The 141,674-nt window shown below is 47.0% G+C and overlaps 7 protein-coding genes, 1 long non-coding RNA gene and 1 pseudogene across 15 annotated transcripts in view; 1 reads left to right on the top strand and 8 right to left on the bottom strand.

Moving 5' to 3' along the window:
- Positions 1–38,286: 38,286 nt before the first annotated feature.
- LOC122678227 lies at positions 38,287–40,780 on the bottom strand. The gene is made up of 3 exons (XR_006336041.1): positions 40,724–40,780; positions 38,975–39,074; positions 38,287–38,345 (listed from the first exon to the last, which is right to left on the bottom strand). It is a non-coding gene; the product is annotated as an uncharacterized LOC122678227 (long non-coding RNA).
- A 12,491-nt stretch (positions 40,781–53,271) lies between these two features.
- Positions 53,272–63,500, bottom strand: SDR9C7 (short chain dehydrogenase/reductase family 9C member 7). Its single transcript, XM_043878831.1, has 4 exons — positions 63,045–63,500; positions 59,378–59,636; positions 58,596–58,759; positions 53,272–54,454 (listed from the first exon to the last, which is right to left on the bottom strand). The coding sequence occupies exons 1-4, from the start codon at positions 63,343–63,345 to the stop codon at positions 54,237–54,239; spliced, it is 942 nt and encodes a 313-aa protein (XP_043734766.1). The 5' UTR covers positions 63,346–63,500; the 3' UTR covers positions 53,272–54,236.
- Positions 63,501–67,167: 3,667 nt separating this feature from the next.
- On the bottom strand, positions 67,168–70,157 carry LOC122679000 (annotated as a pseudogene).
- A 1,063-nt stretch (positions 70,158–71,220) lies between these two features.
- LOC122685048 (retinol dehydrogenase 16-like) lies at positions 71,221–103,350 on the bottom strand. Its single transcript, XM_043889714.1, is given in 6 exon segments — positions 71,221–72,119; positions 72,672–72,835; positions 73,709–73,967; positions 75,969–76,112; positions 76,115–76,304; positions 103,243–103,350. Coding segments are annotated over 5 exon segments (951 nt in total). The 5' UTR covers positions 76,281–76,304; positions 103,243–103,350; the 3' UTR covers positions 71,221–71,901.
- LOC122685032 (retinol dehydrogenase 16-like) lies at positions 97,081–110,205 on the bottom strand. 4 transcript variants are annotated; one of them, XM_043889685.1, is made up of 6 exons: positions 110,136–110,205; positions 102,289–102,645; positions 99,592–99,850; positions 98,562–98,725; positions 97,781–98,010; positions 97,081–97,406 (listed from the first exon to the last, which is right to left on the bottom strand). In XM_043889685.1, exons 2-5 carry the CDS (start codon positions 102,599–102,601, stop codon positions 97,793–97,795), a joined length of 954 nt encoding a protein of 317 aa, XP_043745620.1. In that variant the 5' UTR covers positions 102,602–102,645; positions 110,136–110,205; the 3' UTR covers positions 97,081–97,406; positions 97,781–97,792. The 4 variants fall into 4 exon arrangements, with proteins under 4 accessions (XP_043745620.1, XP_043745613.1, XP_043745628.1 ...); XM_043889678.1 differs by having other exon boundaries at positions 102,289–102,625; positions 110,136–110,197; XM_043889693.1 differs by having other exon boundaries at positions 102,289–102,641; positions 110,136–110,172.
- A 1,006-nt stretch (positions 110,206–111,211) lies between these two features.
- On the bottom strand, positions 111,212–118,018 carry LOC122685061 (retinol dehydrogenase 16-like). Its single transcript, XM_043889733.1, has 5 exons — positions 118,012–118,018; positions 116,216–116,556; positions 113,547–113,805; positions 112,507–112,670; positions 111,212–111,967 (listed from the first exon to the last, which is right to left on the bottom strand). Exons 2-5 carry the CDS (start codon positions 116,526–116,528, stop codon positions 111,750–111,752), a joined length of 954 nt encoding a protein of 317 aa, XP_043745668.1. The 5' UTR covers positions 116,529–116,556; positions 118,012–118,018; the 3' UTR covers positions 111,212–111,749.
- Positions 118,019–123,913: 5,895 nt separating this feature from the next.
- LOC122685052 (17-beta-hydroxysteroid dehydrogenase type 6-like) lies at positions 123,914–124,442 on the bottom strand. The gene has a single exon (XM_043889724.1). It carries the CDS (start codon positions 124,348–124,350, stop codon positions 123,943–123,945), a length of 408 nt encoding a protein of 135 aa, XP_043745659.1. The 5' UTR covers positions 124,351–124,442; the 3' UTR covers positions 123,914–123,942.
- A 10,122-nt stretch (positions 124,443–134,564) lies between these two features.
- On the top strand, positions 134,565–137,116 carry GPR182 (G protein-coupled receptor 182). 2 transcript variants are annotated; one of them, XM_043889671.1, is made up of 3 exons: positions 134,565–134,595; positions 134,972–135,134; positions 135,668–137,116. In XM_043889671.1, the coding sequence occupies exon 3, from the start codon at positions 135,684–135,686 to the stop codon at positions 136,851–136,853; it is 1,170 nt and encodes a 389-aa protein (XP_043745606.1). In that variant the 5' UTR covers positions 134,565–134,595; positions 134,972–135,134; positions 135,668–135,683; the 3' UTR covers positions 136,854–137,116. The 2 variants fall into 2 exon arrangements, with proteins under 2 accessions (XP_043745606.1, XP_043745596.1); XM_043889661.1 differs by having other exon boundaries at positions 135,557–137,116.
- A 2,026-nt stretch (positions 137,117–139,142) lies between these two features.
- ZBTB39 (zinc finger and BTB domain containing 39) overlaps positions 139,143–141,674 on the bottom strand; it is an 8,416-nt gene continuing 5,884 nt past the window's right edge. For 3 of the 4 annotated variants that reach the window (XM_043889641.1, XM_043889638.1, XM_043889646.1), the window contains exon 2: positions 139,143–141,674. This exon is cut by the window's right edge and continues 3,751 nt beyond it. The gene's annotated coding sequence lies outside the window, so the exon portion shown is untranslated. The other variant, XR_006338219.1, reaches the window with a different exon arrangement.

Below are 141,674 nucleotides of genomic sequence, written 5' to 3'. Positions count from 1 at the left end.
CTTTGGAAATTTGCTCTGATGTTTCATGAGTGCTCCAGACTCTTGATTCTTGTGGGCCACACCCCAGCAGACATCTGCTTTCAGAACTTGCTACTGGGGGAGGGGGGAACGCTGTGGGAAGGATGGAGGCTGATCCACAGAAGATGAGGTTGTAAGCAGAAAGATTAGGAGATAAAGGACTAAATACTTTCCAAGATTCTTGAACCTCGGGGGGCTGGGGGAGGGGGGCAAGCCCCACCCATTGTCCAGCTGCCTCTGCAGCAGTGCCGCTCTGCAGAGTTTGCTGAGTTTCAGTTTGGGTTAGAGACCATATCTCATTTTGGTTTATGGAGGACACCTAACTGACTCTTTGTGGGGAGAAGGAGCAGAAACTGGAGAAAAAGTTTCAAGGCGAACTTGGGGCAGACATGAACCAGAGCTTTGGGCTTGGTTTGAGGCAGAATTTGTGGCAAGTGTAGAGTCTGGGCCTCGGGGTGTGGCATCTCTGGAACTGGGGAAGCAATGGGAATGCTTCAGCCTAAATTTGAATGTGGAGAGTTATTACCGAGTCCTTTGAATAAGATAAAGGGAAACTTTGGGGAAACAGCTATCAGATAGAAGCCATCAGGGACCAGCTGTACAGAGAAAGGAGACCCTGGAAGGGCTGGCCTCATTTCTGCTGCAAATGTTTCCTCTGACGTTCTTGGAATCAGAGTGCTGCTGAAAATTGTGCTACGGTCTGACTTGCTTTTGCTCCTCCAGAAAGAACGGAGCTCAAGCGTCCTGCCTGTCATTAAGTGACTCCAAAGCAGTGCTTCTCAATGGAAGGGCAGTTTTGTCCCCCAAAGGCCACTTGACAACATCTGGAGACATTTTGGATTCTCATACTTGAGGTAGGTGTCACTGTCATCAAGTGAGTAGAGACCAAGGATGCTGCTAAATACACCACAATGCACAGAGCAGCTCCTCACAGCAAAGAATTATCTGGTCCAAAATGTTAATAGTGACAAGGTTGAGAAATCTTGCCCAGAAGTACCCCCAGAAGAATTCAGATGGTAAGCCAGCGTGAGTTATTTGAAAATGATCCCTTTCTTTCCCTTTTACTTCTTCCAAGAAAGATTTTTATCTCCAGAAGCTCTGCAACATCAGGGCTGAGGAAAAAGGCTATCAGCTTCAACATGCCTGGATTGCTGGATTTCTCAAAAGATAGGTCTCTGGCAACCTCAGAGAAGGAAGGTTTTGGTGGAAATCATCACATGAAAAGGTAGAGAGGAGCAAGTTGTTCCCTGATGCCTGCCAAGTGGAGAAGGCTGAAATGAGAATGCTCACACAGCCAAATGCCTAAAATTATTGGGACAGAAGAATGCAAACTAATACCCGTTATCTGGAGATGAGCTCTCTGGGACAGTGATTAGCTGGATTTGAACCAAGTCTGACTGAGTCAGAATTCAAGTGGAGTGAGACAGCAGTGAGCAGTATAGAGGGTTGATGGTGGGCTAATGAATTACTGGGATCCATGGTACGGGTCAAGTATACTGAGAGGGTGACATTCTGAGCAAGGGTGCTATCAGCTGAGGAGGCACCATCCAGAGAGAAAGAAAGCTCTGGTTGGGATTTAATATCTGAGGGTGACCTGGGGAGGGGGCAAGTGATGGGGTAAAATGGTCCATTAAGAATTTGGGATTCAGGGCTTCCCTGATGGCTCAGTGGTAAGAATCCTCCTGCCAATGCAGGAAACACAGGTTTGATCCCTGATCCAGGAAGACCCCACGTGCCACAGAGTAAGTAAGCCCGTGTGCCACAGATACCGAGTCTGTGCTCGAGGGCCCGTGAGCCGCAACTACTGAAGACCGAGTGCCTCAGAGCGCGTGCTCCACGCGAGAGATAGTCCCCCGCCACCACAACCGAGAAGAGCAGCAACAAAGACCTCCCATAGCCAAAAAAAATAAATAAAACAGTAAAAAATGAATTTTGGGTTCACTGATTTAAAAACAGGCAGAATTGAATAGACATTTTTCCAAAAAGGACATGCAGATGGCTAACAGATACATGAGAATTAGTTCAACATCACTAATTATTAGGGAATAAATTCACATTTAAAAACAAATATTCCAGCAGAGCTGACTGTATTTTCTTTTATTAAAAAATTAAATTGCTTTAAAGTGAACTGTATTTTATATTTATTATAAATTATGTATACAATATTGTATGCTCATTACAAAAATAACAATTACAGACAATACATAATAGTCATGAAGAAAACTAATCCATTATCCTACTAGTAAGAGATAATTAAGATTTAAATTTTGGTATATTTCCTTCTAGATTTATTTATAATGCATATATGTACATTGTTGAGTTCCTACTATACACACAGTTTTATTTCCTGCTCTTTTTTATTTAACATAAGCCATTTTTTGTTTTAATCTCTTTTATTATGCCATGAATTTAATGGCTGTGTAATAGTCTTGTCTGTTAAAAAGGAAAATAACTTTTCAAAACTACTGTGGAACATTTAGGTAATTACCAACTTTTCACTGTATACATAATGGTTTGACTAAGATGTTTGTGCAAAAGTCTTCTCTATTTGCATATTTTAAAAGTATGGATTATAGGAAGTGAAATGCTAATGCCAACAGTAAAACATTAAGAATCTTGATGACTGTTCTCAAAATAATTTTTAAAAGAGTTGTACTAATTTACTCTGCCTATTAGAAAAGCAATAACGAAGAGTGTTCAAACTACCGTACAATTGCGCTCATTTCACATGCTAGCAAGGTAACGCTCAAAATCCTTCAAGCGAGGCTTCAATGGTATGTGAATTGAAAACTTTCAGATGTACAAGCTGGATTTAGAACAGGCAGCCAACATCTGTTGGATCATAGAAAAAGCAAGAGAATTCCAGAAAAAACATCTACTTCTGCTTTATTGACTACGCTAAAGCCTTTGACTGTGTGGATCACAACAAACTCTGGAAAATTCTTAAAGAAATGGGACTATCAGACCACCTTAGCTGTCTCCTGAGAAACCCCTGTATGCAGGTCAAGAAGCAACAGTTAGAACCGGACATGGAGCAACAGACCGGTTCAAAATTGGGAAAGGAGCACGTCAAGGCTGTGAATTGTCACCCTGCTTATTTAACTTACATGCGCAGTGTTGGTGGTGTTCAGTTGCTCAGTCCTGTCTGACTCTCTGTGATCCCAGAGACTGCAGCACGCCAGGGTTCCCTGTCTTTCACCATCTCCCAGAGCTTGCTCAAACTCATGTCCATGGAGTCTATGATGCCATCCATCCATCTCATCCTCTGTCACCTCCTTCTCCTTCTGCCTTCAATCTTTCCCAGCATCAGGGTCTTTTCAAATGAGTCAGTTCTTCGCATCAGGTGGCCAAAGTATTGGAGCTTCAGCTTCAGTATCAGTCCTTCCAATGAATATTCAGGATTAATTTTCTTTAGGATGGACTGGTTGGATCTCCTTGCATTCCAAGGGACTCTCAAGAGTCTTCTCCTACACCACAGTTCAAAAGCATCAATTCTTCAGTGCTCAGCCTTCTTTAGGTCCTACTCTCACACCCATGTAGATCACTGAAAAAACCATAGCTTTGACTAGACAGAACTTTGTTGGCAAAGTGATGTCTTTGCTTTTTAATATGTTGTCTAGGTTTGTCATAGCTTTTCTTCCAAGGAGCAAGCATCTTTTAATTTCATGGTTGCCGTCACCATGTGCAGTGATTTTGGAGCCCCCCAAAATAAAGTCTGTCACTGTTCCATTATTTCCCCATTTATTTGCCATGAAGTGATGGGACCAGATGCCATGATCTTAGTTTTTGAATGTTGTTTTAAGCCAGTTTTTTCACTCTCCTCCTTCACCTTCATCAAGAAGCTCTTTAGTTCCTCTTTGCTTTCTGCCATAAAGGTGGTGTCATCTGAATATCTGAGGTTATTGATATTTTTCCTGGCAATCTTGATTCCAGCTTGCGCTTCATCCAGCCCAGCATTTTGCATGACGTACTCTGCATAAACATCATATGAAATGCTGGGCTGAATGAATTACATTCATTGGACTTTATTTTGGGGGGGCTCCAAAATCACTGCAGATGGTGATGGCAGCCATGAAATTAAAAGACACTTGCTCCTTGGAAGCAAAACTATAACAAACTAGACCACGTATTAAAAAGCAGAGACATCACTTTTCGGACAAATGTCCTTATAGTCAAAGTTATAGTTTTTCCAGTAGTCATGTATGGTTGTGAGAGTTGGACCATAAAGAAGGCTAAGCAGTGAAGAATAGGTGTTTTTGAACTGTGGTGTTGGAGAAGACTCTTGAGAGTTCTTTGGGCAGCAAGGAGTCCAAACCAGTCAATCCTAAAGGAAATCTACCCTAAATATTCATTGGGAGGACTGATGCTGATGCTGAAACTCCAATACTTTGGCCACCTGATGCAAAGAGCTGACTCATTGGACAAGACCCTGATGCCAGGAAAAATTGAGGGCAGGAGGAGAAGAGGGCAATAGAGGATGAGATAGTTGGAGGACATCACTGACTCCATGGACATGAGTTTGAGCAAACTCCGGGAGACAGTGAAGGACAAGGAAGCCTGTTGTGTTGCAGTCCATAGGGTCACAAAGAGTTAGACACAACTTAGTGATGGAACAAAAAGAAGAATTAAGAGATCTTCTTAAAATGAACAACAAGCAGAATAGGAAAATGCCCAACATGGAAAATATATTAAAATATTCTCTTGACTAGTATCTAGATCAAAGGTGAAATTCAAAGTGAAATAATTCTTTAGCTGCTAAGAAAATTAAATACCACAAACATATGCAATTTTAGGAAATTTGAGCCAAATAGAACATATAGTAAGGTTAATCACACCAACTGGTGCAACTGTTTCAGAAATCAGTTGAGCAGTTCCCCAAAAGTTAAACATATGTCCCAGAGTTACCATATGACCCAGCAATTCCCCTCCTAGATACATATCCAAGAGAACTGAAAACATGTTCACACAAAGACTTACATACAAATGTTTGCATCAGCATTATTTATAATAACTAAAATGTGGAAACACCCCAAACATCCATCAATTGATGAATGGATTCTTTTTTTTTTTCTCTTTTTCTTTTTTTTTTTCCCATGGACCCTGGTGTCCTAACCCACTTTCAGTGGGTTGGGAGATCAAAGTCTTCTAGAAAGCTGTGAAGTCGCTCAAGTCGCCTCCGACTCTTTGCGACCCCTTGGACTGTAGCCCACCAGGCTCCTCCATCCATGGGATTTTCCAGGCAAGAGTACTAGAGTGGGTTGCCATTTCCTTCTCCAGATGAATGGATTCTTAAGTGAGGGATAAGGTATGTAATGGAATATTATTCATCCATAAAAAGGAATGAAGTACTGATACATGCAACAACATGGATGAGCCTTAAAAATATGCCAGATGAAAGAGATAGGACACCAAAGATCACCCACTGTGTAATTCCATTCATATGAAATATTCAGAATAAGAAGCCATAGTGATGGAAAGTGAATTAATGATTGACAGGGGCTGAGGGAGAGGAGAATGGCAAGTGACTCTTTGAGGGGCACAGGGCTTCCTTTCCTAGAAAGGGCATGACCTGGAATGACAGGTCCTAGACAGTAGTTAATGGTTACACAACCTAAAAATCCCTGGACTGTACTCTTTGGTTCTCATGAAGGCTTGGTGACAAGTCATACTGGACTGTGTGAATGAGGACCACAGTCAGATATGGTAAAGCAGCAAGGTCTAAGGGCAGGATTCCTGACGTCTTAGACCTGTCACACCAACCTGGTGTGACATAAACCTGGTGACATAAACCTGGACTGTTTATGCTCAAACTACTGCAGAGGGGGGAAAAGCTATTTCTGATTAAGCTACAAAATGATACTTTAGATACCTGTCTTGCAACTTAATCTACCCTTGAACTCTGAAACTACTAAATACTGGTTAGGGTAGGTTATTAACTTCTCTATTTGATCATCAAATTCATTTGTGCAGTATATGGTTGAGAATGCTTCCATTTGCCACTTCCACTTGCAATTTTGAATTCTTTCATATTCTAGGCTTAGATTTCCAATTCTTATTCATTATTTTTCTGTTTTTATTTCTAAAGTAACCATTTGGTCAAATTTTTTGTTTACTTTTTATTGATTTAATTCACGTACTACAAAATTCACCCTTTTCAAAGTGCCCTGGAATGTTCCAGGACAGAGTTGGGAATACATCCTTTCGATTTGCCACCTAGAATTGCACAATGTGGTAGCCTTACTCAGCAAACCAAAAACTTGTTCTGTGGGATACTAGCTGGAATATCTTCTTTTATTTAAAAAAAAAAATATCTTCTTGGTAGATAACATCCTCCTTCCCTATGATTGTACATTGCCAGTAGATGGATATCTTACTGCTATAGCTGTTTTCATCCCCACTGCTCTGGCGGACTTGCATTGACTGCTGACTTAGATACGCATGATGACACCATCCGGGTCCTTGCTATTTGCCCAATGTCCTTATACCTTGAATTTCCCGGTTTTATGAGCCAGTGCATTTTTTTCTACTAGCTACTTTCTTTCCAGCTCCTTTGAGCTGGATTTCTATCACTGGCAGGCAGAAGTTATTATTTTATTGTTTTGACACTCAGTCGTGTCTGACTCTGTGACTCCATGGATAGTAGCCCGCCAGGCTCCTCTCGCCATGGGATTCTCCAGGCTAGAATACTGGTGTTGGTTGCCATTTCCTTCTCCAGGGGATCTTCCCAACCCAGGGATTGAACCAATGTCTCCTTCATTGGAAGGAGAGTTCTTTACTACTGAACCTCCTGACTAATGCTCCCAGTAAGTTTTGTTCAAGGAAGAGGAGACATTTTGCCAGACTTTTTAAGTATTCTGGTCTCAACAGCTTTTCTTAAAGTGGAGGGCAACATTTTAAAGATTAGATTTGTATTATTTAAAGAAAAAATTTGTATATATATATATTTTGGAACATATATATGAATATAAATTTTTCTTAAAAGCTTAGGAAGATATACATCAAACTAGTACCAGTGAATTATTTCTGGAGACAGAATAAGCAGAGCAGAATTGGGGATAATGATCAAAAGAGGCTATAATTTTTTTCTTTTTTAAAAATATATTATTTATTTATTTGGCTGCACCAGATCTTAGTTGCGGCATGTGGGAATCTAGTTCCCTGACCAGGGATCAAACTCAGGCCCCCTGCATTGGGAGCTCAGAGTCTTAGTCACTAGAATACCAGGGGAAGTCCCGAGGTTATGGTTTTATCTGTAATGCTCTACTTTAAAAAAACAAATGTGTAGACATAATTGTGATATTTAAATTAGTCATAAAATAGCAGTTTTAAAGAGCAAGCTTCACTTTTCCTCTTCTTTGCCAGTTCATTCCTGAATAATTCAGTTCTAATGCAAGGCAAGTGTTCATTCCGGGTGAAGGTGGTAGTGTACGGCAGAAGCCAGTGGCCAGAAATGTCAGAACCCAAGCAGGGTAGCCCACAAAGAAAGGCTGCTGGTGTGGAGTGTTTTCACGTGGAGTGTGAAAAAAATACGCACACAAGAGAGGGCAGTGGAGACTTTGTTATATACACAGGGGTTTTGCTAAAATAAGTAAATCCACTAAGGAAAATTGAAACCAGAGTTCTCACTGAGAAAGTAGTAAGAAATAAGGAAAAGGAGAAAGCTAGAGTGAAACCTGAGATATTAGGCTGGAAATGGAGATATCTGTGTGAAGACAGGATATTTTCTATTGATAGATCGATTCAGAAGGGAATATGTTTGTGGGTGTATGTGAACACATATGTAAGTTCTGTAACTCTCTCACTGAGAGGGCTTGGGAACAACAACCTGCTGGTATCAGTGAGAACACCTAGCATATAGATCTTGGCTTTTAAACATCATTCTCCACTAAAAAGAAACAAGATAGTGAAGTCAGGGCTGATGCGGAGAAAGTAGAAGTAGAGCCTGGAACACATATTTGTGCCAGAAAATAAGGAAGATGCTGAAAGAATGATGGGGACATGATAACTGGGTACAGAAGCTGGTTTGAAGGGGTTCCACTTGCTAAATGGGTGAGCATCAAAATAATATTAAATTTAATAGAAAATAACCAATTGAATAAAGTAGTAAATCGTGATATAAGTTAATTAGGTAATGAGTAATATAATATTCAAATAGTTTCACCATCATTTCACAAAACACTAATTAGCAAGAGAAATAAATTTTACAGTAGAGAAATTTGGCAGACGCCACCTGAATCAGTGATGAAAGTGAACTCTGTCAGTAATGGGACAAACTGAAATTGTGTGCCACCTGAGGATGCAATTAGAGAAACATCGCCTCACCTGTGTGATACTCATACATAGCCTAAATCCAGCCTTCAGGAAATGGCTGCTGCTGCTGCTGCTAAGTCACTTCAGTCGTGTCCGACTGTGTGCGACCCCATAGATGGCAGCCCACCAGGCTCCGCCGTCCCTGGGATTCTCCAGGCAAGAACACTGGAGTGGGTTGCTATTTCCTTCTCCAATGAGTTAAAGTGAAAAGTGAAAGAAGTCGCTCAGTCGTGTCTGACTCTTCGTGACCCCATGGACTGCAGCCCACCAGGCTCCTCCGTCCACAGGATTTTCCAGGCAAGAGTACTGGAGTGGGGTGCCATTGCCTTCTCCGTCAGGAAATGGCAGACACACCCAAACTGAGGTACATTCTACAACATAACTGGTCTGTAATCTTCAAAAGTGTTTAGGTCATGAAAGCCAAGAAAAGACTGAGAAACTGCTTCAGACTGAAGGAGATAGAAAGACGTAACAAATGAATACAACCTATAATTCTTAACTGGATCTTTGCCTACAAAGAACAGTACTAGGACAACTGGCAAAAGTTAACCAGGGCCTAAGATTAGACGGTAGCCCCGTAACACTGTGGATTTCTTGTTTTTGATGACTGCCTGGTGGTTATGTAGAATGATCCTGTTGGTGGGAAATACAACCAAGGGTGATTTGGCGTTATGTTAGCAACTTCCTCTCAAATAATTCAGGGGAAAAAATAGTTTTTTACTGTAGGTGAAGCTTTTCAGTATTTTTTAGATTGTTTCAATGTAGAAAAAAACAAAGCATATAACAGAATGTTCCAGAAAGCAATGTTTATGTTGCCTAAGAAACTAGCAATAGCTCTTGTTTCTAGGGAAGAGAACTGGAGAACTAAGAGATAGTTATAAGGGAAAGAGTACTTTTTATTGCATGCCTCTTATACTGAATTTTTACTCTTTCATGTGAATGTGTGAAATATGTGTTTGGGAATACGGTCAGACGCTGAGTAAGGACATGGAGTATTAACTGGACAGCTGAGGCCCCGACTGAGGAGTTTTAATGTCACTGACCCCCACACGTAATTTTATTCTGGCAGAGTTCAGCAATGAGGATGATAGCAGAGAAGAGGACCAGTAGGTTAAACCAGAATTGAGGTTTTACTTGGCAGATGGTGCCAGAGTATGGAAGATATTTGCTGTAGCAGTTTCAGAACAATAGCTTTGGGTCTGGGCTTTGACTGGTCAGGCGAAGGGCTAGGAGGAGTCAAGGGCCCATATGGGTTCATTTCTTTAATCCATAAAATATATTAAAAGCTTATAACTTTAATTAGAATAATATAAAAAATCCATCTCTTAAGAGAACAGAAAAAATCATGAACAAAAAATAAAAATGACAAACTTTTGGAGAATGTTCAAAATAAGTGGATTTAAGCACTGAGGTTATCATTTTTTCACCTGGGATAGTAGTAAAAAAAAGTTTAATGCAAATACTCCATGCTAATGAATCAGAGATAAACTAGTACAATCAAACTCAATAGGCAGAGTGTTGTTGCGGTTCAGTCAGTCAGTCATATCTGACTCTTTGTGACCCCATGGATATGTGAAGTTGTTGATACTTCCCCCAGCCACTGTGACTCCAGCCTGGCATTTCACATGATGTGCTCTGCATATAAGTTAAATAAACAAGGTGACAGTATACAGCCTTGATGCACTCCTTTCCCAATTTGGAACCAGTCCATTGTTCCATGTCTGGTTCTAACTGTTGCTTCTTGGCCTGCATACAGTTTTCTCGGGAGGCAGGTAAGATAGTCTGGTATTCCCATCTCTTTAGAATTTTCCACAATTTGCTGTGATCCATACAGTCGAAGGCTTTAACATAGTCAATGAAGCAGAAGTAGATGTTTCTCTGGAATTCCCTTGCTTTTTCTATGACCCAGTGAATGTTGGCAATTTGATCTCTGATTCCTCTACCTTTACTAAATCAGTTTGTACATCTGGAAGTTCTTATTGCCAGAAAATTACTGAATCTCTTAAAAATATTCCCAGTAACTCTTCTTTTTACATGAGAATTTAATACTCTATTTGAGAGATATTTTTACTACCCTCCATTTTTATGATTGCTTGCTCTTTCCGTTCAGCTATGTAATTTCTGTATTGCACATAACACTCATTTTCCTTGTAACCCGAGAAGAGAACAGTCTTGTCTAAATGAGACAAGATGTTTTTCCGTGTCAACATCAAAGATTTAAAAGTCATCATCATCATATAGGGTTGGCCACAAAGTTCATTCCGTAAGACGTTATGGAAAACCCCAATGAACCTTGAGTCAACCCCATATTTTTTTCTGTAACTGATTTTTATTATCTAAGCAACCTTTGAACTTATTTCCAGAAGTGATAAAGAGCAGAGATATCTTTACCAGCTAGCCTCCCAGCCAACCAGGAGTCTTATCTATCAATTACATTCTGGAAGACAGCATGTCTGGGCTGCTCATGGAGGCTCAGCTCTTGGTGTAACCTCTCTGCCAGGCCTTTTGGCAGTATTTTAGAATCTTTGAGATGCAGGCACTGGAAGCTGTCATTTAGGGGGAGATGAATGTTATGACTTCTTTGCTCAGTCCCAACTAAGGAGCCTGGCTTTACCCAGAAACCTTACTTACCCTGAAACAAGGTGTTAACCTTAAGTACTTAAGAGGTTATCTCTTTTAATTCAGTAAAATTTTACATTTTAAATTTCTTACACTCCAAAATTGTTCATCTGTTTTTTGCATTGCTTAAACATGTTTTGTCTTTTTGTCCACTCAATTTTTATATTTCTTATTGTACTGTATATTTTATGTCTAATCAACTGGAATTTACTTCTTATTAAGAATAATTTCTTCATTTTAACTGTTTTTTCCTCCTATCTAAATTTGTTCTCTGAATTCAATAATCTTATATTTATCTTTTTATTTTATTATAACTGTGATCAGCATGTTAAACTTCAACTTTTATATATATAATCTTTTATATTTTATTTTCCCCTAATTTAAAAAATAATTTTTATAATTTTAATTCTCTTTTAATCTCACTTTATCTTTATTATTCAGAGTATTTTCTATTTTAATTCAAGACTCCTTGATTTACTTTATCAATTTTATGATTTTTTAATCTTTTAGCTGTTGGTATCAAGCAAATTTATTTTTAATTAATTTTATTACTTACTGTTAAGCAGTGGTTTTGGTTTTTAATGACAAATTTTTCCAGCTTAATGAGATGTAACTCATTACATATAACTGTGTAAGTTTAAGGTACATAATGTGATGCTTTTATTATGTATGTAATATGAAATGATTAACAGAATAGGGTTAGTTAACACCTCCATTACCTCACATATAATTAACATCTTTTTGTGTGTGGTGAGACTATTTAAGATCTATTTGTAGCAACTTTTAAGTATACGATATAGTACTTCTAACTATAGTCAGCCTGTTGTACATTGAAAGTGAAAGTTGCTCAGTCATGTCCGACTCTTTGCAACCCCATGGACTATACAGTCCATGGAATTTTCCGGGCCAGAATACTGGAGTGGGTAGCCTTTCCCTTCTCCAGGGGATCTTCCCAACCCAGGGATCAAACCCAGGTATCCCTCATTGCAAGCAGATTATTTGCCAGCTGAGCCACAAGGGAAGCCCAAGAATACTGGAGTGGGTAGCCTATCCCTTCTCCAGGGGATCTTCCCGACCCAGAAATCCAACTGGGATCTCCTGCATTGCAGGTGGATTCTTTACCAACTGAGCTACCAGGGAAGCCCTGGTATATTGTTGTATATTAGATTTCCTCAATTTATTCATCTTATAATTGGAAGTTTGTATCCTTTGACAAATATCTCCATTTTCCTCACCTCCCAGCCTGCAGCAGCAGCCATTGTTTCTATGCATCCAGCTTTTTTTTAATTCCACATTTAAGTGATATCATACAGTAAATGTCTTTCTCTGACTATTTCACTCAGCATAATGCCCTCACTGCCCACCCATGTTGTCATACACGACAGGACTTCCTTCTGTTTTTAAACAGCTTAATAATATTTCATTATATGATATACACATATATATGTGTGTGTGTATATATATCACATTTTCTTTATCCATTCATCCATCAACAGACACTGAAGCTGTTTCACCTCTTGGCCACTGTGAGGAATACTGCAACGAACATGGAGACACAGATGTCTCTTTGATATAGTGATTTCATTTCCTCTGGATACATACTCAGAGTGGGATTGCTGGATCACATGGTAGTTCTGTTTTTAATTTCTTTAGGAACCTCCACACTGCTTTTCCATAGTAGCTGTACCAATTTACATTCCTACTCATAGTGCTTAAGATTCCCTTTTCTCCACATCCTTGCCAATCTCTTGTCTTTTTGATAGTAGCCATTCTAATAGATGGGTGCACTGTAGTTTCTATTTGAATTTCTCTGACGACTAGCGATGTTGGCCATCTATTCATGCACTTGTTGACCATTCAATATCTTCTTTTGAAAAATGTCTATTTGAGTCCTCTGCCCATTTTTATTTTTTATATAAATTTATTGATTTTAATTGGAGGCTAATTACTTCACAATATTGTATTGGATTTGCCATACATTGACATGAATCTGCCACGGGCGTACATGTGTTCCCCATCCTGAACCCCCTCCCACCTCCCTCCGCATCCCATCCTTCTGGGTCATCCCAGTGCACCAGCCCCGAGCACCCTGTCTCATGCATCAAACCTGGACTGGCGATTTGTTTGACATATGATAATATACATGTTCAATGCCATTCTCCCAAATCATCCCACCCTTGCCCTGTCCCACAGAGTCCAAAAGACTGTTCTACACATTTGTGTCTCTTTTGCTGTCTCTCATACAGGGTTATTGTTACCGTCTTTCTAAATTCCATATATATGCGTTAATATACTGTATTGGTGTGTTTCTTTCTGGCTTACTTCACTCTGTATAATAGGCTACAGTTTCATCCACCTCATTAGAACTGATTCACATGTATTCTTTTTAATGGCTGAGTAACATTCCATTGTATATATGTACCACAGCTTTCTTATCCATTCATCTGCTGATGGGCATCTAGGTTACTTCCATGTCCTGGCTATTATAAACAGTGTTGCAATGAACATTGGGGTGCACGTGTCTCTTTCAATTCTGGTTTCCTCAGTGTGTATGCCCAACAGTGGGCTTGCTGGGTCATATGGCAGTTCTATTAAGGAATAGAACTTTTTTCTATTTTTCTTTTTTCTATTAAAATTCTATTAAGGAATTTTAAAAAATTCCAGTTTTTTAAGGAATCTCCACACTGTTCTCCATAGTGGCTGTACTAGTTTGCATTCCCACCAGCAGTGTAAGAGGGTTCCCTTTTCTCCACACCCTCTCCAGCATTTATCGCTTGTAGACATTTGGATAGCAGCCATTTTGACTGGCATGAAATGGTACCTCATTGTGGTTTTGATTTGCATTTCTCTGATAATGAGTGATGTTGAGCATCTTTTCATGTGTTTGTTAGCCATCTGTATGTCTTCTTTGGAGAAATGTCTGTTTAGTTCTTTGGCCCATTTTTTGATTGGGTCGTTTTTATTTCTGGAATTGAGCTGCAGGAGCTGCTTGTATATTTTTGAGATTAATCCTTTGTCCGTTGCTTCGTTTGCTATTATTTTCTCCCATTCTGAAGGCTGTCTTTTCACCTTGCTTATAGTTTCCCTTGTTGTGAAAAAGCTTTTAATTTTAATTAGGTCCCATCTGTTTATTTTTTTTATTTCCAATATTCCAGGAGGTGGGTCATAGAGGATCCTGCTATGATTTATGTCGGAGAGTGTTTTGCCTATGTTTTTCTCTAGGAGTTTTATGGTTTCTGATCTTACATTTAGATCTTTCATCCATTTTGAGTTTATTTTTGTGTATGGTGTTAGAAAGTGTTCTAGTTTCATTCTTTTACAAGTGGTTGACCAGTTTCCCCAGCACCACTTGTTAAAGAGATTGTTTTTTCTCCATTGTATATTCTTGCCTCCTTTGTCAAAGATAAGGTGTCCATAGGTACATGGATTTATCTCTGGGCTTTCTATTCTGTTCCATTGATCTATATTTCTGTCTTTGTGCCAGTACCATACTGTCTTGATGACTGTGGCTTTGTAGTAGAGCCTGAAGTCAGGCAGGTTGATTCCTCCAGTTCCATTCTTCTTTCTCAAGATTGCTTTGAATATTTGAGGTTTTTTGTATTTCCATACAAATTGTGAAATTATTTGTTCTAGTTCTCTGAAAAATACCGTTGGTAGCTTGATAGGGATTGCACTGAATTTATAGATTGCTTTGGGTAGTATATTTATTTTCACTATATTGATTCTTCCAATCCATGAACACAGTATATTTCTCCATCTATTTGTGTCCTCTTTGATTTCTTTCATCAGTGTTTTATAGTTTTCTATATACAGGTCTTTTGTTTCTTTAGGTATATATATTCCTAAGTATTTTATTCTTTTCATTGCAATGGTGAATGGGATTGTTTCCTTAATTTCTCTGTTTTCTCATTGTTAGTGTATAGGAATGCAAGAATTTTCTGTGTGTTGATTTTATATCCTGCAACTTTACTATATTCATTGATTAGCTCTAGTAATTTTCTGGTGGAGCCTTTAGGGTTTTCTGTGTAGAGGATCATGTCATTTGTAAACAGTGAGAGTTTTACTTCTTCTTTTCCGATCTGGATTCCTTTTATTTCTTTTTCTGCCCTGATTGCTGTGGCCAAAACTTCCAAAAGTATGTTGAATAGTAGTGGTGAGAGTGGGCACCCTTGTCTTGTTCCTGACTTTAGGGAAAATGCTTTCAATTTTTCACCATTGAGGATAATGTTTGCTGTGGGTTTATCATATATGGCTTTTATTATGTTGAGGTATCTTCCTTCTATGCCTAATTTCTGGAGGGTTTTTATCATAAATGGATGTTGAATTTTGTCAAAGGCTTTCTCTGCATCTATTGAGATAATCATATGGTTTTTATTATTCAATTTGTTAATGTGGTATATTATGCTGATTGATTTGCGGATATTGAAGAATCCTTGCATCCCTGGGATAAAGCACACTTGGTCATGATGTATGATCTTTTTAATATGTTGTTGGATTCTGTTTGCTAGAATTTTGTTAAGGATTTTTGCATCTATGTTCATCAGTGATATTGGCCTGTAGTTTCCTTTTTTTGTGTGGCATCTTTGTCAGGTTTTGGTATTAGGGTGATGGTGGCCTCATAGAATGAGTTTGTAAGTTTACCTTCCTCTGCAATTTTCTGGAAGAGTTTGAGTAGGATAGGTGTTAGCTCTTCTCTAAATTTTTGGTAGAATTCAGCTGTGAAGCCGTCTGGTCCTGGGCTTTTGTTTGCTGGAAGATTTCTGATTACAGTTTCAATTTCCGTGCTTATGATGGGTCTGTTAAGACTTTCCATTTCTTCCTGGTTCAGTTTTGGAAAGTTGTACTTTTCTAAGAATTTGTCCATTTCTTCCAAGTTGTCCATTTTATTGGCATATAGTTGCTGATAGTAGTCTCTTATGATCTTTTGTATTTCTGTGTTGTCTGTTGTGATCTCTCCATTTTCATTTCTAATTTTGTCAATTTGATTTTTCTCCCTTTGTTTCCTGATGAGTCTTGCTAATGGTTTGTCAATCTTATTTATCTTCTCAAAGAATCAGCTTTTGGCTTTGTTGATTTTGCTATGGTCTCTTTTGTTTCTTTTGCATTTATTTCTGCCCTAATTGTTAAGATTTCTTTCCTTCTACTAACCCTGGGGTTCTTCATTTCTTCCTTTTCACAAACTTTAAATGATACAATAGATTAGTTAGATCTAATTGATATCTACAGGACATTTCACCCCAAAACAATGAATTTCACCTTTTCCTTAAGCACACATGGAACCTTATCCAGGGTAGATCACATCCTGGGCCATAAATCTAGCCTTGGTAAATTAAAAAAAAATTGAAATCATTCCAAGCATCTTTTCTGACCACAATGCACTAAGATTAGATGTTAATTACAGGAGAAAAACTATTAAAAATTCTCTGCCCATTTTTAAATTGTGTTGTTTTGTTTTGGCTTTGTTTTTGAGTTGTATGAGTTTCTTATATTTTTGGATATTAACCTCTTATCAGATATATGGTTTTCAAATATTTTCCCTCATTCTGTAGGATGACTTTTTATTTTGTTCACTGAGTCTTCTGCTGTGTAGAAGTTTTTAGTTTAATGTTTCAGTTTATTTTTGGTTTTGCATCTGTTTCTTTTGATATCATATCCCAAGAAATCATTGCCAAACCAATATCAAGGAGCTTGTTTATTTTTGCTTTTGCATTTGTTTATTTTGGTATCATAGTCTAAAAATTGTTGCCAAAACCAGTGTCAAGTAGCTTTTCTGCTATATTTTCATCCAGACATTTTACAGTTTCAGGTCTTATACTTAAGTTTTTGATCCATTTCAAATTAATTTTTGTGAATGGGGTAAGATAGTCAATTTCAGTCTTTTGCATGTAAATATCTAGTTTTCTTATCATCATCATCTTTACTGAAGAGATTATCCTTTTCCCTTTGAGTATTCTTGGCTTCCTTGTCAAACATTAGTTGAATTTATTTCTGAGCTCTCAATTCTATCCCATTGATCTATGTGTCCGTTTTTATACCAGTGTCATCCTGCTTTGATTACTATACCTTTATAGCAGTGGTTCTGATTTTCTTGCTCTACAATATATTTGAAAGATATAAAACATTCCCACAAGTGGCTCCTAATATCTAAGGGAGCTATTACTTCATTACACTATTAATAATTATGTCAGGACAACAGGCACAAATCAGTATATTTCCAGACAAACTGGGACATAATAGGTGCCCAAATTACAGCAGTGATTTTCAACTGGGGAGATGGCTTCATCTCCTAAAAGGGTAGGGGTGTGTCAGAATAGCTAGGGGTATGAGTTTCCATCAGGGTCTAAGTAGAAAAACATAAAACACACCAGCTCGTTTTAAGAGAGAGAATTTAACGTAAAGCATCATTAACCTGTGATTGAGAGGACTGAAAAGACAAAGAGGGAACACAGAAGTTTTCTGGTGGTAGAACTGCAAGAAGTAACTGCCACTCCTAGGGCTGGAAGAGAAATGATTGGGGGATTATTTGAATCTCTGTGCTCCAAAGAGAGACTCTCAAGGAGCTAAAACTCAGATCCCTGAGGATGAGGCACTGGCTGGAAGGTGCCAGTGCCCTTGGAGCTTGGAGTAAGTCCCTGCAGAGTGGAGACTCAGACCTCTGGTGTGGAGGTGTCAGCAGGCTGGTGTTGGTATCTCTGAAGAGGCATAATGATGCCAGTGTGGGGAGCAGAGGAGAGACCTGCAACCTGCAGCCAAGTTGTTGTTGTTGCTCAGTGGCTCAGTCTTGTCCAGCTTTTTGCGACCCCGTGGATTGCTGTGTGCCAGGTTTCCCTGCCCTTCACCATCTCCCAGAGCTTGATTAAACTCATGTCCGTTGAGTTGGTGGTGCCATCCAACCATCTCACCCTCTGTCGTCCCCTTCTCCTCCTGCCTTCAATCTTTCCCAGAATCAGGGTCTTTTCTAACGAGTTGGTTCTTTGAATCAGGTGGCCAAAGTATAGGTGCTTCAGCATCAGTCGTTCCAATGAATATGGACTGCAGTCAAGTATTGCTACTGAAACCAAGTGCTGATATGAGAGTGAGGACCAGTTGCTAAGAGGACAATGATAGGAACAGAAAGCAAACAGGAGGCTGTAAATTTCTCACCACCCAGCCTTCTAGTCTCCTTGTAGGACCTCTACTAGAAGATCCTAACAGGGAGAGGGGCTAGAGAAGCTTGCAGGGTCCAAGGCACAGCAGGATAAAACAGAGCAAAGCAGGGGAGAAGCTTAGAAAAAACAGCTTCATAACCAGCACGTTCCCTCCCTTTGGCTACTCAGCATCCAACCAACCCTTCTAATCATGTTGAACTTCCATACAAGAACAAAACAAATTTATGCCTTTAATGGCAAGACATAACTTTCTTTTGTATAAATGAACACAGTCTCATTCTCTCCCTGTAACACAAAGACACAAAATCCTAACACTCTTTGATCCATCCCTGGTAACAAGCATAGTATCTTTCTCTGGAAGACAGGTGAGAGTGTGTGTCACTGCTAGTCTCTCAGTCCTGTCTGACTCTTTGTGACCCCATGGACTGCTGCCCGCCAGGTTCTTCTATACATGCAATTTTTCAGGCAACAATACTGAAGTGGGTTGCCATTCCCTTCTCCAAGGGATCTTCCCCACCCAGGGATTGAACCCACGTCTTCCACATTGCAGGCAGATTCTTTACCATCTAAGCCACCAGGGAAGATAGACATATAGCTGGTTGAAATAAAACCCACTCTGATACCCTTATCCTATCCTATACTTCATTAAAATGAGGACTCAACTCATTTTTCATTTCCCAAGAGAGGGAAAGATTCCATTTTGAGACAGCATCTCTGGAACATAGTTTCATTGGCCTTCAGGTGTTAGTTTGCAGTGATTATTAGTCCATTCAGTAACACTATGTTTACGAAACTTCTGTTTATCCAAATTAGAGATCCTATCTAAGAGAACATTCTCTCCTACACCAGAAGTTGTCCAGTTGAAATCTCCAGAGCTAACATCTGACCCCATGGAGGTCTTTGAAGTAGCTACTGCAGGAAATGCAAGAGTCAAAGGAACTCGTTCCTGGTCTTTGTTCTGCACCATTCTCCAAACTGCTTCTCATACCTGATCCAACACTTCTGACATCCTTGAAAACTGCCTTGTGCTCACTTTCACCTCATCTACTCAGCTGCACTTCTGAATCATTTTTTTGACTTGATGCTTGGCACCAACACCAGCCTGAGAATGCTTTTACAAATGACATGGTTCTTTTTCTGTCTGTGTAACCTCTCAAGTAAAAGTTCCTCTTGCTGAGCTCAGCCCAGGATGCATCCGGCTGATGAAGCAGGACCGGGCACTGACAAGGTCCCTGTAATTGTACGATTACACTTCTGCTCACTCACTTTCCTTATTTGTATTTTCAAGGCAGACTCTACACAAATGCTTATTTCTACCTTCCGTTGTGGCTATGGTTTGCAATAATTCACCTGAGTCAGTCGACTCTCTTATGAACTCTGCTCTTATGGCATTAACTTGTTCTGCAAACCTGACCAGTTTGGCTAATCTTATTAGCCTTTGGCCTGCTGGTGTTAGGCTTGTTCATTTCAGGTCAGTGCACTCAATCTGTAACCATTATTTGATAATCCCAAGTGATATAAAGCTAATAGCTGCTGGGAGCCAACACACGAGACCCTACCCCTAAAAAGGCCATAGGGGAGAAAACCTGACAGGCAAGGCGGATCAGGTTTTCAGGGGTTTCGAAAAGCTGCCCCCAGCTCTCACCTTAAAGGTGATATCTGTCTTTCTGATGCCTGCCTCAATGGACTACTCCCTAATTTCTCTGACACAGGCAGGAAGGCCTTCCCCGATCTCTTCCCAAATAAGAATCAATTTAGAACTTTAATCAATAAGTTTCCCAGGTGGTGGTATTTTATGAGATTATTCAGGGTGAAAGGAGTGTTTTAATTCAAACTCCTTTGCTGGTAGTTTTGATAGCCAAATGCATTTATGCGCTTGGTACTAATATGCATGATTGCTTATAATATTCTAATCATAAAATAGCATAAAGAACCTACTTATATAAAAGCCCTGATATAGAGCTCTTTTAAGGGGTAAAGGAGTCCTATTAGAAAACATAAGAAAAATTATTCTATAGGTGTTATTGGGTTGTGATTTGCTTGCTGTGTTTATGCTTGCTGTATTTTTGCCTTTAATGTGCTAAGGTTGTGTTATAAAAACCATTGTTAATATAGTTAAAGATCTAGAGAAATAGGAACTTAGCCCTAGTGTGGTAACAATGAGATGGTTGTTAATTGTCAGCCAGAAGTGCTAGGCAGAAGCTGCCTCACCAAAGTCGCAGAGTCAGTATGGGGTAAACTTCTTAGATAAACGCAACTGACAACTTTTGCAGAAGGATTAATTTTTGTATTAACAAGAATATAATTCTACTCTGTACTATTTCCCTATGAGACTGTTACCTTTCAGTTAAGGTCACCATAAAAACGGAAAATAGGTTTACATTCACCTGACCTGCATAAAATGTTAATAGCCCCAGGCCAGAAGATAATGTACAAGACCCTCATAAACAAAGAAGTATGCAGAAAACACCCTGGTTTCGTGAAGGACAAGCTGATGTAATGTTAAACTATCTTCCCCTTAGAAATGTACTAACTTAGGGTATAAAAGCCATGGTAAAAAATAAAGCATTGCCAGACTCTGCCAGACTCTGCCAGACCCTGCAAGCACCCCCGTCTGGTCATTCTCTCTCTCTCTCTCTCTCTTTCTCTCTTGCAGATTTGGCCCTATCAAGGCTAGTCTCACGTGTCTTCTCTCTCTCGCGCGCGGATGCCATTCATCCTGAGGGTATCCCCTGGATCCTGCTGGGGCTGGACCCCGGCAAATAGCTACATTGTTCCAGTCCTAACGAGATTTCATAGAGCATGCTCCTTCCCACACCTTGAGCCAAATGACCAAATTTTAGTCTGTGAGCTTTTCTTCTGGAGGTTTAATATCCTGGATCTGTAAAGGGCCTGGACTGGAGAGAACAGATGGCTTTATTTTCAAGGCAGCAGGTGCCTCTTTCTAGTTCTTCAAAGTCAAAATTTGGCAAAGGGTTAATTGACTGTTGTAATCTTTGTCAATATCACATATTTATCAGGCATTTATAATAAGAATAAATTCTTTCCTTTGAAAATTTGGTTCCCAATTAGAAGCATAAGAAATACATCACTTTACATGTTTTTCCAGTAAAGTAAACTGTGTCTGTATTTGGCATTCTTTTGAGTCTTTACCCTGAAAAATGCCATAACTACTTTCAGAGCTGAAGTCCCAGGATCTGTTCTGGATCACCACTCAATTTGTATTACTAAACACTGTTTTTTCTTGTAGGTCATAGCCCTAAGAATAGTTGTGTGAATTGATTTGAAAGATCCTGATCAACTGATCTCCAAATCTAATTTCATACTGCTGAATGGAACATTAGGGCTATTGCTATGGATTAGTGCTTCTTGATTTTTTCATTTGGCCATGAATTAGCTGGAGATCTTGTTAAAATGTGGATTCTGATTCAGTAAATTTGGCAGGGGTGGAGGCTGAGTTTTTGCATTTTAAAATAAATTCTGGGCTACCAGAACTATTTTAAATAGCATGGTTCTAGACTGTGTGATAAGTGGCTTCTCTTCACTTTTCAGCATACTCGGGGTAAATGTTGTGACACTTTCAAAAGCAGGTTTCCAGAAAAGCTGGACAGCTACATGTAAAAGAATGAAATTAGAACATTCTCTAACACCACACACAAAAAACCCCCTCAAAATACATTAAAGACTTAAATGTAAAAATGGATACTATAAAACTCCTAGAGGAAAAATAGACAAACCACTCTTTGACATAAAACACAGCGGTATGTTTTTGGATCCATATCCTAGAGAAATGCAAGTAAAAGTGAAAGTAAAGAAATGAAATCTAATTAAACTTAAAATCTTTTACACAGCAAAAGAAACCATAAACAAAACAAAAAGACAACTTACAGAAATGAAAGAAAGTCTTTGCAAACAACTGGCAAGAGATTAATCTCCAAAATAGACCAACAGCTCATACAGCTCAATATTAAAAAAGCAGACAACCCAATCAAAAAATAGGCAGAAGATTTAAATAGACATTTCTCCGAAGAAGACATATAGATGGGAATTCCTTGGTTGTTCCAGGGTTTAGGACTCCACATTTCCACTGCAGGGGTCACAGGTTCAATCCCTTTTTGGGGAGCTAAGGATCCCACAGGCCACATGGCATGTCCCCCACAAAAAGAAAAAGGAAACACACAGATGGCTCAAAGACACATGAAAAGATGTTTAACATCGCTAAATATTGTTGTTGTTCAGTTGCTAAGTCATGTCCAACTCTTTGCGACCCCATGGACTGCAGCATGCCAGGCTTGCCTGTCTTCCACTATCTCCTGGAGTCTGCTCAAACTCATGTCCATTGAGTCAGTGATGCCATCCAACCATCTCATCCTCTGTTGCCCCCTTCTTCTCCTGCTCTCAATCTTTCCCAGCATCAAGGTCTTTTCCAATGAGTTGGTTCTTTGCATCAGATGGTCAAAGTATTGGAGCTTCAGCTTCAGCATGAGTCCTTCCAATGAGTATTCAGGGTTGATTTCCTTTAGGATGGACTGGTTTGATCTCCTTGCTGTCAAGTGACTCTCAAGAGTCTTCTCCAACACCACCGTTCAAAAGCATCAATTCTTTAGCACTCAGTCTTCTTTATGACCCAACTCTCACATCTGTACATGATTACTGGAAAAACACTTCCTGGTGGCTCAGATGGTAAAGAATTTGCCTGCAGTGTGGGAGCCCAGGTTTGATCCCTGGATCGGGAAGATCTCTTGGAGAAGAGAATGACTATCCACTTCAATATTCTTGCCTAGAGAATTCCATGGCCAGAGGCCATACAGTCTGTGAGGTCGCAAATAATTGGACGTGACTGAGTGGCTAACACTTTCACACTTTTGCTAATTGTTAGAGAAATACAACTAAAAACTGCAAACTAGAGTGAAGTGTCACTCACACCAGTTAGGATGGCCATCATCAAAGTCTACAAATAAATGCTAGAGAGTGTGTGGAGAATAAGGAACCCCCCTGCACTGTTGGTGAGAAAAAAACTGCTGCGGCCACTGTGGAGAACAGTATGCCCAATGTGCTCAGTCGTGTCCAGCTCTTTGCGACCTCATGGGCTACAGTCTGCCAGGCTCCTGTGTCTATAGGACTTTCCTGGCAAGAGTACTGGAGTGGGCTGCCATTCCCTTCTCCAGGGGATCTTCCTGGCCCAGGGATGAAACCTACATCTCCTGTGCCTCCTGCATTGGCAGGTGAATTCTTTACCACTGAGCCACCTGGGAAGCCCATGGAGAACGGTATGGTAGTTCCTTAAAAAACTAAAAATAGAGCTACTGTGTGATCCTGCAATCCTACTCTTGGGCATATATCCAGAGAAAACTATAATTTGGAAAGATACATGCACCCCAATGTTCATTGCAGCACTGTTTTCAAATAGCCAAGACATGGAAGAAACCTAAATGTCCAATTACTGATGAATGGATAAAGAAGATGTGCTCTATACATATACAGTGGAATATTACTCAATCATAAAAAGAATAAAATAATGCCATTTGCAGCAACATGAATAAATCTAGGGGTAGGGAAGGGACAGAGAAAAGAGTTGATGGAAAGCCTGTTTAAGAAACAGAACATTGGATCCCCTCCCAAATATGTTGTATAGCAATTATCCCTCTCACACCTGGGAGGAAGTGGTGTAGTCAATATAAAGATACAACAGGGAGTATCTAGATGAGAATGGGGTTGGGCATTTGGCAGAGTTGAGGGCATAGATATTGTCCTGAAAAATGAGATGGAATGAAATGTCAAAAACGAGCACAGAAACCATGGGCCCAGCTTTCTTCCTGTGTTTGGCAACCAAACTGGTGGCAGCCAGAGATACTCTCCAGGTGAGAGACTGGAAAAGCTTCTCTAGGGAATATGACAAATCCGAGAGAGAAGGGGAAAAAACCAGCCTAGGACACTGATATCAGGTATTCACTGAAACAATCAGTCAGAGCAAAATAGCGACACGCCCCACCAATTTGCAGTTCTTTAGTTCCCCACTCAAATGTGAGCAAATAGCTAAGGATCAACAGACTTTAGAAGCAAACATTAAGTATGAAAGGTAAAGACCAAAATGAGCTGAGAGAACAGAGCCACCTGAAGGAAGCAGAAAATGCAAATGGGAAAACATACAAAAAACATCCTCAGTGTCTTCACAGAGGTAAGAGAAACACTACATGCATGAAACAAGAAGAGGATACTATTAACAAAGGGACAATCGGAGAACAAAAAAGAGCGCTTGGAAATTATAATAGCAAAAATGAAAACTCAGGGGTTGGGCTAAGGCAAAGAAATGGAATGCAGGAAAGAAAACCATAAAAATGTAACTTCCAAATACTAGAAATTCTAGAAAGAAGGCACACAAATAGTGATGTATAAAATTTTCAAGGAAAAATGTAGTAAGATTTCTAGAAATAAAGGACATGAATTTCCAGATTGATGGGGAGCACCAAGTACCGTGGGTGAAAGCAGACCCTGGCTCTGGCCCTGGGACATGTTACAGTGAAAGTCAGAAACAGTGAAGATGAGGAGAAGATCCTACAGACTTCCAGAGAGGGAAACATGATTCTTGTAAAGCTTCGGGAGTCAAAGTGGCATCAGGTTCCTTTATGGTAATGATAGAAGCTATAAGAGAAGGGATTTATGCCTTAAAATTTCAGAAAGAAAGGAATCTCCATTCTGGGGTTCTATATCCAGCCAGTATTAATTAAAGATGAACAGGAAGTAAAGGTATTTTCAGACATGGAAACTCTCAAAAGTATTATCTCCCATAGACCCTTTGTTAGAAAGATACTCTAAAATGAGAGAATGAATCAAAAAAGAGGAACGCATAAAGATCCAGGCAAAGGGGGTCCAACATGGAAAAAAGGCAAAGGAAGTCCTAGGATGTCTGTGAAGAGGAATCCCAAGCTGTCCAGCAGGCCTCGAGAAGTGAGCCCAGATTGGAGTAAGCCAAGAGGCTCCAGAAGATGAAATTAGAGAATATCTAAGATATTTGAATGCACTGAGAAGTGGTTTATAAAATGATGGGGTAGGGAGGATGAAGGGAAGAAGGTCAATTTAGTGGTAAAACATCAAAAACTAAGCCAATAAGGGAAATTATTAACTCTAGAGAAAATAAAATGTTGTTCACAGAATCAAAAATCTTTACCAAGTTAGCATAATGACAACACTGAACATCAATCTGGCCAAATTTCTGCAAGGATGGGGGTGATTGGAATGTCCCTGGCAATGGGGTAACAGTGGTGAAACACGTTAGTCTCATCACCCCACAAAGAAATCAATGGGAGATTCAAAAATAAAAAACAAACAACATAAGCATGTTATTTAGTTATGTAGAAGTACATACCACAATAACTGACTAAAACGATCTAAAGAGTGTCTTCATTTGCTCTTGGTAGAACTATTTGACTATCTGTGCCCATAAAATTTTTGTAAAATTACCAATTTTGTAAAAATAAAACCCACATATTAGAAACGAATGAGATAAGGAGAAGGGAACTCTTTCCTATAAGCAGTCATCTGTTGTAGTCTACAGCAGTGGTTTTGGAAAATAGCAAAAGGATAAGGAAGGAAATAAAAAAGCACAAGAATCTCACTACCCAAAGATAATTGCTGTTAGGCCAGTAATAAAATGAAGCACACTACAGGCTAATCAGGAATTAACCAAATTTAATTCCTATATACTCACTGCATGCTCAGTTGTATCTGACTCTCTGTGACCCCATGTACTGTAGCCCATCAGGCTTCTCTGTCCGTGGGATTTCCCAGGCAAGGATGCTGGAGTGGATTCCCATTTCCACCTCCAAGGAATCCTTCCAACCCAGAAATCGAACCTGCATCTCCTGCATTGGTAGGGGGATTCTTACCACTGAGCTACCACGGAAGCCCTCTATACTCACTACCAGCACAAAATGTCAAGTATAGTAAGTGCTTGCAGCCCTTACTTCGGCCGATGTAACAGAGTAAACACTTACCTTCACTGTTTTGTCACTGGTAAAGCCTATTAACAATTCCTGCGGAAGTAAAAAAGAATCTGGGTAGTAAAGTCTAACCTTTTCTTGTTTCTTTTCCTTTGAGTCTGTCTTGTTTCACCTGCTCATATGGTGCCAATTGCAGAGGCCTTGCAGCGGGCACTTCAGACCCAAGTTATTCGTGTGGAATGGCTGTGATAGACACCTCAGCTTTGCGGACCATGTGGAGAAGCGCTGCACATGACCCTGCAAACCAAGATGGCAGCCGTGGGCTGTGTGCAGAGATGCTGCCCCCAGCGCTGTGATCTAGAGCCTCAGCGCAGCTGCGCTGCTCTCCGGAAACTCCACCCACTCCCCGCCGCTGCTGTTTTTGTTGTTCAGTTGCCAAATCATGTCTGACTCTTTGCGACCCCATGGACTGCCACGCGCCAGGCTTCCCTGTCCTTCACCATCTCCTGGAGTTTGCTCAAACTTATGTCCATGGAGTCGGTGATGCCATCCAACCATCACATCGTCTGTTGCTCCCTTCTCCTGCCCTCAATCTTTCCCAGCATCAGGGTCTTTCCCAGTGAGTCTTCGCTTCAGGTGGCCACACTATTGGAGCTTCAGTTTCAGCATCAATCCTTCCAATGAATATTGAGGGTTGATCTCCTTTAGCGCTGACTGATTGGATCTCCTTGCTCCAGGGGACTCTCAGAGTCTTCTCCAGCGCCACAGTTTGAGGTACCCAGCCTTCTTTGTGGTCCAGCTCTCACATCCGCACATGACTACCAGCTGCTGCTGCTAAGTCGCTTCAGTCGTGTCCGACTCTGTGCGACCCCATAGTCGGAAGCCAACCAGGCTCCCCCGTCCCTGGGATTCTCCAGGCAAGAACACTCCGCTGTCCATGGGATTTTCCAGGCGAGAGTACCGGAGTGGGGTGCCATTGCCTTCTCCGACTGACTGCTGAGAACCCTATAAAGCAGTTTTGCTCATGGCCTATAGAGGAGAACTTCACTCTGCAATAAGGATCTACACCTGTCTGTTCTCGGTCAAAGAATTAAACTTTTCTTTGCTCCTGAACTGCACTGCCTCATTATATTGGTTCTAAAGGCACTGAGCAGAAGGACCTTTGTTGTGCCAATTGAGAGTCAGTTAACAGCTTTGTTACAAAGCTGGGCAGGGCAGTGGCCTGGTAACCAGGCCTGGGGTTTATTTCTCCCAGCTTTATACTTTTAATAGGAAAATTAAATTCTGCACCCTTTAAGCCCAATTCATGTCAAAGCCATAACTTCTCCTATCCCAACCTGATGAAGGAAAAGAAATAAACAAGGCAAACCGGTATGAAAATGTTTTGCACCAGAACTGTCTGTTGGTGCTGGGCTCCAGCCACATCCGTCTACTTTCTCTGCAGTAGCAGTCCTGTCTGAAGACAGGGATGGGCAGCATCCCACGTGTCTCTGGAGTCTGGCTGCAGCCCTGTTCTCCTACTTGGCTCCTCATTTATGGAATGGGCCTGTTCACAGGATCCAGCTTTGTTGTTGTTTGGTCCCTAAGCCATGTTCACCTCTGTGACCCCTGGACGGCAGCGTGCCAGGCTCCTCTGCCCTCCCCTGTCTCCCAGACTTGCTCAAATTCATGTTCACAGAGTTGGTGTTGCTATCTAACCATCGCATCCTCTGCCACCCTCTTCCCTGATCTTTCCCAGCATCAGGTTTTTTTTTTTCCCCAGTGAGTCGACTCTTTGCGTCAGGTGGCCAAAATATTGGAGCTTCAACTTTAGCATCAGTCCTTCCAATGAATATTCAGGGTTAATTTCCTTTAGTACTGACTGATTTGATCTCCTTGTAGTCCAAGGGACTCTCAAGAGTCTTCTTCAGCACCACAATTTAAAAGCATCAATTCTTTGTATTTGTAAGGCACATAGACCAGTGTCTGGCACCTAACAGGTACTATGTAAGCATTTCCTGTTTAATGGAAATAAATCCTGTGTGATTGGGGTCAAAAGCCTGTGCCCCGGGGCGGGGGGCGGAAGAATAGGGTGTGATGAATTGAGAGAGTAGCATTGAAACATACATATTACCATATGTAAAATAGATGGTGGGAAGTTTCGTGTAACAGGGAGCTCTACTAGGCCTCTGTGACAACCTAGAAGGGTAGCTGGGAGGGAGGTTCAACAGGGTGGGGACAGATGTATACTTAAAGCTGATTCACATTGCTGGGAGAAACCAATACAGCACTGTAAAGAAATTTTCCTCTAATTAAAAAAAAGGTAGTCTGTGCCCTTTACTAGTCAGAAAAGATTACAGTCTTAAGAGTTTGGCTAACCATTTCTTCTATTCTTTATGCCAGCTTCTTAACAAGCTGTTGGTTGGCTTTCTTCTCCATCTAATTCATGGGAAATAAGCGACTCCACGATTATTAGATTATAAAAATATCTTACTATATGTCAGATGCAATTTTAACCATTTTGGGTACACCATCTCATTTAATCTTTACAACAATTCATTTTAGAGATAAGGAAACCAACGCACAGAGAAATTAAGTTGCTTTCCCAAGGTTACACAGTTGGCAAGTGTTGGAGCCAGGATTCAGTCCTAAACAAGCTGGCTACAGGGACCATGCATTTCACATGACAATAGGCTACACCTCAAAGAGCATGCTCTGTTAGGAATGACATGCAACTTTAAATGCTACTGATCTTTGTCTCTGCTGTGAATAGAAGCCAGTTATTCCCAAAGCCTCAACAAAACTCATCAGTTCCCAGTTTTCATTTGCCACAAAGCACCAACTTCTTCCCTATCTGAAATTTTCTTTCCACTTTCATAAAAATTAGTCTTATTCAACTGAAAGATCAGAACCTACTGATTTTGAATTCTACATTCACCAGATTCATAGTCAAAGTACAGCTAAAGAAAAGTCAGCAGGGAGGTTACTTGGCCATTTGCCTCAGTCTGAACTCTACTAGTGGGCTTTGATGGTAAATGGTCCCTCAGCTAATTCTGTATTTATCTTTGCTGGTCCTTACCTCTAATTCCAACCATTACTCAAGAAGATCAAACTGTGGTGGGAAACTGATCTACAAACCAAGAACCCCATTTACAGGAGAGACTGCTGCTGGGTATAGAAGCTTTCTAGGGTGTTTTCATAGGACTTATTCTGGGTGAGACCAAGAACACCTGGAGTCCCTACTATTGATCAGAGAGCTGTTTATGGAGAGGGCAGATTTAGCGCCAAACCAACAGATCCGTGACCTTCTCTCTCCACACTAGGACTTTGGGGTCCTGAGGATCAGCAGCAGCCTTAGGGCCAGAACAGCCTCTCTCTTGGGTGAGGGCAGCAGACCATCTGGCACGGCTCTCTTCTTTGGCTACCTTCTCCTAGGCTCCATGTTACCTGTCACCCCTCTGTCATAACCCTCCCATACCACGCTTGTGGCAGTGTAAGTGCATGCATGTAATGCACACACATCACAGGTCCGTCTTGCCTTCTTGGGGAACTGTCTTGCCCAAATAAAACAACGGAGTTTCTCATCCCCACACTTCAGGGGGACACTAGCAAACCGTTTCTTGGGTAGGGTTACTTCTAAAGTGACTCACCCCACTTTATTTCTAACTTTATTTCCAAATTCTGAGATCAGCTCCCTACATAGAGCCGATTTCTAGCCAATTAAACATTTAGGGATTCAACATTTATACGTGTTTATATGGATGCGTGCATGTACATATATATCTGTGTGTATATGTATATGATCATGTATTAAAGAGACAAGGAAAAGTTCTGGGAAATTACCCAAAGTTCTATATTTGAGATGGAAAGGTGCCGGAAAACTGAAATAAACAAGACGTTCCCATGCAATTAATTTTAGGCCAGTATTTCTTATTTCTTACTCACAATGCACTTTGCTTCAAACCCAGAAAAAGTTAATTTCATCCTAAGGACTAGAAATAGTTTTAGCAGAGAATATCACTGTATTATAGGTATGCATATTAAAATCATAGATATCTTTGTACTGGTCCAAGAATTTAATTTAAAAACTGTCAAAGTAAGCAAGATTGCTTATTTTTGAATTTATGTACTAATATTTACTAAAATTCACTTGCTGCTTGTTCATTTATTTTTGTCTTGAATGTAGGCACACACTAAGCCTCAAATATCCAAAGCTTTAGAAGGTTCCAAGTTAGACCATTCAGCAGAAGTAGAGTGATTTTGTGGGATTCAGATAATTTTGTAGCAAGTGTTATCCCTCCTTTTTGCAAGGATTGCTCATCAACTTGCTCTTGTGGCTATAATGTGATGAGGGGGGAAAAAAATCAGCATTTTCAAAATAGCATTTGTTAAGGCCTCTGTGAAGTGATTGTATTGTTAAATGAAAATTTATGAAAATTGTCAGTTTATATTTGGGGTGCATGAGTTAAACATTAGGCCACTATGGAAAAGTTTTACTATAAAACTGTCTTGTGCTAGAAGCAATAAAGCCATACACTGGTCATTAAAAAAATTATAAGTGAAGTGATAATATATGATTGTGGTGATTTGCAGGAGATGGGAGGCAGGAAGAAGGAAAGGAGGACTCTGTGGTTGACCTTGTTGCTTAGTCACTCAGTTGTGTCTGACTCTCTGTGACCCTACGTACTGTAGCTTTCTAGGCCCCTTGGTCCCTGACATTTCCCAGGCAAGAATACTGGAGTGGGTTGCATTTCCTTCTCCAGGTGATCTCCCTGACCCAGGGATCGAACTCACATCTTCTGCATTGGCAGGCAGATTCTTTACCGGAGCCACCAGGGCAGCTCATGTGGTTGAACTAAACCTGGTTAATTGCCAGTGATTATTTATTGCAGTAACTTTTAAACTTTGTACTTATCCTGTTTTATTTGCCTTAAAAAAAAAAGTGTTATCTGTTATCACAAGAATGATGTTAGAATTCTGACCTTTGAATCAGGTAGACATAGATTTTACAGAATCCAAACAGCTGTCCTTTAAATACTGTAAGATTTGTAGCGCTACAGATAGGAAGAATATAAAAATCATTCAGCCTAGAATATAACTAGATACGACCCATTGGATCCGAACAATTAGTGAAGCAATGTGGATGAGGATTGTGGGGTTAAATCATATGTGAAAATTAGGGCTCATACACTCTAATGCAAGGTCAGTGGTTTGTGTGAGATCCCCTTATCTGGCATAGGGACATTAAAGAGACTTCTAGTAAGACTAGTGCTCCATCATTGTGAGAAAATTCATCCTAGATGTTGTTGAAATAAACTTCCAGACTCAAGATGGAGCTGCTCCTGTCCGGAGTGTTACATCAGCAAACTTTTGTATTTCTGTAAATGTTTCATGTGACCAGAAACATGGTGTATCCAATCAGACAATTCCATATATTGGGCCAGCTGTGGACTCTGGACTCATTTCCTTGTTCCTTGATCTTTCTAAATAAGGTCAGATATACAATCCTAATCAACCATGTCTTCTTTCCACGTTGGAACTTGTAAAGCTTTGCAAAACTCACTGTTACCCAAAATACCTCAGGAAAGGTGTTCCACGGCTTGTGAGGCACTGTATGCCCCCAATCCATGAATAAAGGGAATTAACTCATCACTAAATTGCTTAATTTTTCATTTGACAATGTCTACTCTTGCCTGGAAAACCCCATGGACAGAGGAGCCTGGTAGGCTACAGTCCATGGGGTCGCAAAGAGTCGGACACGACTGACAGACTTCACTTACTTACTTACAGTGGTAAATATTCTTATCCCACCCAAAGTGTCGAGTCTACATACAACCTCAGCTATCCAACAGGGCAATGGCAAATTACTTGGGAGGAAATAATTTCCTCCTTCATGGGTAAATGTCTGAGGAGATTTAGAGTTAAGTATAGAGATGGTAAAATTAACCAAACTCTGAGTTATTACTATTTTGAGTTAAATTTGGGAATAGTCTATATCTATCTAGTATTTTAAGTACAGGCACAACTCAGAGATACTTCAGGTTTGGTTCCAAACCGCCACAACAAAGTGGGTATTACGGTAAAGCAAACACATGAATTTTTGGGTTTCCTAGTGCATATAAAAGTTACGTTTACACCATGCTATACTCTGTTAACTGTGCAGTAGCATGGAGTTTAAAAAACAATGTACATACTTTAATTTTAAAATAATTTATTGCTAAAAATTTATTGCTAACGATCATGTGAACCTTCAATAAGTGGTAGTAGTAACATCAAAGATCACTGGTCACAGGTCACCATAACAAATACAATAGCAATAAAAATAAGTAATGTGACGCACTATGGATGCGTCACATTAAGTGACACATAAATGTCACATGAAGAGACATTAAGTGAGCAAATGCTGTTGGAAAATGGCGTTGACAGACTTGCTTGACACATGATGCCACAATCTTTTTTTTCCCCCCAGTAAAGAGCTCAGCTTTTTATTAAACGTGTTACTATAGCGGTTTAATCAAAAGGACCGAAGTCCTAGTGGCCAGCTGCTGTGAGGCACAGGGAGCCCAGCTCAGAGCTCTGTGATGACCCAGAGGGCGGGGCGGGCTGGGGGCGGGAAGGAGGCGCAAGAGGAAGCCAGTGTGTATACAGATAGCTGATCCACGTTGGCTTACAGCAGAAAGCGGCAACGTTATAAAGCAATTATCTTCCAATTAAAAGAGGAAAAAAAGACCAAGGCCCATGTCATCATCAGACTCTTCAGATTCTGCTCTCTTGGCTTCTACCTTTTTTTTTTTTTTAATTTTTCAAATTTACTTTTTAATTTTCTTGGTTATCAGATAAAGCACACTTACTAGAGCATGCACACATGCACACAGCATGAATGTGCTGCTGAGCAGTTTATCGTCAGACATCCATGGAACCACCAGCCCGTCTGAGAAAGGGAATATTGCTTGGACCCTAGAAGTCACCCTCATTTTTCCTATGACTACCTTCCCCCCCAAAATAACCATTACCCTGACTCCTGTGATAAGTATTCTTTGTATTTCATTATAGCTCTTCAGCTTATTCATGAATCCTTAAATACTGTAGATAGTTATGAAGACTGTTTTCAGTTATATTTAAGTGGAATTACACAGCATAGACTGTTTCATGCTCTGCATTCTGTCTGCGAGAATCATCCATGTTGCGGTGTATAGCTGTGGTTTATTTATTTTGAAGGAGTTGAATTGCCAGCTCATAGGGGAGGCCAGGCTGTTTCCCACAGTGCTTGTGGTCTATCTGTCCCCAGCAGTATATGAGAATTCCAGCTTCTGCACATCCTCATCTTCTCTGAGTGTTTTCCATCTTTTTCACTTTACCTATTCTGATGGGTGACTAGTGATATCATATCGTGTCCACGTTGTATTCCCCTGATTAAGGAGGCTTAAATTCTCTTACATATTTATAAAAAACTGGGGCAATAGTGGTGGAGGGGGCAGGATCTCTGCTGGCACAGCGCCAGCTGCTGGGGCAGGTCCACCAACCCCACATTGCAGGTGAGGCTCCCAATGCTGACATTGGCCAAGCGCTTTAGTGAGGACAGTGATCTTATCATCATGGAGAGACAGATACCAAAGTGCAGGCGAGTGCTAGGTGGGGGCTGCCAGGTTCAGGGCTAATTCCCTGGAGAGAGTGAGGGCCAATCCCAACATGTCCTTAGCTTCCTTGGAAGAAAGGACCGAGCCTCTTAGCGGCATCTGAGGAAAGCACCACAAATCTTCACTTTGTAAAAAACTTCGTGTCTGCAAGCTTCACTTTAAAGTGAGGCACAATAAAACAAGGTTTTCCTGCACTTAAAACAAGGAAGAGAATTTGGTTTATTAAAGGACAGACAGACTAACAGATTTGCCTTATAATTACATTTTTTCCAAGATTTTTTCTTTTATTTTTTTGATGTGGGCCATTTTTAAAGTCTTTGTTGAATTTGTTACAATATTGTTTCTGTTGTTTGTGTCCTGGTTTCTTGGCAGAGAGGCATGGGGAATCTTAGATCCCCAATCAAGGTTTGAAACCGCACCCCCTGCATTGGAAGGTGAAGTCTTAATCACTGGACCATCAGGAAGGTACCTCAACTTTAAAATCCATAATGAGTATTAGCTTTGTGATTTTAGATAAGAGAAAATTGTGCTAAATTCATAAACCATATTAGAAAGTTTAAGATAACAATTTTGCCATATTTATACATTGTTATTTGATTTATAAAGCTTATTATTTGAGGTTTATTTATCACACAATTGATGTATTTTCAAAGAAAATTAAATACATTAAATTTACAACTGTACTTTAAATTTTTGAAGCGAGTTTAATTAGCAAACCAACTATCAATCCAACACCCCCTTAAAAACTGAAAAATCTTGCTAAAATTTATGGTTGCAATAGATCTATAAAATGAACCAGTTGGTAAAGAAAAAATATGCAACACCATGGACTGTATAGTCCATGGAATTCTCCAGGCCAGAATACTGGAGTGGGTAGCCGTTCCCTTCTCCAGGTAATCTTCCCAACCCAGGGATTGAACCCAGGTCTCCCCCTTTGCAGGCAGATTCTTTGTCTGCTGAGCCACAAGGGTAGCCCAAGGATACTGGAGTGGGCAGCCTGTCCCTTCTCCAGGGGATCTTCCTGACCCAGGAATTGAACCGGGGTCTCCTGCATTGCAGGCGGATTCTTTACCAACTGATCTGTCAAGGAAGCCCATTCTTAGTTACAACTTTACTAAATTAAACATTAATTTTAATAATCAAAGTAGCATCAGGAAATCTTTTCTCTCAGTAATGCCTTTCTCTCACATGCACACACACAAAACCTAGTTTAATACCTATCATTACACAAACGGCTTTGAGTCCCAGGAATCCTGCGTACTGACCTAATTTTCAAAAGAAGCAAGGCATTCAAATTGCTCTAGAAAAATAAGCAATAGATGAGAACCCTCACTTTAAAAAGGAGAAAAGCATCAGTATACATATGAAAAGAAACTTAATCTCCTTAGTGGTTAAAGAAATGCCAAGTAAAACAAGAATGACTTTGCAATAAGCTAATGTTTTGTTTGAGCTTTCCAGGTGGCACTGAGTTAAATTCACCCATTCCAGTCCATTTTAGTTTGCTGATTCCTAAAATGTCGATGTCCACTCTTGCCATCTCCTGTTTGGCCACTTCCAATTTGCCTTAATTCATGAACCTAACATTTCAGATTCCTATGCAATATTGCTCCTTACAGCATTGGACCTTGCTTCTATCACCAGTCACATCCACAACTGGGTGTTGTTTTTACTTTGGCTCCATCTCCTCATTCTTTCTGGAGTTAGTTCTCCACTGATCTCCAGTAGCATATTGGACACCTACTGACCTGGGGAGTTCATCTTTCAGTGTCCTATCTTTTTGCCTTTTCATACTGTTTATGGGGTTCTCAAGGCAGGAATACTGAAGTGGTTTGCCATTCCCTTCTCCAGTGGACCACGTCTTGTCAGACTTCTCCACCATGACCCGACCATCTTGGGTGGCCCTACAGGGCATGGCTCACAGTTTCATTGAGTTAGACAAGGCTGTGGTCCATGTGATCAGATTAGTTTTCTGTGACTGTGGTTTTCAGTCTGTCTGTGCTCTGATGCAGAAGGATAAGAAGCTTATGGAAGCTTCCTGATGGGAGAGACTGACTGAGGGGGAAACTGGGTCTTGTTCTGATTGGCAGGGCCATGCTCAGTAAATCTTTAATCCAATTTTCTGTTAATGGGTGGGGCTGTGTTCCCTCCCTGTTATTTACCTGAGGCCAAACTATGGTGGACGTGATGAAGATAATGGCGACCTCCTTGAAAAGGTCCCCGGCAGGCACTGCTACACTGAGTGCCCCCAACCCTGCAGCATGCCACCGCCAACCCACGCCTCCACTGGAAACTCAAGTCCCTCCTTGTTCAGGGATCAGAAGATCTATCTCCTGTCTGTTTTGGAATACAATCTCTGCCAAGCTGTGTTGGCTCTTTAGAGCTGTCTTGAGAAATCTTATCCCCAGAGACCAGATTTTGGGGTTGTTTATTAGAGGGGCACTCATTTGTAGTTCTGAAGAGGTATCTGAGATCTCCCAGGGGCTCACAGGTGTATTGAGTGTCCTCTTCTGTTTTCTTCCATGGCTTGACTCGTGAGTAGTGAATCTGGAGTCATGTCCTGGCACCTTGACTGCTGGTGGCAGAGGCTTAGCCTCTATGATCTCAAAATTTGAGACTACTGCATATCCGGCTCTTCTTTTTCCATCCAAGACAAAGCTGCTTCCATCAGTGTACCAGATTTCTTCAGGATTGATCAGAGGATCTTCTGACAATCCCTCTCGGGGTTTTGTCCAGTGGTCCAAGGTTTCTAGACAGGAGTGAAAGGGGAGAGAGCCCTCGGGGGTAGGCAGGAGGGTGGCTGGGTTAAGAACCTCACAAGGGGATATAGTGAGGCCTGGATTTCCCATCAGTATTACTTGATATCTGAGGATTCTTTGATCAGACATCCATAAATGGCCTCTCCCATTTAGGAGCTGTTTTACTTGGTGGCTGGTAAAAATAGTTAGTTTGCCCCCAAAGGAGAGTTTTAAAGCATCTTCTATCATGATTGCAATAGCTGCAAGATTTAGAAGATAGGGGGGCCAGCCTTGGGTGGTTGGATCAAGTCTCTTAGATAAGTAAGCTACAGGCTGGGGCTCAGATCCCAACCTTTGAGTTAACACTCCCAAGGCTATTCCCTCTTTTTCATGGACATAAAGTTGGAATGCTTTCTTTGGATCTGGCAACCTCAAGGCAGGTGCCTGCATTAAGGCCTGTTTTAGTGTAGCCTCTGCCTTCTTTTGAGGAGTTCCCCACATTAGTGGGGTTGAATCATCTCGCCCTTTAAGCTTTTATATAAGGGCTGGGCAATTAGACCATAATTGGGTATCCAGATTCTACAGTACCCAGTTAGCCCCAGGAAAGCTCACAATTGTTTTCGAGTCGTGGGGGAGGGCAACTGGAGGATTCCTTGTACCCGATCAGAGGACAGCCTCCTGGACCCGTGTGTAATCTGAACTCCCAGGTAAGTGACCTTTGTCTTGACCATCTGTGCCTTAGCATGGGAGACTTTATATCCCCTTTCTGCCAAAAAGTTTAGAACCTGAATTGCATGTTGTTGGGCACTTTTCTCATCTGGAGAGCAGATTAGTTGGTCATCTATGTATTGTAATATTTTCCCATTAGGTTCCAGGTCCAGATCTAAGAGATCCCGGCTAAGGGGCTGTCCAAACAAGTAGGGGCTGTCTCTGAACCCCTGAGGTAATACTGTCCAAGTCATCTGTTGGTGTTTTTCTCCTGGGGCCTGCCACTCAAAGGCAAAAAGATATTGGGATTCTTTAGCCAGTGGTATGCAAAAATAATGCATCTTTGAGATCCAAGACTGTAAGCCACTTGGCACTGGGTGGGATTTCTCCCAAGATTACATAGGGATTGGGTACTGTAGGATGGAGGGGGAACTACAGTTTCATTTACGATCCGGAGATCTTGAACCATTCGTCAGGTTCCGTCCTTTTTCTTTACTGAGAAGATTGATATGTTACATGGTGAACTGGTGGGGACCAATAGCCCACAAGCAAGGAATTTATTTATTAAAGGCTGTAGTCCCTCCCGAGCCTCTCTTTTGAGAGGATATTGTTTCCTGTTAGGAAACAGAGTGGGATCTCGGAGGACAATGATGACCGGTTCGGCTTGGTGGGCTCGTCCAGGAATCCCCTGGTCCCACACCTGGGGGTTAATTTTGTCCTCCCATAGTCTTTGTTCTCTCTATTGGAGGTGTAATGGGTTCCTCAGTAGTAACCAGAAGCTGTAGGGCCCTAGGGGTTGAAAAGCTTCCCATCACAAGGGTGGTCCCAGTTTAGTGAGTACGTCTCTTCCCATTAAGGGAGCAGGACACTCAGGGACCACCAGGAACTGGTGGGAGAATATCTGCCCATCCCAGCAACAAAGAAGTGCTTGGGTGAATCTTCTAGTAGTTGCTTTTCCTGTAGCACCCAAAATGGTACAGGTTTGGGAGGAGAAGGCTCCGGAGTAGGAGATCAAGACAGAGTAGGGAGCCCCTGTGTCAACCAAGAAATTTTCGGACCTACCTGCCACATCCAGCTGCATCCTTGGCTCCAGCCCCGTGATGGTTATCTGTGACAGGTGGGCTGGCTGGAGCGGGCTGCTTCAGTCCTCTTGAACCATCGTGAGGGAAGGCTTGGCGCTTGACCTTGAGGCTCTTGGGTCCCCAGGGCAGAGTGCCGCCCAATATCCCAGTTGATGGCATTTGTGGCAAGCTGTTCTAGGAGACTTGTCACGGCTAGGACACTCTTTGGCCCAATGCCCCGCCTGTCTACAGATTAGGCATTTGCCTCGTGCCTTGTCATTTAAGGTCTCAGGGTGTGCCATAGGGCTTCCCTGGAGGGCGGCCAGCATCTGGGCAGGCCTTGTCTCTTTCCTTCTCTCCCTCTCCTGGGCCTTGGCCTCCTTCTCCTGTTCTCTGTTATAAAAGGTACTGGTGGCTGTCTGGATCATCTCATCTAGAGAGGCAGCGGAGTCCTGCTGCTGTAGCTGTTGTAACTTAATTCTGATGTCTGATGCACATTGGGACAGGAATTTGTCCTTTAAAATCACCTGTCCTTCATAAGAGTCTAAGTCCAAATTGGTAAACTTTTGGAGGGCCTCTTTTAGCCTTTCTAGAAAGGCAATGGGGTTTTCATTGGACCCCTGAGTTATTGCCGAGACCCGGGCATAGCTGATGACTTTTTGCTGGGCTGCTTTCAGTCCCGCCTTCACACAGATGAGAAAATGATCCCTTCCCCAGATGTGCTCAGGGTGATTATAATTCCAGTTAGGATCGGAGGAGGGGACTGCAGTTTCCCCTACTGGGTATCTACCACTTGACATGTGAAGCCCTGTTGCATACCTCCGGGCTTCCTTTAAGACCCTAGTATGTTCAGGGTCATCTAGTTATCAAGGATGCATCTCAAGGGCGTCTGCCGGGAAGTGGATTGGTTATTTCCCATCTGAAAAACAGTCATGTTAGGGAGGAAAAGGAAAAGAAAAAACGAATAGGCTTTTTGAAGCTTATCCTACCCAATACTGTCGCAACCTGAGAGCCAGGTGTCCCCGGGTCAGGATGCAGATCTCCAGGCAGGCTGAGGCATGACAGCCTCCTAGAGATCGAATCCCCGGGCAGGTCGAGGCGTGACGGCCTCCTGGGACCCTTGGGACTAGCGGATCCCTGAAAGGCTGAGGCGTGACAACCTTTCGAGGACCAGATCCCTAGGCAGGTCAAGGCGTGATGACCTCCTGGGACCCCCGGGCTGGAGTTTGGGCGTCCCCAAGGTCTCCAGCGTGACCAGTGCTGGGTAGAATTAAGGGTTTGTAACTTATTGCTAGTTTGTCCACCGTGGATGGGAATAGATGCCATGATATAAGCTCATCCTACCTAGTACTGTTGCAACCTGAGAGCCAGGCATCCCCGGGTCGGGATGAAGATCCCCAGGCAGGCTGAGACGTGACAGCCTCCTAGAGATCGAATCCCCGGGCAGGTCGAGGCGTGACAGCCTCCCGAGAATTGGGCCCCTGGGCAGGTCAAGGCATGACGACCTCCTGGGACCCTTGGGACTAGCGGATCCCCGAAAGACTGAGGCGTGACAACATTTTGAGGACCAGATCCCTAGGCAGGTCAAGGCATGATGACCTCCTGGGACCCCCGGACTGGAGTTTGGGCTTCCCCAAGATCTCCAGTGTGACCAATGCTAGGTAGGACTAAAGGGTTGGATATTATACAGTTTTTCTCTCCCAATGCCAGCTATTTTTTTGTTATCCCTCTAGAAGATTGTAGAGGCAAAAATGTGGGCCCGGATGGGGCTGAGGAAAGGAGCATGAAACAGGAGGGTAAGGGGTGCAGAGCACAACCTTTGGAAGAATGACATAGCACCAGGGCATAACATAAACAGATTAAAGTCAGTTGGGTCCAACAGGACAAGTCAAATTCGAGCAAACCTTAATCCCCAATCTGTAAACCAAAAGATACACCCAGAGGTGGCAGAACAGCTCTAAGGCACTGTCAACAGAGGGAGGAGTGGGTGGTTCCCCAATGGCTGGGATGATCCTCCCGCTTATTAGCATATGAATTCGCCCCCACTGGCAAAACTTACTTAGGCCACTTTCCATGTAGAATGGGCACTTCTCTCTGGATTTCAGCAAATCCACCTCCCACTTATCGCTTTGTCTCTCACTGAATTTTTGCAATAAGATCTCAGAGCCTGAGCTGGGCATCCTGGGTTTTGGTTGGGCTCGAGCCCCGGGAGAAAGAGCTGAAGGAAAAGAGGGAAAAGCAGTGGGAAAGATGTGCCAAGGAATCCCCTTCATAGCCTACTGGAAAATTTGCTAGATATCTGACCGGTGCTCAGTTTTCATTGGCTTGATTTTTGGCACAAAGAGTAAGGACAGAAGAACCCCCACCGGCTTGGGTAACCGCTACTGGGGCCCAGCAGATAGTGCCTTTGGCACATACCAAAGAGTAGCCTCTCCAGAGTTCCTCAGTTGCACCCACTGCCGCCTGCCTGTTCGTGGGGGGTTCAAGGAAACAAGAAACGAGAGATTGTAAAGGAATTAAGATTTTGTTAGGCATGTCCCTCCAGCCATGGGAGCGAGGACCTCCTACCTTAACCAGAGGTCCTCTGGAATCTGGGGCTGAGCCGCGTGGGCTTTCTGCTGAGTTCTTTTTTCGCTGCTCCGATTTCCAGCACGATGGGCCTTCCTTTGTGCTGGGTTTTCTTCACTTTCCTCTTCTACCGCAGGAGCTTCGCTGAGTTGGGCTCCTGCTGCACTTGGGCTCTTCCGCGTGGAGGTTGTTTCAGCCAGGTTAAACCCGAGTCACGGCACCATAGATGTCACGCGAGTGTATGCTCCTCGGTTCTTTGTCTCGTCACAACAAAAATTTGGAGTGACGGACATTAAAGCCCCTTGGCAGGTCACAGCTCTCGGAGGACAGGCCGTGTTATACCTCTTAAATAAATCAGTGTTACAGCTCTATTTATTTAGATAATAGCAGGAAAATCCATCTTTGAGGCGTGAGGGCACGTCGATCCAAAGACTCAAAGAGAAGAGCGCCCCATCCTGCGGGAGAGAGAGAGAGAGAGAGAAGAGGGCTTTGGTGCCGGGCCTGCCGGCAAAAGGAACAGGTCGAGGATGCAATCACCAGAGCACCTGAGAAATAAAAGACTAGGAAAGATGGGGTTGAGAGGGACGGAGTCAGCTTGTGACTGATTCCGACGACTTTATTGAGGGGTAACATACATATATATGCTAACAGGATTCACCAAATTTTAGATCAAAGACTTGCATACATGCAGAACTGCAGACACTAGTTTTAGCTCAGGAGTTTTATCTCAACTCCAGCAGAGCATGGCACCAGTGTCTTACAATCAGTTAAAGACTACCTAGACATAAACCATTCACAGGAGCCCGATAATCTTATCAGAGTCAGGAAAATGGGCAAATGGTGGCTATAGCGATTTCCTTGAGGGAGGTGAGAAAGGCCAATTTGCACTTTAATAAATCAGGGGTGGCGGGACAGAGAGGGACCTCTTAGATCTCTGTCAGGGCCGAGAAGGGGCCTGAGCAGTCAGGCCGGCTCCCCGCACTTTGGCGCCTCTTTTTATATGTTTCTCTGTCCCTGGGCCTGTCTTATGTAAATTGGGCCAGCCAGGAGTGTTGTTTTACCTGAGGTTCTCACTCAGGTCCTCGGACCTTCCTTTGTTCTATTTTTGCAGGCTTTTCCCTTCCTTGTCTTTTAGCCACCGCCATTTTGGACTCCTTTTCCCTATACTAACTACCTAACAAAATTAAAAGACACTTGCTCCTTGAAAGAAAAGCTATGACAAACCTAGATAGCATATTAAAAAGCAGAGACATCACTTTACTGACAAAGTCAAAGCTATAGTTTTCCCAGTAGTTATGTACAGATATGAGAGTTGCACCATAAAGAAGGCTGAGGGCTGAAGAATCGATGCTTTTGAACTGTGGTGTTGGAGAAGACTCTGGAGAGTCCCTTGGGCTGCAAGGAGATCCAACCAGTCCATCCTAAAGGAGATCAGTCCTGGGTGTTCATTGGAAGGACTGATGCTGAAGCTGAAACTCCAATACTTTGGCCACCTGAAGCAAAGAGCTGACTGACTCATTGGAAAAGACTGATGCTAGAAAGGATTGAGGCCAGGAGAAGAAGGGAGCGACAGAGGATGAGATGATTGGATGGCATCACTGACTCAATGGATATGAGTTTGAGTAAACTCTGGGAGATAGTGAAGGACAGGGAGGCCTGGAGTGCTGCTGTGGGTTGCTGACTCAGGCACAACTGAGTGACTGAACAACAACAACGACCTAGACTTCAACTCCCACGTCTCGTTGCACCAGCATGTGCAGGAAAAATGAGCAATGACTTCTGCTATGGGTCTTCCTTTTGAAATCAAAGATCTTTAAACCGGACATGCAGTAGTGTATATACAGGAATTTTGTAAAATTGTGAAGTGCAATGCAAAAGGAAATGGCAACCCACTCCAGTATTCTTGCCTGGAGAATCCCATGGATGGAGAAGCCTGGTGGGCTACAGTCCACGTGGTCACAAAGAGTTGGACATGACTGAGTGACTTCACTTCCACACAAAGATAACTTGTTATTAGTTTGCACTTATTTGAAGTGTGTTTGGATGCCTTTGGTCACATGCCATGGAGTATGACTAAATAGAATCAGCTGCTGTCTTGGACCCATATGATTGTTCTTTTCTCTCAGAGTAAATAATTGAGTACATTTTATAACTTGATAATATCTCTCTCTTTTTTTTTTTTTTTTTTTTTTAATATCTCTCTCTTATTTAGTGGGCTGGTGTCATCTCATGGGACCAGTGCTTGGAATAAGAGGACATCTAGATTAAAAGAAGTATATCTAAGTCATGGGCTTCCTAAGTGGTGCTAGAGGTAAAGAACCTGCCTCCAAATGCAGGAAACCTAAGAGAAGGAGGTTTGATTCCCTGGGTCGGGAAGATCCCCTAGAGGAGAACATGGCAACCCACTCCAGTATTCTTACCTGGAGAATCCCATGGACACAGGAGCCTGTCAGGCTACAGTCCATAGGGTTGCAAAGAGCCAGACATGATTGAGGCAACTTAGCAGACCACGTACACACATCTAAGTCATACCTCTGTCCTCCACACACTCCATTACTCAGTGGGACAGCAATGCTATCTTGGTGACATCCAGGATCACCATCTCCAGCCTGTCTGATGCTTGGCTCCTCAGCTGCTGGACTCCCTTGCCCATCAGACACCCAATCAGCAACTTCAAGCCTCACAGGTCCACCTTCCTGGCCAGCAGGCTCACAAAACCTACATCACATTGTTAGCTTATGGTGAACAATGTCAGATTCGTGATCTCTGAAGGAGGTTTAGCTTCAGGACCAGGGACCAGGCTTGATCACTCAAGAGCTTTTGTGTAGCAGAGTTTTATTAAAGTGAAAGGGGACAGAGAAAGCTTCTGACACAGACATCAGAGGGGGGATGGAGAGCGCCCCCCTCATTTAGCAAGGAAGCTATATGCTTTTTCATATATGCTTTTTCAATTGGTTATTACAGTAAATCAAAAGAATGTCTCAAGGTTGTAAAAGTCTTCCCAGACCCACTTCCATAATATACATTTTAAGGTAACAGGATTAGTCAGAAGGTTCTCAAGGAGAAACATGTCCTCAAGCAGGATACATTGTTGTTATATACTCCTTATTACAGACTTTATTTATTTAGTTTTTAATGATAGTTCTTTATTAGAAAGAGCTGTGCTACAGAACTTGGACTATTTCGTTCCTTTGAATAAGCTTCTTGAAGAAGTGATGCACATACGAAAAGCAGTAGTGCATAGTCGTGGCCTGCCACAGCAAAGTATAAATCAGAAGTGATCACTAGTTGGGCTCAATTTCTGAGAAGTTAATTTTCTTCAAACTGTTACAAGCTGACAGGCAGAACCATTTGCCTTCAAGCTTTCTGACAGATCCCATTGAGACCAGCCAAACGGCAGCTAGAAAGCTAAATGGACGCCTTTAGCCAGCTCCTTGCCTTTCTTCCGCTATTCAAGATTGCGTTACCAGGGACTTCTATTTGAAGATGGCCTTGACACTCCCATCCTCACACAGGAAGCCTGGGTATCTCTTACAAGGGTGATTTTTACAGGACTACTAAAGCACTCTGTAGCTTGGAGTGTCCAGAGGTAAGTCACAGGGACCAGAGTAGCTTTGGACAATATCTTCATCCCAGCAGGGAATGACCACAGCCGGGCTGCAGAGTGGGTCCATCCACTGTGTGGGAGGGCGGTCAAGATTTCTTAACAGCAAGGTCAGTGTAATACAATGTTTTTGGTAAGAAAGATGGAGTTGGCCTTGAGGAAAAGGAAAACGGTTTTATAAAAACACAATGCCATACATTGATGAAAAACCACCACAATATTATAAAGTAATTAGCCTCCAATTAAAATAAATTAATTAATTTTTTAAAAGGAAAAAAATACTTAGTAAAAAACAAACAAACAAAAACCATAATGCCAAAAGGTACATCCTTTCGTGGAATACCTTCCTATTGTAATAATCACAGTAATTATCCCATAAAATATCCTCACTTACTTTTTTTTCATATTTAGCCCCAATGTTTTTGGTTTTCTACCAGGGTTAGAGGGGAAAGCGAACTTTAAATTTGGAGTAACAGGATGGGCTTGCTGAAAAGGAATACTCTGAAATAGAATGGATAGTGGAGAATGGATGGCAGGCAAGGAACAGTGATGTGAAATCAAAGGAAACGGGCAGAGGTAAAGCTGGTGAACTGGATGGCATCTTGACTGCGATTGGCTTTTGCCTGGTGGGAGGTGCCAAGCTACAAGGCGCCGTGCAGGCTCAGGGCTCTAAGTAGATGGAATCCCTTGATGGGTTTCTAGCCTTGTCTTCACGTTTTAGACAGTACAGTTGAGTTGGTACCACGATCTTACATGGAAAGTGGTTTCAGAAAACTAATTAGGCAAAAAAAGAAGCTGAGGTTCATGTATTTGTATTAAGACCGATTTCTCTTTTCCTCCTCGGTGTGGCAGGAAATGAAAGACTGAGAGGAGAACATGAGCAGAGGTGACCAGAATCACCTCCTCACCACGGTCCAATGGAAACTGGTAGTTTTGATCTGAGGTTTCCATTTCTGAGGGATGAATTCAACCAAACTAACCCTACTGTTTGGGATCACAGGAATGATTTATTAACAGAAACAAAACAAAACAAAACAACCCAAAACATTGGTTTTCATGGAGATCTTAATAAAGTATAATCCCATAACAAATCCCACACAAATTTTGTGTACAAAATTTACCTTAATTGAAGCAAGTATCTTAGATGCTCTCCTTTTAACCAAATATGCCTCAGTTAAATGCAAAACTGTGTGTGTGTGTGTTAGTCACTCAGTCGTGTCATGGACAGTAACCTGCCATTCTTCTCTGTCCTTGGAATTTCCCAGGCAATAATACTGGAGTGGGTTGCCATTTCCTGCTCCATATTACAGACTTTAAACTGAGTTTTTGTGTGTGTGTAATCATCAGCTCTGGGCTTAAAGAAAAGAACATTTTCTGTGATAAAACTAAGGAATGTAGGGAAAAGTGTGTCCTTTTCGCCTCCTTGAGAACTCCAGACCCTTATCTCCTCGAGAGTCCCAGATCCCTTCCTCCTTGAAGGCCTTAGACACCTTATCAACCTACCTAATAATTAGTTCTCTCAACCTGTCACAATTGAGTCATAGTTGTCTTGGAGGTGGCTGACCCATCACTGGCCTCTCAGATACCAGTCAGAAGATGAGAGAACCACCCAGGGGAGTTTTTTCTCCTCCTCCTTTGGCAGAAGGAAATTCAGATCTTTTTTCCTGGCAACCTTGGAAGAACTGGCATTTCCCTCCTTACCTACAAAGCCCTCTGAAATGTTTGCTATGTGGAGTTTCAGTTCTGCCTCTGAAAATTTATAGTTGCAGTTCATATTCATCTCCTGGTTGAAACTTGTCCCTGACTATTTAAACAAACATGTACAAAAAAAAAAAAAATTCCTACTCCTCCTGTTCTTCTGTAAGAAATTCCAAAAGTAACATTTTACAACAGTTTTAAGTTTGGCATTAAAATTCTCATTCTTCAATGGTAGCAAAACTGATCTTCTTTAAAACTATGTAACCTCAGAATGAATCTATTGTGTCTCTTTGGAGCAGTTTCTTCGAGTTATCTGGGGTGCTGTCTCCTGGACTGTAGTCTCATTTTGCCCCAAATAAAATTTAACTTGCAATGCTTATGTTGTGCATTATTTTAAGTCAACAGCGAGGTCACCCAGAGTCTCACAGGCCTAAACACAATGCAGCTGGGACTCGAGTCTTGCCACCTCTCCATCATACTTCCAGAAAGTGAACCCTGGTCCCTCCTGCTCTGGAAGCTTCAAACCTCACTTCTTTCCACATCAGAATTCACCAGAGTGAATTTTCTAGTCTTAGAGAAAAGGCTCTGCTTCTCTGAGGCATGGTATAAACTGTTGTTGACTTTAAATAGTCTCAACCTGAAAGTTGAGAGTTTGGCAGCCTGATGGCTGCTGGATCGCAGGTATTAGTTTCTTTTCTGGTTTCCCTTAGGGCTCAGAAATTCACATTTGGAAGGCCAAAAATCAGTGATGACTGTGACATCCTTGTTTATTGATATGGCAGGACTATTTCATTTCTCACCCACAAGATGCATTTCCTGTTGCTTCTTTCTCTAAGTTCTGTAATTTCTTTAAAGATATTAAGGTTGAGGGAAACTAAATCTGGAGAAAGTACAAGAAATGTAATTGTTTCATTCCATTAAATATCTCACCCTAGGTAAAGATGTACTAAATTGGCTCCTTACTTGAGTGGGGAAAGGGGAAATGAGAAACCAAAGAGCAATGAAAATCTATAAATTAATATCTCAAAGTATTACCTAGCTATAGGTAATATGGCCAGTCCCCCTCATAAATTTTTGAGTCTTCAACAAGAAAATTTATTTTTGACCTAGATTTAACCCTCTCAATAGCATGAAGTCTGAGGTTTGAGTTTTCCAAGGCAATAGGCACTGTGACAAACGTTCCCATTCTGTCTCGTGACTAATCTAAACGATTTGTAGCAAGTTAGGCCCTTGTCAGTGCGGGCCCACAGATGCACAAATCTGTCCCATCTGGGTCTCTTTTGGGTCAATAAGCTCCAAGGAACGCACTGGTGAGGGCTCTGAGAAAGACACTTCCTTGATCTTTAGTGTCATGGAAAGATAGGCTCTTGCTTCTCTTAAAAGTTGTGGATGAGTTCCCACTGGCAGTAATGCCATGACAATAAAGGTAACTGGATTTGGGAGAATGACTACAGGGCTTCCCCAATGGCTCAGCGATAAAGAATCCACTTGCAATGCAGGAGACCTTGGTTCGATTCTTGGGTTGGGAAGATCCACTGGAGAAGGGAATGGCAACCCACTCCAGTATTCTTGCCTGGAGAATCCCATGGATAGAGGTGCCTGGCGGGCTACAGTCCGTGGGGTTGCAAAGAGTCTGATACGACTGAAGCAACTTAGCATGCATAACGACTACACTGTGGACGGCAGAGCAAAGAAGTAGTAAGATGATGTAGTTAATAGCTGTGGGGTCCTGCTCTCTTTCTTTGCTGTTTAAACCAATGTGAGTGGACTTTTCTGTCACTTGATGCTCAGTGCGTCCTACCTGATACAGAATTTGGCGCCAGGAATAGAAGTAATGCAAGTTAACAGACTTAGTGGGTTGTGTGCTGGTTCTCTGAAAAATGTCCACATCCTAATCCCTAGAAGCTGTGAGTGTTACCTTATTTGGGAACAGGGTCTTCTGCAGATGTAATTAAGTTATATTTAGTTATTTTCAAGTTCAGCTGGATATTGAAGAGACACAGACTAAAGATTTTTTAATTAAATAAAAATTCACATTTGACTTTATCACATGATCATTTCTCAAGATCAAGTGTTTTCAACAGAACTTCATATGGCTCAAGAGTTTAAGCCTTTTTAAAAAATAATAATTGAGTTTCATGACTCATATGACATTGTTGCAAATTTCAGAAATTTATTCTTCTACAACTAAACTTCTAGTCTGGGGATCTGAACACCTGAGTTCTGTCAAGGCTACTATGGTGGAGGGGCCCCTTGTAAGTCATTTCCTCCTCTGAACATTAGTTACTCCTGTGGATATCAGCAGTTTCAAGTACCCAGAAGTATCAGAATCATCTAGGTCCTTGTTAAGAATACGGATTCCTAGGCCCCACTTTAAGCCTAATGAATCAGATTTTTTTTAACACCGAGGCCCAGAAATCTGTATTTTAATTAACCAGATGACTATGTTATACAGACAAGTTGGAAAACTACTGAGTTAGATTACTTCTGGGGTTCCTCGACTTGCCCATGAGTGTCCAGGAGTCTCCAGCAGAGGCATGGGTCAGCGGTGGCCTGCTGCAGGGTTGGGGGCAATGTGTAGCAGTGCCTGCAAGGGACCTTTTGAAGGAGGTCGCCATTATCTTCATTCAGTTCAGTTCAGTTGCTCAGTCTTGTCCAACTCTTTGTGACTGCATGGATGGACTGCAGCACACCAGACATCTTCATTACCTCCACCATAGTTTGGCCTCAGGTCAAATAACAGAAGGGAACACAGCCCCACCCATCAACAGAAAATTGGATTAAAGATTTACTGAGCATGGCCCTGCCAACCGGAACAAGACCCAGTTTCCCCCTCAGTCAGTCTCTCCCATCAGGAAGCTTCCATAAGCTTCTTATCCTTCTCCATCAGAGCGCAGACAGACTGAAAACCACAGTCACAGAAAACTAACCAACCTGATCACATGGATCACAGCCTTGTTTAACTCAATGAGCCATGCCCTGTAGGGCCACCCAAGACGGACAGGTCATGGTGGAGAGGTCTGACAAAACGTGGTCAACTGGAGAAGGGAATGGCAAACCACTTCAGTATTCTTGCCTTGAGCACCCCATGAACAGTATGAAAAGGCAAAAGGATAGGACACTGAAAGATGAACTCCCCAGGTCGGTAGGTGCCCAATATGCTACTGGAGATCAGTGGAGAACTAACTCCAGAAAGAATGAGGAGATGGAGCCAAAGCAAAAACAACACCCAGTTGTGGATGTGACTGGTGATGGAAGTAAAGTCAGATGCTGTAAAGAGCAATATTGCATAGGAACCTGAAACGTTAGGTCCATGAATCAAGGCAAATTGGAAGTGGTCAAACAGGAGATGGCAAGAGTGAACATTGACATTTTAGGAATCAGCAAACTAAAATGGACTGGAATGGGTGAATTTAACTCAGACAACCATTGTATCTACTACTGAGAGAGTCAATTCCTAGGCAAGTTGATAAGAAGTCTGGGAGTCACCAAGGAGAGAGGGGTCTGGAATTCTCAAGGAGGAAGAAAGTACAAACGTTTTTTCCCCTCTACATTCCTTAGGATTATATAACAATAATGTATCCTGCTTGAGGACAGTCTCTGGAAAAAACTTTCTGGCTAATCCTGTTATCTTAAAATGTAAATTATGGGAGTGGGTCTAGTGAGGTCTTTACAACCTCCAGACATTCTTTTGATTCACTGTAATAAGTAATTAAAAAGTATATACCTCCATTTCTAACACTAGTGAGGGGCACTCTTTCTGCCCCCTTCTGATGTCTATGTCAGAAGCTTTCTCTATCCCTTTTATACTTTAATAAAACTCTATTACACAAAAGCTCTGAGCGATCAAGCCTCATCTCTGGCCCCGGATTGAATTCTTCTCCTATGGAGGCCAAGAATCACAGCGTCTTTCATGGTTCAGCATTAACCTTTCACTACTGTGGGTAAGAATCCCTTAGAAGAAATGGAGTAGCCATCATAACCAACAAAAGAGTCTAAAATGCAGTACTTGGATACAATCTCAAAAATGACGGAATGATCTCTGTTTGCTTCCAAGGTAAACCATTCAATATCACAGTCATCCAAGTCTATGCTTCAACCAGTAATGCTGAAGTTGAATGGTACTGTGAAGACCTACAAGACCTTCTAGAACTAACACCCCCAAAAGATGTCCTTTTCATCATAGGCAACTGGAATACAAAAGTAGGAAGTCAAGAAATACCTGGAGTAACAGGCAAATGTGGCCTTAGAGTACAGAATGAAGAAGGGCAAAGGCTAATAGAATTTTGCCAAGAGAACGCACTGGTCATAGCAAACACCCTCTTCCAACAACACAAGACAAGACTCTATCTAGACACGGACATCACCAGATGGTCAATACCAAAATCAGATTGATTATATTTTTGCAGCCAAAGATGGAGAAGCTCTATACAGTCAGCAAAAAAAACAAGACTGGGAGCTGACTGTGGCTCAGATCATGAACTCCTTATTGCCAAATTCAGACTTAAATTGAAGAAAGTAGGGAAAACCACTACACCATTCAGGTATGACCTAAATCAAATCCCTTACGATTATACAGTGAAAGTGACAAAGAGATTCAAGGGATGAGATCTGACAGACAGAGTGCCTGATGAACTGTGGACGGAGGTTCGTGACATTGTACAGGAGGCAAGGATCAAGACCACCCACAAGAAAAAGAAATGCAAAAAGGCAAAATGGTTGTCTGAGGAGGCTTTACAAACAGCTGTGAAAAGAAGAGAAGTGAAAGGCAAAGGAGAAAAGGAAAGATATATCTATTTGAATGCAGAGTTCCAAAGAATAGCAAGGAGAGATAAGAAAGGCTTCCTCAGCGATCAATGCAAAGAAATAGAGGAAAACAATAGAATGGGAAAGACTAGAGATCTCTTCAAGAAAATTAGAGATACCAAGGGAACATTTCAAGCAAATGTGGACCCAATAAAGGACAGAAATGGTATGGGCCTAACAGAAGCAGAAGATATTAAGAAGAGGTGGCAACAATACACATAAGAAGTATACAAAAAAGATCTTCATGACCCAGATAATCACAATGGTGTGATCACTCACCTAGAGCCAGACATCCTGGAATGCAAAGTCAAGTGGGCCTTAGGAAGCATCACTACAAACAAAGTTAGTGGAGGTGATAGAATTTCAGTTGAGCTATTTCAAATCCTTAAAGATGATGTTATGAAAATGCTGCACTCAATATGCCAGCAAATTTGGAAAACTCAGCAGTGGTCACCGGACTGGAAAAGGTCAGTTTTCATTTCAATCCCAAAGAAAGGCAATGCCAAAGAATGCTCAAACTACCCCACAATTTCACTTATCTCACACACTAGCAAAGTAATGCTCAAAATTCTCCAAGCCAGGCCTCAACAGTACGTGAACCATGAACTTCCAGATGTTCAAGCTGGATTTAGAAAAGGCAGAGGAACCAGAAATCAAATTGCCAACATCTGCTGGATCATCGAAAAAGCAAGAGAGTTTCAGAAAAACATCTATTTCTGCTTTATTGACTATGCCAAAGCCTTTGACTCTGTGGATCACAACAAACTGGAATATTCTGAAAGAGATGGGAATACCAGACCACCTTACCTGCCTCCTAAGAAATGTGTATGCAGGTCAGGAAGCAACAGTTAGAACTGGACATGGAACAAGACTGTTTCCAAATCGGAAAAGGAGTATGTCAAAGCTGTAAATTGTCACCCTGCTTATTTAACTTATATGCAGAGTACATCATGAGAAATGCTGGGCTGAATGAAGCACAGGCTGGAATCAAGATTGCCGGGAGAAATACCACTAAGCTCAGATATGCAGATGACATCACCCTTATGGCAGAAAAGGAAGAAGAACTAAAGAGCCTCTTGATGAAAGTGTAAGAGGAGAGTGAAAAAGTTGGCTAAAACTCAACATTCAGAAAACTAAGATCATGGCATCTGGTCCCATCACTTCATGGCAAATAGATGGGAAACAGTGGAAACAGTGGCTGACTTTATTTTTCTGGGCTCCAAAATCACTGCAGATGGTGACTGCAGCCATGAAATTAAAAGATGCTTGCTCCTTGGAAGAAAAGTTATGACCAACCTAGACAGTATATTAAAGAGCAGAGACATTACTTTGCCAAGAAAGGTCCATCCAGTCAAAGCTATGGTTTTTCCAGTGATCATATATGGATGTGAGAGTTGGACTATAAAGAAAGCTAAGCACAGAAGAATTGATGCTTTTGAACTGTGGTGTTGGAAGAGACTCTTGAGTATATGTGCTGCCGAAGCGAGCACTGGAGAAGACTCTTGAGAATCCCTTGGACTGCAAGGAGATCCAACCAGTCCATCCTAAAGGAAATCAGTCCTGAATATTCATGGGAAGGAGTGATGCTGAAGCTGAAACTCCAATACTCTGGCCACCTGATGCAAAGAAATGACTCATGTGAAAAGACCCCGGTGCTGGGAAAGATTGAAGGCAGGAGGAGCAGGGGACGACAGCGTATGAGATGGTTGGATGGCATCGCTGACTCAATGGACAGGAGTCTGAGTAAACTCCAGGAGTTGGTGATGGTCAGGGAGGTCTGGCGTGCTGCAGTTCATGGGGTCGCAAAGAGTCAGACATGACTAAGCGACTGAACTGAGGGTCCCTTGGGGCTTCCCTGGTAGATTACTTGGTAAAGAATCTGCTTGCAATGCAGGAGACCTTGGTTCGATTCTTGGGTTGGGAAGATCCACTGGAGAAGGGATCAGCTACCCACTCCAGTATCCTTGGGCTTCCCTTGTGGCTCAGCTGGTAAAGAATCCGCCTGCAATGTGGGAGACCTGGGTTCCCCACCTGCAATGCAGGAGACACTGGTTCAATTCCTGGGTTGGGAAGATCTGCTGGAGAAGGTATCAGCTACCCACTCCAGTATCCTTGGGCTTCCCTTACGGCTCAGCTGGTAAAGAATCCGCCTGCAATGTGTGAGACCTGGGTTCGATCCCTGGGTTGGAATAGTCCAAGTTCCACAGGAGAAGGGAAAGGCAACCTACTCCAGTATTCTGGCCTGGAGAATTCCATGGACTCAATAGTCCATGGGGTCGCAAAGAGTTGGACATGACTGAGTGACTTTCACTTAGGGGTTCCTCACAGCTCCAAACATTTGACTTACTGATTTCTGTTTCTTCTACTGTTGTCCTGTCTCTGCTACTAGATGCTATGCTAAAACAAACAAACAAAAAAACAACAAAACAAAACCGCAAAATAAAGAGTGAAAAACCAATATCATGATTTAATCATATTGTATCCTTCCTTGGTGATGGACAGGGAGGCTGGTGATGGACAGGCAGGCCTGGTGGGCTGTAGTTCATGGGGTTGCAAAGAGTCGGACACGACTGAGCGACTGAACTGAACTGAACTGAACTGAATCCTTTCAGCTCCTACACAGTGTTAGTCTGTAGTAGGCCCTCAGTAAATAGTTGAAGAATTAATCCATGGTAATTAAATAAATAAATGTTATTTTATTTGAGTCCCAATCACCTATGGATACAGAAATCCATAAAAGAGAGAGAAAATACTATGATAAATTTTATGTGATATAATCTTGCACTCCGTGTCTGTCCTCATACATACTTTAAGTAAAGGCTGTGTGAATAAGGCTAATGCCTATTTAGAGACACAAGAGGAAAGCGGTTGGGCTTTCCTGTGGGCTACAGGATCCCACAGTTCCCCAGTGGTGGTGATGGCTGAGGGAGGCTGACGGCTCAGCAGGAGCTAGCGTTCCTTTCCCTGACTCTTCTGGGTCAGGAAAAGGCACATCCTGGCTGGGAAATAGATGTTCTCGGAGCCATGCTATAGGCCTTTAAGTAATTTTTTAAAAAATTTTACTTTTTGGCCACATTGTGTGGCATGTGGGATGCTAGCTCCCTGACCAGGGATCCCACCTGCACCCCCTGCACTGAAAGTGCAGTTTTAACCACCAGAGAGTCCTCGTGCTTTATATTAGCTCTTTGAACCTGCAACGGCCACCTCAAGTTTCTGTGGCCCCAGTGAGTGAGAAGAGGCGTGCATCTTCTGTTAGAAGTGACCCATAAATTTGCCAGCAGCGGGCAGGGTGTCAGCTAAGCAAAGTGCCCCCAGAACATCTGACCCCTCTTCTTGTGACCTGATGGTGGCTTCTCTCACCCCCCTCCCCTACACTCCACTGATCACCCCCTGAGGTTCCCCTGCTCAGACGCTGTCTGCTGGCCTTGGAAGGTACCGGCTCAGGATGAAATCTGTCACAGGGGTGGGAAACTTAGCCAACGGGAGATACAGGAGTTTGGCATCCAGGCCAGGGTTGTAACGGATGCGAGGGCTCCGGGAAACAATGGCGTGCTCCATGCTGTTGGTGACTTCGCTGATCCTTGGTTCTGCCAGCTGCATTGTGCTCTTTAAGTTGTCAGTATCTGTTTGAGGGTACAAGACAGGAAAGCAACCAAAGGCTCTATTATTCCTCATTAAAGGTCATGTCTTCTGAATTCCATCCAAGCTCCTTTTCCATCAGATTACAGATCTAACATTTCAGGCAGATCTCACAAGCTCCAGGCTGTTCCTTAAACAAACTATAAACAATCTTATTTCCCTTCCCCAATTCAGTAATTACACATTGAATACCTACTATTGTGTTAGACTAGCAATGAGAAGAACTGTGCCCGGTTCTGCCACTTTTTAGCTGTGTGACCTTGAGCTTAAACTGTTATCATTTGTAAAATGGGAATGATAATACCCTGCCCTAGAAAATAAAGATGACTATTAGCAGGGTAGACAGTGGAGAAGAAGAGGATAGAAAATGGGTGAATATAAGTGCACAGAAAAATTGGAAGGAAATAAGGAAAACCGTCTGGTGAAATTTCTAGTCACTAGAGGGTTTTTATCCTCCTAGATACTTCCTGGAGTTTACAAATTTTCTGTAAAAGCCTGCAGAGGGAGGCGGGGGGAAGATGTTATTAAACAATAGTCACACTGCCTTTGCTTTGGTTATACGGTCATTATGGGGCTCTGCTGAGCTAAGGCACTGACGAATGTGAGGGCCATTCTGCTAGCCTGCTGCACGTGCATGTGGAGATGGTCCAAGTCCACCACACTCACAATACAGACAGGAGACAAGCGACATGATAAGCTTATGTAGCCCTGATCGTCACCCTCACCCCTGATGAGACAGGAACAGCTCAGTGGGACTCATACTTCACTGAGTGCCCCAAGAACTCAGGAGGAAGTGATGCCTGAGAGCCAGGATTCGTGATAAGTACTTAGAACTTGAAAACAAAGAGACAGCAAAAGCTGTCCTGATTTTGGGCATGGTCCAGGAAGCAGAGAAGTCACCACTTCCACGCAGGACACTGGTGGGTGGTTGATAAGGGCAGAACAGAGTTGTTCACGTATCCTTCACCCCCACCCTAACTCCAAGGAACTCCCTTTCTCTTTCCTATGGAGAAGACTGCAGTGAAAAGAGGCAAACTACAATTTGAAAGTGAAAGTCCCTCAGCTGTGTCTGACTCTTTGCCACCCCATTCTCTAGTCAAGAATACTGGAGTGGGTTGCAATTCCCTTCTCCAGGGGATCTTCCTGATACAGGGATTGAACTGGAGCAATGGGGTCGTCTGCATTGCAGACAGATTCTTTACAATCTGAGGTAAGCCCAAATGGGGTCCCCCAAAAGAGCCATGCTGACTTAAAGCCAGAAGGTCTATGGTGAGATAATGTCCTAGGAATCCATGGGTCTGACACCACAAGCAGGGCCCGGGCAGGCAGGTGAGTGTCAGAGGCCTCATCCAAGAAGCTCAGGGTCAAGGCTCCCTCAGAGGCAGGGAAGGCTATGCCGTCATCAGGGGAGGCAGGTTGGTGGGATGAGATGGCTTTGGAACCAGGTTCTGAAAGAAGGGAGGACCCACAGAAGCAGCGGGGTGGAAGAAGCTATCTGAGACCTGGAAATAGTCTATGGCACATTCTTTCCTTGTTCTCTCAAATATTTACTGTGCTCCTGCTTTGCACTCAGCATCTAGCTTGACACAGATTGGAAGGGAGACAGAGGTACCCTTTAGCCCCTGTCAGTCTCCTGGACAGTGAGAAAGAACATGGGCTTTGCATTCAGACATCCAGGAAACGTTTGTGCTATTGTGAAAATTAAGCAATATAGTCTATAAAGGGGCTTCCCAGGTGGTGCTAATAGTGAAGAACCAGCCTGCCAAGGCAGGAGACATAGAGACTGGTCAGGAAGACTGGTCGAGCCCTGGGTTGGGAAGCTCCCCTTGAGGAGGGCATGGCAATCCACTCCAGTCCTCTTTTGCCTGGAGAATCCCATGGCGAGAGGAGCCTGGCAGGCTATCGTCCACAGGGCTGCAAAGAGTCGGACATGACTGAAGCAGCCTGGCACACACGCAAAGTCTACAAATCAGCGAGAGTGAGGCTTTGGCACCAAGTGTGGACCAACAGTCCTCCCCTCCCTAGGAAGAGGGGGGACTAAAAGGGCAACTTTGGGTGGCTTCCCGGCCAGAGTTGAGATAAAGAAACTTGGCAGGTGGCTATGTTGTTCTGAAGCATGCTAACCAAGCCAGGCTGTGGCTCAGTTCCAGGCTGTGACGACCAGAACACTGTGTCCTGTTCACATACCTGTCCCAGTGACTCTGTGTGCGGCTTCTCAGGAATGTGCCTATGTTAGACCGCAACTAGCTGCCACTTCCAATACAGTTCTATTTTGGGTACGGCTAATGGAGAAGACTCTTGAGAGCCCCTTGGACTGCAAGGAGATCCAACCAGTCCATCCTAAAGGAGATCAGTCCTGGGTGTTCATTGGAAGGACTGATGCTGAAGCTGAAACTCCAATACTTTGGCCACCTGATGCAAAGAGTTGACTCATTGGAAAAGACCCTGATGCTGGGAGGGATTGGGGGCAGGAGGAGAAGGGGACGACAGAGGATGAGATGGCTGGATGGCATCACTGACTCGATGGACATGGGTTTGAGTAGACTCCGGGAGTTGGTGATGGGTAGGGAGGCCTGGCGTGCTGCGATTCATGAGGTCGCAAAGAGTCGGACACGACTGAGCGGCTGAACTGAACTGAATGGTGCTAGTGGTAGAGACTCTGCTTGCCAATGCAGGAAATGCAAGAGATGCGGGTTCAATCCTTGGGTCTAAGATTCCCTGGAGAAGAAAATGGCGACCTGCTCCAGGATTCTTGCCTGGAACATTCCATGGACAGAGGAGTATGACCGGCTCCAGCCCATGGGGTTGCAAAGACTGACTGGGTGCGCGTGCGCGCACACACACACACACACCCACACCATTCCAAGATACCTGGCCTGATCCTGGGATTCACAAGCCAGGAGGCTATTTGGTTGGCCATAATAACCAATAGCTATGAGGGCCCCTCTCCACTCTCCAAAGAGACCTGAGATTCACAGGATTCCCTTAGCTCAGGGAGAAACAGAGCTGCCTAGAGTGCCTTCCTTTTAAATACTGGGTGCTTTTTCTCTTTACTGACCTAAGAAGCACTTAGTGCGTTGGAGATACTTCACAGATACCAGTCCTCACAGAAGCCCTGGGAGGTGAGCACTATCACTAACTCTTTTCTCTAAATGAGAAAATTGAGGCTTACGGTGACTAGGTAGCATTCCCCAAATCTTCTAGCTGGGAAGTGGCAGAACCGGAATTCAAACCCCGGCAATCTGACCCAAGCAGCTGTGCTCTTATTAACTTCTCTGTAGCCAGGACAGATTCACCTGCAGCTGATTCACCAGCATAGGGATGTTTGGCGCGGGGGATGTGGGGTTGGGTGGTGGTGGTGGTGGTGGGCGCCACGGGGAGAGGCCGAGGTGGGGATGAAAAAGGAATTCATAGGGCCTGGACTCCATCTCAGGCCTGTCTGTGCTGATTGTGCGCGGCCACCTCTCCAGTGGACTCTGAACTCTGTGCTTAGCGCCTGTGGGAATGACAATGGAAGGATAAGACCCCCCTCTGGGCAGGGGAATCTTGAAGAACAGACACTAATCACCCCTGCCTCCGGACACTATCTATCAGAATGTAAGCACAGGCTTATCAGTTATTACTATTTGGAATGTAACCGCGGGCTTATTGATTATTGACTGTTTGAACACGTAACACGTGAATGATGGGGTTATTGTAGTTGTATTTACCCTTCCTTTGTTTATGTAAGTCTCAAGGGAATTGGGGTAGTGGGTTTGGACACATGGGGTATAAAAGATTTTCACAAATGCTGGTCGGGGTCCTTGGCTAAGAGGAGACTCTGCCTTGGGCCCGCCGGTGTAATAAACTGCACTCCACTCTCTGCATTGTCCTTCTGAGTGAGTCTGTTTCCCGGAAAGCGTGGCTACAGCAGGGAGATCTCTCCTAACAACCCCATCTCCCCGCAGTTATGGTTCTGGCACTCCCAGCAGTTCTCAAACCCCCAGCTCTGCCGCCAGCGGTGTGGCCTGAGGCTCATAACCGCTCTGAGCCTCCATCCCAACAGCTGGAAAATGAAATCGGGTTGGTGACTCCCACGACCTCGCCACCCCGTCCAAAGACCCCTTTCCCTTCCGGGGCGCTCACAGAGCCGGAAGTACTCCTCTCCGTAGCTCTCGCGGGTCTCGGGAGGCAGGCGCTCCCACAGCCTGCGCATGCGCTTCTCCAGGCCCTCCTTGCCCAGAATGGCTGTCCGGTAGTTGCCCGGCTCGATGATGCTGACTTTCACCCCGAAATAGCGGAGCTCACGCCTGGGGAAGAAGAGCCTGGACTCAGTCTGGGACCCCACGACGACCAAGGGTCATCAGGGAGAGTCACCTCTGACACCTCCAGAGGAGCTCATCTCCCCGGGAGATCAGGAGCCTGGGGGTGTGACCTCCACCCCTGCCCCAGGCCCAGTGCTGCTTTCATGCAAATAAATCCTTTCCCAAGCCTGCCTCTGGGCAATTCACGTTAGGCCAGCCCAGCCCGGAGGAACCTAGACCACCCTTGCTCCCACCAGGTCCCGCCCACTCAGCCCCACCCCCAATACCCAGGTGGCGAAGGAATGCGGGGTCTGTACAAGGCTTGCCTTTTCCTTGGAAGGTCGCCCACAGTGCGTCTGCCTCCAGGCCTCTCTGTCTCTTTGGGGGACTCTCCCTCCTACTCACACAGGCCCAAAGGAATCCAACGGAAGGCTGCCCATCACCACCCCACCTCTATTCATCCCTTTTGTTCTAGGTCCCTGGCGAAGGCCCCTGGTGGGCTAGTCTTTTTCTTGCTACTGTTTTAACATCTTCCCTCCATAACTGCCCCCACCCAGCTCTCTTTTCCTTGGGTGAAACCCCCCGGAACTCCCACCCTGAGTGGTTTGGCACTTGGGCCCTCACCTGATGCTGTCAGAGAAAGCCTCAACACCAAACTTGGAGACGCAGTAGCCTCCACCAATGACAGCAACACGGCCCCCACAGCTGGACATGTTGACAACCCTGCCCCGGGCTTTCTTGACCATGGGCAGCATGTGGAGGGTCACTTCAATCAGTCCCACCAGGTTCACGTTGATCACCTTCACAAAGTCCTCCTTGGTCAGCCATTCATTGGGACCACTGGGCAGGCCCACACCAGCGTTGTTCACCAGGGCCCAGAGGCCTGGGGGTAAGATGGAGGGAGAGAGAACAAGACAGAAATCAGCAGTGTCTCTGGAACATCACCAGGGCCCACTACCCCCCAGCTCTGGGCTGCTGAGGGTGTTCAGAAAGCACACAGCCAGACTGGGGGTGTGGGGCGGGGAGCAGCCCAGAGGAGCGGGTACCTAGAGGGCGCTTTTGCTGATTCACACAGTCTACCCACTTAGCTGTGCCCTGTACCAGCTATGATCTAGGCTGAATAGGATCTCAGCTGTTAGCTCAGGGAAAAAGAGATCTCATCTCATACCAATGAATTAAAGTTTCAATTCCTTCCCCCATCGTACTTCTCCCTCTCTATTCACCTGAGTATAAGAAACCAATTCTACTTCACATATTACTGAAATTGCTCCATTCATTCATCCATTCACACATTCATTCATTTCACGCATCTGTCAGTTATCGAAGAAGGTGCCAGAGGCACAAAATGAACAAAACAGGGTCTTATTTTTCTAGGAGTTCACAAACCAGAAAAGAAGTAAGATTTATAAACAAATATATAAAACATTTAAATAATTTTGGAAAAATGTGAAAAGAGCTCTCTTTGAAATATTTAAATGAGTTGGTATTAATATAAATGGAGACAAATAATGCTAGGTATTATCATTTAGCTCTCCAGGGGCCAGACTTGAAGAGCCTCAAGTTCTAGTCCTGGTTCTAACTCCAGCCTTGAAATCACTCCCTTTCCCTGGGCCTCAGGTTCATTGCTGGCTGGATTAGGACAGTCATTTCCAGCCTTTGGTCTGCAATCCTGAGAGCTTTCAGGCTGAACCCCATAATGTGTTAAGGAAGGGAGATTCAGGAGAACCTCAGTTTTCATTTGTTTTACATACTGAGGTTCCAAGTAAAATTCCACCTGGGGAGGGGCTTGGGGTTCCTTTACCTTCCCCTCCCCCTGTCTCACTACCCCACTTGGGCTATGCAGCCTCAAGATAGTCTTCCAGGCACACATGGTCAGGTCTGGATGTACACACCAATCCTGTTCACCCCTTCCCTTAGGGTAGGGGTCCCCACACGAGCTGTGTCCCCACCCTCTCTTTCTGCTTTCCTCCAAGTAGAGACCACAGGAGACCCCTGGCGGGCAGGACTCAGAACTTCCCAGCTGGAGGAGATTCTCTTGCCTTGCAGTGAATGACATGAGCCCCTGGGACCCAAAGACTGTAAAACCCGAGCAGTTCTGGTAAAAAGCTCTGCCTGCTGGTAAACCAGGACAGCCTTAAACTTTTATTTTTTCCCTCTGCAAAGAGGTCTAGAGAACTTTTATAACTCTGTGAACAGCTTCGGGGTCAGGTCAACTTGTCATGTCCAGAGACTCTAAGTGGCAACAAGAAAGCATATGAGGACCCCTTCCCCCATTTCCCAGTGCTGCTTAGACCCTGTACTAATTCCGGGAAGCTGTGTAAGGTGGGTTACATGGGAAAGAGGAATTAAAGTAGCAGATGAAATTTAACTCAACTGACCTTAAAATGGGGAATATATTCTGGATTAGCCCGCTGAGCCCAATATAATCATAAAGGTCCTTCTAAATGGAAGAGGGAGCCAGAAGACAGAGAGCCAGAGGGATGGCAGCATAAAAGGGACTGCACCCGACCTCGCTGGCCTTAGTGATGAAGAGGTCATGAGCCAAGTTGTGCAGGCGGCCTCTAGAAGCTGGAAAAGGCAATGAAAGCAGTCTTCCCTAAAACTCTGTTAACACGTTGATTTTAGCCTGGGGAGACCCATTTTGGACTTCTGACTTCTGGAACTAAAAGATAATAAGTATGTGCTCCCTTAAGCCTCTAAGTTTGTGTGCATTTATTACGTGTGCTCAATCACTTCAGGTCGTGTCCAACTCTTTGTGACCTCATGAACTATGTAGCCCAGGCTCCTCTGACCTTGGGATTATCCCAGCAAGAATACTGGAGTGGGGTGCCATTTCTTTCTCCAGGGGATGACCCAGAGATCAAACACTCTGCATCTCTGCATTGCAGGCAGATTCTTACCACTGAGTTGCCTGGGAAACCACAGGAAACTAGTATTACCTGGTGAATCATTAACACAACGGGCTCAAAGCTGAATGTAGGGTGCTGGGGGGAGGCAGCCTGTGGAAGAAAGGAACTCACTCTTGCTGAATTATTTGTTACCTAGTTCTTTTCACAAATATCTACTGAGCACCTTACTAGATGCCAGACACAAGTAAGTACTCAGGATATATAGCAAATAAAAGGAACAACACTCACCACCCCCCCACACACACACACACACACATACACGCCAACCCCAGAAGTTTTATTCGAGCAGGAGAAATAGATAAGTAAGAAAACTAAATAAAACATTGAGTATTGAATAGTGGTAAATGCCAAAGAGGGAAATCAAACAAGAGTCACTGTCTGCCCATCCTGGGCCCCAGAGTTCTCAGCTCTGACTCGCGTGCACAGTCCCCAGTTTAGTTCCCTCAGGAGGCAGGACTTCCCCCAGACTGCTGCTTCTACAACTGGGCCACGCTTTCCTCCCATTCCTACACCCACGTCTTGTATGTGGAAAACTCCCTGGGCTGGTCCCCATGCAGTCCTATCCAGCTCTAGCCCACAGACTCCTTTCCCAATGAGAACAGCCCTCCTGACATAGACACTTACCCTCAGGTCAACCCGGTATCCATCAGGATATGAGAAAGAGGACGGTCTCGCTCCTCACCCTGCAACCTCGCCGATATAGTCAAGGAGAACAAATGCCCGACTCAGGGAGACCAACCTCATGTCCCCTCTTCCCTCCCTCCAGCCTGATCCCAGCAAGAAACGTGCTCACGTTTCTGCAGGAGCTGATGATTGGAACAACCGAAGTCCCAGTGAGACATTTAAAGGTTTGGACATTTGGAACACAGGTTCCCTCCCTGATCTTCTAGTGCAGCTACCCACCAAACCCTGCCATCACTCTGAGTTTCTGGGAGAGGAAACTTCCTTGGAAAACCGTCTCTTCATGTGGCCAGTGCAGCGCGTTTCTCTGGTGACACTAGTGGTAAAGGACCCCCTGCTGATGCAGAAGACACAAGAGATGCGGGTTTGATCCTTGAGTCTCCAGGGAAGATCCCCTGCAGAGGGGCATGGCAACCCACTCCAGTATTCTTGTCTGGAGAATCCCACGGACAGAGGAGCCTGTCTACAGGGCTACAGCCCATAGAGTCTCAAAGAATCAGGCACTGCTGAAGCGACTTAGCATGCATGCTTGTGGACAGTCCAAACCACGCAGCAGTTTCCAATCCCACTAAGCTACAGCCTCAGTCCCTTTCTCTCCCACCCTACCTGGACAGGGTCCCTGATAACTGTTAGATGCCTGTGGCAGACAGAGAGAAAAAGAAGGATACACTGAGAAAACCAAAGAATGCAATTTGTCCCACCTTGTTCACCCACTTGGTCCCTCACCCACTGGGCTGCCGCTTTGATGCTCTCCGTCTTGGTGACATCCAGTAGGGTGGTCTGCAGCCGATAGGAGGTGTCTTGCTGAAGCTTCTGGGCCCCTTCCTCAGTGAAGCAAGCAGCCAGCACCCGCATGCCCCGATCAACCAGCTGCCTGGCCAGGAGGTTCCCGAAGCCCGAGTCACAGCCTGTGATGAAGACGTACTTGTCTGAGAGGTTGCGGACCAGATTGCAGTTCTTGAACCAGCGGTACATAAAGGAGAGGTCCGAGACAGCTGCCATGGTGTGTATGGGGGGGCCGGCGATGAGAGGGGATGGCCAAGAAGAAGCGGGGTCCGGGGACAGCGGGAGAGGCGTGCCCTCTGAGCCACAGCCTGCTAGAGCCTGCCGAGAAGGGCTCTCCTCCCTCCGGCCGCCAGCAGCAGACGCACAGCCGCCGCCTGAGCCACTCTGTAACTTGTATAGGTGGAGGCAGCGCCACACCAATTAGCCAGAGGCAAGAAATTCAAGTTCAACCTGAAGCTTTGTTACTTCAGACAGCCCTGGTGGCCGCCTCTCTCCTCCAGCCCTGATGGGCGAAGGTGCCAGGGATGGGACAAGCCGCAGTGGTGATGCTGGTGCTAAAACGTGGCTCACCTGGGTGGCCTGAGCAGGGGAAGGAGCAAGGAGGACTAAGCCCAGAAGACCCATCCTGGAAACTCCCCACCTCCAGCCCGGGGATCAAAATCATTTGTTATGAATGCAGGCATGTAAAGAAATGTAATTGTTATTTTGAGTGGAAAGATGAGGACGAATCTGTTAACGCAATACAAACAGAACTGGTTTTGTGTCCTTCAAACCCCAAGGGGAATGAGTTCCGGTGTATCAGCTCTTTGGAATTCTCTGTTCTTAAGTGAGTCTCCCCTGATGAGAGAGGAAGAGAAATAAAGGGTCTGCTCCAGGGTGGATGCGCCTCCATCCTCTCCAGGTCAGAGGCAGCAGGCCCTCCTTAAGGGAAACTGGTTATGTGAGACCCCGAGCTCCCAGAAAGCAAGAACTCCTGAGGGGCTCAGGGCCTGGACCCTTGGGAGATGATGCTTGAGTAACCAATGAGGAGTCCCCACTTCACTCCAAGCGATCCCAGCAACGCCCCCAGCAGCTGGGCAAGCAGAGGGCTTCAAGGACCGAGGACACATCAGCCTCCCCTGGCAGGGCCCCCAGCGGGCATTTTCTTCTTCCCCCAGGTTCAGGCACCTGGCAGGCTGAGTTGAGGATCCTGAAGGGGGGGTGATGTCAGGGGAAGCAAGAGACTATAAAGTGGAAGCAAAGGACTATAAAGTCAGCTGACACAGTGCTTAATGGAAAGTGCAGAGGGAAGGGAGGCCAGGAGCCAAATGATTCTAGGGCATGAGGCTGATAACAGGTCCAGCCACAGGTGGCAAGAAAAGTCAGGAGGAGACGCTTGGGGCACAGGGAGGGGAGGGAGGAGGATAGAGAGCTCTGGGAGAAGCATGATTGAGACTGAGGCTCAGCCAGATGAGGAAGGGTGCCCTGGGCAGTTGTAGGAAGGACCTTGGGCCGGGTCCTTGGCTCTGAGAGGGGATGACATAGGAAGAACTGAGGACGCAGGTCAGGGGCTTGGGAAACTCTTTGTGTCAGGTCTTTGAGGGAAAGGAGAGATTCCAGGCCATGGGGCAAAGAACTCACACAGAGGTAGAAGAGAAGCCAGTAAAGCAAAGGAAGCAAGGAAATGAGACAGAGGTGTGAGTCATCCCACACCCAGGATTGCAAAAATATGGGGGCAGGATGAGGCTGGGGTCTGTACTGGTTCTCTGGACAAACCTCTAGGGTCATCATTCTGCAGGACCATCCTGGTGACCAGCCTGAAGGACCCAGGACCAACTGCCTACGCCTTGCCAGTCTAGAAGGTCTGACATAGAAATGAAGCCACGAAGTCCCCGAGAGTGAAGGACAAGGACGCTGGTAAGCTGCACTCTCTACCAAGGCTAGTTAGCTCTAGACTCCAATAAAGGAGGTGTCATCTTGGGAAATCGCAGGGAGTTTGGGCAGTCTATACCAAGGGTGCTGGGATTTGGTGGGGGGTGGTGTCAGTTCATGGACCCATTCCCTGGGGAGCAGACCCAAAGCCTGTAGGATATGCAGATGGGAGATGGGAGGTGGAGGCAAACCTCACTTCCTTCCTACTCACCCCAAGGCACCACCTACAGTTGATGTGGGAGGCATCTCAGAATTGTGTCTGCCTCCTTGGTGAGTGAACAAGGAAGTTTTGGCTCAGGGAAGTCGGTCAATGTCACTCAAGGGCTGAGCAGGCCCAGGAATGTCCCAGTTCTTAAGACAGCCCCAGATGGGGAAATCCAGGGGATTGTCTCTAAATCTGAAAAAGAATAAGTTGGAACTGCCCCAGCACAGGCCTGGGCCTGACCTACCATCTCACGGGCCTGTCTGCTGATTGCCAGCACACACAGCGCTTCCCTGGACTCAAACTTCCAACATCAGAAAAGGCAGGTTGTGCAATGGGAGGTTGGGGGGCTGCAGGGCAACACAGAGGGCTCTTCTCCCAGGATAAGAGGGATAAGAGTGCTGCCCCCTCTGATGACCAGCCTTCCTCCTCCGCTGGCACATGAGGCTGCTGGGTGCCCTGTGCGTCCTTGACTCCCGCCCACAGGTATTTTCAGTGGAGACAGGACCCTTTACCTCCTCCAAGCCATTTCCACCCCATGGGATGGGGAAACCAAGGCACACCCTGAGGAGGTTTCCAGAGACAGAGCACGTGGGGCTGAGCCCCTTCCCAGAGGTGCAGATTCCTCAGGGTGGCAAGAGGGCCGTGAGGCTCAGAGCTCTGAGATGCTGCCCAAGAAACAGGGCACAGATGTGTGCTATCAGATCACTGTTTCTTCAGCCACAAAACTTTGTCCTTCCTTCCCAATATCCCAGAGCCTCAGGAGAAGCCTGGGGCAGAGATGAGAAGGAGGATGACCTTAGAAATGGAAAGCTCCCTCCTTCCACCTTCTTTCCTTCCTCTTGAAGCATCATCCCTCACACAGCACCCCAACTAGACCACTGTGGCCCCCAGTCTTGACTTGATAGGGCCCTGGCCCTTGGGGAGCTCCGGTAGACCATAGCATCCATCAGGAAGGAGGGCAGGTAGCTCATGGGAAGTAGACGAGCTTGGCATCCCAGTTAGGTGAGTATCAGGTGTGTGGGTGGCGGGCAGTCAGGGTGTGTCCATGCAGTTCATGACCAAGCACAGAGATTCAGTTTGCATTTTTCCCAAATATTTTGATGTCTGTTCAGGATGAGAAAGTTTCTGTGTGTGTGTGTGTGTGTGTGTGTGTGTGTATGGAAAGTTTCCACATCCCTCCATTCCAACTCACGGTTTTAACACAGGGAGAAAATTTCAAAGAATTCCTGCCCTCCCCTCCCCTGTAAATCCATGCCCCAGATTAATCTTTCAAATTCCCCAAGAAGCACCCAAACTCTTACCCCAGGAATAACTGTTCTACACTAAGCAACCTCTGGCTCCATTCCTGAGACTATCCAATATATAAATTGGATATTTCTATAAACACTAGCGTGGGCTTCTTTGGTAGCTCACTGGTAAAGAATCTGCCTGCCAATGCACAAGACCTGGGTTCCATCCCTGGGTGGGGAAGATCCCCTGGAGGAGGAAATGGCAGCCCACTCCAGTATTCTTGCCTGGAAAATCCCACGGGCAGAGGAGTCTGGAGGGCTACAGTCCATGGGGTCACAAAGAGTTGGACAAGACTTGGCTACTAGACAACAATGGACACTGAAATCTAAGCACATGAAAACCAGCTGCTCTAATGTCAGTTTGTCTTGAGTCCACAAGTCTCTGTCCTCCCTAGATTCAGTCTCTTCCCCAAACAACAAGGGATTCAGATGAGACAGTGGTCCCCAGGTCTACCAAGCCTGAATCCTTTCCTTCTGTCACCAGCTGACCATGTGGAACCCTGAGGACAGAGCTAATGTCCTCACTGTGTGGATGACTCCGGGCCTGGAGGATGGACCTAAGCCCAGAGGAGGTGCTGATGATGGACCCAGGCTTCCAGACAAGGGTTTCCTTCTCACTCCAAGGTCCACAGCTCACTCACCTGGTGCCAGCAATGGCTCCCCACAAAGTTCTTTGGCCTGTGGGATTGCCCGATCCCATGCCTCCTGGAAGCCCCCATCCAGAACCTCGGGATTTCTCATGCTGGTCTTGAAGTAACTGTGCTTGATCCTAGCCACCTTTACCCCAAAGGTGGTAGGAGAGTTCCCTGCTCGAGGCCAAGAGGCAGAGAGGCAAGGCATTCAGAACCTCAGGAAACAAACAGAAAACAATAGAGTCTCAGTTCAGAGTGGAGTGGGATAAGCTTGAAAGTTTGAGGAGTTGTGAAGTGTAGCAGCCAGGGAGAGAAAATTGATGATGATGGTACTGTTTTTATAAAGAGCTTGAATAATTTGTGAAATAGTTTATTTATAGGGACTTATCAACTCTGTGTGTGTCTTAGTTGCTAAGTTGTGTCTGACCCTTTGCGATTCTGTGGACTGTAGCCCACCAGGCTCCTCTGTCCGTGGAATTCTCCAGGCAAGAATACTGGAGTGGGTTGCCATTCTCTTCTCCAGGGGATCTTCCTGACCCAGGGATCGAACCTGGGTCTCCTGCACTGCAGGTGGATTCTTTATGGGCTGAGCCACCAGGGAGGTCCCTTATCAATTCTAAATCCTACCAACAGTGAGGCAAGACACCAGTTATAAGCAATCTCCTCCTGCTCTCTGCACATGTATTCAATTATCAGAGTTTGCCGGTATCACCTCATTCATACTCCTCAGCTCCCTCTCCCCCCTCTCCTGCTCCAGTCAACGACCTGGCCATCTGTCAGCTGGGTTATTGTAACTGTCCCCTAAGGAGCACCTCCCTGCCTGTGGTCTCGGCTCCCCCACTTTCAAAGCCATGCCTTGCTCTAGAGGCTGATTTGGCTATTTTAACTCCCCTGATTAAATCTCTTCTGTGGGGTTCCATTGCCATCAGAAAGATGGTCCCCAGCCTTTCCAGTGCCTACATCTTTCTACAAGCCCACCCATGCCCACCTGCCCCTGGTGGACCCCACAGCTTAGGCTGCCCACCGTCACTCATTGAGCTGGGCGAAGGCTGACACCACTCCCACATCCTGAAGCCTTCCTGCCCTACTTTGCCCGGTTGCCAGGGTCTCAGGTTCACTTCTTCAGTCCTCAGTTCAGACCCTTATCTCCTGAACCCTCACCTCATTTCACTGGCTACCAAGGCTACCTACCTTCGCTAACTTAGTCACAAGCAGCAAAAAAGATGATAATGGCATTACTGTGTCTCTTTTTCCTTTCTCAGCGGTCAGACACTTTAGGCAAAGAGCCAAATCTTGAACCAGGAACACTTTTTGAGGACTCACAGAAGTGCCCAAGAAGTATCTGTTGATTCGCATTAAGTGTTCCATGCCCCCCTTCGAGGGCTCCCTGAAGCTGAATATCGCAGGGGTTATGGACATGGGCTCCGCAGCCAAGTAATCCAGATTCCAGTTCTGCCTCAGATACTCTCTGAGTGTGGGCCCACATCAAAGGTGGTGAGTGGTTGAAGCAAACTCTGTAGTCCTGGAGCCCATTCTGACACCCGAAACTTAGAAAGGTGCTTCCCAATGAGGCCTACACAGAGCAAGAGAGAGGGGTTGGAAGGTCCGTGAAGAAAGGAAACCCCTGTAAAAGTTGGCCCCCACCCAGAGGCACAAAAGTGGGGAACAAGGGAGGGGCTCCGTGCCAAGCCAATACCTGAGGGACTCTGAGAAGGCCTCCATGCTGTTCTTGAACGCGGAGGAGCCTCCAGCCAAGAGGCCCAACCGGTCCATGACGCTGGAGGCATTGACCACATGGCCCCTGCCTTCTGCACCAGGGGCGGCCAGCTCAGGGTCACCTCAGTCACCCCCAGCAGGTTCGCCTCTAGCAACTACGCAAAGCCCTGTTTGGTCAGCCACTCATTGGGTGCACTGGGTGTGCGAATTCCCCAGACCTCAGAGTCCTGGGAAGAGTGAGGGCAGGAGGGCAACAGTGTGCTGGGCCCAGGAGAGAGGACGCGGCCGTGGTGCCAAGTCACCTTCCAGCTGGGATTTTTAACTGAGTCAGCAACAACGTGCCAGGAGGGAGATGGGAAGAGCGTTCAGCAGAGGAAAAGAGGGTGTGGCGGCTGCAGGGCTGCCAGGGTTTGCATATTCTTGGAGCTCTTGGAAGGCAGGGATGGTCCTACCCAGTGTTCTGCCCATCCGTAGGCAATAAGCCCCTTTACTAAGGTCACAGACGGAGTTTGGGAAAATAGAGTGATGCTCACAAATATCAGAGGAGAGAGACAGGGACTAGGAGAGAGGAATGGTAAGAAACAGAAATGAAGGGGAAACTAGAGAAGAGAAAAGAAACAGGAAATGAATGAAAAGAGATGCAAAAAAAAAACACCAAAACTATGAATAATCACTTTCTGCAAGCTGCTTGGGAAAGACACAGTTGAAAACCCCAGATGGGAGAATTTAGAGAACCGGCCTGCATCGCGCATCAGGAGACAAGCTTTGAAACAACCTGCACCAATTCCTAGGCAGTATCAAGGCTTTGAAAATCAAAACACCTTGGGGATCTTCCCAGTAAATGAACAAACATAACGAAATCTGGATGGTATCTCTGTTCCCCACATGCTCCTTCATCCACTGGGTGGCCACAGTCATGCTCTTTGTCTTGGTGATGCCCAAGATCCCTGTCTCCAGCCTGTCTGACTTCTGGTTCCTCAGCTGCTCGGCCCCCTGCTCTGTCAGACACGCAGCCAGGACCCTCAAGCCTCACAGGTCCAGCTGCCTGGCCAGCAGGTTCCCGAAGCCCGAGTCACAGCCCGTGATGAAGACGAACTTGTCCCGGAGGTGGTTCACCACCTGCCTCTCCCGGTAGCAGCACAGGAGGTAGTAGAGGCCCACGAGGACCGCCAGGTGCAGCCACAAGGCTTTGCAGGGGACAGACTCTAAAGGCTCCAGTTGAACTAGAGTTCCAGCACTGTCTGCCGTGGAGCACTCAGACATCCTCCTGTTCATGCTGGAGTCCCTTCTGATCTAGATTTTACAGTTCAAACTGTCTGTGCTTATGTCAACTCCACTCAGTAAATGTTTGCTTCTGTTACGTTCCAAATGATTCAATAACTCAATGCATCTTTAAAAAAAAAAATTTATTTATTTATTTGGCTATGGCAGGTCTTAGTTGCAGCATGCAGGATCTCCGTTGCATTGTGTGAGCTCTTTCAGTGGGAACGTGGACCTGTAGATGTGCCTTGTGGCCTTCAGTAGCTGTGGCCCCCAGGCTTAGTTGTTCCACAGCATGTGGGATCTTAGTTCCCCAACCAGGGATTGAACTTGCATCCCCTGCATTGCAAGGCAGATTCTTAACCACTGTAACACCAGGGAAATCCGAAGTCAATGCTTTTTTAAGGTATGAAATACTAAAACCTACTGTTCAATGGCATAAAATCCCCCAAAGTCTCTATAACCTCATTTTTATAATCAGGAAGGTGAACTAAGAGGACTGGGAGATACCTCCCACTTCAATTGCACTCAGTCAAGAAATCTGTATGACTTTGTACAAATGCCTTCTCCACTGAGTCCATACTCAGACCATCATGAGAGGAGAGGACACACAGTCAGGGTCTCTGGAAGCACTGGGACCTCAGGGGAATTGCTGTCCTGCACATAGTAGGTGCTCAGTAAGCGTTAGCAGAAGACATAAGACTGGCCTCCAGAAGTGACTCCCACGCTCCTCCGTTGGAGGCTGGGGGAAGGGGATCTGGGCTGGGGGACCTGGCAGGTGGCAAAGGATGGAGGGTGGTGACTCTATAGGAGGGGACAGAGGGAAGACGGCAGGGAGGGTTCCCGTGAGAGAGAGGCTGCGTGCCCCCAGGGAAGGGTTCCTGCCCTGCCTCTCCCTTACAGACCTCTCTTCTTCGTCCATCCTTGTGTTAACCCTGGGACCCCTGGTCGTATGATAAGCCCCAGAAAGACACATTAGCCCCTCACTTCTGTGGACAAAGGGGTGACCTCACTTCCTTCTTCAAATCCTCCTCAGGTCGCCCCATGCACCCCTACACCTCCACGAGGTCACCTGACTCTCCCTCTCATAGACACACACCCAGCACTGCCCAGGGCCTTGGTCACAGTCACTGAGCCTGGGTAAGCATCTCAATTTTTATTTTAAGGGAATATAATCAATGGAAATTTAAGGTTTCAAGACAAAACAAGAATTGGTTTCTGTGTTCTCTGTCAGGACCTCCACTGATGACACCACTTTCCAGGCAAAGTAGGCTGGATGTGCACCTCAGCTCCTGACTACAAGTATCTAGGGGAGAGGGGCCTTTACCTCCCATGTCCATTTCCATCCAGTGGGACAGGGAGACTGGCCAGGGCCAAGGCACACCTGGAAGAGGTGGACAGGGGCAGAAGATGGGGGGCCGGGGCCCTCGCAGCTGTTCACACCCTCCAGACAATGCAGATTCCTCAGGGTGGCAGGAGGGCCATAAGGCTCAGAGCCTTGAGAGGCTGATGAGGGAACAGAACACAGAGGAGAGCTACTGATCTCAGCTTCTCACTACAAAGCTTGTTTCTTCCTAATATCCCTGAGTCCTAAGTAATGTCCCAAGAGGAGACTGGGGAGGAGATGGGAGTGAGGTGGGATGGGCATCCTGGTGACACCCATCCTGGAGAGCTCCGCTCTCCACTGTATTTCCCTCCCCTGACGCATCCTCTCCCCACTCTGTATGTGATCCCCCCTACAATGCACCCCAGTCTTGGGTTACAGGGCCTTAGCAGGCTGGGGGTTATTCCAGTACACCATGAGATCCACCAGGAAGCTGGGCAGGTAGCTCATGGGGAGGTAGATCAACTTGGCATCCCAGCCAGGTGAGTATCGGGTGCGGGGGTGGCAGGCGGTCAGGGCATGCTCCATGCAGTTGGTCACCAAGGACAGATCCTGGCAGCAGGTTGTCGCCAACAAGTCGACTGATTTCAAGACTGTCCAGAATGAGAAAGAATCCAGATATATTTTGACCTCCGTCATTTCTGACTTAGGGATCAAATTATGGAGCAATGTTCTTAAGAATCCCTTGACCACATAACTTGAATCAACCTACATTCTCAAATGAGTGCCCCAGTTCTTACCCCAGGAGCACTGGTTCCACACGAAGTCACCTCTAATTCCATTCCTGAGAATATCAGGAGTACATAAACTGCAGATGTCTACAGACAATAAATCTGAGGACATGAAAACCACTTGTTCTAATGCCAGCTAACCATGACTACACAGGTTCTCCCCTCTCCAGCTTCAGTGACCTCCCCAAATAATAAGGGGTTCAGGGAGACAGTGGTCCCCATGTCTACCAAGCCTGGAAACTTTGCCTATATCGCCAGGTGATTACATGGAACCCTGGGGACAGAGCCCATGTCCCCACTGTGTGGGTGACTCAGAGCCTGGAGGATGGACACGATACTGAAGGAAGTGCTAATGACCAACCCAGGCTTCCAGACAGGCTTTGCCTCTCTCCCCAGGGTCCACAGCCCACTCACAGTTATCCAAGAACTTCTCTCCATAGAGTTCCTTGATCTCTGGGCTGGTCTGATTCCAAGATGCCTGGAGGCCCTGAGAAAGTGCCTGAGGGCTGGTCACAGCAGTCTTGAAAAAACCAGGCTCGATCATAACCACCTTCACCCCAAAGTAGGAGAGCTCCCTCCTGCAAGGCAAACAGGCAGAGGGGCAAGGACTTCAGAGGTCTTTCAACATAAACACAAAAACACACCCCAAATTAGTAAGATACCAAGAAAGACTGCAGTGGGATAGCAGAAAACGCTGGGAGGTTGTGAAGTACAGAAAGTCAAAGGGAGAAATGTAATGATGCTGTTATTCTGAATAGAGTTTGAATATTTTTCCAAATATTTTGTACACATGTGCCTATACCTGTAAATCTTACCAGCTGTGTTCCAAGGTACCACTTAAGTACCATCTCCTAATATTCCCCTCGCATCTAATTGGTCACCAACCTTTTTCTATTTTTATCTGCTCCATACTCCTCAATTTCCTCTCTTCCTCTCCTAACTGGTCTACTTCCTGGCTATCTATCAGCTGGACTGTTGGAACTGTCCCCTGAATATCATCTCTTTACCTCAATACCCCCTTCCCCAACATTTGGAGCTATCTTCAGCCCTGCAAAAGGTAGGGTCTCTACTGCTGATACGATTAATTGGTTCGCTTGATTAATTGCTTCCATGAGGTTACACTGCCTACAAGGTTCCCCCTACCTAATATTATAGCAGCAATAAATGTGGAACTTGCTGTAGCCAATTATATCAGTGACAATTCTGCCTCATGTTCAGACTGTGGGACGGCATCCAGGCCAAAGTAAGTTCATTCAAACTCTAAAGAGTCATGGAGCCCATCCTGACATCAAGAACTTAGAAAGGAGCTTCCCAAGGAATGCCTGGCAAAGTAAGAGAGACAATTGCAGAAAAAAGAGCTCCAGTCAGTGATGAAAGGAACACTGTGAAAGGCTCCCCCAGAAGCACAGAGGCAGGAGGACCAAGGTGGGCAGTCTGTCCCAGGCCATCACCTGAGGGAGTCTGAGAAGGCCTCCAAGCCGTATTTGGACATGCAATAGCCTCCACCAAAGAGGGCCACCCGGCCCATGACGCTGGACACGTTGACCACACGGCCCCTCGCCTTCCGCACCAGGGGCAGGACATTCAGGGTCACATCAATCACCCCCAGCAGGTTCACGTCCAGAATCTTCACGAAGTCCTGTTTGGTCAGCCACTCATTGGGTGCAGTGGGCATGGAGATGCCGGCATTATTCACCAGACCCCAGAGTCCTGGGAACAGTGAAGGCAAGAGGGCACCGCTGTGCTGGGCCCAGCAGTGAGGACCCCATCATGGTGCCAAGCCTCCTTCCAACCCGGGAGGATGTTAGGAGAGAGGCCGCGGGGGAGCGGCTGCAGCAGAGACGACCATGCTCCTGGGGGTTTGGGGAGACCAGACCCTGCGAGCAGTGGGAGGACAGAGGGCGCCTCCCTCCTGACGCCATCTTCACACCCCACCGCCTGCCTGGGGACAAGGGGCCAGAGCTGATGAGGGCGGGTACTGAGCTTCAGAAGATCGAGTGTGTCTATAGTCTGGAACTGAGAATGAAATTGTGAGTTTTCACAATCCATGTTGCCTTTGCAGACTTTATAAATATTCCTCTGACTTGTCAGATTTTCTGAGTGCTCAACAGCTAGTATGAAAGAAAGAGAGAAAAACAGAGAGAAATAATGAGGAATAGAGGGAAAGAGAGGAAGGAAGGAGAAAACAGACAAAAGACAAAGATAAAAAGATGAGTGAAGTTAAAGGCAGATTGGTTGAGGAAAAGAGACCTGAAGTCCCAGGTTTGGGGGAACTGGTTAGAGGCGTGGTATTGACCTGCAGGGCCTGGCCTTGAAGCACCCGCATCAATACTGAGTTATATTCCTACAAAAATTTGGGAATTCAGTGAGTAGGTTTTCAGGAGAAGCCATGTTTCCCCAAATCAGAAACACATCTTTTTCCCAGAAAAATCTACCCTCTCCCTCCCACAGGAGGCCACTCTGGCCCCGGTCCCCTCAGATCACCGGTTGCCCAGCTTCATAGGAACCTGTCTGTGAGACACAAAGACACATCAAGAACTTAAAGACTTATCAACTAAGAGAACTCAGGGCAGAACAGCAAGGTCAGGGCACTTGGGAACAGGGTGTTGGGGTGAACACACAGAATTAGTCCCTCCACTGCTCAGCACCAAGCCTGCCCTTGTGGAAATGGGTATTCCTCATCATTTGACCAGAGATCAAATTAGTACCCATGATTAGAGCTTAGGTAATTGGGTAGAAAGAAGTTTACCTAGACATCATTTATGTTCGAGGCAATGAATAAAATATGGGAACCAATTACATTCATACCATGAGGTAATTTTCATGAAGTAGAGCTATTCTAAAGAATACAATATTCTCGATCATTATTTATTATGTTTTTGAACACATTTTTGTTACCTGTAAAATTGTTCACCTTCTTTCACTGGAAAATTAGGGAACAGACTATGTCCAAAATGTAATATCATGTATGTCAAAATGTTATCAGCAGTCATCTGTGGGTGGTAGGATTTGGGGTGATTTGGTTTTCATCCACATACTTTTCCCACTGTCCACCGTGTCATGTTTAAAATCTGTATTTAGATAAATTAAAGTTCTCTCCTTCTCCCATAAAACACAGGCACAACTGTAGTGCCACAAAGAGACACATCACACATAGAGAAAAACAAAAAATAAAAAAAAAGAGAATGTGACCCCACAATAGTTTTCAGGCCTTCCTTAGACAACTCCTGAAAGTTCAGTGTCAGCATCGAAAATGGGTGACGTTAAACCTCAAGTAGCCTGGCTATGGGTCACCAGCAAGAGTATGTTTAGGTGCTGAGAACACAGCCCAGCTCCAGCCCTGCCCCCAGCCACCCATGCAGCCTTCCAGCCAGAGTCTGCCTCTCCACCCCTCCCCGAGAAAGTCTGCCCTGATTACCCTGGTCACACAGTAAGAGAGCCAGACTTTCGCTGAGAGAGGAGGGGACACCAGACCGGTAGTCTGCAAGGACACAGTCTCATCAGAGAAATCTCTCCCCCAAACTACAGAGCTTCAAAGTCAGGAGGTGGGGGTATGGTGTGGCAGAGGTTTGACTGGTCACCTGGGTGAGGTGAAGAAGGCAGGTGGATTTCAAGTCACAGAAACAGCTTGGAATGTTCCCCAGGGAGCTGACAACAGGTCTTCTCTCACACAGAGAGAAGAAATAAACAAACAAGAAATCCGGGTGTTACCTCTGTCCCCCACACGCTCCTTCACCCACTCAGTGGCCGCAGCAACGCTCTCAGTCTTGGTGACGTCCAGGATCACCGTCTGCAGCCTGTCTGACGTCTGGTTCCTCAGCTGCTCGGCCCCCTGCTCCGTCAGACACCCAGCAGAACCCTCAAGCCTCGCAGGTCCAGCTGCCTGGCCAGCAGGTTCCCGAAGCCCGAGTCACAGCCCGTGATGAAGACGAACTTGTCCTGGAGGTGGCTCACCACCTGCGTCTCCTGGTACCAGCGCAAGAGGTAGTAGAGGCCCACGAGGACCGCCAGGTGCAGCCACATGGCCTTTTACGGGACACACACAGCCTGGGGTGAAGAGTGGCTGGTGATCAGACAGGACAAATGAAGCACACACAGGATTACTGTTGGCAAACCAGGGCCCAGGCCGTCTGGCATGGAGTTCTGAAGATTGTCCTGATCACTCTCTGCAGTGAGGATGACTGACTCTGACCCCGATGCATGCTCTTTGGTACACTTAACCCGTCTCTAACAGATGTCCATGCATTTACGACTCGGTCTCTCAGGGATGACAATAGGTTTCCCACCCACCTCCGTCTGGTCCTCCCACACTCCCTGCTTGCCTCTGCCCTCCTCTGCCCTCCCCTCCCCTCCCCCACACACTGGGACCCACACGTCGCACGGTTCCCTGGCTCATGACTATCTGCTTCCCTTTGTCCCTGTCAAGTCTGGGACCTGAGTCTCCCAGATCCAAAGAATACTCTTCAGGGGGAACATCCTTAGATTCATGAAACACACGGCTTCAGCACCCAGTGCATCTGCCAACTCGCTGAGCGGCTCACTCTGACCTGGTTCCTCCTCTGGCTCAGCTCCCAGGAGTCCCTCCTGAAAGACTAAGTCCCGCAGCTTCTCTAGCATTAGAAGGAGAAGGCAAAGGAGAATAAGGTCTCACCTGGTTCCCCAGACCAGAAAGGTGTTCTGGGGTGCAGCGGGGGCGTCTAGGGCACTCAGAGGAGACAGAAGGGGGTGAGGGGACACAGGTGAGGATGAGACTCTCCCAGATGCTGGGACCGGTCCTGGAAGGACTCACACGAAGCTGCTCTCATAGCTGGTCCCCTTTTACTCCGTGAAGAGGCCCTGCCCACAGCCCTGGTGCCCGGCTCCATTGGCCTCTCCCTTCTGTGCCCAGCCCCCGCCCAGCCCAGCTCCACACCCAGGATCCTGACCACTCAGACACTCAGCAGAGGCTGATCTGACCCGTGGCAAGCATTCACTGGGATTCTAACTCTCCCAAGCAGGAGATCTATAAACCACCATGACGGAAAGGGATAATTGCAGTTTGTATTAGCGTGACAGTGGAAAGGAGGAGGGAGCTGACCCCTCAGGAGACTAAAGAAAGGACCTGAGACCTATAACTCCCAGTAAGCAAAGAAAACAGACGCTGGGAGGAAGGAGAGGCTTCCCCAAGGACACAGAGGCTCAGATGCTCCTGGAACCCGCTCCAGCAGCCAACAACAGAGGAGATGGCAGATTAGCCTTTACTGGTCATTTCCACCCACAGGGAGCTGACTGTCATCCTGAAAGGGGTTGTCCCTCCGGTGGGAGTCAGCAGCGGTAATGGAAAGGATGGTCCTGCAGAAACCAGCCTGTGCATGCTTCCTGGGTCACCAGCGGGACCCTCCTACAGGGGCTCCCCAAAGGGTGAGGTGGAAGAAGGCCAGGAAGTAGGATGGTGCCCTGGAAACCGTCAGAATGTTAGGGGGATGTGCAAGTCTTTCACAAACACTAACCCTGCTAAGGGAGAAGGTTGTGGTTTCTTTATTGAAAGAAATGAGATATATTTTTTTTCAATTACCACGAATCCCACCACCATAACTTCCCAAGGGGCCATTCAGCAGACACATCCCAGCTTTCACCCCATCTGCTTCCCTTTTGTGAATCTGAAAGTAATGTTATCAGTCACTGGGGTCTCAGGAGCTTGAGACCACATTCTGGGTGGGACAGCCACAGGAACGTCAGGAGAGAGGAGAGAAGGAATCTTAGTGACTCTCACTCATCTGAGAGCTGCAAGGGGCAGAACAAGAAATCTCAGACGTGAACCCCGCTGGGAGACTCACTGACATAAATCTCTGCAGGAAGTCCTGCGAGGGGGAGCTGCCCTTTGTACTGAGGCAGCACGCCTCTGAGCTCCCTGTGAATTGGAGTGACGAGGGGCGCCCCCTGGTGACGCCCTGCAGAGTGTCATGAGATGCACTTGTCAAGAGTTCAGGGCCACACACAATTCCTCCATCCACCCAGGAAGGGTCCTGCGAAGAGGGGAAGGCATCTGTAACAACAGGAGGTGGTAGGACTGGGGTGAGAGTTAATTGTGCAATTTATTTTCAGCCCCCCGTGGACTCAGTCCCACTACCTGGCGATATAACACTGCCTTCCAGGGCCGAATTTCTGGCCCTTGGAAGGCTTGAGGATTGGGAGTGGGGAATTACTGACCACATTCAGCTCACAGTGGGCCAGGACGGCCTGTGGAAAAAGTGACCACAGATTCCTATGGCATTATTGGGGATGTCCATAGCATGGGTTCCTGCCTTGCACACGTCCATTAAACCAGACCCACTTCCCTCCCCAAGGAAGGCGGCCAGGAAAGAGGAGGATCTCTGCCGAGGGTCCAGGCTGAGGATGTGCGCAGGTGTTCACTGCACTTCCTTTTAATGCACCTGTTGTTCTGCCTTGTCTGAACTGGGGCCCTGAGTCTCAGTCCACACTGTCCGCCATGACACGCATCTCATGCAGCCTTCGTCCCCCACCCCGGCCCCTGTGTAGGATCAGCAAGGAGGGTCATGGGGTTTAACATCACAAGCTCTCTACAATCTGAAGAGGATCCCTGAGGGTTAGTCCCAAGGTCCTAAACACCTACCTTCAAGTTACAAAGTGAATCAATGATTATTCGATTTCAGTTGGTTTATGTCTGGCATTCTATGTGTGTGTGTGTGTGTAAATAATAATATGAAAATCTTAAGTCTTCAGATCAAGCATGAAGTTCCAGGTCCACATCTGAGTAGGGGACATGGAGTGACCTGAGGGCCTGACACCACAGCCTTGAAGGACTCAGAGACTCTTGATCCTCCTGGTCATGCTGACTCTTCATCAGTCCCCTGTCTGACACCAAGGACCAGACTCAGAACTCAGACACTTCAACCCTATCCTCTCTCTGCTCTCCTCCCCTAGTGATGCCCTGGCCATCTCTCCTCTGGGAAATCCCCTACCCGGGGACATGACTCCCACACATTTGGAAGTGCCCTCACTGCAGCCCCTGGAGTCTCACCCACAGTTGTGATGCAGCAGTTCCCCTGATGAGTTACCTCATGGTTACCCTCCCCACAGGGCGCCCGGAACCTATATATGTAGCAGTTAAGCACACTCAATCATCAAGTGTGCAGGACTGCACGCTGAAATCATTTCAGTCCCCACTCTGCCTCCAAAACTGACCGTGGGCCCTCAGGCAGGCAGTGATGTGTTTAATCAAACTCCTTAGTCCTAGACCCAAGTGGACACCAAATAGATAAAAAGTTTCTTCCTGGTGAAAGACCTACACAGAGCAAGAGAGAGAGACTTGGAAGGAACAGTTTCCAGAGGGAGGAAAGCCCTGAAAAACAGTGCCCTGCAAGCACAGAAGCAGGAGGACAGGGAGGACGTGCGTTCAGGCCGTAACCCGAGGGTCTGAGAAGGTCTCCACGCCCTCCTTGGACGTGAAGTAGCTTCCAGGGTTCACCCAGCCCACGACACTGGAGACACTGACCACACGGCCCGCTCACCTTCCACACCAGGGGCAGCAGACTCAGGGTCACCCCTAATAGGTTTATGTACAGAGTTTTCGTGAAGTACCAACCGCTCATCCAGTGGGGGTGGACGTGGAGATGCTGGCATTATTCACCAGACCCCAGAGTCCTGGTAAGAGTGAGGGTGGGAGGGCAACAGTGTGCTGGCCCAGAGCGAGGACCCGGCTGTGATGCCAAATCCCTTCCAGCCCAGGGAGCACTTTGGGAGAGAGGGTGCAAGGGGAATGGCTGGAACAGACACCGCCATGATCCAGCTGGCTGGGGACCAGAGCCTGGACCCTGTGAGCAGTGGGAGGACAGAAGGTGTGCCTCCGTCCTGACTCAGCCTTCACAGCACAGTCCTTTGCCTGGAGACAAGAAACTGGCACCCCAGAGCTGGTGAAAGCAGGACGGACAAAAACGTCCTGGTGAAATAAGACGGATCCGTAGTCAGGAAGTCGGTGTGAGAAACTTCATAGTCCATGTTGTCCTCCTGGATGTTATAAATATCTCGTTACATAGATTCTCAAACAGCTTCAGGATGATGCTCAACAGCTAGTAAGAGGGAAAGAGAGGAAAACATAGACAGACAGTAAGGTAGGAGGGGATGAGAGAAAGAATATTGAATAAAAGGGGAAAAAAGCGGTGAGTAAAATCTGGGTGCAGGTTGGTTCGGTAAAATACACCTGAAATCCAGGTTTAGGGGAACATGTTGACAAGCCTGGTATTGGCTTTTTGGACCTGGGCTTGAAACACTTTCATCAACACTAAACTGCATTCCTGAAGGAATCTGAGGGATTCTGAGGGTAGTGTCTCAGACGGAGGCAGGCATGCCTCTGTTAACCACCATCACCAGAACTGGAATTCACACTTTGCGCTAGGAAAATCCACCCTCCCTCCCACCATAGGAAGCCACTCAGGCCCCAGTCCCTCCCTCAAGTGCTGACCAGTCCCCTCCAATCACAGGTGCCCAGTTTATGGAAACCTGTCTAGGAGAAACAAAGACACATACCAAGAATTTAAAGATGTACCAATTAACAGGATTCAGGGCAGAGAGCAGGGTCAGGGCAGTTGGGCACAGGAATTATTAACACACATAATTAATCCCTCCCCTGCTCAGCAGTGAGGCTGCCCTTGTAGGAATGGTCATCCTCCCTCTGTATTTGACAAAATATCAAATTAATATACATGACTAGAGAGTAAGGAATTGGGTGGAAAGAAGTTTACCAAGACATCATTTATGTTGAATACAATGAATAAAATGTGGGAAGCTATTATATTCACACCATGAGTACTTTTTACTAAGTAGTGCTGTTCTGAAGAATACAATATTTTCCATTTGTAGAAGAGCTAGTGCCTATCCTTCTAAAACTCTTTCAAAAAATTACAGAGGAAGGAACATTTCCAAACTCCTTCTATGAGGCCACCATCACTTTGACACCAAAACCAGACAAAAACAACAACAATAAAAAAGAAAACTACAGGCCAATTTCAATGATGAACATAGATGCAAAATTCATCAACAAAATTTTAGCAAACAGAATTCAGCAACACATCAAAAAGCTCATACACCATGGTCAAGTGGGTTTATTCCAGGGATGCAAGGATTCTTCAATATATGCAAATCAATCAATGTGACACACTATATTAACAAATTGAAAGATAATGTGGTAGCCACGAGTTCCAGGAAACACACTCAGAAGGACAATGCAGATGGTGGAGTGCAGTTTATTACACCGGCGGGCCCAAGGCAGAGTCTCCTCTTAGTCAAGGACCCTGACCAGTTTTTGTGAAAACCTTATATACCCTAAGGGTATGTGCTCAAACCCACCCCCCCAAATCCCCTGAAACTAGTCTGAACAAAGGAAAAGAAAGATACAATCAAATTTAACCTGTGATGCCTTAAGCCTAGGTAGCTAACAGTGGACAATTATCAATAGGCCTGTGGTCATACCCCAATAAGCATAACAGAATTTATGATTCTATTCGGTCACACAGATAATTAGGGTATTCTTTTAGGCGATGGAGAGTAGGTAGGAGCCCTGGGACTCTTCCATGGGGTGGGGGGGGCTCTGGTTTTCCAGTTGGTATGTCGTTTCCATAGATCCTGGGCATAGAGCTCAAAGTCCACAGTCTGGCCCAAGATGGAGTCCTGCTTTCAAGACGGAGCCTGTTCTGTCTGTTTCCTCCTTCATTCCCCACCTCCTGATGCTCTTAACTCATAGTGTGAGCATCACTCATAGGGATGTATTGCACCCTGGCTCTCTGACTGCCAATTTGGGAGAACGACACCAACCTTTGGGTCACAAAGTTCACTATACATTGTACAATGCAGGGTCCACAAAGCAGAACTATCAAGGCAATTGTAACAATGGTAAATATAGTTTCCCACCAATCACTGTTCACCCAAGATAGGACCGAAGTCCAGAAAGGAATGTTTTCATTTGACATTGATTTTAGCTGGTTTTTCATGTCATCTAAAGCAGCTGATACATTGCCAGATAAATCAGGAATTTACACACAGCATTCAACCTTAATTATAGCACAGGTCCCTCCTTGAGCAGCTGTGAGCATGCCCAAATCCATTCTATTTTGAATTACCACTTTTCTCATTTGGATTTGTTCTTCATTTAAGGCTTGGATGGCTTTAGCGCCATCTAGAAGGGCCTGTTTTGCGAAATTAGTCAAGGCCTCTACTTTATTTTATTTATTTATTTTTTAATGTTAATTGGAGCCTAATTACTTTACAATATTGTGATGCCTTTTGCCATACATTCACATGAATCAGCCATGGTGCACATGTGTTCCCCATCCAGACCCTCCCTCCCACCTCCCTCCCCATCCCATCTCTCAGGGTCATCCCAGTGCACCAGCCCTGAGCACCCTGCCTCATGCATCGAATCTGGACTGGCGGTCTATTTCACATATGGTAATATACATGTTTCAATGCTATTCTCTCAGATCATCCCACCCTCGCCTTCTCCCCCAGAGTCCAACAGTCTGTTCTTTACATCTGTGTTTCTTTTGCTGTCTCGCATATAGGGTCATCGTTACCATCTTTCTAAATTCCATATATATGCATTAATAAACTGTATTGCTGTTTTTCTTTCTGACTTACTTCACTCTGTATAATAGGCTTCAGTTTCATCCACCTCATTAGAACTGATTCAAATGCATTCTTTTTATAGCTTAGTAATATTCCATTGTGTATAGGTACCACAGCTTTCTTATCAGGCTTCCCTGGTAGCTCAGATGGTAAAGCGTCTGCCTACATTGTGAGAAACCCAGGTTCGCTTCCTGGGTTGGGAAGATCCCCTGGAGAAGACAATGGCAACCCACTCCAGTATTCTTGCCTGGAATATCCCTTGGATTGAGGATCCTGGTAGGCTACAGTCCATGGGGTCACAAAGAGTCGGACATGACTGAGCAACATCTCATTTCTTATCCATTCATCTGGCGATGGGCATCTAGGTTGCTTCCATGTCCTGGCTATTGTTAACAATGCTGCGATGAACATTGTGGCACATGTGTCTCTTTCAATTCTGGTTTCCTTGGTGTGTATGCCCAGCAGTGGGATTGCTGGGTCGTATGGCAGTTTTATTTCCAACTTTTAAAGGAATCTCCACACTGTTCTCTATAATGGCTGTACTAGTTTGCATTCCCACCAACAGTGTAAGAGGGTTCCTTTTTCTCTGCACCCTCTCCAGCACTTATTGTTTGTAGATTTTTTGATAGAAGCCATTCTGACCAGCGTGAGATGGTACCTCATTGTGGTTTTGATTTGCATTTCTCTGATAATGAGTGATGTTGAGCATCTTTTCATGTGTTTGTTAGCCACTTGTATATCTTCTTTGGAGAAATGTCTGTTTAGTTCTTTGGCCCATTTTTTGATTGAGCCCACTTGAAGAGTGGGTCTTTCGTGGGGGGAAAGGTCACTTGTGCCTCCAATTTAGACAATAAGCCTCTTCCCAACAAAGGTACTGGGCATTCAGGGATGTATAAAAATTCATGAGTCATTAGGTGTCCCCCCATCTGACATTTTCAGGGTAGGCTTGAGACACAAAGGCTGCATTTATCACCATCTGAGACCGAGTAGCCTCTGGATGTATTGGTGTGTAAAGTCTACAGGCCTTGCACAGTCTTTTGTAGAACTCAGGGTGATTCGCTTTCCCTTTGAATCACTTCGGAGGGTTTTGCCATATTCATAGGTTTTGGGGCCCCCCTCTTGAGACCTTGTAAAATAGCTGCCCGATGTCTCTCCAGGCGGCCCCTCCTTCCTCTGGGTCACGGCCCCAGTTGGGCCTCTCACCGGGGGCGGCTGGTTCTCCCACCGCTGTGGGTTTGAGGACCCTCCCTTCCTCTGTGTCACCGCCCCAGTTGGGCCTCTCCCCGGGGGCGGCTGGTTCTCTCACCACTGTGGGTTTGAGGACCCTCCCTTCCTCTGGGTCACAGCCCCAGTTGGGCCTCTCACCGGGGGCGGCTGGTTCTCCCACCACCGTGGGTTTGAGGACCCTCCCTTCCTCTGGGTCACAGCCCCAGTTGGGCCTCTCCCCGGGGGTGGCTGGTTCTCCCACCGCTGCCCGTTTGCAGCCCCTCAGGTGCCGTTTCTCTGAACCATTTTCTGGCCTCAGTGAGGATCCTGTGTCCTTCTTCAGTGCTGAAAAGGGAGACTAGTAGTTGGATTATGTCATCGCATGTAGGGCGGTGGGTTCGAACAATAGTCTCCATCGGCCTAATCACGGCTGTGGCTCCCCTGAGTATGGTGGAGTGTGTCTGCCAGTTTAATACATCCATAGAGGAAAATGGCTGGTAATAATAGGCTACGGGGGGCTGATGGTAGTGCCCACATGCGTCCTGACCCGGAGGCTGCTGTAGCTCTCTGAGGGGCGTCTATAGTGGGGTTCTTTCCCCTGTTCCTTGGCAGAGTTCAGCCTCTGTCTAATTCCTGTGCTTTCTTCCCCTTCCCCATCGGTACTCACTGGGAGAGGTGGATACAATCTAGGAGGTCTGGCTGAGGTGGAATTCTGGGGGCGTTGACCAAAGGTCTCCATTGCTGGGATCGGAGCCTGCAAAAACGGCAGCTCTACGATCTCTGGGAGAGCTGGTGGAAGAGCAGCGGCTGCTGCAGGAACTTCCCCTGGCCCTGGATCGGGCATTAAGGCGGCCTCCGGTCCTGGTGGAGCACTGGGAGGCAGGCGCGTCATTATCCAGTATGGGGGAGGGGTGAGGCCATCCCTGTCCAAATCCTGTAGAATTTCCTTTTTCTTCATCAGCCAATTTTTGTGCCATTAATATTTTTCCCTTTCCCTTCTGGATACAGAACCTTGTCCAAGTAGGAGGGTCTTGAGCTAACCCTAGGCATGAGTCAATATATGGATATTGGTCTGGGTGTCCTGGCTCTCCTGTGACTACTGTATGGACTGCTTCCACTATTTTTAAGTTCACGGTGTTCTCTGGTGGCCATCCTACTCCCATAGGGGGCCATTTGACCTCACAGAGTATGTGAAGGTGGTTAGGCGTCATTTTCACCCCATAGTCTCCTCCAAATCCCTTCTTTAAAATTTTAATCATGCACTCCAATACAGTTACCTTAGATTCACTCCCCCCCCCCATCTTGCTTACCTTCTCCAACCTTCTACTTTTCCTTTTCATTCTGTCTACGAATTTCTCAATACCCTATGTACTTCTGATATTGCCACTCAATGAAACACTTAAATTGCCAATTTGCCTCCTTCCTAATTGGGGTGAGAAGAGCCTTACTTGGCAGACCCCAGAGGGAGAAGGGGGATCAGCATGTGTTCACCTGCCAATCAGCACAGCCAAACCAGAACACCACGTGGTCCAAGACTGTTGATCCCTTAACTTTTTAGGTCCGTTCTGCCTTGGAGGGCTTGATCAGGTGTGGATGAAGACACAGATGGGTTATATATCCCACGTCCAGGCCGTCTCCGGAAAAGCTAATTCATACTCACTTATGTATCCACCTTCTTCTAGCCTGACAATTCCGAGGGGGCCAAGAACTTCACAGCAGATGGGACACCTTCCGGGGGAGGGCAGAATACAAGCACACAAAGACCAAGTTTCTTTTCCTAAAAATCCCCTGGCGATTGCTTGGTAATAATTTTCCCCAAGACGGCGTGGACACGGCCTCCTAAACGACCTTCACACATTTCCTTCCTAAGCCCTAACATGCTCGTCAACCTGTGTACCAAGCAATCGCTGCCACGTGCCTATTTCAGGCTCCTGTGGGTCTGGGCCCCTTCTAGCCCCTCCCGGGGTAGGGGGGAGGGGTGACCAGGCCCCCTTTTCCACCCTGCTGGGTGGGTTCCTCCTCACCTGAGTGCTCAGTTCCCCACTACCTGCTACCTGCCCCACTATGTGCCTACGTGGAAGGTCTGGGCGTTGAGAAACATAATCCTCCCAGAAGGGTGAGGTTCATCAAATGTTGTAGCCACACGTTCCAGGAGAGAAACTCACTCAGAAGGCCAATGCAGATAGTCGAATGCAGTTTATTACACCGGTGGGCCCAAGGCAGAGTCTCCTCTTAGCCAAGGACCCCGACCAGTTTTTGTGAAAACCTTATATACCCCAAGGATATATGCTCAAACCCATCTCCCCAAATTCTCTGAAACTAGTCTGAACAAAGGAAAAGAAAGAGACAGTCAAAGTTAACCCGTGATTCATATGCCTTAAGCCTAGGTAGTTAACAGTGGACAATTATCAATAGGCCTGTGGTCATATCCCAATAAGCAGAATTTATGATTCTATTTGGTTACACAGATAATTAAGGTATTATTTTAGGCGACGGAGAATCTAGGTCCGAGCCCTGGGGCTCTTCCATGCGGGGGGTGGGGGGGGGTGGCGGGGGGTCTGGTTTTCCAGTTGGTATGTCATTGCCATAGATCCTGGGCATAGAGCTCAAAGTCCACAGTCCGGGCCAAGGTGCAGTCCTGCTTTCAAGGTGGAGCCTGTACTATCCAAAAGTCTACAAGCAATAAATGCTGGAGAGGTTGTGGAGAAAAGGGAACCCTCTCACACTGTTGGTGGGAATGCAAACTAGTACAGCTGCTATGGAGAACAGTGTGGAGATTTCTTAAAAAACTGGAAATAGAACTGCCATATGACCCAGCAATCCCACTTCTGGGCATACACACTGAGGAAACCAGATCTGAAAGAGACACTTGCACCCCAATGTTCATCGCAGCACTGTTTATAATAGCCAGGACATGGAAGCAACCTAGATGCCCATCAGCAGATGAATGAATAAGGAAGCTGTGGTGCATATACACCATGGAATATTACTCAGCCATTAAAAAGAATTCATTTGAATCAGTTCTAATGAGATGGATGAAACTGGAGCCCATTATACAGAGTGAAGTAAGCCAGAAAGATAAAGACCAATACAGTATACTAACACATATATGTGGAATTTAGAAAGATGGTAACGATAACCCTATATGCAAAACAGGAAAAGAGACACAGATGTACGGAAAAGACTTTTGGACTCTGTGGGAGAAGGCGAGGGTGGGATGTTTAGAGAGAACAGCATCGAAACATGAATACTATCTAGGATGAAACAGATCACCAGCCCAGGTTGGATGCATGAGACAAGTGCTCGGGCCTGGTGCACCCGGAAGACCCAGAGGGATCGGGTGGAGAGGGAGGTGGGAGGGGGGATTGGGATGGGGAATACATGTAAATCCATGGCTGATTCATGTCAATGTATGACAAAAACCATTACAATATTGTAAAGTAATTAGCCTCCAACTAATAAAAAAATAAATGGGAAAAAAAAAGAAAAAAAAAAGAATAATGAGAGGCTCAAAAATCTTAAAAAAAAAAAAAAGATGGAGCCTGTTCTGTTTCCTCCTTCAATAATAATCATATGATAATCTCAATAGATGCAGAAAAATCCTTTGACAAAATACAGCACCCATTTGTGATTAAAGTTCTTCAAGAAATGGGCATAGAAGGAACCTACCTCAACACAGTAAAGGCAACATATGATAAGCCTACAGCAAACATTATTTTCAATGGTGAAAAACTAAAAGCATTCCCTCTAAGATCAGGAACAAGACAAGGGTGTCCACTTTTGCCACTATTATTCAACATACTTCTGGAAGCCGGGGCTACAGCAATCAGAGAAGAAAAAGAAACAAAAGGAATCCAGATGGGAAAAGAAGAAGTAAAGCTCTCACTGTTTGCAGAAAATTACTAGAGCTTATCCGTGAATTTAGCAAAGTTTCAGGATACAAAATGAATACACAGAAATCACTGGCATTTCTTTTTCTTTTTTTTTTTTTAAACCTCCCTATAAGTATGAAGCCTCCCTGATCCCTTTCGGCGCTCAGCCTGGTCATTAGGCTGACTGTCACCCTTCCTTGCCTGAATAAAGGTAACCTACTTCTGTTGAGGTCGTCTTTCCTTTTCTGCCTCGCCAGAACTATGCCTTACACATGTCCCTTGTAAGAGTCTAAGTCCAGATTGGTAAACTTTTGGAGGGCTTCTTTTAGCCTTTCCAGAAAGGCAATGGGGTTCTCACTGGGCTCCTGAGTTATTGCTGAGACTGGGCACAGTTCCACAAGTAACAGGCTTCTTTCTGTTTCCATGGATGGACTTTCTTAGGGCTGAGTCGTTCTGAAGCTTCTCCTACCCAGAACTGTTGCAACCTGAGAGCCAGGCGTCCCCGGGTCAGGGTGCAGATCCCCAGGCAGGTTGAGGCATAACAGCCTCCTAGAGATTGAATCCCCAGGCAGGTCGAGGTGTGACAACCTCCCGAGAATTGGGTCCCTGGGCAGGTTGAGGCGTGATGACCTCGTGGGACCCCTGGGACTGGCGGATCCCCAAGCAGGTTGAGGCATGACAACCTTTCGAGGACCAGATCCCTAGGCAGGTCAAGGTGTGATGACCTCTTGGGACCCCCGGACTGGAGTTGGGCATCCCCAAGATCTCCAGTGTGACCAGTGCTAGGTAGGATTAAGGGGTTGGATATTATACAGTATTTCCCTCCCAAGTCCAGCTATTTTCTGATTGTCCCTCTAGAAGATTGTAGAGGCAACATTGTGGGCCAGGGTGGGGCTGAGGAAAGGAGCATGAGACAGGAGGGTAGGAGGTAGAGCACAACGTTTGAAAGAATGACATAGCACAAGAGCATAAAGGAAACCAATTAAAATCAACTGGGTCCAAGAAGACAAGTCAAATTCAAGTAAACCTTAATCCCCAATCTATAAACCACAGACACACCCAGAGGTGACAGGACAGCTCCAAGGCACTGTCAAAGAGGGAGGAGTGGGTGGCTCCCCCAGGGCTGGGATGATCGTCCCACTCATTAGCATATGAATTCACTCGCAAAACCTATCCAGACCACACTGCCCTCGGCAATGGCCCACACCCTGAAGATTCCCTCTGAATCCTAACAAATCCACCTCTTACCTTTGGCTTTGTCTCTCACTGAATTTTTGCAATAAGACCTCAGAGCCTGAGCTTTATTAGGTCCTGATACCAGACATTCTGGGTTTTGGCTGGGCTCGAGTCCTGGGAGAGAGCTAAAGGACAGGAGGAAAAAGCAGTGGGAAAAACGTGCCAAGGGATCCCCTTCATAGCCTGCTGGAAAATCTGCTAAATACCTGACCTGTGCTCACAGTTTTCATTGGCCTGATTCTTGGCACAGACAAGAGTAAGGACAGAAGAACCCCCACCGGCTTGGGTAACAGCTACTGGGGCCCAGCAGATAGCGCCTTTGGGACATACCAAAGAGTAGCCTCTCCAGAGCCCCTCAATTGCGCCCACTGCTGCCCGCCTGTTTGCAGGGAGTTCGAGGAAACAAGAAACAAGAGGTTGTAAAGGAATTAAGATTTTGTCAGGCATGTTCCTCCAGCCATAGGAGCGAAGACCTATCTTAACCAGAGGTCTTCTGGAACCTGAGGCTGAGCCGCGTGGGCTTTCTGCCGAGTTCGTTTTTCGCTGTCCCGGTTTCCAGCACGATGGGCCTTCCCCTGCGCTGGGTTTTCTTCACGTTCCGGGTTTTACCGCAGGAGCTTCGCTGAGTTGGGCTCCTGCTGTGCCTAGCCTCTTCTGTGTGGAGGTTGTCTCTGCCAGGTTAAATCCGAGTCACGGCACCATAGATGTCAGGCGAGGGTATGCTCCTGGGTTCTTGTTTCGGCACAACAATGATTTGGCGCCACGGACATTAAAGCCCTCGGCTGGTCACAGCTCTTGGGTCTGGACAAACCATGTCATAGCTCTTAGACAAATCAGTGTTACAGCTCTATTTTAGTTAGAAGATAGAAGGAGAATCCATCCTCGAAGGAGAAGAGAGTGGAGGAGTGCGCCAGTGCGGGGTGGCGGGTTGTGGAGAGAGAGAGAGAGAGAGAGAAGGAGCGTACGCACATGGGGGGTGGGGGGGAGGAGAGAAGAGAGAGAGAGAGCGCATACGCATGTTGGGGGGGGGGAGAGAGAGAGAAAGAAAGAGCAAACGCATGTGGTGGGGTGGGGGGAGAGTGAGAGAGAGAGAAGGAGCGAACGCACGTGGTGGGCTGGCGGCAGGGGAGAGAGATCACTGGCATTTCTATATACTAACAATGAAAAATCAGAAAGAGAAATTAAGGAATCAATTCCATTCACCACTGCAACAAAAAGAATTAAATATCTAGGAATAAACTTACCTAAGGAGACAAAAGAACTGTACACAGAAAATAATAAGACACTAATGAAAGAAATCAAAGATGACATAAACAGATGGAGAGATATTCCATGTTCCTGGGTGGGAAGAATCAATATTGTGAAAAAGACTATACTACCAAATGCAATCTACAGTTTCAGTGCAATCCCTATCAAATTACAAACAGCATTTTTCACAGAACTAGAACAAAAGGTTTCACAATTCATGTGGAAACACAAAAGACCCTGAATAGCCAAAGCAGTCTTGAAAAAGAGGAATGGAGCTGGAGGAATCAACCTTCCTCACTTCAGATTGTACTACAAAGCTACAGTCATCAAGACAGTATGGTACTGGCACAAAAACAGAATACAGACCGATGGAACAAGATAGAAAGCCCAGAAATAAACCCATGCATCTATGGGTACCTTATTTGTGACAAAGGAGGCGAGAATACACAATGGGGCAAAGACAGCCTCTTCAATAAACGGTGCTGGGAAACTGGAGAGAGATTAGATTAAAAGAATGAGATTAGAACACCTCCTAACACCACACACAAAGATAAACTCAAGATGGATTAAAGACCTAAATGTAAGACCAGAAAGGATAAAACTCTTAGAGGAAAATATAGGCAGAACACTCGATGACATAAATCAAAGCAAGATCCTCTATGACCCACTTTCTAACGTAATGTAAATAAAAACAAAAGTAAACAAGTGGGACCTGATTAAACTTAAAAGCTTTGCACAGCAAAGGAAACTATAAAGAAGGTGAAAAGACAACCCTCAGAATGGGAGAGAATAATAGCAAATAAAACAACTGACAAAGGATTAATTTCCAAAATATAGAAGCAGCTCATATAACTCAATACCAGAAAAACAAACAACCCAATGAAAAAGTGGGGGAAAAGACCTAAACAGACATTTCTCCAAAGAAGACATACAGATGGCTAGCAAACACATGAAAAGATGCTCAACATCGCTCATTATTAGAGAAATGCAAATAAAACTACAATGAGATATCATCTCACACTGGTCAGAATGGCCATCACCAAAATGTCTAAAAGGCCAGCCATCACAAAGGCCAGCATCAAAAATGCTAGAGAGGGTGTGGAGAAAAGGGAACACTCTTGCACTCTTGGTGGGAATGTAAATTGATACAGCCACTATAGAAGACAGTATGGAGATTCCTTGTAAAACTAGGAATAAAATCATCCTATGACCCAGCAATCCCACTCCTAGGCATATACCCTGAGGAAATCAGGGCTGAAAAAGACACAAGTATCCCATTGTTCATTGCAGCACTATTTACAATAGCTAGAACACGGAAGCAACCTAGATGTCCATCGACAGATGAATGGATGAAGAAATTGTGGCACTTATACATAATGGCGTATTGCTCAGCCATAAAAAGAAATGCCTTTGAGTCAGTTCTGATGAGGTGGACGAACCCAGAACCTATTATGCAGAGTGAGGTGAGTCAGAAAGAGAAAGATAAATATTGTATTCTAACACATACATACGGAATCTAGAAAAATGGTACTGAAGAATCTATTTTCAGGGCAGCAATGGAGAGACAGACATAGAGAGTAGACTTATGGATACGGGGAGAGGGGAGGAGAGGTGAGATGTAGGGAAAGAGTAACAGGGAAACTTACATCACCATGTGTAAAAGAGATAGCCAACGGGAATCTGCTGCATGTCTCAGGAAACTCAAAGAGGGGCTCTGTATCTACCTAGAGGGGTGGGGTGGGGAGGGAGGTGGGAGGGGGGTTCAAGAGGGAGGGGACATATGTATACCTATGGCTGATTCATGTTGAGGTTTGACAGAACAGAGCAAAATTCTGTAAAGCAATTATCCTTCAATTAAAAATAAATAAATTTTAAAAATACAATATTCTCAATCATTATTTCTTTTGTTTTTAAGAAATTTTTGTTACCTGTAAAATTGTTCACCTTCTTTCAGTGAAAAATTAAGATACAGACTAAGTCCAAAATGTAATATCATGTATGTCAAAATGTTATGAGCACTTATCTGTGCGTAGTGGGATTTGGGATAATTTGGTTTTCATCCACATACTTTTCCCATGGTCCACATGTCATGTTTTAAATCTATATTTAGATAAATTAAAGTTCTTTCTCCCATAAAAAACAGGCACAATTGTAAATACACACACTCAGGGGGGAAAAACTAGAGTAAGTAACCCCACAGTAGTTTACAGGCCTTCCTCAGACAACTCCTGAGATTCAGTGTCATCACTGAAAATGGGTGATATTTAAACCCAAGCCAGATGAATCTGGGTCACGAGCAAGAACTGGATCAAGGGCTGAGAACACAGACCAGCTCCAGGTGTGCCCCCAGCAAACCATGCAGCCAGCCAGCCAGAGTGCCCGCCTCCACCCCTCCTCCAGAAAGTCTGCCCTGATCACCCTGCTCACACAACACAAGAAACCCAGACCCTCTGCTGAGGAAGGAGGGGACGCCAGAGAGAGAGTCTTGCGAGGACACATTCTCATCAGGGAAATCCCTCCCCCAAACTGCAGAGCCTCAAGGTCAGGAGGTGTGGGAGCAGAAAGGAAGAGGCTGGACTCATCTGGTGGGTAAAGGCAGGTAGGACTTCAACTTCTGGAAAACACCTTGAAACTCTCCAGGTTGCTGTCAAGGGTCTCCTCTTCAGAGAGAAAGAAAAAATAAACAAAAGAAACCTGGATGGTGCCTCTGTCCCCTGCATGCTCTGTAAAATCTACTGGGTGGCCACAGTGATGCTTTCTGTCTTGGTGAAGTTCAGGATCACCATCGCCAGCCTTCAGACCTCTGGTTCCTGAGTTTCTCCACCCCCTGCTCTGGCACACACACAGTCAATACCCTCAAGACACGCAGGTCCATCTGCCTAGCTAGCAGTTCCCTGAAGCCCCAGTCATAGCGTGTGATGAAGATGCACTTGTCCCAGACGTACTCACCTCCTGCTTCTCCTGGTATCAGCACCGGAGGTACAGCAGGCCCAGGAGGACCACCAGGTACAGTCACATGGTGAGGGGACAGACACAGACAGGCGGGGGTGAACTAGAGTCTGGCTAGTGTTCAGACAGGAGGAGAGAAGAACATGCACAATTATTATTGGCCTGTCGGCCTCTAGGCTCTCTGGCGTGGAGTTCTCAAGACTTTCTTGTTCACCCTGTTTAGTGAGTATGACTGACTCTAATGACAGTGCATTCGCTTTAGTACATTAACCCATTTCTTTTTTTTTTTTTTCCATTTATTTTTATTAGTTGGAGGCTAATTACTTTACAATATTGTAGTGGTTTTTGCCATACATTGACATGAATCAGCCATGGGTTTACATGTGTTCCCCATCCCGATCCCCCCTCCCACCTCCCTCTCCATCCCATCCCTCTGGGTCTTCCCAGTGCACCAGCCCTGAGCACTTGTCTCACGCATCCAACCTGGGCTGGAGATCTGTTTCACCCTTGATAGTATACTTGTTTCAATGCTATTCTCTCTGAACATCCCACCCTCGCCTTCTCCCAAGAGTCTAAAAGTCTGTTCTGTACATCTGTGTCTCTTTTTCTGTTTTGCATATAGGGTTATCATTACCATCTTTTAAAATTCCATATATATGCGTTAGTATACTGTATTGGTCTTTATCTTTCTGGCTTACTTCACTCTGTATAATGGGCTCCAGTTTCATCCATCTCATTAGAACTGATTCAAATGAATTCTCTTAATGGCTGAGTAATATTCCATGGTGTATATGTACCACAGCTTCCTTAGCCATTTGTCTGCTGATGGGCATCTAGGTTGCTTCCATGTCCTGGCTATTATAAACAGTGTTGTGATGAACATTGGGGTACATGTGTCTCTTTCAGATCTGCATTAACCCATTTCTAATGGACACCATTGCATTTCCAACACAACCTCTCAGGGATGACAATACTCTCCCCAGCTACTTTTCGCTGGTCCTTCCACCCCTGCCTGTTTCAGTCTGCTCTGCTCTCTTCAGCCCCATGACCATACATTTTAAGCCTTACATCCTAGGTTTCATGGTTCACAGCTAAATTCTTCCCTTTTTCTTATTGAAGCCTGTGACTTGGGTCTCCAAATCTCACAGTCTTACAAAGAATAGTCTTACAAAGAGACATACTTGAAATAAACACGTGGCTTCAAAACCCAGTTCTCCCGCCAACTAGCAGTGTAACACGGGGCAGCTGGCTCAGCCTCTGACCTGGTTTCCTCTCCGGCTCAGCTCGCAGAAGTTCCTCCTGAAAGACTAAGTCCCCTCAGCCTCTCTAGGATTAGAAGGAGAAGGCAAAAGAGAGTAAGATTGCTCCTGATGATGTGGTTCTCTGGACCAGAAGGGTGTTCAGAAGAGCAGTGGGGGTGTCTGAGGCAAAGAGAGGGGACTTAAAGGGAATGGGGAGACACAGGCAACAGTGAGACTTCTCCCAGATGCTGGGACAGGTGTTGGAAGGACTCACACAAGCTGCGGTAACAGTCGTGGCCCTTTTATTCCGTGAGATGCCCTGCTCACAGACCTGGGTGCCCGGCCCCATTGCCCCCTGCGCCTCGGGCGCTCAGACCCCGCCCTGCCCCGCACACACCCAGAAAGCATAGGCTCAGACACCGAGAACGGACGGGCAGTAAGGACGAACCTGCACAGGGACCACGGGATGGGGAGGGTTCGCCTCCCCTGAGCAGGGAGGGCTGTACACCCCCAAAACCTGAAATTAGGTGAGCTTCTATAAGGGTGATGGTGGAGAGGAGGCGGGAGCTGACCCCTCAGGGGACTGAAGAGAGGACCCGAGACTGGACCCTGCAACATCTGTGCATGGGGGGAGGATACCGTCCAGGAACCGGGGTGGGCCACCAGGGGCGTGGGGCTGGTGAGAGGGGCAGGGACAGAGGAGCCGGGGTCGGTGCGTTTATCACACTCACCGGCCACGTTTATCACAGCGCCGACTGCCAAGTCAGGAAAGAAGACGGGCGCTGGGTGGAAGGAGAGGCTTCCCCAAGGACACAGAGGCTCAGACGCCCCTGGAGCCCATCCCAGCGGCCAACAAACTCTTAAGAGGAAGACAGATTCATCCTTTAGTGGTTACTGCCTCCTGCAGGGGGCGGACAGTCTTCCTGAAATTGTCCCTCAGGTGGAGTTGGTAATAGTAATGCAGAAACAATCAAGGATGAAGGATGTGCCCTGGAAACTGGCAGGAAGCCAGGGAGCCATGAAAGTCTTAGACAAACACAAACCCTACTAACGGGTAGAGTCATGAGTTTATTACTTGAAAGAAACAGGAGCTTTTTTTTCTCAGTAAACACGAATTTCTTCAACCATAAATTCCCAAGGGGCCAAGCAACAGACGCGTCCCAGCCCTCACACCATCAGCTTCCCTTTCGTGAATCCTGAAAACTGTATGATGGTTGTGGGGGTGCCGGGAGCTTCAGGCTGGGAACAACCACAGGAAAGTCGGAAGAGACAGGACGCTGGGGTGACTCTCACTCACCTGGGAGCTGCAAGGCCCAGAACTAGAAATCTTTCAGGGAGACTCACTGACAAAACTCTCTGCATCCTTGTCCTGGGAGCCGCAGGCAGCCACATTCCCAGTCCGCAGCTGTCAAGCCTGCACGCTGGGGAGCGGGGCTATCGCCCCCTGGTGGCGATCTCCCAATCTCGGGAGGACCGCCGTCCAGACACAGGGCATTGCACACCCATCCCCTCCTCTCCTCCCAGGATGAGCGCTCTGAAGAGAGAGAGGCTTCGGGAACAAAGAGGGCTGGAAGGGGCCACGAGTGAGGGCTAATTGTGCAACCTGTTTCCAGCCCCACCTGTCTGCCGTCCCCCTGCGGCAGGGAGCTTCCAGAATGGACAGACAAAGCCTGTCTTCACGTCCTAAGGGTCTGATTCTGGGAGGAGATGATATTTGCGGTGGGGAGTCACTGAACCTGTTCTCCAAAAGCACCAGGACGGCCAGGGGAGGAGGAGGAAAAGTGCCTTGTGGGTGCTGTGTGGACTCTGGCACGGGTTCCAGCCGCTGCTCACGTCCATCAGACCAGACCTGGCTCTGCCCCCAAGGAAGGCATCCTGGAAGAGGAGGTTGGGGATCTCTGAGAGTCCAGGCTGAGGACTCAGGATGGTGTGCATCGCACTTGTTTCCCTTGCTGATCTGGGTCTTTGCTGCTTTGCGTGGGTTTTTCCTGCTGCAGGGGGCAGGGGTGCTCGTTGCTGTGGTTTCCCTTGTGGAGCACAGGCTCCAGGACCTGTAGCATGCGGGCTCTGGATTTGTGACTCGAGGGCTCTCGGATCCCATGCTCAGTAGGGGTGGCACACGGGCTTAGTCACTCTGTGGCATGTGGGTTCATCGGGGACTAGGGTTCGAACCGGTCACCTGCACTGGCAGGCGGGTCATTATCCACTGCACCACCAGGGAGGCCTGCACTTCGTTTTCAATGCATTTGCTGTTCTGCCTTGTCTGAGATAGGGCCCTTGAATGAGAGTCCACACAGTTGGCCATGGAACCCATCTCAGTGAAGCCCTGCCCCCACCACTTGCAAGACCCGCAGGATGACCAGGGCCTGGTAACCTCAGAAGCTCTCTACATTCTGGAGAGGAGTTCTGGGCGTGGGTCCCTACTTCCGGAACACACACCCCCAGGGCATAAAGTGAATCAGTGATACTTTATTTGATATCAGTTGGTTTTGTGATATTGGGTATGTATGTGTGTGTGTGTAAATAAGAAATTGAAAGTCAGGAGTCAGATTAAGCATGAAGCTCTAGCATGCATTCGAGTAGTTGAAATTTTCTACTATAATTTTGAGGAAAAAAATAATCAGTGGAAATTCTTGCTTTTATTTCCTCTTCAGGATCCTATTCCGGCTGAGGTCCACTGAGTTGGCACTGGGCTGATGGCTTGGGCTTGGTCGCCCTCCACTGTCCACAGATACCTTCAGGCAAGAGGGCCTTTGTCTCCCTTGCCCACTTCTATCCTGGGGAAGAAGGAGACTGAGTATAAGAAAGATACATGTGAAGAGGTGGACACGGGCAAAGCAAGGGGGACTGGAACCCCCAGTGTCTCATACCCTCCCCAAAATATGGCTTTTCACAGCTGGATGTGGGTCATAAGGCACAAGGAACAGAATGGAGACTGGACTGCTGACTCCAGCTCCTCAGCCACAAAACTTGTCTCTTTCTTCCTAATACCCCTGAATCCTAAGCAATGTCCCAAGAAAAGCCTGGGGTGGAGGTGGCGAGTGAGGTGAGATGGGTGTCCTGGTGATATGAGAAGCCTCTTGTCCACTCTATTTTCTTCCCCCGATGCACCCTCTTCCCACCCAGTACCCAACCACTGCCTATCACGCACCCCAGTCTTGGGTTACAGGGCCTTAGCAGGCCGAGGGTAACACCAGTACACCATGAGATCCACCAGGAAGCTGGGCAGGTAGCTCATGGGGAGATAGAGGAACTTGGCGTCCCAGCCAGGCGAGTATCGGGTGCGGGGGTGGCAGGCAGTCAGGGCATGCTCCATGCAGTCGGTCACCAAGGACAGATTCTGAGGCCACGGTGGCTTCAGCAAATTCAATATCTTCAAGACTGTCCAGAAGGAGACAGCATCTAAGTTATTCTCATTTTCCAACTCTACCAATTCCAGATCAACTTGAAAGTTTCTAAAAATTCCTTTCTCTCCCCAAATCAGCCTCCAAATTAAATCAATCGATTTCACTGGAAAGTGTCCCAACACCCCCATATTTCTATCCACACTAAGTAAGCCCACTCTAGAGCTTATCCTGTAGGTGTACCACATAATCTGAAGATCTCTACAAACACTAGAAATTGAGGCACCTGAAACAAAGTGGTTCTAACACCAGCTTGCCATGGTTCCACGGGTGGCCATCCCCCTGTGACTTCAGTTACCTTCCCCAATAAAAGAGCATTGTAAGAGAAACTGGTCTGGTCTGCCAAGCCTAGATCCTTTCCTTCTGTCATCAGTTGACCACATGGGACCCTGGAGATAAGCTCATGTTCCCACAGTGTGGGGACTCAGAGCCTGGAGGGTGGACCCGAGACTGGATGGGGCATTAATGATGGACCCAGGCTTCCAGACAAGAGCTGGTTTCTCTCCCCAAGGTCCATAGCTCACTCACAGTCAGCAATGAAATTGTCTCCATAGAGTTCTTTCACCTCTGGGCTGGTCTGATTCCACGATGCCTGGAGGTTTTCAAGAAAATTGTCACCTTGGGTCATATTGGTAATGAAGTAACCGGGCTCAATCATAGCCACCTTCACTCCGAAGTAGCAGAGCTCCCGTCTGTGGACAGGATGAGGGGCAAGGACTTGAGAGGTTGTGCAAGTAGAACATGAAAGAACAGTCAGACACCAGTACTGGGCTGGGTGAGATGGGCTGGGAGCTCTCAGAAGTTGAGGCACAGAAGCCAGGGAGAGAAGCTCATGGTGATGTTACTGCTTCTCTATGGAGTTTGACCATTTTCCCGATTGTTTCACGCCCTGTGCCTGTCAGCTCTACATCCTGCCAACTGTGCTGCGGAGCACCACTGAGATGCTGCCTCCTCCTGTTCCTCTCACTCAATCAGGCACCACATCTGCACATCCTGTCTTTCCATAGTCCACGTCCCCTGTCTCCCCTCGCTCACCCCAGTAACCCCTCTGTCCTCTAAGGAGTATCCCCCTGCCTGTGGACAGAGCTCCCACACATCAGAGCCACCCTCTCTCCTCAGCCAGTGGTCTCTACCACTGATTTGATGAGGTGCCTCCCTTAACTAATTGCTTCAAGGGGTACACTTCCCCCCAGGGCTCCCAGAGCCTAAATACCACAGCAGCTGAGTACATGGAAGGCCTGCACAATCAAATCTACCCATTATTGTGCCTCCAATAATTTCTGACCACGGGCCCTCCTGCAAGGCAAGAATCGGTTGAATCAAACTCTACAGGTCTAGGACCAACGGGGTGTGCGAAACATAGGAAGGTGTTTCCCAGCTTCCCAGTGAAAGACATACATGGAGTAAGGGAAAGGGACCTGGAAGGAAGCACCATTCGATCTGTGATGGATGAAAATCTCTGCAGAACCTCCACCCCACTCTCGGCCCTCCCATCCCCCACCCCCGGCTCAGAGCACAGAAGCAGATGAGAAGAAGGGCCTCCCTCCCAGACCATCACCTGAGGGAGTCTGAGAAGGCCTCCACGCCATACTTGGATATGCTGTAGGCTCCACCATTGAAGGCCACCCGGCCCATGACGCTGGACATGTTGACCACACGGCCCCTCGCCTTCCGCACCAGGGGCAGCAGACTCAGGGTCACATCAATCACCCCCAGCAGGTTCACCTCCAGAATCTTCACAAAGTCCTGCTTGGTCAGCCACTGGTTGGGTGCCGTGGGTGTGCAAATGCCGGCGTTATTCACCAGACCCCAGAGTCCTGGGAAGAGTGAGGACGAGAGGGCAACACTGTGCTGGCCCAGGAGAGAGGACTGGGCCATGGCCCCAAGTCACCTTCTAACCTGGAAGGACTTCAGGAGAGAGGCTGCAGGGGGAGCGGCTGGAGCAGAGACCAACACTCTCCTGGGGGCTTGGGGGAGTCCAGACCCCGTGAGCAGTGGGAGGACAGGAGCTGTGCTCCCTCTTGACGCAGTCTTCATACTCCGCCTACTCCCTGGTGACAGAGAACTCGCACCCCGGAGCTGACGAAGGCAGGCACTCAGCTTAAGGAAGCCTTGTGTGTCCACAGTCTCTAACTCAGAGGGTGAAGCTGTGTCTTTCACAGTCCCTGTTGTCTTTGCAGACATGATAAATGTTCCCTAGCTTTTCAGATTTTCTGACACCTTCAGGACTGAGTGATTGACAGCTAGTATAAGGGAAAGAGAGGGAAACAGAGAGAGACAGTGAGAGAATGAGGGCAAGAGAGACAAAAAAGAGACATTGGATAAAAGACAAAAAAAAAAAAAAGTGAGCATCATATAGCTGCAGATTGTTTGGATAAATAAGACTTGAAATCCTGGGTTGGGGGGAAATTGTGGATAGGCCTGGTATTGACCTCTAGAGCCTGGGCTTGAAACACCCCCATCAATACTGAGTCATGTCCCTGCAGGAATCTGGGGAATTGCATGGGGTATTTGGAGGGGAGGCTGGGCTCCCTCTCTTTACCCATCACCCACAGAACACAGGGTTCACCCTCTACCCCAGAAAACCCCACCCTGTCCTCCCACTAATATAAGAGATCACTCTAGCCCATCTCCTCGGGAAAGATTCACCAGCTTGAAGGAAACTACACTGCGGGAATCAAAGACACAATCCTAAGGATTTCTTTTTTGTTCTTTTTTTTTTTAAGTTTTAATTGAAGGATAATTTCTTTAATTGAAGGATAATATTGTGCTGGTTTCTGCGAGACTTCAGTGTGAAACAGCCATGGGTATACAAAAGTTCCCTTCCTGTTGAAGCTTCCTGCCACCTCCCATCCTATCCCCTCTCTCTAGGTGGTCACCAAGCACCTGATCTGAGCTCCCTGCATCACACAACAAATTTCCCCCGGCTTCCCACTTGACATATGGTAATTTACACTGGTACTGACGAGCCTGTTAGCAGGGCAGCAGTGGAGACAGGGACGTAGAGGACAGATTTGTGAACACAGTGGGGAAGGAGAGGGTGGGAGGGATCAAGAGAATCTCAAGGTTTAATTTAGGGTAAACACTTGGGAACCTTAAGCCTCAGGGCAGCGAGAGTAGGCATTCAGGGTTGCTGGGGTAGGACTGTCAGAAATATCCACACAGAGAGCTGAGTTCCTCTTCTGCTCAGAAACACACCTGCCTTGTAGGAAGAATATTCTCCAACCATTTGCTATCAGAGACACAATCAATACACACGATTATAGTGTAGGGACTTGGGTAAAAAGAAGTTTGTTGAGATATCATTTATGTTGAATGTGGTGAATAAAAGGTAGGAAATGATTATGTATCTTACCATAAAGTACATTTTCGTAAGTAATACTATTTAAAAGTATAGTATTTGCTCAATCATAACCTATGATGTTTTTGAAGAAATTTTTGAAATGTTCCAAATCTACATATACTCATTCAGAGGAAAGAAAAAGATACTAACACGTGAAAACAGAAGACTATGTACATCAAAATGTTAACATTACTTATCTTTGGGAGATGAGCTTGTTTCAGAGTGTTTGGTCTTAATCCCTACACTTTTCTGAGTTTCCACAATGATCACGTAGTAAGATAAGAGAAATTAAAGTTCTTTTCTTCCCTTGCAAAACTTGGGACGATTGTAGTAATGAAAAGAAAATGCAGAAGAAGAAAAACTGAAAAGAGAGAGAGAGGAAGTGACCCCAAAGTAGATTTCCGACTTTTTCTGACAAGTCTTGAGAGCACAGTGTCATCCCCCCAAAAGGGTGACATTTAAACCCAAGTGGGACGGCGATGGGTCACCAGCAAGAACATGACGAGCAGCTGAGAACACCGCCCAGCTCCAGTCCTGGGCTCCAGCCCCTCAACCACACCCCCTCCCCCACCTCAAGCTCTTTTTCAGCCAGACTTCTCCTCCAGAAAGTCCACCCTGATCACCCTGCTCACTCAGCAGCAAGAAACCCAGACCCAGAGAGGAGGGGACACCAGACAGGTCGTCTGCAAGGACACAGTCTCATCAGGGAAACCTCTCCCCAACTGCAGATCCTCAATGTCAGGAGGTGGGTGTGGGGAATGGAGGAGGTTTGGCTGGTCAGCTGGGTGAGGTGAAGAAGACAGGTGTGACTTCAAATCCAGGAAAACACCTTGAACTCTTCCCCAGGGAGCTGACAACCAGTGCCCCTCACACAGAGAGAAGAAATAAACAAACAAGAAATCCGGGTGGTACCTCTGTCCCCCACACGCTCCTTCACCCACTCGGTGGCCGCAGCAACGCTCTCAGTCTTGGTGACGTCCAGGATCACCGTCTGCAGCCTGTCTGACGTCTCGTTCCTCAGCTGCTCGGCCCCCTGCTCCGTCAGACACGCAGCCAGGACCCTCAAGCCTCGCAGGTCCAGCTGCCTGGCCAGCAGGTTCCCGAAGCCCGAGTCACAGCCCGTGATGAAGACGAACTTGTCCCGGAGGTGGCTCACCACCTGCCTCTCCCGGTACCAGCGCAGGAGGTAGTAGAGGCCCACGAGGACCACCAGGTGCAGCCACATGGCCTTTTACGGGACACACACAGCCTGGGGTGAACAGAGTCTGGCTAGTAAACAGGCAGGAGGAATTAAGAACACACAGGATTATGGTTGGCCAACCAGCTTCCACACTTCCTGGCATGGAAAGATTTCCCTGTTTACCCTCTTCAGTCAGTATTACTGACTCGAACCCCAAAGCATACTCTTGTCGCTGGCCAAAATCTTGGCTCTCTCTGTCCACAGAAGCCGAATGAAAAATACAGACAGAGTTGAGAGGAAATAGAAAGGTGGCTTTCATTCTCAGCCAGTGGAGAGGGGAACACAGTAGTCTCATGTCTCAAGTACTGTGCCCTCCCACACCACTCCATGAGGAGTGTACTGCTGCTAAGTCGCTTCAGTCGTGTCAGACTCTGTGCGACCCCATAGACGGCAGCCCACCAGGCTCCCTGTCCCTGGCATTCTGCAGGCAAGAACACTGGAGTGGGTTGCCATTTCCTTCTCCAGTGCATGAAAGTGAAAAGTGAAAGTGAAGTCGCTCAGTTGTCTGACTCTTTGCAACCCCATGGACTGCAGCCTACCAGGCTCCTCCGTCCATGGGATTTTCCAGGCAAGAGTGCTGGAGTGGGGTGCCATTGCCTTCTCCGATGAGAAGTGTAGGGGCTTACATAAGGCAAGGGCTCACAGTCAGGAATCACTGATGAGGAACAAAGGTGATCAGATCTTGATTTCTCCCTCTTCAATTATTTCGAAGATAGTCATAAACTAGCGTCAGCAACCCAGTAATTGAGTCTGGCAGTTCGGCGGCTCTGCGGCCTTCTTTCTGATATGGAACTACAGGGGGAAGGATGTTTTAAGGGTAAACAGCAAGTAGGAGATGTACTTAGCATAGAGTCAAAGGAGAACATGTCAACTGTAGCTCCTAATGAGTTAGGGGGCAGAAAAGCAAACTTAGTTACAGACGTAGAGGGTTAGAAACAGTTAAAGTGAAAAAAAAAAAGCTAGGAATGTTGAGGCCTGCTCACTGTTCTCTTTATCTTCTTTGTTCTCAGGAAAGGAAGAGAGAAAAACCCATTCCTCTTTTTTCCTTCTCACTACAACACTCTTTGGTACAGTTAGCCCATTTCTAACCTAAGCCATTATATTTTCAACACAACTTCTTAAGGATGACAATAGTTTTCCCAACCACCTAAGCCTGGTCCTCCCTATCCTCCCGGTTTCCCTCTACCCAATTCTCCCCTCTCCACCCCCACCTCCATACATTAGAACCCTTACGTCTCTGGTTTCATGGTTCACAACTATCTATATACCAAAAGAATATAATCACTGATTTCGGTGTTGACCGTCTGGTGATGTCCATGCGTAGAGTCGTCTCTTGTGTTGTTGGAAGAGGGTGTTTGCTTTGACCAGTGCGTTCTCTTGGCAAAACCCTGTTAGCCTTTGCCCTGCTTCATTCTGTAGTCCAAGGCCAAATTCGCCTGTCACTCCATGTATCTCTTGAATTTCTACTTTTGCATTCTGCTCTCCTGTGATGAAAAGGACATCTTTTTTGGGTGTTCGTTCTAGAAGGTCCTGTAGGTCTTCATAGAACCATTCAAATTCACCTTCTTCAGCATTTCTAGCTGGGGCATAGACTTGAATTACTGTGATATCGAATGGTTTGCCTTGGAAACGAACAGAGTTCATTCTGTCATTTTTGAGATTGCACCCAAGTACTGCATTTCAGACTCTTCTGTTGACTATAAGGGCGGGGCCGTGCCCAGTAAGAAGCTTCCTGATGGGAGAGACTGACTGAGGGGAACCTGGGTCTTGCTCTGAGGGGAGAGGCCAGGCCTGGTAAGAAGCTTCCTGATGGGAGAGACTGACTGAGGGGAACCTGGGTCTTGCTCCTAGGGGTGGGACCACGCCCAGTAAATCTTTCATCCACTTTTCTGTTGATGGGCAGGGCTCTGTTCTTTCCCTTTTGTTTGACCTGAGACCAAAGTATGGTAGACGTAATGAAGTTAATGGTGACCTCCTTCTAAAGGTCCCGTGCACGCACTGCTGCAGTCAGCAGCCTCGACGCTGCAGCAGGCCACCGCCGACCCACACCTCCACCGGAGCCTCCTGGACACTTACAGACAAGTCTGGGTCAGTCTCTTGTGGGGTCACTGCTCCTTTCTCCTGGGTCCTGGTGCGCATAAGGTTTTGTTTGTGCCCACCAATCTGTTTCCCCAGTCCTGTGTATGTTCTGGTGGCACTATATAATCGTTAGATCTGGGCTTAAAGAAAATAAGTCTCAAGTGACTAAGACAAAACATTGCAGAAAAAAATTTTTGTCCTGTTTTCCTTCCTGAGGGCCCTGGACTCCTTATCAACCTACCTAAGAATTAAGTCTCTCACCATGACACTAAAGACATCAACCACACGGCCCTTCGCATTCTGCACCAGGGACGGAAGACTCAGGGTCACGTCAATCATCCCCAACAGGTTCATGTCCGGAATCTTCACAGAGTCCTGTTTGCTCAGCCACTGGCTGGGTGCAGTTGGCGTGGAGATGCCAGCAATATTCACCAGACCCCAGAGTCCTGGGAAGAGAGAGGGTGAGAGGGCAACACTGTGCTGGGCCAGGAGAGAGGACCCGTCTTGATGCCAAGTCACCTTCCTACCCAGGGAGGACTTTAGGAGAGAGGCTGCAGAGGGGGCGGCTGGGGCGGCTGGAGCAGAGACCCCCAGGCTCCTGAGGGTTGGGGAGACCAGACCCTGAGAGCAGTGGGAAGACAGAAGATGTGCCTCCGTCCTGACTCTGTCTTCAAGGCCCAGCCCTCTGCCTGGTGACAAGGGGCAAGAACCCCAGATAGGATGAAAGTGGGGGATGAAGATGAGGAAACCTAGTGAGTCCGTAATCTGGCACTCGGAGGGTGATGTTCTGGCTTTCCACAGTTCATGTTGCCTTTGCAGTCCTGATAAATATTCCCCTGCACTTTCAGATTATCTGACAGCCTTCAGGACTGAGTGCACAACACCTAATATGAGGGAAAGAGAGGAAAACATAGAGAGACGATGAAGATGGGAGAGGAAGAAAAGAAATCTTGGATAAAAGATAGAAACAAAAAGATGAGTAAAGTCTGAGTGCAGATTGGTTTGGTAGAACAGACTTGACATCTCAGGTTTGGGGAACTTGTTGACAAGACTGGTATTGACCTCTAGGCCTGGCCTTGAAACAACCATTTCGAAACTGAGCTTACACCTACAGGAATCTGGGGATTCAAGCGTAGTCTGTTGGGGGCACACACCTGCCTCTATTAACCTGCCTCTCCCAGAATCAATTTACACTTTGACCCAGAAAAATCCACCCTCTCCTCCCACCCACAGGCGGCCACTCTGACCCTTTACCCACAGTTCACAGGTCACCAGATTCATGGAACCTGTTTGTGAAACACAAAGACAATACCAAGAGCTTAAAGACTAACCAACTAACAGAATTCAGATCCAAGATCAGAGTCATGTGAGTTGGGTACAAGCTGTTGGAATTATTAACACACAAACTTGGTCCATCTGCTGCACCGTTCCCAGCCTGCACTTGGAGGAATGTATATCCTCCCACCATATTTGACCAATGATCAAATTAATACATGTGATTAGAGTGTAGCAAAGTGGTAGAAAGTTTACCAAGACAACATTTATGTTGAATACAGTAAATAACACGTGGGAACCAATTACATTCATGCCATGATGTACTTGTGACTAAGCAGTGCTATTCTAAAATGTATAATATTCATAATCATTATTTATTTTGTTTTGAAGAAACTTTTGTTCCGTGTAAAATTGTTTGCCTTCTTGGTGGAAAATTTGACTAAATTTATAGGCAAAATGTAACATGGATGTATAAAACGTTATCAGTTCATATCTCTGGGTGGTGTGATTGGTGTGACCGTAGTTTTTAATCTGTGTGCTTTTCCCATTTTCCTCAATAATCATGTTTTACATGTATTCTAGAATGAAAGAAATTATAGTTCTTTCTTACTCTCTGATGACACGTAAAGATTGTGGTAAAACACACACATACACACACAAAGAGCAAAACAAAAGAGAGAGAAAGTGACCCCATCATAGTTTTCTGACCTCCTTCAACGAGGGCCGGAGGGCACAGTGTCACCACTGAAAGTGGGTGCCACTGAGCCCCAAGCAGGATGACTGTGGGTCACCAGCAAGATCATGTTCAAGTGCTGAGAACACAGGCCAGCTCCAGCCTTGCCCCCAGCCAGCCATGGCCCTTCCAACCAGAGTCTCCTCCAGGAAGTCCACCCTGATCACCCTGTTCACTCAACTTCAAGAAACTCAGACTTTCTGCTGAGAGGCGGGGACACCAGACAGGAAGTCTGCAAGGCACATTCCCATCAGGGAAAACTCTCCCCCAAAATAGAGAGCCTCCAGGTCAGGAGGTGAGGGTGGGAGATGGAAGAAGCTCGTCTGGCCAGCTGAGTGAGGTGAAGAAGGCAGGTAGGACCCCACGGCCTGAGAAAACCTTGGAATCTTCTGCCGGGAGCTGTCACGTGGACTCCCCTTCACAGAGACAGGAACCATCTGTCCCACACACACTCCCTCACCCACGGGGCTGCTGCAGCATTGCTCTCTGTCTACGTGATGTGGCAGATCCCCTTCTCTGGTCTGTCTGATGTCTGGTTCCTCAGCTGCTCGGCCCCAGACACCATCAATCACGCAGCCAGGACCCTCAAGCCTTGTGGGTCCAGCTGCCTGGCCAGCAGGTTCCCGAAGCCCAAGCCACAGCCCGTGATGAAGATGAACTTGTCCTGGAGTTGGCTCACCATCTGCCTCACCCGGTACCAGGGCAGGCAGAACAGGCCATCAACACCACCAGGTGCAGTCACGTGGCTTTGCAGGGGACAGACACCCAGAGGCTGGAGTGAAACCAGAGTCTGGCTAGTGTTCAGACAGGAGGAATTAAGAACACGTATGATATTGGTTGGCCCATCAAGCTCCAGGCCATCTGGCATGGAGTCCTCAGGTTTATCTTGTTCATTTTCTTTGGTGACTATTAATAATTATTAATAATTCTGGCCCCAATACTTGTTTTTTATCTTTTTAATGCACTTGACCCATTTCTACCAGATGCCTTTGCACTTCCAAAACAGCCCTTCAAGGATGACAGTAGTTTATACAACCTCATTTTCCTGGTTTTCCTACTCCTCTTTATTTCATTCCAGCCACAACTCCCGTCCCCACCCCTACTCCCACACATATAGAACCCTTACATCCCAGATTTCATGGATCACAATCATCTTCTTACATTTATTCTATTTACCTCTCGGACCTGGATCTCGTAGTTCTTATAAAAGGAACACAGTGAAATCAAGTCACCTGATTTCAAACCCAGCTCTGCTGCCAACTAGCTGTGGGACATTAGGTAGCTGGCTTAGCCTCTGACCTGGCTTCCTCCTCTGATTCAGTTCACAGAATTCCCTCTTGAAAGTCTAAGTCCCCTCAGCCTCTCTAGGATTGGAAGGAGAAGGCAAAAGAGAGTAAGGTCTCTCCTGTTAACAGTGGTTCTTTAGACCAGAAAGGTGTTCAGAAGAGCAGTGGGGGTGTCTGAGGCAGAGAGGGGGCCACCAAGGGAATGAGGGGACACAGGCAGTGGTGAGACTTCTCCCAGATGCTGGGATGGGTGTGTGCGGGACTCACACAAGCTGCTCCAACAGCGTGAGAGGGTAACAGCTGGAGGGCAAGGGGTCCCCAAACAGGGGGGGAAATAGGCTGCAGGAAATAGGCTGCAAGGGTCAGACATCTTTTACCTCTCTCCTAAGTGGCAGGAGGAAACAAACTAACTAGTGTTATACTTTTTCCCCTTCTCTATGCACATTTAAAAAGAGGTTTCTCTTGAAATTCTGTGTTGCCATAATGACACCTGGTTCTACCTGAACATAACTTCTTTCAAACCTTGAGCTAACCAATGCATTTTTCTTATGGAAATGTTTGTCTTAAGCTATGTTAATGTGCTGTGTGTTTACCCTCCACTGTGTCTTCAAGTCGTTTCCCCGTAAAGGCTCAGAACCCACTTGACAAACCAGAATGTTATACTGATACCTTGTTCTTTTAATCTATGTTAATGAAACTATATATTTGCATGGAAATTGCCTTTCTTCAAGATTACTGTCAACCATTTTTTGCCCTTGGATGACTCACCTGGTGCCATTCTCTGAGTTTTGAGACATTTCCTTTCTTTAATTAGCAGACCGCTATTACCTATTTAACATCTAGCTAAAGACTAGCAGCAGGGCACTCTTTCTGCCGCCTTGTGATGTCTATGTCAGAAGCTTTCACTATCTCCTTTAATAAAACTTTATTACATAAAAGCTGTGAGCGATCAAGCCTTGTCTCTGGCCCAGGACTGAATTCTTCTCCTCCAGAGGCCAAGAATCTTGGTGTCTTTCGTGGTTCAGCAACAACCTTTCAAATGTTCCCCTTTTAACCCAAGAAGATATCCTGCTCACGGACATGGGTGCCTGGACCCATTGCCTTCTCCCCCTCTGTGCTCAGACCCCGCCCAGCCCAGCACCACAGCCAGAATCCTGACCAGTCAGACACTGAGAAAAGGCGGTCGGAACCCTGAGAAACATTAGCTGGAATGCTAACTCTTCCAAGCAGTGAGATCTGTAAACCACAACGATGGAAAGAAATTAGCTCAGTTTGTATGAGGGTGAGGGTGGAGAGGACGAGGGAGCTGACCACTCAGGAGACTGAAGGAAGGTCCCAAGATTGGATCCCAGGACAGCTGTGCATGGAGGGGTTCACTGGGAGGCGGAGGATCCCATCCAGGAACAGGGCTGGGCCACGAGGGGCGCGGAGCTGGTGAGAGGGGCAGGGACAGAAGGAACTGGGGTCAGTGCCCTGGGCATCTCCTCACCGTCCACGTTTACTCCAGCTCTGACTGCGAGGTGGGAAAGACCACAGGTCCTGGGTGGAAGGAGAGCTTCCCCAAGGACACAGAGGCTCAGATGCCCCTGGGGCTCACCCCCCCAACAAGCACAGAGGAAGACAGATTCAGCCTTCAGTGGTCACTGTCTCCTGCAGGGAGCTGACTGTCGTCCTGAAAGGGGTTGCCCTTCAGGTGGCAGTCGGCAGCAGTAATGGAAAGGATGGTCCTGCAGAAACCAGCCTCTGCCTGCTTCTAGGTAACCAGCAGGAACCCTCCTACAGGGGCTCCCCAAAGGGTGATGAGGAAGAAGGCCAGGATGGAGGATGGTGCCCTGGAAACTGTCTGGAAGCCAGGGAGACATGCAAGTCTTATACACACACTGACCCTGCTAAGGGAGAAGGCTGTGGTTTCTTTACTTGGAGATTTTTTTTTCTCAGTGACCTCCAAAGCATCAACCATAAATCCCCACGGGGCCACGCAGCAGACTGGTGCCAACCCTCCGGGCATCTGAGTCTGTCCTGTGAATCCTGAAAGTCACAGCCTGGCTCTGGGACCTGTCAGGAGCTTCACGCTGCATTCCAAGTGGGGAAGACCCCAGGAAGATCGGGAGAGACCCGAGACAGGGGGCTGGGGTGACTCACTCACCTGGGAGCTACAGAGCCCACAAGAAGGCATCTCTCGGGGCCCACGCCGTCAGGGAGACTCACTGACTAACGTCTCTGCACCTCTGACCCTGGCAGGTGCAGCTGGGCCACATTCCAAGGCAGCAACTGCCAAGATTACACGCTCGGGAGCAGGTGTCGCCCCCTGGTGGCGCTCTCCCAGTTTCAGGAGGTCCACACTCAAGACAGGACATTCCACACGCATCCCCTCTTCTCCTCCCAGGACGAGTCCTCTGAAGAGAGAGGCTTAGGAAACAACATGGGGCTGGAAGGGGCCACGAGTGAGGGCTGACTGTGCAACCTTGTTCCCAGCCCTGCCTGCCTGCTGTCCGCCCAAGGGAGTGAGCTCTCAAAATAGACAGACTAACCCTGTCTTCACGTCCTAAGGGTCTGATTCTGGGAGGAGATGGTGTTTGCTGTGGGGAGCCACTGAACCTGTTCTCCAAAACCACCAGCACGGCCAAGGGGAGGAGGACGGAGACTGCCTTGTGGCTGCTGCGTGGACTCTGGCATGGGGTCCAGCCCCTGATCACGTCCTTCAGACCAGACCTGGCTCTGCCCCCAAGGAGGGCAGCCTGGAAGGAGGAGGACTGGGAATCCGCTGAGCGTCCAGCCTGAAGACTTGGCTGGTGTGCACTGCACTTCTTTTTCAACGCATTTGATGTTCAGCCTTGTCTGAGTTAGAGCCTGTGAGACAGATCAAACAGGTGGCCATGGAACCCATCTCAGTGCAGCCCTGCGTGCCCCAACCCCGTGTGGGACCAGCAAGGAGGGTCAGGGCTTTATAACCTCACAAGCCCTCTGACATTCTGGAAAGGATTCCAGGGGGTGATTCCAAACCTCCTGAACACACTCCCCCAAGGCCTAAAGTGAATCAATCATGCTTTATTTGAGTTCATTTGGTTTGCTGAGACTGGTACTATCTGTGTGTGTGTGTGATAAATAATAATCTGAAAATCAAGCACCTTCAGTTTAACCATGAAGCCCTAGCATGCATTCTAGTAGCTGAACTTTTCAAATGAAATTTTAGAGAAAAAATAATCAATGGAAATTCTTGTTTCCAAGATGGATCAAAACCTGGTTTCCGTGTCCAAACCTGCCAAGGCCACTGCACTGGCACCCAGGCTATTGGATCAGGCTGGTGGATACCCCCCACTGTCAACAGACACCTCCAGGGAAGAGGGGCTTTTATCCCCCTGCCCATCATTTCCGTCCTGGGGAAGAGGGAGATAGGACACGGGAAAGATTCATCTGGAACGGTAGACAGAGCCAAAGCACAGGGACTGAAGCCCCCAGTGTCTCATGTCCTCGCCACAGTATGGCTCTTCACAGCTGATGTGGGGCATAACACACAAGGGACAGAATGGAGACATGATCAGCTGACGCCAGCTCCCCGGGGACAATTTGTCTCTTTCTTCCTACTGTCCCCGAGTCCTAAGCAATGACCCAAGCAAAGCTTGGGGATTGGGTGGGGAGTGAGGTGGAATGTGTGTTCTGGCTCCGTGAGAATCCCCCTCTCCACTCTATTTCCCTCCCTCCTTGTGTCCTCTCCCCACCCACGACCCAACTCCTGCCTACCATGCACCCCACTCTTGGATTACAGGGCCTTAGCAGGCAAAGGGGAACACCAATACATCATGAGATCCACCAAGAAGCTGGGCAGGTAGCTCATGGGGAGATAGAACAACTTGGCGTCCCAGCCAGCCGAGTATCTGCTGCGGGGATGGCAGGCGGTCAGGGCATGTTCCATGCAGTCAGTCACCAAGGACAGATTTCCAGCCCACGGCGCCTTCAGAAAATCCGTTGCCTTCATGACTGTCCGGAAGGAGACACCATCCTAGTTATTCTCATTTTCCAGCCCTCCCACTTCCAGATCAACTTGACTTCCCAACAGTTTTGTTCTCTTCCAAAATCATGGTCCATATCATATCAGTAGATTTCACTGCAATATGTCCTAGCATTTAGCAAAAATACACTTCCACACTAAGTTAGTGCCCTCTAGTACCTTTCCAAGAAATATGTATACTACATACTGGAGGTCTCTACCCACCATAGAAATAGAGGCACCTGAAAAAAGGTGGTACTAACATGAGCTTGCCATGATTCCAGCGGTGTATTCCTCTGTTGCATCAGTCTCCTTTCAAATTAGAAGGGTTTTGGAAGAGAAACTGTTCTCTAGATCTACCAAACCTCTATCCTTCACTTCTATCACCAGTTGACCAAAGAGAGACCTTGAGGATGAGCTCATATCTCCACTGTGCATGTAACTCAGAGCGTGGAGGTTGGAAATGAGACTGGAGGAGGTACTAATTATGTATTTCTGAATATTTTTCCAAAGCCCACAGCTTACTCACAGTCAGCAAGAAAGTTGTCTCCATAGAGTTCCTGGATCTCTGGGCTGGCATGATCCCATGATGCCTGGACGTTTCCATTAAACACCTCATCTTGGGTCATATTGGTCAGGAAGTAACCGGGCTCAATCATAGCCACCTTCACTCCAAAGTAGCAGAGCTCCCTCCTGTAATGTAGACAGGATGAGGGGCAAGGACTCGAGAGGTTGTGCAAGCAGAACATGAAAGAACTGTCAGACACCAGTACAGGGCTGGGTGAGATGGGCTGGGAGCTCTCAGAAGTTGAGGCACAGAAGCCAGGGAGAAAAAAAAAAAAAAAGAAGAAGCCAGGGAGAGAAGCTCATGGTGATGTTACTGCTTCTCTATGGAGTTTGACCATTTTCCCGATTGTTTCACGCCCTGTGCCTGTCAGCTCTACATCCTGCCAACTGTGCTGCAGAGCACCACTGAGATGCTGCCTCCTCCTGTTCCTCTCGCTCCAATCAGTCACCACGTCTGCACATCCTGTCTTTCCATAGTCCATGTCCCCTGTCTCCCCTTGCTCACCCCAGTAACCCCTCTGTCCTCTAAGGAGCACCCACCTGTCTGTGGACAGAGCTCCCACACATCAGAGCCACCCTCTCTCTGCACCCAGAGGTCTCCACCACTGATTTGACTACGTGGCTCCCTTGACTAATTGCTTCAAGGGGTACACTTCCCCCCAGGGCTCCCAGAGCCTAAATACCACAGCAGCTGAGCCCATGAAAGGCCTGCACAGGCAAAACCACCCGTTATTGTGCCTCCAATAATTTCTGACCATGGGCCCTCCTGCAAGGCAGGAATAAGTTGAATCAAACTCTATAGGTCTGAGACAAACTGGGGATGCAAAACACATGAACATGCTTCCCACCAAAAGACCTACACAGTAAGTGAGAGGGACCTAGAAGGAAGAGGCATTAGGTCTGTGATATATGAAAATCCCTGTAGAACATCTGCTTCTTACCCCTTCCCTGCCTCAGTGCATATAAGGAGGAAAGAGAAGGTCCTCCCTCCCAGGCCATTACCTGAGGGAGTCTGAGAAGGCCTCCACGCCGTATTTGGACATGCAATAGCCTCCACCAAAGAGGGCCACCCGGCCCATGACGCTGGAGACGTTGACCACACGGCCCCTCGCCTTCCGCACCAGGGGCAGCACGTTCAAGGTCACATCAATCACCCCCAACAGGTTCACCTCCAGAATCTTCACGAAGTCCTGTTTGGTCAGCCACTGGTTGGGTGCCATGGGTGTGCAAATGCCGGCATTATTCACCAGACCCCAGAGTCCTGGGAAGAGTGAGGACAAGAGGGCACTGCTGTGCTGGGCCCAGGGGAGAGGACTGGCCATGGTGCCAAGTCACGGTCTAATCCGGAAGGACTTTAGAGACAAATATGCTCTTGGGGGTTTGAGGCGGCCAGAACCTGTGAGCAGTAGTAGGCACCCGCAGAAGGTGTGCCTTCCTCCCAGCCCGGTCTTCACACCCCGCCCACTGCCTGGTACCACGAAACAGGAGCCCCAGAGCTGATGAAGACAGGTATTGAGCTTGGGGAAATCTAGTGGGTCTATAATCTGGAACTCAAGAGTGAAGTTTTGGGTTTTCACAGTCCATGGTGTCTTTGAAAGTGAAAGTCACTAAGTTGTGTACGACTCTTTGTGACCCCAGGGACGATACAGTCCATGGAATTCTCCAATCCAGAATACTGAGTGGGTAGCCTTTCCCTTCTCCATGGGATCTTCCCAAGCCAGGGATCGAACCCAGGTCTCCCGCATTACAGGCAGATTCTTTACTGGCTGAGCCACAGGGAAGCTCAAGAAGACTGGAGTGGGTAGCCTATCCGTTCTCCAGTGGGTCTTCTGGACCCAGGAATAGAACCGGGGTCTCCTGCATGGCAGGCTGATTCTTCATCAACTGAGCTACCAACGGTGTCTTTGCACACTAACAAATATCCCCGGCCTTCAGGATTTTCTGACAGCTTCAGGCCTGAGTGCTCAACAGTTAGCATGAGGAACAGAGAGGTAACATAGATGGACAATGAGGATGGGTGGGGAAGAGAGGAAGAAAGGAATCAAGAGATGAAGGCAAAATCAAAAACAGATGACCATAACCGAGTGCGGATTGGTTGGGTAAAGCAGACCTGAGATCTCAGGACTGGGGGAACTTGGTGGCAGACCTGGTATTGGCCTCTAGGGTCTGGGCTTGAAACACCCGCACGTCAATGCGAGCAATGTGTCTCAGGAATCTGGAGAATTCCAAGGGCTATTTTGGGGGAGGGCAGGGATGCCTGTTCTTACCCTTGACACCCAGAGCACAGAGTCCACTCCCTACCCCAGAAAACTCCACCTTCTCCCACTCAGACAGGAGACCATCCTGGCTTCATCTTCTTGGTGCAAATTCACCCAGCTTAAAGGAGACCTCTTGCAAGAATCCAAGACACAATCCCAAGAGTTTAAACTAAACCTTTAGCAACCATGGGCCTCATGGCAGCAGCATCAAGCATTCAAGGTTGCTGGGGTAAGGGAACCAGAAGTTCCACACATGTTGTTCAGCAACATGCTTGGCTTGTAGGACGAATACAATCCAGTCATCTTTTACCAAAGACAGTCACCAGACGTGGTCATAGTGCAGGGACTGGGGAAGAGGCAAGTTTGCAGAGATATCATTTCTGTGGAGTGTGGTGAATAAAAGACAAGAAATAATTATGTATCATACCATGAAGTACTTTTTAGTAAGTGATGATGCTGTTTTAATGTGTAGTATTTTCTCAGTCATAATTTATGATGTTTTTGAAGAAATTTGTATCATGTTCTAAATCTATGTATTTTCATATAGTAGAAAGAAAAGGATAAATGTGTGCAAATATAAGATCGTGTATGTCAAAACACTAATAACCCTTATCTCTGGGTGGTGAGATGTTTAGAGTGTTTGGCATACACTCTTAGTTTCCACAATGATCATTCTTTCATCACTTAGTGAAAGAAACTAAAGTTCTCTCCTTACCCTGCAAAACATAGGCAGATTTATAGGAATTTAAAAAAAAAAAAAAAAAAGCAGTAGAGAAAAGAAGAAAAGCAGAAAGCAGAGAGAGAAAGTGACTCCATAGTAATTATTTGACTTCCCCTAGGGACGGGGGAACCTGGTGGGCTGCCGTCTATGGCGTCACACAGAGTCGGACACGACTGAAGTGACTTAGCAGCAGCAGACAAGCCCTGAGAACTCAGGATTGTTATTTGAAGATGAGTGACATTTAAAGCCAAGTGGAACGACTATGGGTCAACAACAAGAACATGGTCAAGTGCTGAGAACACAGCCCAGCCCAAGAGCCGCCTTCAGACACCATTGCAGCCTTTCAACCAGAGCCCCCACCTCCAGCCCTCCTCCAGAAAGTCCACCCTGATCACCCTGCTCACGCAGCAGCAAGAAATGCAGACTTTCTGCTGAGGCAGGAGGGAACACCAGACAGGGAGTCTGCAAGGACACAGTCTCATCAGGGAACTCTCCCCCAAACTGCAAACCTTCAAGGTCAGGAGGTAGGGGTGAGGGTTGGAAGAGGCTCGTCTGGTCAGCTGGGTGAGGTGAAAAAGGCAGGTGGGACTTCACGTCCAGAAAAACACCTTGGACTCGTCCCTAGGGTGCTGACAACAGATCTTCTCTCACACAGAGAGAAGAAATAAACAAACAAGAAATCCGGGTGGTACCTCTGTCCCCCACACGCTCCTTCACCCACTCGGTGGCCACAGCAACGCTCTCAGTCTTGGTGACGTCCAGGATCACCGTCTGCAGCCTGTCTGACGTCTCGTTCCTCAGCTGCTCGGCCCCCTGCTCCGTCAGACACGCAGCCAGGACCCTCAAGCCTCGCAGGTCCAGCTGCCTGGCCAGCAGGTTCCCGAAGCCCGAGTCACAGCCCGTGATGAAGACGAACTTGTCCCGGAGGTGGGTCACCACCTGCCTCTCCCGGTACCAGCGCAAGAGGTAGTAGAGGCCCACGAGGACCGCCAGGTGCAGCCACATGGCCTCTTACGGGACAGACACACACAGCCTGGGGCGAACAGAGTCTGGTCAGTGCTCAGACAGGAGGAATTAGGAACATGCACCAGGCTGGTTGGCCTGGAGGCTCAGACTCTGTGGCATGGACTTCTCAAGACGTTCCTGTTCCCTGTCTTCAGTGAGTGTGACTGGCTACGGTCCCAGGGCTTGCTTTTGATACTCTTGACCCGCTTCTCATCGATACCATTGCATTTCCAACACAAAACCTTAAGGATGACAATTCTTTTCCCAGCCTCACTTTCCTGGTCCTCCCACTCCCCCCTGTTTCCCTCTGCCCACCTCTCCCTCAATCCTCACACACCCACACACACATTATACGTTCTGCATCCCAGATTTCATGGTTCACAACCAAACTGTTCCCTTTTTCTTACTGAAGCCTGTGACCTGGGTCCCCCAGGCTATTTTACATTACGGGAGGCTTTTTCCAATGAAGAGTCGTATGATGGGATACACTTGGAATCAAGACACACACGACTTCAAAGCCCAGCTCTGGCGCCAACTAGCCGTGTGACCTTGGCAGCTGGTTAGCCTCTGACCAGGTTTCCTCTCTGGCTCAGCTCACAGAAGTCCCTCCTGAAAGACTAAGTCCCCTCAGCCTCTCTCTGAGTAGAAGGAGAAGGCAAAAGGGAATAAGGTCTCTCCTGATACAGTGGCTCTCTGGACCGGAAAGGTGTTCAGAAGAGCAGTGGGGGTGTCTGAGGCAAAGAGAGGGGACACGAAGGGAATGAGGGGACATGGGCGATGGTGAGACTCTCCCAGATGCTGGGACGGGGTTGGAAGGACTCACTCAAAGCTGCTCTAACAGGTGTTCCCCGCCAGTCGGTGCCCTGGGCATCTCCCCACCACCCACGTTTATCACAGCTTTGACAACGAAACAGATGCCCCCGGAGCCCATCCCCGCAGCCAAGAAACACAGAGAGAAGGACAGATTCAGCCTCTAGTGGTTGCTGCCACCTGCAGGGTGCTGACTGCCTCCTGAAGGGAGTTGTCCCTCAGGTGGCAATCGGCAGCGGTAATGGAAAGGATGGTCCTGCAGAAACCAGCCTCTGCCTGCTTCCTGGGTGACCAGCAGGACCCTCCTACAGGGGCTCCCCAAAGGGTGAGGAAGGAGAAGGCCAGGATGGAGGTTGGTGCCCTGGAAACCGTCAGGAAGCCTGGGGGACATGCAAGTCTTATACACACACCAACCCTGCTAAGAGAGAAGCTGGTGGTTTCTTGGAAGAAACAGGAGCTTTTTTCTCTGACCACGAATTCCTTCACCGTAAATTCCCACGGGTCCATGCAACAGCCCCATCCCAGTCCTCACACCATCGTCTTCCCTTTTCCATATGAAAGTCATGTGATGACTGGTGGGGTTTCAGGAGCTTCAAACTCTTGTTCCAGGTGGGTACAATGACAGGCAGGTCGGGAGAGAGCAGTAAGAGGCAGGAGCTGGGGTGACACTCACCTGGGATCTGCAGGGGCCAGAACAAGAAATCCCTCAGAGGCAGCTCTGTCAGGGAGACTCACTGACAAAAATCTCTGCATCTCATGTCCTCGGAGGGGTAGTTGGACCAGATTCCAGGGCCGAACCTCTGACCCACACGTAACCCAGTGCTGACGCACGCACCCCTTGGCGTAGCCCCGGAGCATCTCAGGAGGGACCACTGTCAAGCTAAGGCCACCCCCCACCCACTGCCTGTTCTACACCCGGGACAGGTCCTCTGAGCCGGTGGAGGTGGAGGTAACAAATGGAGGAGCAGGAAGGGGTAGGGAGTGAGGGCAGACTGCCCAAGCTTGTTCCCAGCCCCGCTGTCTGAAGTGGAGATTCTAAAATGTGGAGACAGGTCAGTGTGTTTCGGTGACTGGAGGGGTTGGGGAGTCACTGACCCCAAGCAACTCACAAAAGCCAGGACAGCCCAGGGAAACAGTGACAGCGCCTTCCCTCTGGCACTCCTGTGGGTCTTCACAGTGTGGGTTCCTGCCCCTGCATATGTCCATCAGACCAGACCTGGCTCCCTCCTCAAGGAAGGCGGCCTGGAAAAAGGAGGAATGGGGCTCTGCTGAGGGTCCAGGCTGAGAATGTGCCCTGGTGTGCACTGCAGTTTTTTTCCAATGCATTTGTTGTTCTGCCTTGCCCGTGAATCACAGTCCCCAGAGTTGGCCATGGAACTTATCTCACGGCAGCCCTGCATCCCTCAACCCCTTGTAGGACCAGCAAGGAGGGTCAGGGTTTGTAACCTCACAGGTCCTCTGACATTCTGTAGAGGAATGCTGGAGATGAGTCCAGACCTCCTGAACACAAACCCTCAGGGCATAAAGTGAATTAGTGATGCTTGACTTGATTTCAGTTGGTTTGGTAGGTCTGGTGGTGTGTATGTGTGTAAATAAATATATGAAAATGTGGGGTCTTCAGATCAAGCAAGAAGCTCTAGGTTTGCATTGAAGAGGAGAACGTGGATCGACCTTGAGGGGTTGGCACACTACAGCCTGAAGGATTCAGAGATCCTTGAGGATCCTCCTGGTCACGTTCATCTCTTCAGCAGTCCCCTCTCTGACACCAAACCATTAAAACAGGTTTGAGTTTCAGGGGTCCTGCAGCATCTGACCTCACTCTCTTTGCTTGAAAATGGTGATATTGTTCTATAGTGTAAGGTCCCCCTAAACACGCCATAATCTCAATTTTGAACAAAAAGAAATAAAAATTCAGTTTTTTAGTTGACTCTTGGAGAAATCCCTCCCACTCCAATTTGCCCTCAGCCCAGAAATCTGTATGACTTTGTACAAATGCCTTCTCCACTGAGTCCATACTCAGACCATCATGAGAGGAGAGGACACACAGTCAGGGTCTCTGGAAGCACTGGGACCTCAGGGGAATTGCTGTCCTGCACATAGTAGGTGCTCAGTAAGCGTTAGCAGAAGACATAAGACTGGCCTCCAGAAGTGACTCCCACGCTCCTCCGTTGGAGGCTGGGGGAAGGGGATCTGGGCTGGGGGACCTGGCAGGTGGCAAAGGATGGAGGGTGGTGACTCTATAGGAGGGGACAGAGGGAAGACTGCAGGGAGGGTCCCCGTGAGAGAGAGGCTGCGTGCCCCCAGGGAAGGGTTCGGGTCCTGCCTCTCCCTTACAGACCTCTCTTCTTCGTCCATCCTTGTGTTAACCCTGGGACCCCTGGTCACATGATAAGCCCCAGAAAGACACATTAGCCCCTCACTTCTGTGGACAAAGGGGTGACCTCACTTCCCTCTTCAAATCCTCCTCAGGTCGCCCTCCACACACACCCCTGACTACAAGCATCTTTAGGGGAGAAGGGCTCTCATCTCCCACATGCACTGCGGTGGGAGCGCAGACTGGCCAGGCCCAGGGCACAGCCGGAAGAGGCGGGCAGGGGCAGAGGGCGGGGGCCTGGGCCCTCCCAGCCGCTCAGCTCTCCCCTGAGTGTGGATTCTTCCAGGTCGCAGGAGGGCCATAAGGCTCAGAGCCTTGAGAGGCTGATGAAGAAACAGGACACAGACAAGAGCTATTCATCGCAGTTTCTCACTACAAAGCATGTTTCTTCCTGAGTAATGTCCCGAGAGAAGCCTGGGGAGGAGGTGGGAGTGAGGTGGGTGGGTGTCCTTGCGACATGAGGACCCTGCTCTCCACCTTATTTCCCTCCCCCCATGCATCCTCTCCCCTCCCAGTACCCAACGCCCTGCTACCATGCACCACAGTCTTGGGTTATAAAAAACACAAAAGCAAGGAATATCACTCACAGTCTGGTTCTACAAGGACTAAGTCATTCACCACTACATTGCCGGCTTATAATGTACAATGAAAGGAATCCACAGCAAAGAGCAGGAGACGGGACTCTGCTCTGGGAAAAACAGCAAACAGGCCATTAGAGAGAAATATTTCCAAAGAAATTCTTTATTACCATCGAATCTTGCATCTTTCCATACTTAACAAAGCACTTAAATCATTAACTGAGATATATGTTCCTTGGGACTAACCATAACCTTCTACTGAGATGTATGCTTAATTGTACATATCCTGCAACCAAAGTTACTGGTTTCTGTTTCTGCCTCTTTGGGGCAGGACCTCAGAGTTATCCTATAAACTCTATCCTGGGACATTGTCCTCATGGGGCATTGTCCTCAGCAAAACACTAAATCAACTTAACTCACAGCTCTTACATTGTGGGATTTCTTTTGTTGTTTTTTTTAAGCTGATGATTTCATGGGCTTCTCATGCATCTCCAGTATATCGTGAAGTCAGTCAGGAAGGTGGGCACGTAGCTCATGGGGAGATGAGTGAGCATGCATTCAGGCCAGGTGAGTAATGGATCTGGAGGTGGCTCGTGGCAGGGAGTGCTCCATGGAGTTTCTCAAGAGTATGACTCAGATCATTTTGGCTTCAGTATTTCAATTGACTTCGTGACTATCCAGAAGGCAATCTCATACAAATATATTCTCATTTCCCAACCCTCCAACTTTGTTTTGTATTATATTATATAGTATGCACATTATATTCCCCTTCTTCAGATTTTCTGGCCCCTTTAGGACTGAGTGCTCAACAATCAGTATGAGGAAAAGAGAGGGAAACAGGAAGAGACAATGAGGAAGGGCAGAGAATTCAGGGAGAAAGGAGACAACAGATGAAAGACAAAAACAAAAAGATGAGTCGAGTTTGGTGAAGACTGGTCGGGTAAAACAGACCTGATGTCCATTCTCTGCATCTGTGTCTCTTTTCCTGCCCTGGTAATAGGTTCATCTGTACTGTTTTTTAGACTCCACATATACACGTTAATTTTGAGGCTTCCCTGGTAGCTCCATGGTAAAGAATCCACCCACAGTGCAGGAGATCTGGGTTCAATTCTTGGGTCAGGAAGATCCCCTGGAGAAGGAAATGGCCACCCGCTCTCGTATTCTTGCCTGGGAAATCCCATGGACAGAGGAATCTGGTGGGCTACAATCCACGGGGCTGCAAAGAGCTGGACATGGCTGAGCAGCTAACACTACATGTGTTAATACGTGGTGTTTGTTTTTCTCTTTCTGACTTACTTCACTCTGAATGACAGACCTAGGTCCATCCACACTCTACAAATGACCCAATTTCATGCTTTTTATGGCTGAGTAATATTCCATTTTATTATGTACTATCTGACATACATAGTAACACATATAAAACAGATAGCTAGAGGGAAACTGTTTGGTGCCCTCTGATGGTCTAGATGGGTGGGAATGGGGAGGGGAGAGGCCTGAGAGGGAGGGGATGCATGCATACATATAGCTGATTTACTTTCCCGTACAGCAGAAATTAACATTGTAAAGCAAATATAATCTAACTTTAAAACTGAAAAACAAAACCCAGAAACCCCAAGTTCATGCAAATATGTTGACAGGCCTGGTATTGACCTCTAGGGCCTGGTTTTGAAATACCCACATCAATACTGAGCAATGTTCCTACAGGAATCTGCGGAATTCCAAGGGTAGGCGTCCAAGGGGAGGCAGGGCTGCCTGTATTAACCACCCTCCCCAAATCGGAATTTACACTTTGTGCCAGAAAAATCCACCATCTCCTCCCACCCATAGGAGGCCACTCTGCCCCCAGGCCCCTCATTTCACAGGTGCCCAGCTTCGTGGAAACTTGTCTGGGAGACGCAAAGACAAATACCAAGAACTTAAAGATGTACAACTCACAGAACTCAGGGCAGAAGAGCAGGGTCAGGGCGGTTGGGAACAGGGCATCGGAACTATTAACACAGAGAATTAGTCCCTCCACTGCTCAGCTCTGAACCTGCCCTCAGAGTGTATATTTTCCTACCATCTTTGACACCAAACGCCCAATCAATACACACGGTCATATTATTGTACCACACATGGCTTATGTATGTGTACGCTCAGTCGTGTCCGACTCTGCAACCCCATGGACTGTAGCCCTCCAGGCTCCTCTTCTCCATGGAATTTTCCAGGTAAGAATACTGGAGTGGGTTGCCATTTCCTACTCCAAGGGATCTTCCCGGCCCAGGGATCAAACCTATGTCTCTTGCGTCTCCCGCTTTGCCAGGCAGATTCTTTACCACTAGCACCACCTGGGAATTTCTACCATACAAGGAATGTTAGCGAATATTTTGTAATAACTATAATGGAATGCAACCTTTAAAAATTGTAAAATAAAAAATAAAAAATTTTAACAAGGCAAAAACAAACAAACATAACCAACCAAACCGAAAAAAATAAAAAAGTAAAAAGTATGGTTATACTAGAAAATTGGGTAAATAAAAGTCTACCAAGACATCATCTATGTTCAACATAATGAGTAAAATCTAGGAAACCATTATGTATCATATCCATTACATACCACTTTAGTAAGTAATGCTACCCTACAGGATAGACTGTTCCATCATTAATAATTATGTTTTTGAAATGTTTCTATTATGTTATAAAATTGATTACCTTCTTTTAATGAAAAGAAGTACAATAACACTATTCGCAAAATATAGTTCTATGTATGTCAAAATGTTACCAGTACGTATATATGGGTGGTGACATTTGGGGTGATTTTGGTTTTCATACTTGTACTTTTCTGTATCCACAATGATCATGTTCTACATTTATACCAAGATAAAAGAAATTAATGTTCTTCCTTTCACCAATAAACCACAGGCAGAACTGTGTGAACAAAAACAGAGGAAGAGAAGGTGACCCCATAGTACTTTTCTGACCATCTCTACACAAGTCCTGACACTGCACCATCATCTGAAGATGAGGGACGTTTAAACCCAAGTAGGACGACGGTGGGTGACCAGCAAGAACATGACCAGGGGGACTTCCCTGGTGGTACAGTGGATAAAAATCCGCCGGCCAATTCAGGGGACACAGGTTCGATCCCTGGTCCAGGAAGATCCCACATACCATATGCCACAACCACTGAGCCTACTCTCTACAGCCCGTGCTCCCAAAAATCAAAAGAAGCCACTGTAGTGAGAATCCCGTGTACTGCAATGAAGAGCAGCCCCCACTTGCTGCAACCAGAGAAAAGCCTGTGCAGCAATGAAGATCCAGTGCAGCCATAAGTAAATAAATAAAGGAAGCTGTTTAAAAAAAAAAAAAAAAAAAAAAGAACATGACCAGGGCTGAGAACACAGCCCAGCCCCAGCCACCACGCAGCCTTCCAGCCAGCGCTCCCACCTCCTCACCTCCTCCAGAAGTGCACCCCAATCACCCTGCTCACTTAGCATCAAGAAACCCAGGCCTGCTGAAAGAAGAGAGGATGCCAGACGGGAAGTCTGCAGGGACACACTCTCATCAGGGGAAGCTCTCCCCCAAGCTGCAAAACTTCAAGGTCAGAGATGGAAGTAGGGGGTGAAAGAGGCTCCTCTGTCAGCTAGGTGAGGTAAAGAAGGCAGGTGGGACTTCAAGTCCTGGAAAACACCTTGGAATCTTTCTTGACAGGGGATCTCCCCTTCACATTGAGAGAAGAAATAAATACAAAAGAAATCTGGGTGGTACCTCTGCCCCCCACACGCTCCTTCACCCACTCGGTGGCCGCAGCGATGCTCTCAGTCTTGGTGACATCCAGGATCACCGTCTGCAGCCTGTCTGACGTCTGGTTCCTCAGCTGCTCGGCCCCCTGCTCCGTCAGACACCCAGCCAGGACCCTCAAGCCTCGCAGGTCCAGCTGCCTGGCCAGCAGGTTCCCGAAGCCCGAGTCACAGCCCGTGATGAAGACGAACTTGTCCCGGAGGTGGCTCACCACCTGCGTCTCCCGGTACCAGCGCAGGAGGTAGTAGAGGCCCACGAGGGCCGCCAGGTGCAGCCACATGGCCTCTTACGGGACAGACACAGCCTGGGGTGAACAGAGTCTGGCTAGTAAACAGGCAGGAGGAATTAGGAACATGCATGATGACGCTTGGCCAACCAGGTTCCAGGCTCTCTGGCATGGAGTTACCAAGATTTTCCTGTTCCCTGTCTTCAGTGAGTATAACTGACTCTGACCTCAGCGCATGCTCTTTGGTATGCTTACGTCATTTCTAATAGATGTCACTGCATTTTAAACACAAACCCTTAAGGATGACAGTACTTTTCCCAACCTCACTTCCCTAGTCCTCCCTGTTCCCTTGGCCCACCTCTCCGCTCTCCACCCCCACCCTTACCCCCACAGATTAGAACCCTTACATCCAGGCTTCATGATTCACAGCTAAATTCTTTCCTTTTTCATATTGAAGTCTATGACCTGGGTCTCCCAGATCAAGTGGAGATTCTTACAAGGGAATACACCTTATAAGGGAAGACACACGTGGTTTCGAACCCAGTTCTGCTGCCGACTATCTGCGTGACGTTGGGCAGCTGGCTCAGCCTCTGACCAGGTTTCCTCTCTGGCTCAGCTCCCAGGAGTCCCTCCTGAAAGACTAAGTCCCCCAGCCTCTCCAGGATTAGAGGGAGAAGGCAAAAGAGAATAAGGTCTCACCTGGTTTCCTGGACCAGAAAGGTGCTCACAAGAGCAGTGGGGCTGTCTGAGGCAAAGAGAGGGGCCACGAAGGGGCTGAGGGGACATGGGCGATGGTGAGACTCTCCCAGATGCTGGGAGGTCACAGAGAGCTGCTGGAACAGGCGTTCCCCTTTCACTGTGTGCAGACGCCCTGCCGGCTGCTCTGGGTGCCCGGCGCTGCTGGCCTCCCCCTTCGGTGCTCAAACCCTGCCCGGCCCGGCGACACACACAGAACCCAGACCATGCGGACACTGAGAAGAGACTGATTTGAACCATGACATCATTAACTGGAATGCTAATTTCCCCCAAGCGGGGAGGGCTGCAGAGCCCAATCATTGGAAAGCAATTAGTTCACTTTGTGTGAGGGTGACGGTGGGGAGGAGGAGCGACCTGCCCGCTCCGGAGACTGAAGGAAGGGCCTGAGACTGGACCCCAGAGCAGCTGGGCCTGGAGCGGCTTTCTCCGTGGGGGCGAGGATACCATCCAGGAACGGGGCTGGAATTCTGAGTGGGGCGCCTCCAGCCTGGCACCCCTGCAGCCTCTGATAGATGGGGCTGCAGTCCCTGTTCAAGTCCCCAGCGGGACCTGCTCCACCCCTCAGGGGAAAAGCCAGCACCCTCAGGAGGCCAGTGAGGCATGCTGCGGCTCCCAGGGTCTCTGAGGAGAAAGACTTCTTTGTCGATGTGGTTCTCCCTCCACGGTGACTGGCTCCCAAGTTGTAGCCCTACAAGAAGCATGCATGCATGGTTTGTGTTTCAGGAAGTCCTGGCAGAAACCAGAGTTCCAACCAGTCCACCATTCCCTGACTTCTGGAGAGGATTCCTGGAGTCAGGCCAAACCTCTTGAACACCTTTCCCCTAGGGCTACAACAGTCTTTGGGGGAAGAGAAATGACAGGCATCAAATAGTTCCAGGTGAAGCCCGAAGCAACGGCCTAGTGTTCCTGAACCTACGGGGACTGTGCTTGTCCTGGGTGCTAGAGAACTGCTGCCTCGGAGCCCCAGAGAGCAAGGGCTGAGGCTCATCATCTTCTATTTCCAGGACCTGGCAGTGTTTGGCATCTGACAGAAATGAATGAACCTTTACCGCGACATCCTCTTCCTCTCTCCTTTTGCCCCTGCATTTCTGACCTTGTCTGACAAGATGAAATCCCCAAAGCCTCCATCTCCCTCATGTTTATTATAAAGGAGGGAATGCAGAAGGCCTCAGCAAATCCTCTCCACTCCAGCTCTACAGGAGTCTAAGCATCCTTATGTTGTCTTCAGAAGCGTGAAACTTTACGAAGGTCAGGTCTCAGGAAGCACCGGGGAATTTGAGGGGAATTTCTGTCCAGCACACATTAGGTGCTCAAAATGAGTTACTAGGGGGCTTGCCTGGTGGCTCAGATGGTTAAGAATCTACCTGCAATGCAGGAGACCCGGGTTGGATCCCTGGGTTGGGAAGATTCCCTGGAGAAAGGAATGGCTACCCACTCCAGTATTCTTGCCTGGAGAATTCCATGGACAGAGGAGCCTGGCAGGTTACAATCCATGGGGTCTCAAAGAGTCAGACAGGACTAAGCAACTAACACATACACACAAGTTAACAGAAACTGAATAAATATGCCATCAGCCAGGGATTGTCAGAACACCTACAGAGACCCCGGGAAGGTGCTTCGGGTCAGGAGGTGGGGCAATCTGAGGGAGGAAAAGAAGTAAGGGGCAGGATGGACAAGTGAAGGAGCGGGATGCTGAGGCATTCCAGGAGGCTGCTGGGCGGGGCTGGTTTCCCTGGAGGAATGGTACCCGGGGCCCTGCTGGTCTCTGTGTCTGTCTCTCCAAGCTTCCTCTTCCTTAGACTAACGTGCATACCCCCACACACATTTTCTTGGGAAATCACGAGAGGAAACGGCTGTCCTTCATCTTGTGAAAGGATAAGGGCTGGGAGCAAAGGCAACTCACTTCCCCTTTCTCACGTCCTTCCACAGATTAAACCACTCTTCTCTCAGCCTCCATAAAGGGGGCTTCTCCCCAACTCAGGAAATGTCCCAGAACTCCCAAGGCTGAGTCCCCTCCTTGGAAGCGTCGGCCCTACACCACTGTTTTTTATCCTAGCCTTCATCCATGAGAAGCTCTTCTAGGGTGGTCTTTGTTAACCTTCTGGACATCATGGACCCCTTTGAGCATCCAAGGAAGGCTCCAAGCCCCATAAAAATGACTTCACACAACAGACAAGTTTTGGTATGTACTTTTCACTGAGTTCACAGACCATCTAAAGCCATTAGGTGCCAGCATCCAGCTCAAAAATCCTTATAGTAAGAGTTTACTGAACTACTAGCAGCGTGGCTTGGGCAAGTTGTTTAATCTCTCTTTGAACCCACCTCTTTAAGTTGTGAGGATTAAATGAAGTGGTTGCAACTGGCAAATGAAAAGGCAGCAGCTGTGAGCTGTAACTGTTACTACAACTCTTCTTTGGCGAGTCTTTGGCACTGAGGGCTCTTGACCTTCTGTGTAAGAAACACGCTGTCGCAGGACAACTAAATAGAAGAGGATGGTGGTGTTGAGCCAATTTGCTGCTGCTGCTGCTAAGTCGCTTCAGTGGTGTCTGACTCTGTGCGACCCCATAGATGGCAGCCCACCAGGCTCCCCCGTCCCTGGGATTCTCCAGGCAAGAACACTGGAGTGGGTTGCCATGTGCTTCTCCAATGCACGTATGCATGCTAAGTCGCTTCCGTCATGTCCAACTCTGTGCGACCCTATGGACAGCAACCCACCAGGCTCCTCTGTCCACGGGATTCTCTAGGCAAGAACACTGGAGTGACTTGCCATTTCCTTCTCCAGTTGAGCCAATTTTAGAGGGGAAAAAAATTGATAGTGTTGGTGGGAACGTGGAGAGGATCTTGGTCAATTCCATTAAAAAGGGATTTTTCCAAGAAGTGGAAAAGGGGGCATGCCTACGCCAGACGCTTTACATATACGACGTTATGTATCTCATACAATAATCCTGCGAGGAAGCACCGCCATCTTCATTTTATACATAAGAATGTGGGCTCAGAAAGATACAGTGACGCCCAAAGTCACACGGCTGCTCACTGCTGGGACAAGGCGTCAAAGCTCGGTCTGGTCCCCAGGCTAGGGTTCTCTCCACCGTCTCCAGAATGAGTGAGGGAGCAGGAAGACCTGTGCAGAGCCAGGATCCGGCCGTTGGACCACATCCATCACTGGGGAGCCTGGGGAGCCCCTGCTCTGACAAGGCTGCCTCCCTGGCATGGGGAAGCCACTGCAGGCAGGCAGAGCAACTTCCAAGCTGGGGCTTGCCTTCTGCACTCAGTGACCTTCAGGAAGCTCAGGTTGGGGAAGGAAGTGCAGTTGTTGCCAAACCCCTCTGCCTTGACCTGTCCACAATCCACCTGCCCTCACACACGAAGTAGGGTCCTTGGCCACACAGGCTGGGCAAGTGGGGCAATTCCTGGGACAGCTCACACTTGCCCCTTTCTCCAATGTCCAGACACAAGCCCCTGGCCCCCTCCCGCCCCTGGGAAGCTGCGTGCCTTTATCTGTGCCTCCCAATAACTCCTTCCTGGTACCTTCCTTCCTTTCTGATTGTTGATTACAATGTCTTGTCTATATATTTTTGAAAAAAAAAAGGGGGGGAAGGGAGGGAGGCGGTTGGGAGGAGAGAGAGAGGAAAGAGTAAATTTCCAGGAATTGTTTGGCTGCTGCTGCTCTTACTGCTTGGAGCAAAGCTGTGTGCCGCCCCCTCCTCCTGCCCTGCTCCCCGAGAAGCCTGGGCTCCTGCCCCTCCCTCCTCCCCTCCCTTCCAGTCTGTCTTTCCAGCTGCCTCCTCCCTCCTAAGAAAAACACCCACAAGAAAACTGCAGAGCCATCGCTTATTCCTTCCTGAGGGAGCAGCTTTCCCTCTGGGCCTCTGCCAGAAGGAACCACCGGCATTTCCTCTTGCTGAAATGAACACACTTGGGTGATGGGGATGGGGGAGGGGGCTGGGGAGCAGGTGGAGGTGAGGAACCAAGGGGTGATGTTTCCCTGTGGGAGGGAAGAGGTCCTTGGTGGAAGATCAGAGACCTGGGAGTGAGCCACTAAAAGGCAATCTTGAGAGGAAAGGAAACGACCACGGATCAAAATGTGTGGTCCACGTGGAGAGAACAGAAGCCAGAACTAAAGGTCTTTCTGGAGGGTGTTCAGTCCAGTGAAGCCTCCATCTGTTTGGGTCAAAGGCACCGAGAAGGAAGTGAAAATTCTCAGAAGGTTCCTTACTGAAAAGAGGTAGCCCATAGGATAGAAACTGAAATCCTAAACAGAGAGAGTAGAACTGTCTGAAAAATAGAAGTAAACCTCATACCAGGGGCTTCCCTGGCAGTTCAGTGGTTAGAAATGGGCACTTTCATTGCCAGAGCCTGGGTTCTGATCCCTGGTCAGGAAACAAAGATCCCACAAGCCACACCACATGGCAAACACACACACACACACACACACACCGCATTTTATCTGTTTTTTAATCATTTTCTTCCTCTCTGCCTTTTAAAAAATTATCTATTTATTTACTTATTGCTTCCCAGGTGATGGCAGTGGTAAAGAACCTAGTTGCTAACGCAGGAGACACAGAGACTCAGGTTCGGTCCCTGAGTCGGGAAGATCCCCTGGAGTAAGGAAATAGCAATCCGTTCCAGTGTTCTTGCTTGGAAAATTCCATGGACAGAGGAGCCTGGAGGGCTAGTCTATGGGGTCGCAAGGAGTCGGACATGGTGGGGAGAACGCACTTATTTATTCATTTTTGGCGGTGCTGGGTCTTCGTTCCTTCTCTGGCTTTCCTCTAGTTGCAGAGAGCGGGACCTGCTCTCCAGCTGCGGTGCACAGACTTCACGGCGGTGGCCGGCCTTGTTGCGGAGGCCGGGCTCTGGGACACCCGGGGTCCAGGAGCTCCTCTCTCAGATCTCTCACCCTCTCCTCCCCCACCCCCACCCCCGCTGTGTCCACAAGTCCAGTCTCTATGTCTGCGTCTCTATTCCTGCCCTGCAAATAGGGTCATCAGTACCATTTTTCTAGATTCCATATATACACATTAATATACAGTATTTGTTTTTCTCTTTCTGACTTACTTCACTCTGTGTAACAGGCTATAGGTCCATTCACCTCACTAGAACTGACTCAAATTCATTCCTTTCTTTGGCTAAGTGGTACTTCTTTATCCATTCTTTGCTGATGGACATCTCGGTTGCTTCCCTGTCCTGGCTACTGTAAATAATGCTGCAATGAACTCTGGGGTACATGTGTCTTTTTGAATTATGGTTTTCTCAGTGTATGTCCAATAGTGGGAATTATGGCTTTCTCAGTATATGCCCAATGGTGGGATTTTAGTGCTTAATCGTGTCTGACTCTTTGTGACCTCATGGACTGCAGCCCACCAGGCTCCTCTGTCCATGGAATTTTCCAGGCAAGAATTTTGGAGTGGGTTGCCATTTCCTCCTCTAGGGGATCTTCCTGACCCAGGGATTGAACCCACATCTCCTGTGTCTTCTGCATTGGCAGGCAGATTCTTTACCACTGTTGGGTCACGTAGTAGTTTTATTCCTAGTTTTTAAAAATAACCTCCATACGATTCTTCATAGTGGCTGTATCAGTTTGCATTCCCACCAACAGTGCAAGAGGGTTCCCTTTTCTCCACATCCTCTCCAATGTTTATTGTTTGTAGATTTTTTGATGATGGTTTTCTGACCAGTGTGAGGTGATACCTCATTGTAGTTTTGATTTGCATTTCTCTAATAATGAGTGATGTTGACCATTTTTTCATGTGTCTATTGGCCATCTGTACATTCACATGTGCTTGATGCCACCATCACCACAACCATCTCCATGGAAAAGGATATTTTAAATCTTTCAGTTTTCTTACAGCTTTCTCTAGAAAAACTGTTTCTCTACTCACGACGCTTCTGACACCAAATGTGTAGAGTTTCCCCCCCAACACCAGCCGGTTTTCCAACTCTCCAGACACCGACTGGCTATTCTGTAATTTAATTCAATTCTGACACCAACCGCCTGGAGTTAGTGTCAGACTCGACAGGTTTAAGGGCTCACAAGATTGCCCTTACTTCAGGTGCAAGCAATGGGTTCCTCTAGGTACCCACACTTCTATCCAATGTGACTACAAAGTTGGGGGTCCCCACAACCCCTTCCTGCCAGTTTTCATAATTTGGTGGAATGGCTCACAAAACTCAGGAAAATATTTACTTGTGTTTACTGTTTTATTGTAAAGGCTATAAATGAAGAGCCAGAAAAAGAAGTACACAGGGTGAGGTCTGTCCCCATGGAGCTGAAATATACCACCCTCCTGGCACATGGATGTGTTGTTCTCCAAACAGGAAGCTCTCTGAACCCCACAGTTTAGGAATTCTTATGGAGGCATCGTCACATAGACATGACTGATTAGCAATTTAGCCTCCAACACCATTCTTCTCTCCAGAGGATGGTGGGAGTGAGGCTGAAAGTTCTAAGCTTCTAATCAAGGCTTGGTCTTTCTGGTGGGCACCCCCATCCTGAAGCCATTCAGGAGCTGGCCAGGAGTCACCTCATTAGAACAAAGACATTCCTATCACCCAGGAATTTCCAAGGAATCTGGGAATTCTGTGTAAGATGCTCTCATCACTCAGGAAACTCAGTATGTATCGTTGAAACGGATACATTCCCGCAGGTAAAACAGATGGCTAGCAGAAGTCGCTGTGTAACACAGGGGGCTCCACCCGGTGCTCTGTGCCAACCTAGAGGGGTGGGCGCCGCGGGGGGTGGAGGCAGGCTCAGGAGGGAGGGGGCAGGTGTGTATTCATGGTGGCGATGGTTGCATCGTCACATTATGGTCACATTATTGTACAGCAGAAACCAACACAACGCTATAAAGCAATTATCTCCCAATTAAAAGTCAGAAAAGAATTTTTAAAAGTACATGTGAATGTACTTAATTCTACTGAACTATATACTTTAAAATAACCACAATGGTAAATTTGATGTTATGTTTATTTTACCACAATTAAAAAGGTCAATTAGCAGACTTTAATAAAAAAAAAAAAACAACACTCTTTGGATAAACAAAATGCACTATATCCACACAATGGAATATTACTTAGCCATAAAAAGAAATGAAGTATGGATACAAGCTACAGCACAGATGGATCTCAAAAATGTTACGCTAAGCGACACAAATCAATGAAGTTAGAACACTCCCTCACACCACACACACCCATACGCACATACAAGACTCAAAATGGCTTAAAGCCAAGTATAAGACATGACATCATAAAATTCTTAGAAGAGAACATAGGCAAAACAGTTTCTGACATAAATTATAGCAATGTTTTCTTAGGTCAGTCTCCAATAAATACAGAAATAAAAATAGAATAGAAATAAAAATAAACAAATGGAACCTAATCAAACGTATAAGCTTTGCACAGAAAGGGAAGCCAGAAACAAAATGAAAAGACAGCCTTGAGTGGGAGAAAGTATTCTTGCCAATGATGCAACCAACAGGGCCTATATTTCCAAAATATGCAAACAGCTCGTATAACTCAATAACAAAAAAATAAAAAAATGAGCACGAGACTTAGACATTTCTCCAAAGAAGGCATACAAATGGTTGATAGGAACAGGAAAATATGCTCAACATTGCTAATCATCAGAGAAATGCAAATCAAATCTATAATGAGGTACCACCTCACACCAGTCAGAATGGTTGTTTTTTAAAAGTCTACAAATAATGAATTCTGGAGAGGATGTGGAAAAAAGGAACCCTTCTACACTCTTGGTGGGAAAGTAAGTTAGTGCAGCCATTACAGAAACCAGTATGAAGGTTCCCTAAAAAACTAAAATTAGAATTGCCATATGATCCCCTCCTGGGCATATCCATAGAAAATTCTTTCAAAAAAGATGCATTCACTCCAATGTTCATAGTGGCACTGTTTATAATAGCCAAGACATGGAAGCAACCTAAATGTCCATCAACAGATAAATGGATAAAGAAAATGTGGAATACTAGTCAACCATAAAAACGAAGGAAATAATACCATTTGCAGCAACACGGGTAAATCTAGGGATTATCAGACTAAGTGAAGTCAGAGAAAGACAAACACCATATGACATCACTCAGATTGGACTCTAAAATATGATACAAATAACTTTATTTACAAAACAGAAACACTCACAGACATAGAAAACAAATTTATGGTTACTGAAGGGGAAAGGTGGTGGTGGGGGATAAATTAGGAGTTTGGGATTAGCAGATACAAACTATCATGTATAAATAGATAAGCAATAAGGTCTTACTGTGTAGCATAGGAACTATATTCAATATCCTATAATAAACTATATAACCACTGGTGGTCCAGTGGTTATAACTCCATGCGTCCCCTGCAGGGGGAATGGGCTGGATCCCTGGTCGGGGAACTAAGACTCTCTGTGCGGCATGGTCCAAAAAGGAAGAATATATATATATAACTGAATCACTTTGCTATATACCAGAAACTAACATAACATTGGAAATCACCCATACTTCAAGTTTAAAAATCTTTTAATATTATGGTAAGGGAAAAAGAAAAGACACAAAGGTCACACATTGTATGATTCAACTGATATTAATTATTTTTAATACATAAATGGCTTGCCAGGTGATGCTAGTGGTAAAGAATCCACCTGACAATGCAGGAGATGGGAGATATGGGTTCGATCACTGGGTCGGGAAGCTCCCCTGGAGGAGGAAATGGCAACCCACACCAGTATACTTGCCTGGAAAATTCCATGGACAGAGGAGCCTGGTGGGCTACAGACCATGGGGTCACAAAGAGTCAGACACAACGGAGCAACTGGGCACAATGCATCAAACCAGAGAGAAAGCAGAACAGTGGGCGCCAGGACTGAAGAGAGGGCAGACTTGGGAGTGCAGGCTTAACGGATGTGACAAAACTTTCTTCTGGGGTGATGAAAATATTTTGGAATTACACAGAGGTAGTGGTTGCACAACAGTGTGAATACTTAATGCCACTGAATCGTAAGCTTTAAAATATTAATATTGTCATAGGGATTTCACCTGGATTAATTTATGTATGTCCAAGCCCCTCCAGCCAACACACCCTGGGCCCCACAAAGCGTGGGCTCCGCTCTCACGACGATGCCGCTGTGTGGCTTGTGTGAGACAGGCAACATCTCTGGATAAGGAAGCCCATCCTCCCTCCCCACAGGGGTTCCTGGGGGATCAAATGGCTAGCTGAGATGAAAAAGCTCAGCTGACACAAGATGCTCACCAAGAACACACACCCGCCCGGGGCTCCGAGCCTTCCCCTCGGCTTGGAGGGAGAAAGAAGCCTGGTGTCTTATCTTCTCTCTCTCTCCTCCACACTTGGCTGGAGCAGCATGGAGCTTGGGGGCTGGAGAATGCTGTTCACCTCCCCCTCCCCACCCAGGAGTCTCCCTGGAGCTCAGCACAGTCTCCTCCCCATTCAGTCTTGCCTCCCCCTCCAGAGTCTCACCTCAGATCACAGAATGAAGGCTGGGGGAATGGCAGGGTGGCCATTCAGCAGAAGGGCCAGAGTGACTACATCTGGGTAATTTTCGGATTTACTTTAGCCCTCCTACCCCCATCCAGTTCTAGTTCAGTAGGAGTCAAGACAGACAGGGAAGAGTGGGATTCCAATCCAGTTTATCAGTGGAAAATATATACTGATACAAAACTTTAGCATGTCACTGTGATGGCTCGTTTAATTCTCACAAGCACCCTTATTAGTAGCTACGATTGTTGTCCCATTCTGCAGAGGAGAGCACTGAGGCTTAAAGAGGTTAAGTTCACCCAGCCACAGGAGTCTGGATTTTAATGTTTGCAGCCTGACTCCTCCCTGTCACCACCACACTGGAACTTTTGCTGTGACTTCCCCTCTAACTGGATTGGGAGAAGGCAGGAAAAACCCCGACCCTCTCCCACAGAGCCTCAGCCAGTGATACTGCTTCCCGGATGAGAAGGGCGGCTCTGAAACCTGCAGCAGAGCCAGCTCCGCGGCCACAGTCCCTCCAGCCTCCCTGCCGCTCCCCACCGGCCCAGACCCACCGGCCCTCCCCCACCGGAGGCGCTCTCCACGGGGAAGCTCAGGTGAGGGTCGCCCGCTCTCAGGGAAGCAGGGCGTGGGGTCTGGAAGTGATTGGTTTTCCTGCATGATCCACAAATGTCCCCAGGGATGAAGCGGAGGGGTGTGCGCGCATGTGTGTGTGTGGGTGGGTGAGTGGGTGGGTGGGTGTGTGCGTGTCTCACACGCAAGGCCCAAATAGCAAGACAAAGCAGGAGCCCCTAAGGAAGGCCCGCACAAAAGGGCCAAGCAGTGAAGCTCCAGGAGAGAAGCGGAGATGGAGCCCACCTCTGGGACTGGTCGCTGGGAAGAAAGCGGTTGGGCTCTGGCCTCTACCACCACGGAGACCCCTTAACAGAATATTTCTGTTCGTGCGTCCAAGCCAGCAGTGAGTTGTGTGCTATTTATTCACGGTTCGAATGTTACACTTCCCTTTCTTCCTCTTCAGACTCAGGATCTTTCCCCAAAACCTCCCGGCCCGCCGGGGCCTGTGACCTTGGGGACAGAGGGCTGCCGTCGAGGCTCCCTCGCTGCTCCAGCCGTCGCTTCTCCCCATCAGGCACTCGCCAGCCCTCATGTCGGCCACCTTGGGGCCCAGCCTGGCGCCCAGCAGGGACGTGGGCGAGATCTACAACTGGTCGGAGCTGCTGCACTTCTTCAACCACACCCTGCCCGAGTGCCACGTGGAGCTCAACGAGAACACCAAGCGCGTCGCCCTCTTCGTGGTCTACCTGGCCATCTTCGTGGTCGGGCTGGTGGAGAACCTCCTGGTGATCTGCGCCAACTGGCGGGGCTCGGCCGGCGCGGGGCTGCTGCGCCTCTACGTCCTGAACATGGCCATCGCCGACCTGGGCGTCGTCCTGTCGCTGCCCGTGTGGATGCTGGAGGTCACGCTGGACTACACCTGGCTCTGGGGCAGCTTCTCCTGCCGCTTCGCCCACTACTTCTACTACGCCAACATGTACAGCAGCGTCTTCTTCCTGGCCTGCCTGAGCGTGGACCGCTACCTCAGCCTCACCCGCGCCTCCGCCTCCCGGCAGCGCCGCCAGCACCGCGCGCGCCGCGCCGTGTGCGCCGCGGTCTGGGTCCTCTCGGCCCTCATCCCGCTGCCCGAGGTGGCCCACATCCGGCTGGTGGACAGCTTCGAGCCCATGTGCCTCTTCATGGCGCCGTTTGAAACGTACAGCGCGTGGGCCGTGGCGGTGGCCCTGTCCACCACCGTGCTGGGCTTCCTGCTGCCGCTGCCGCTCATCGCCGTCTTCAACGTGCTGACGGCGCGCCGGCTGCGGCAGGCGGGGCAGCCCGAGGGCCGGCGCCACTGCGTGCTGCTGGGCGCCTACGTGGCCGTCTTCGTGGTCTGCTGGCTGCCTTACCACCTGACCCTGCTGCTGCTCACGCTGCACGGCGCGCACCTCTCCCTGCACTGCTACCTGGCACACCTGCTCTACTTCTTCTACGACGTCATCGACTGCTTCTCCATGCTCCACTGCGTGCTCAACCCCATCCTCTATAACTTCCTCAGCCCCAGCTTCCGCGGCCGGCTGCTCAACGCCGTGGTCCACTACCTCCCCAAGGCCCAGGCCAGGGAGGGCAGACAGGCCTCCTCCTCCCCCTCCTCCTCCTCCACGCAGCATTCCATCATCATCACCAAGGAGGGCAGCCCGCCCCCTGCAGCCCGCCCCCACCACCACCCCAGCCTGAACTTCCAGGCCGCACCTACCCCACCCGCCTCCGTAGCCAGCTGAGGGGGAGTCCTGCGTCCTCCAGCGGTGAAGTAGAGAGCTGGAAGTGGGTGAGAGATCTGGGGAGGGGGTGGGCGTGGGGGGTGCGGTGGGAGAGGCTCAGAGCACTCATGGCCAATATTGAGTTTGTCTTCAAATACTGAGGTGGGGATGGGGAGGGAGGCAGGCAGGGGAAGGCAGCAGACCCTTGGCGTTGTACTGTTTGAAACCATCCTTGTGCCGACGGGAGAGGCGCAGGGAAAAAGGTGAAATAAAGAATAGAGACACGACTCTGAATCTCTGAACAAGTCTGCACTGCAAGCTGGGATTGGGAATGGAGCTGAGGCCAAAGAGATGCTCAGCAAAAACCACCCCGGCCGGAAAGAGTGAGCTCCACAGGAACCGCACACAACCTTCCTTTTGTGCTTGCGCTTGTTGACCTCCCAGCACATCATGCAGGCGGCAGGGACAAGAGGCCAGAGGCCAAGGAGGCAGGAGGCCTCAGCAGGCTGTTTCCCAGCAGTGCATCCTCAATGCGATAATAAATGGAGCGGGTGGGGACCGCAGGGGTGGGTGAGGCCGAGGTCTGGGACAGGCACCCCGCAGCTGGGCCGCTGGGTGGACTCTCCTCCCCCACCATTCAGGAAAGGGCTTGCTGACACGCTCCACCCTGGTCCCCTCCCCCGACAAGCAGAGGAGCTGTCCCGAAGTCCATGCCCCTCTGCCCCCAGCTCTGGGTCTAGCACGTTTCCAGACTTCTGCCCCCAGTCCCTCCCGTTCTCTCTGGATCCCAGGAAAGTATCAAGGGACAACCCTTCTGGGAGCAGACTTCAGGATGGGCAGCAGCAGGCGCTCACGGGGGGCTCTGACCCTCAGTCCTGCCCCTGCAAGGGATGGGAAGCGGAAATCCTCCGGTTCTGTCACAGGGCAGAGGCCTGGAGTCTCCTAAGCCAGTTTTCACCCTCAGCCTTCTTTCTTCCTGGCCAAGTCTCCTCATAACCTTCCTGTCCAGAAACTTGTATTCACACTTGTCCTATAGACAGGATCGGAAGTCCTCTTGGGAACGTGGAGGTCTTCTGGAAGCGGCTCTGTATACCAGTTTGGGGAACCAGGACCTTGTCCACGAAGCGCTCTGACTGAAGTAAAGCCTCAGAGAAGGCCCCAGCCCACCAGTCCCGAGCCGTCTGCCTCTGCACCCTGCCCGTGGAGAATTGAGGGGCTCGTGGACACAATCAGAGACCTTTTGTCCTGCTCAAGTGCTCAGTTATGTCTGGAATGTTTAATTTGGAACGGCTGCTCACTGACCTGCAGGGCCTCCCCCTCTGCTCTTGGAAATCTGAGACGCATTAAGCAGATTCACCAGATGCATTAAACATGTGCCCCAGCACTGTATGAGCCCATTTGTCAGGAGCACCAAGGGAAGTCCATTTAACTCCCTCTGCTCACTGGACCCAAACCTGAAAAACGGTCTTTTTATTTAAAGGGTCCCATGCTAAAAACTGCTGGTTGGTGGCACAGGGCTGAAGCCTTTTTCAACGAGGGGAGTCCAGGAACCTAACAATGCAAAGAATGTATTATAAAGACTTTCCTCCCCTGTGCCCACATAAAAACCCAGCCCAGATCCAATGCCCTTATCACTGTCGTCCCCAAATCAGACTCCAGAAGTTCCCTCAAGGAAACCCAGATCTACATCTCTGTTACATTCTAGGTTACCTGAGGCCACTTTCTCAACATCTTCTTTTCTCACAGATTCCACTTGGCAACCAGTGATCACTCTGATAACACAGGTACTTCCTCAGGCCCCGAGAAGCAAGCAAGGGGCTGAAGGCAGCAAGGCCCCTGGCTCTGTGTGCTGAGGGCTGACGGGGGCCGGGTCCCACCAGTGTGCCCTGAGGCCAAGGGGACCGTGTCACGTCCTAACTCTAGAGGCCTGTCTCCCCTCTGTAGGGGGACGTTGGTTACCAATCTCATGAAATTAGGCCAAACCTCCGCCCCCTCTCTGAATCTGCCTCTCTCCATTCCGACACACCATGTCATGGTGAATGGCACCAGCAAGACAATTTGTGACCAACCCTCTGGGCCAACAGAAGAGTCCCCTTACAGATGGTCCCTCTGAAAAGGTTGGGTCATCGAGTTAATTTTCCACTAAAAACAGATCAAGTCAACCCCGGGGAATTCCAGCTACAGGAAAGGAAATGTGCTACCTGAAAGAACTCTGGCATCCGCTGAGCAGAATGTTGCTGCTGAGAGGATGATGGCCCAGATACTCTGAACTGTGAGGGGCGAGCAGACCACAGTAAATAGGAAAAGAACTGCCATTTCAAATTCCCTTTTTTTTATTCTAAATAAAAACCACACTTTGTGCTGAACAATGGAATATAAAAGAATCAGATGTACAACGATTTTAGACATCTACTATTTGAGAAAAGAAGTTTACAAAATATACAAAACTTTACAGCAATAGATAGTAAACACTTAAATATTAGGAGGTCAGTACTTATTAATTTAATGGAAGGAGTTAAATGTCAACAACTCTTCTCAGTTTCATAAGAGATGTAGCTAGTAGAGGTGGGAGGGGAGGGTGGACTGGACAGGGGAAAGGTGTTAAAGAAACATCCAAAGTAGAAGTTGCATTTTCATGGGGATATTAAGTTTACCATGAGTAAGCACACTGAAACAAACGCTGTGTGCCCTGCTTCCTGATTTAGTCGGTGCAGGATTTAGGGAAAAGGACACACGAGGATCCCCAGATGGGCACATTTCTGCACACAGCCCACTTCCATGCCAACAAAATCATGTCCGTATGTAAAGAAGTGTGAATTCACTTCCAAAGTAGAATAGTCTGGGGGCCGGGGGTGGGCAGGGCGGTGATAGTGCACAGCGGGTGGTCAGAAGAGGAATATTCACCAGCAGCAAAACCTGCCTGGGGAGAAGGTCGTTCAACTCAGAGGTCTCCTAGAGACAAAAGGGTACCCATAGACCAGAAGAATGTCAGAAAGAATTTTTACCTATTTCCTGACCCCCACCCCTACCTCCTTTCTTCCCAACTAGCCATGAACCAGAGACTCCAAGGAGTCTGAAACTTCAGAGCTTCCCGACAGGTCCCGCAGCATCAGTGAGTCACCGCCGGGCAGAGGAGCGCCCCGACGCTGACCCCTTCCTCTGGCCGCGGCAGCTGCTTACAGTGGGCCATTAGGATAACAGGGGCTTCCCTGGAGGCTCAGATGGTAAAGAATCTGCCTGCAACGCAGGAGACCTGGGTTGGATCCCTGGGTCGGGAAGATCCCCTTGAGATGGGAATGGCTACCCAACCCAGTATCCTTGCCTGGAGAATTTCATGGACAGAGGAGCCTGGTGGGCTACAGTCCATGGGGTCGCAAAGAGTCAGAACGACTGATCGACTAACACAAGAACATTAGAGTATCATCCTTTCCCTTAGGAAAAAAGGTGAGAATGGCCTTGTGTTTGCTTTAATGCTCTAGTTGCCACAAAATTCTTAATAGTTTTTAAACAAAGGGCTCTATAAATTATGTAACCGGTCCTGAGTACTGAACAAGAAAAAGAGGTGGGGGATGAAAAAGAAAAGACATCCAAGGATCAAACAGAACGAACCTTGGAACGATACAGCAGAAGACAGTGCTAAACTGGGCTCCAGGGCAGAGAGGGCAACACAACCCAATGAACAGACAATTGAAAATATTTTAAATTCAGAATAAAATGAATACCTTCCACCAGGTATCCTAGAGCGCCCTTTGCCACAACATAGTGTTTCAAGTAAAACAGTGCGGAAGAGAGTGGCTGGTGGCAAAGGAAGCAAACGCGACTCCAAACAGAGGAAGGGCTGAGGTGTGAACAAGGGGCACACGCGGGGGACAGTGTTTGGTCAGCGAGCCTCATGAGCTACTGACCCTGCTACACGTCTGACTGCAGCCAACCATGTCACCCTGGTCAGCCACTTGGCCTCGGGAGGATCAGGGGGTGCAGTCTTTTATTTAGTGTTTTAGGGGTAAAGTTTCAAGGATTTGCTTTTTGGTTTACTGGCAAAAAGGGAAAACTTCACAGTTTCAGGTTAAGTATACAGACTACCCAGCATCAGTGATAACCCTCTGTTAAGGAAAAGGGTTTCTCCAGCACACTGATCCATTCTCAACTACCCAGCTGGCTTCCAGGGAGTAGGCCCACTCTCAGATCTGGCCATTCAAAACTCAGTCCTCACCCACAATCTGGGAGAAACCACTCAGGCTTGAAAAGCTGAGAAGATCGTTGACTGTGGTCTTTTACACACTTCCCTTCTTAAAGGACTAATGGGAAGAAAGGAAGCAGTCAGTCAGGGATGAAAAGTCTCAGCACTGCTTTCTAACGAGAATGTCCCACGGGAACATTTAACTCATTGGATTCTGACAGTGAATCTGGCCACTGGGCAAGTCCCTTCAAGTAATGGTCACCTCACTGGAGAGCCATGCACACAAAACTCCGAGGCTTTATCAGTTAGGGCTGGGGGTAGATCCGGGGGCAAGTCCAAAAGGGACAGGGCTTTGGTTCACTTTCATGTGTTACTATAACTTCCCAACTTCAGGAAGAATGAGAAAATATGCACACAGGGCCTTCATGTGATCTTATCCCCTCAATCCAGTCCCCAGCCGACTCAACCCCAGGATGGAAAGGGGGTAAGAGGTCCAGGGATTTAACAAGACTCAACTTTCTAGAATCTACATCCATTTCCTAAAGGGCTCCCTGGGTTTATTCTGCAAGAGACTTATCTGGAGAGATAAGCATTTGCTTGTTTAAAGGCTTGACCTGTTCTCCCCTAGTTCAAGCCCCTGTTCCCCAAATACCTGGCCAGGA

This window comes from Cervus elaphus, chromosome 3 (genome assembly GCF_910594005.1).
Source record: "Cervus elaphus chromosome 3, mCerEla1.1, whole genome shotgun sequence".
Lineage (NCBI taxonomy): Eukaryota > Metazoa > Chordata > Mammalia > Artiodactyla > Cervidae > Cervus > Cervus elaphus.
Note: the sequence above shows the minus strand (reverse complement) of the source record. Positions and strands in the feature narration are given on the sequence as shown.

Excerpts from the sequence above, each read along its gene's own strand:
- SDR9C7 (XM_043878831.1), bottom strand. The coding sequence starts at position 63,345 with ATGGCAGCTGTCTCGGACCTCTCCTTTATGTACCGCTGGTTCAAGAAC. Across the intron at positions 58,760-59,377 it reads GCTTTCTCTGACAGCATCAG|GCGTGAGCTCCGCTATTTCG; the intron begins GTGAGGGCCCAA and ends CTTCTTCCCCAG. Across the intron at positions 54,455-58,595 it reads AGAGGAGTACTTCCGGCTCT|ATACTGACAACTTAAAGAGC; the intron begins GTGAGCGCCCCG and ends ACCCTCAAACAG.
- LOC122685032 (XM_043889685.1), bottom strand. The coding sequence starts at position 102,601 with ATGTGGCTGCACCTGGTGGTCCTCGTGGGCCTCTACTACCTCCTGCGC. Across the intron at positions 98,726-99,591 it reads GCCTTCTCAGACTCCCTCAG|ACGGGAGCTCTGCTACTTCG; the intron begins GTGATGGTCTGG and ends TCCTGTCCACAG. Across the intron at positions 98,011-98,561 it reads AGACAATTTCATTGCTGACT|TCTTGAAGATATTGAATTTG; the intron begins GTGAGTGAGCTA and ends CCTTCTGGACAG.
- LOC122685061 (XM_043889733.1), bottom strand. The coding sequence starts at position 116,528 with ATGTGGCTGCACCTGGCGGTCCTCGTGGGCCTCTACTACCTCTTGCGC. Across the intron at positions 112,671-113,546 it reads GCCTTCTCAGACTCCCTCAG|GAGGGAGCTCTGCTACTTTG; the intron begins GTAATGGCCTGG and ends TCTACATTACAG. Across the intron at positions 111,968-112,506 it reads AGACAACTTTCTTGCTGACT|TCATGAAGGCAACGGATTTT; the intron begins GTGAGTAAGCTG and ends CCTTCCGGACAG.
- LOC122685052 (XM_043889724.1), bottom strand. The coding sequence starts at position 124,350 with ATGTGGCTGCACCTGGCGGCCCTCGTGGGCCTCTACTACCTCCTGCGC.
- GPR182 (XM_043889671.1), top strand. The coding sequence starts at position 135,684 with ATGTCGGCCACCTTGGGGCCCAGCCTGGCGCCCAGCAGGGACGTGGGC.